At 38.6% G+C, this 109767-nt stretch overlaps 2 protein-coding genes across 3 annotated transcripts; one reads left to right on the top strand and one right to left on the bottom strand.

Moving 5' to 3' along the window:
- Nucleotides 1–5428: 5428 nt before the first annotated feature.
- On the bottom strand, nucleotides 5429–37592 carry tsnaxip1 (translin-associated factor X interacting protein 1). 2 transcript variants are annotated; one of them, XM_063004112.1, is made up of 16 exons: nucleotides 37573–37592; nucleotides 31306–31363; nucleotides 29352–29461; nucleotides 26368–26485; nucleotides 26088–26181; nucleotides 20469–20665; nucleotides 16596–16731; nucleotides 16333–16502; nucleotides 14835–14994; nucleotides 13185–13312; nucleotides 12981–13109; nucleotides 12730–12888; nucleotides 11622–11731; nucleotides 9989–10112; nucleotides 6268–6374; nucleotides 5429–6163 (listed from the first exon to the last, which is right to left on the bottom strand). In XM_063004112.1, exons 2-16 carry the CDS (start codon nucleotides 31348–31350, stop codon nucleotides 5968–5970), a joined length of 1983 nt encoding a protein of 660 aa, XP_062860182.1. In that variant the 5' UTR covers nucleotides 31351–31363; nucleotides 37573–37592; the 3' UTR covers nucleotides 5429–5967. The 2 variants fall into 2 exon arrangements, with proteins under 2 accessions (XP_062860182.1, XP_062860181.1); XM_063004111.1 differs by lacking the exon at nucleotides 37573–37592 and adding an exon at nucleotides 34347–34463.
- ranbp10 (RAN binding protein 10) lies at nucleotides 35376–107634 on the top strand. Its single transcript, XM_063004113.1, has 15 exons — nucleotides 35376–35690; nucleotides 66170–66281; nucleotides 68984–69036; nucleotides 79348–79515; nucleotides 79646–79668; nucleotides 80501–80685; nucleotides 81766–81878; nucleotides 83141–83249; nucleotides 86326–86447; nucleotides 87856–88048; nucleotides 88162–88301; nucleotides 89318–89463; nucleotides 99220–99331; nucleotides 99676–99817; nucleotides 103603–107634. Exons 1-14 carry the CDS (start codon nucleotides 35492–35494, stop codon nucleotides 99804–99806), a joined length of 1806 nt encoding a protein of 601 aa, XP_062860183.1. The 5' UTR covers nucleotides 35376–35491; the 3' UTR covers nucleotides 99807–99817; nucleotides 103603–107634.
- The last annotated feature ends 2133 nt before the right edge of the window (nucleotides 107635–109767 follow it).

Raw genomic sequence — 109767 nt, 5'->3', positions numbered from 1 at the left:
GAATGTATAGCTGTATCATAAATAATATAATTTACATACTTTTAGTCAGAGCCGTCGATAGAGAGAGTTGCGACACTCCTTGATCTCGCCGCTACGCGGTCACGTGGTTCATGTAACCCTCCAATAGTTCCAAACAAACCCGGCGCTGTCATGTTCTCATATGGGACAGGCAGCAGTAAATGAAATATTAAACGGCAAATAATAAACATTTGTACAATTTCTGGGTATTTTCAACTGCGTTTACATTTACTGCATCTGCTTTAATGTCAATTTGGTATATAAAGTGGAAGATTGATGTTTATAATGACTTAGGTTATAAAGAATAGGTTCTTGTTAACACAGTACATTATATTAGCATACATTACATAATGCGATATCATTAAGTAGTAGAGACAATATACAGTACAGAGATTAAAGTTTTTTTATGTTTTGTTTTTTACATAAACTAATCTCCCTTCACTTTCCTGAGGATTCATAATAATAATCATTTTGGCTAAACACTAAGTCATGTGCTGGATTCATAAGGTTTACCTGCACTGAATGAACAGATTGATAAACACACTACCGTACCTTTAACATTATAGTGCAGGTACATGAAATAGCATGCATTCATCTCTTATTTCATGAGTGATTAATAATTGATTCCTACATGTAATACATTAATGAATTCATTATGAATATGCACAAATTCATTTTGTCTAATGTAAGTGGTGGACAAGGTACACAATGTAGTTCAGTTAAAGTAGAGATATCCAAGGTAACATATTACTCCAGTAAAAGTAGTAGTGAAAATAAAAAATACTCTTTACCTCCACTAAAGTACTAAACTAAATTTACCTTCAAATGTACTTAAGTATGAAAATAAAAGTATAATGATTTATTGTGGTTTTAATGTTTTATGATCATTTCTGTAACAAGACACTTGATTAATCAACTCATTTTAGGTGAAAAGACTCGTGTGTCATTAATTAAGCTTAACTGACTAAGCTAAATTCAGTTATACCTATTAATTAAGATAAACATGTAACATTTAGTGCTGAGCAAATGCTAAACAATAACAGTATTAAGTATAATAATGACATTAAATTCATTCTTTTTTAAAAACAAAGCAACATACAGCTAAAAATACTTGATAAGTAGTGGAAATGAATGGGGCTCTATGGGTTGTTTGGAACAGTGGTGTATAAAGTACCTGAAGGCCATACTTGAGTAAAAGTACAAGTATCTTACCAGAAATTTACTTAGATAGAAGTAAAAGTCACCTTTTAAAATATTACTTGAGTAAAAGTCTAAAAGTATCTGATGATTAATGTACTTAAGTATTAAAAGTAATTTGATATTAAATGTACTTAAAAGTATTAAAAGTAGAAGTAAAAGTAAATGCTGTTAGTATAAACTGAAGCGGTCATTTAGAAAAATATAAGATTGTTCTTTTAAGCCTGTAAACCACCTTAACAAGCTTTTTTCTTCCTTCCATCTGAACATGATCTGTGCCAATTTGTGATTATAATCAGCTGTTCACATCACCTATTTGAAATCACGTCATTATTTAGTTGTTTTTTAACCTTATTACGAGGACTAAATTGCCCTGTTCCAACTTTTTTTAGAATGTGTTGTAGCTTAAAATGCATGTATGTGTATGTTAAGAATGAAGTTGACCAGACAAAACATGAAATATTTTGGGTTCATAAAAGATGGAATAAGAGTCGATGTAAATGTAAAAAACACTGCATCTATTTGATTTGCATTTTCTATACTGTTCCATTTTTTTTATTTGGGTAGTACATTCAAGTTATAGATAGACTGTAATATCCCAATAACCTAAAACAACTGAATTTTGGCAGAATTAATTTAAAAGCTAAACTCAAGCAAGTTTAACTAAACGTGTGGCACTTTTAACCCTTTAATGATCTGCTCAACCATTAGTTTAATCTAAATAGCTGGGTAAAATAAGCTGTATTTAAATAATCTTTTTGGGCTGTATCTACTCCCTGATTGGCGTGTGTTAAACGTAAAAAATATTGGTATTCTTACTTTAAGAAAACACCATTTCTAACTTATGTGTCAACCTGAAGCAGCAGCTGAAAGATCATCCATAACATTTTGAAAGTTGAGTTCTTGTTGAGACCATTAAAGGGTTAATTAAAGACGTGCATGTTACTCAGCACCATGAATCATTCCTCTGTCAGTGTAATACAGAAGTTATCTGAGGAAATATTTGTCTGTAGGTGAGTTTTTAAAAATGATGGGACACATCATGTCTGCACTGAATTAATTACAAACAAATGTAGTGAAACGTTTTATTTGTGGTTTGAATGTAATCGGTAGCTAGATATCTGAACAATGTTAATGCTAATGCTAATAATAATAATAATAAAAAGAATGGTGCTGTGGCTTTACTTTGTTTATCATTCTTAACCAGGGCTCTCAGGTTTTCAAGTTTGCTTGGAGTGAGATGGGGGGTCCTCTTTAGACCTACTATTCAAATGAACACTTTAACCGACAGGTTAAAGAGTACGGAAACTATAGTAACTAGGGTGACCATATTTTGGTTTGGTTTGGTTTTGTTTGGTTTGGTTTGGTTTGGTTTGGAAGGAAGGAAGGAAGGAAGGAAGGAAGGAAGGAAGGAAGGAAGGAAGGAAGGAAGGAAGGAAGGAAGGAAGGAAGGAAGGAAGGAAGGAAGGAAGGAAGGAAGGAAGGAAGGAAGGAAGGAAGGAAGGAAGGAAGGAAGGAAGGAAGGAAGGAAGGAAGGAAGGAAGGAAGGAAGGAAGGAAGGAAGGAAGGAAGGAAGGAAGGAAGGAAGGAAGGAAGGAAGGAAGGAAGGAAGGAAGGAAGGAAGGAAGGAAGGAAGGAAGGAAGGAAGGAAGGAAGGAAGGAAGGAAGGAAGGAAGGAAGGAAGGAAGGAAGGAAGGAAGGAAGGAAGGAAGGAAGGAAGGAAGGAAGGAAGGAAGGAAGGAAGGAAGGAAGGAAGGAAGGAAGGAAGGAAGGAAGGAAGGAAGGAAGGAAGGAAGGAAGGAAGGAAGGAAGGAAGGAAGGAAGGAAGGAAGGAAGGAAGGAAGGAAGGAAGGAAGGAAGGAAGGAAGGAAGGAAGGAAGGAAGGAAGGAAGGAAGGAAGGAAGGAAGGAAGGAAGGAAGGAAGGAAGGAAGGAAGGAAGGAAGGAAGGAAGGAAGGAAGGAAGGAAGGAAGGAAGGAAGGAAGGAAGGAAGGAAGGAAGGAAGGAAGGAAGGAAGGAAGGAAGGAAGGAAGGAAGGAAGGAAGGAAGGAAGGAAGGAAGGAAGGAAGGAAGGAAGGAAGGAAGGAAGGAAGGAAGGAAGGAAGGAAGGAAGGAAGGAAGGAAGGAAGGAAGGAAGGAAGGAAGGAAGGAAGGAAGGAAGGAAGGAAGGAAGGAAGGAAGGAAGGAAGGAAGGAAGGAAGGAAGGAAGGAAGGAAGGAAGGAAGGAAGGAAGGAAGGAAGGAAGGAAGGAAGGAAGGAAGGAAGGAAGGAAGGAAGGAAGGAAGGAAGGAAGGAAGGAAGGAAGGAAGGAAGGAAGGAAGGAAGGGGTGTTATTTCATGTGGTTGGTGATACCATGGCAGTGTGTATGGGGTAGAGGTTTAAATAGTTGACAAATGAGTCAATAACCATCCAGCTGTGTTACTGTGCATCTTATTCCTTCACATTCAGCATTAAGCCCTAAACAATAATAACAACAAATTAAAAAACAGTTATCACCAATAAATAAAAATTCCTTTTATTTTTTAGTTTCTTTGATGTATTGTACAATCGTATCAGACGACTTATTAGGAGTGTTTTAAACTTTAACTTGCTCCCCAGGGGAAACCCAGCAGTAAGATTAGTCTTCTAGTGCTTGCTGAGCAATTTCCACAGAATGCAGCAGCATCACGGTGTTGATATAGCGATGGGAATTATGGCTCTTTGAAGGGAGTCGGATCTCTTGGCTCGGTTCCTTTTAAAGAGCTGTTCAAAAAATGACTCTTCATTATCTTCATTATCCATCACTAGTTGACAGGAGCCTCTGTGTTAGTACGTGCACGTGAAAATCAGACTTATTTTAACGAAACAGATGCACTCCTAAAAAGACCTAAAAACAAATCAATGCAAAAACATACACACAGAATAGCGAGTGCAAACTAGAAGTGAATCATTTCTCAGAGTCAGAAATACCATGTGTGGCGTGTGAGCTTGTTGAAATGCGTGTGTCTCACTCTCAATGCGTGAGACTTGAGAGCTCTGTTCCTAACTTACATCAGTGTGTTAGACGGGGAGATTCTGAAATGTCGATTATTCCGTATCTTTGAGTGAACGATGCGCTTTTACAAAACGTTTGCATCTGCGCATTAATGTGTTTAACCGCTGATGTAATTTACAAGCGCAGATTCGCCAAACCTGCTGCAGTCTGTCACACATCTCACATTATTTAGCTAAAAAATTCTTGTCGTTTTATTTTGTTGTAACGAGTAACGAATTCGCATACAGCAAATGTATCGGAGTAAAAGTACACAATTTCTTTAGAAAATGTAGTGGAGTAAAAGTGAAAGTTAACGAATTTTTTTATACTCCAGTAAAGTACAGATACTCTAAAAAACTACTTAAGTACTGTAACGAAGTATTATTACTTCGTTACTATACACCACTGGTTTGGAACTATGCAGAGCTCCACAACCCGGAAGCTGCGCAGAAAAAATGTCCCGCCCCCTTTCCAACGGTTCCCTATGGGAGTGTCGCCACTCTGTTCTCTCTACCGCTCTGCTTTTAGTTATAGGGTTAAGTTTAGTTAGTTTGTTATTGTTTTATTTAACCCACTATACCTGCTGCTCTATTATGTTGCACATGATATAATTTAATTCAAGACTCTTAATAGTGTTTATTATTAGTGTGATTAACATCAGTGACATCAGGTTGAAAAAACCCTTCTAGTATTGTGGAATTTCAAAATAGTTTTTTTTTTCAGGGTTTACTCCACTGCTATAAATTTGGGATTCTTGCTCTTTTTGCTTTTTGCATTACAACGATCTAGACAAAATTTGCTACATAAATGTATTATAAAAAATAAAAAATGAGAAAAGGTTCACTGACTGTTAAAGCTGTACTAATCTATCTTATCTTTCTATCTATCTATCTATCTATCTATCATCTATCTATCTATCTATCTATCTATCTATCTATCTATCTATCTATCTATCTATCTATCTAATCTATCTAATCTATCTATCTATCTATCTATCTATCTATCTATCTATCTATCTATCTATCTAATCTATCTAATCTATCTATGCTGGAAGCAGAAGAGCACAGTTGCTACATACTGTATCTCATAAAAGCTCGAGTCATCCATCCCTTAAAAGAGCTCCTCTGAGAAGGATGCCTAAAATATTATATTTTATGAGTACTTAAATGGAGAAGCAGTAAATTATGCTAGCCAACTACCGCTAAGAACCCAGGTCTGAATCACCAGTGCTCTCGGCCGGTCGGGCATCTACATACAGATATGATTGGCTATGTCGTAGTGTGTGTCCCCCACAGGGTCCAGGGTGACCCTGAAAGTGGTAGTAAAACATGATTTATATAGACTTTTATAATTGTCAGCACAACTTAAACAAGCAAACAGGGATAACAGTATTAATATGGTTACAATGAGCTATCCATGTCAGTAAGTGTTCACAGGCACAAATGTTAATAATCCAACACTAAAAACATGTTTGATCAGTTACTTACATATGAATGTATTTTAATTAAAGATTCATTAATTAAAGCAGATTAGATGTTTGTATTTGATTTTAAAATAAAATGTACTTTTTATGTATACATTACTAATAACTAGTGTTCAAATGTATAATCCCATACAATAAAAAGGTTAACTTTGAAATAAAATGTTACATTACCACAAAAGTAAGTTACACTTCTTTTTCCAGTGTATACATAAGTGTAATGTATTTTAATCATAAAATAAAAAAAAAAACCCTACAATTAAACCATGAGTCCTGCCCGGTTCACATCAGCCACAGAAAGACACTGTAGTGCAGCCTCTTTGTCCAGAAATGATGTGTGTGAATGCAGCTCTTTAGTTTTGAAGGCTATACTCAAATACCATTCAAGAGTTGCAGAGTTCAGTGAGGGATCAATGTTCTTGAAAGCAGTTTTTAAATCTTCCACTGTCACGTCCCTGCAAAAACCATTTATGTTGAAATTACTTACATCATTTATTTACTGAGCACAGTTAAGGTATTGTCATCTAGTAACTGTTACAAAGGGCATCATGGAGCTTACTCTTTGTCTTCTAGTTGCCCCCTCAGCTGGCTTATATATTGATGTCTCTCTGACAAAGCTTGCATTTTCACCAGAGCCAAAAATTCACCATGTTTTCCATCTGTATCCTAAAATGAATTAAAAAAAAAAAATAGTCAAAGGTGGTCTCAATTTGAAAAAGAGTAAAACATCCAGTACATCAGTTAATATGTACCTCATTTACATAATGATATTCGAACACATAAATGAACATAATTAAAAATCTGAAAATAGACCCCATTTATTAATGCATTCACAAATGCAGGCTATATGTCAACTACTATTTTCTATGGTTTGGTTAGTTATTCTTTGTTTCCATTTATTTGTTACGTCCCGGTCTAGGGGTCGGGGCGCAACATAAAAATGGAAACAAAGAAAACCCCAAAACAAATGAAACTGAGTCAGAACGATTTCGGTGACGTTTGTTTTTATACGTTATTAAAGATAAGTGCTGTACAGGGGACGTGGTATAATATTTACAATGGGCAACTTCTATTACAATTGTCAAATTATCACACACTTTCTATGTACTGTACAATGATCACAACGTTTAATACAGAACACAACACAACACTAACTACAAAATCTACACAGCAACGACAACAAAACGGGTAATAGCAATCTAAGGACACCAAAAACACAGCCAGCACGAACTAAGGAGCGCACGTCCATCCAAGGCAGTGGCTCCCCGACAACTGGCAGTCCGCTTCATGTTAAAGGAAATGTCCCTCCTCCCGCACGCAGGTGCGCTGCTCCGATTGGTGGTCCGCGCTCCGCCTCCACGAAATAGCAGCGATCTATTTGCCATCACTTCCGTGACATCTCTGCCTCGTCTGCGATCGATTCGCTGAAACCAGAGCCGTAGATAGAGAGAGTTGCGACACTCCTTGATCTCGCCGCTACGCGGTCACGTGGTTCATGTAACCCTCCAATAGTTCCAAACAAACCCGGCGCTGTCATGTTCTCATATGGGACAGGCAGCAGTGAGTGAAATATTAAACAGTAAATAATAAACATTTGTACAATTTCTGGGTATTTTCAACTGCGTTTACATTTACTGCATCTGCTTTAATATCAATTTGGTATATGAAGTGGAAGATTGATGTTTATAATGACTTAATAGGTCGTTCTTGTTAACACACAGTACATTATATTAGCATACATTACATAATGCGATATCATTAAGTAGTAGAGACAATATACAGTACAGAGATTAGACAGTTTTTTATGTTTTGTTTTTTACATAAACTAATCTCCCTTCACTTTCCTGAGGATTCATAATAATAATCATTTTGGTTAAACACTAAGCCATGTGGCTGGATTCATAAGGTTTACCTGCACTGAATGAACAGATTCATAAACACACTACCGTACCAATACCTTTAACATTATAGTGCAGGTACATGAAATAGCATTAATTCATGTCTTATTTCATGAGTAAGTAATAATTTATTCCTACATGTAATACATGAATTAATTCATAATTAATATGCACTAGTTCATTTTGTCTAATGTAAGTGGTGGACAAGGTACACAAACCATGTAGTTGAGTTGAAGTAGAGATATCCAAGGTAACATATTACTCCAGTAAAAGTAGTAGTAAAAGTAAAAATACTCTTTACCTCCACTAAAGTACTAAACTAAATTTACCTTCAAATGTACTTAAGAATGAAAGTAAAAGTATAATGATTTATTATGGCTCTGATGTTTTATTATCATTTCTGTAACAAGACTCTTGATTAATCAACTTTTAATTAATCAATTTTAGGTGAAAAGACTCTAGTGTCAATAATTTAGCTTAGCTGACTAAGCTAAATTCAGTTATACCTATTAATTAAGATAAACATGTAACATTTAGTGCTGAGCAAATGCTAAATAATAACAGTATTACGTATATTAATGACATCAAATTCATTATTTTTTTTAAAACAAAGCAACAAACAGCTAAAAATGCTTGATAAGTAGTGGAAATGAATGGGGCTCTATGGGATGTTTGGAACTATACAGAGCTCCACAACCCGGAAGCTGCACAGAAAATATGTCCCGCCCCCTTTCCAACGGTTCCCTATGGGAGTGTCACCACTCTGTTCTCTCTACCGCTCTGGCTGAAACCTGCTAAACACAAAGTGGGAGGGGAACACCGACTAACAGTTTGGTTTACGCTACCTGTCAGCGAGGCGTAACAATATTTCAGAATGTTTATGAAAATAATGAATGTCATGGTCTCCAGCCAAATAAGAAAGGATTGTCTACACTGTCACCAGAGTAAAGTGTAAAAGTCAGGGTCTCTCATGGTATGAGGGTGTATTAGCGGCCATGTCGGGACAAGCAGTCGTTCTACATACTATATAGTACTGAGCAAAAGTTTTAGGCAGGTGTGGAAAAAATGCTGCAAAGTAAGAATGATTTTAATAATAGAAGTGTTAATAGTATATTTTTTGTTAAATAAAATGCAAATTAAATGAACAAAAGAGAAATCTAAATCAAATCAATATTTGGTGTGACCACCCTTTGCCTTTAAAACAGCATTAATTTTTTAGGTACACTTACACACAGTTTTTAAAGGAACTTAGCAGGGAGGTTGTTCCAAACATCTTGAAGAACTGACCACAGATGTTCTGTAGACATAGGCTTGCTCAAATCTTTCTGTCTCTTTATTTAATCCCAGACAGACTTGATGATGTTGAGATCAGGGCTCTGTGAAGGCCATATCATCACTTCCAGGACACCAAAGACAAAGATACACCAAAGATAGTTCTTAATGACATTAGCTGTATGTTTGGGGTCGTTGTCCTGTAGCAGAATATATTTGGAGCCAAGCAAATGCCTCCCTGATAGTACTGCATGATGGATAAGTATCTGCCTGTATTTGTCAGCATTAAAGACACCATTAATCCTGACCAAAACCCCAACTCCATTTGCTGAAATGCAGCCCCAAACTTGCAAGAAACCCCCACCATGCTTCACTTTCCAGCCCTTTAGTGACAAACTGCCTTCTGTTACAGCCAAATATTTAAACTCATCACTTCAGAGCACCTGCTCCCATTTTTCTGCACCCCAGTTCCTATGTGGGTGGCACGGTGGCTTGATGGGTAGCACTGTCGCTTCAAAGCAAGAAGGTCCTGGGTTTGATTCCCAGGGGTGAGCGGTTTGATTCTGAGCGGTCCGGTCTTTTCTGTGGTGTAGTTTGCATGAAATCCTTGCCTGGGAGAGACCTTGCTGATGCAGTATAACTACCTTGTGTCTTGTTGCTGTGCTCAGTCTTGCCATGGTGAATGACCTGTGACATTAAACTTCCACAACCTCACCTTTGTAGCACCTTTGTTTGAGTTTGGCTGTTCCCCACCCAGTTTTAAGCCTCCTACACAGCTGTGTCTGTTTCAGCAAATGGCTGTGTTGCAACCTACATATTAAAATGATGATCATTATCACCTGTTTAGCATAACTGGTTGATTATACACCTGACTATAATCCTACAAAATCCCTGACTTTGTGCAAGTGTACCCAGAAGAATTAATGCTGTTTTGAGGGCAGAGGGTGGTCACACCAAATATCGATTTGCTTTAGATTTCTCTTTTGTTTATTCACTTTGCATTTTGTTAATTGACAAAAATAAACTAACAATTTAAATAAACTTAACACCTTAAAGCATTCTTACTTTGCAGATTTTTTCCACAAATGTATTATATATAATAGAGCTCACCGCTGTGTAAAGTCTTTGATAAGCAATGTTTCCTTCACTGGGCTTCAGTTCTGTCTGAGCAGCCTGCACCAGTTCTTCTATAGCCTTCTCTTCTTTAAGTGGGAAAGCAGCCCTTAAAGCCTCACTGAAAACAGCAGTTTCACATAAATGCTCTTAATAAACATCATAAATCTAGTTTAAAGTTTACCTTTACCCCTCAAAAACTGATGACAATTAGGCCACAGTCATTTGGCCTTCAAGCATTCCTACATACTGTACTAATCATCAGAGTATAAACAGCCAGGAATTATAAATATACTATTGCTAAAGGGATTTTAATTCAATGCCACTGGCAAAATCATTATATAAACAGACAGTAAGCTTATATAAATATTAATAGACAAAAATCAATGATGAACTGAATTCCATTAGCTTACACTGATCAGCCATTACATTAAACATTAAAAACCATCTGCTTGTTTCTACACTCACTGTCCATTTTATCAGCTCCACTTACCATAAGGAAGCACTTTGTAGTTCTACAGTTACTGACTGTAGTCCATCTGTTTCTCTGCATATTTTGTTATCCCCCTTTCATGCTGTTCTTCAATGGTGAGGACTCTCCCAGGACCACTGCAGAGTAGGTATTATTTAGGTGGTGGATTATTCTCAGCACTGCAGTGACACTGACATGGTGGTGGTGTGTTAGTGTGTGTTGTGCTATTATGAGTGGATCAGACACAGCAGCGCTGATGGAGTTTTTAAATACCTCAGTCACTGCTGGACTGAGAATAGTCCATCCAAAAATATCCAGCCAACAGCGCCCAGTAGTCAGCGTTCGCCTCTGACTTTACATCTACAAGGTGGACCAACTAGGTAGGAGGGTCTAAAAGAGTGGACAGTGAGTGGACACAGTACTTAAAAACTCCAGTAGTGCTGCTGTGTCTGATCCACTCATACCAGCACAACACACACTAACACACCACCACCATGTCAGTGTCACTGCAGTGCTGAGAAAGATCCACCACCTAAATAGTACCTGCTCTGTTGTGGTCCTATCCCCCATAGGACCACAACATGGCATGGCCATTAAAGAACAAGGTGAAACCAGACTAAAGAAGTATGTAGACAAATAAATGGACTACAGTCAGTAATTGTAAAACTACAGAGTGCTTCTATATGGTAAATGGAGCTGATAAAATCAACAGTGAATGTAGAAACAAGGAGGTGGTTTTAATGTTATGACAGTGTACCAGTAAATCAGTGTACATTGTTGATTTTACCTAAATCAGGATTAGTAATTACATTGTAACCCTAATAAGAAACAAAAACATGATATGTGGGGCTTGTGTGAGTGGCACTTTCATACTCATTTATTCATTTTTACTGACTGCTTTAAACACTGCTCAAAACATTGGGTGCAGGTGAAAAACATCACAGGGCATTCACTGACACCAAGGGGCAATTTAGTGTAGCTGGTTCCCCTTCTTTTGTCAAGTCTCTGAAAATTAAGAGTATCCACAAAAACCAACACAGACACCAGAAGCACGTATGCAACTCCGTACAATTGCACACCATACCGATAATATAAATACCCAGCACCAAAGTGGGGTAAAAAGATTAAGTGTTTTGTAGTTTTTAATACTTTGCTTACCTAAATTGGGCTGCAGTCAGCAATCCACTCTCAGTGCTGTCACCCTTTATGAGCACTTTGAGCAGGTGAGACAGTAGGTTGGTCTGACCACGGTACACACTCTCATCCACCTGCCGCATAACAACACTCAGCTAAACCCCACATCATAATAGATTATTATTGGACAGTAAAATACATGAATTGTCCATTGTCACTCTTCTAATTTACTATTTTGTTTTTTTAATTATAGCTGTGTTTTTTCTCATCCAACTGATCTAGGGCTTATTGAATTTAACCACTTTTGAAATTAGCGTTTTCATAAAATCAAAACAAATTAAAGGTATACTATAAATTCGGCATTCAGCAGACGCCCTTATCCAAAGCCACTTACATTACAATTAGAGTATGCAGTCTAAGCAATTGAGGGTTAAGGGCCTTGCTCAGGGGCCCAACAGCAGTAACCTGGCAGTGGTGGGGATTAAAGCAGTAACCTTCTGATTACTAGTCCAGTACCTTAACCTCTAGGCTACAGCTTGTCATTTGGTTTTCAAGGTATGTATGTGAAATAAGACTGTAGCAAACACGGCAGGTGAACTAAACAAAAACCTGCAATACTGTAGTAATATGTAGGATTAGTGCTACCATTTGCCCTTAATTATTCTCTTAGTTCTGCATAGAGTGGGATGTGATATGTGATTATCCTTAATAAAAATCCAGTTTGTGAAAAAATGAAGGAGAGATCACTTTACGGTCTGTGCTATAGAACTTAATATAAACATATAAATTATGTTTGGATCTAGTGAATAAGGAGGCCATAAAAAGCACCTCACTTTATCCTGGTATTTATTAAACCACTCTCATCCTGTAATGAGAGTGGGGCGTCCTGTAAACATCATCACAAAACAGAATGCACCTCACTATGCAAAGCAAACAATGAACACACTGTGTGTTAAAGATGTTCTTAGGCTTGTCTGGTCTGTTTATTAAAATATTATTTATTATAACTGTGGGCATCCAGGTGATGCAGTGCTAAAAGACAGTCACCCATTATTAACTGTTTCCTAATTTATCAACCTACTGAAATTTAGAAGAACAAGAAATAACATTGTACACAAATCAAAGTACCAACCCTGCCGGTAAGGATATCATAGAACAGGCCTATGAAGTCATCTTTCTGGTACCGCTTAATGCCATCCATAAGGCTGTAAGCCCACTCCCCTGCCTGCTCTCCATGCTGTTCCACCAGATGCTGGTATAAAAACTCTTTTATATCACTGTTTTTATCCATCTGTGTTGGAAAAATGTTCAGCCAAAGTACATGGTTATTTACTGTATATTAATTCCTTATTTTTTCATACACAAAGTACTGATAGATGCTACCTTCTCATCTTTAGATGCTTTCCCCCTCCAAATATCCTTTATAACTCTGACAACATCTTCCTTTTTCAACTTAAGGTTCCTTAGCTGCCCCTCAAACCGCAGGTAAATAGGAACATCACTGGAAGTACCCTGTGAAAAAGCATTTTGCATTACAAAATAGCTTTCATGTGTGAGTGTAGCAATCTTAAATGTTGGTTATCTTACCAGTCCAGTGAAAAGGTCTGACTGGTCCAACCCCATCCTTTTCAACTCGTTTAGTAAGGTTTCCAGCCTATTTTGACTCGACTGACCCTCAAAAAGCTCAGACCAGTGCTCCTTGTCTCCCAGCACACCTTACACAAAATATGCAATAACACATACTGAAAGTATGAAATGCAATTTTGTCTTACATGATATACACTATATGGCCAAAGGTAGGTGAACATTGCTTCTAATTATTAATATCAGATGTTTTAGTTACACTCATTGATAACAAGATTCATTACAATAGCCCTCATTATATTTAGGTGAATATACAGTACATAGATGAAAACTTTAATTGTGGACACTCAAGTTGGAATCGCAGCAGAGCCACAGATCCACCAACCCAAGGAAGGCAGGTCGGATGAAGTCTCCTCCCGCTGCAGCAGCAATCATGCCTGTATGAATACAGAGTGACTCACATGGAGCTTAACATGGCTTTTCATACACAATATGGCTCTGTGTGGGAACCCAACACTGGCTGGTAATAAGATGTGGCTGCAGATTGAACACTTGTCAGAGGGGGCGTGCAGTGATCTGACTCTTCTTCATCAGATCAGGGTTTGTGAAAGCAGCAGCGGATTCACAATCGGGAATTGAAAATGACTACATTGGAAGAAAAGGAGCAAAAAAACTTTTTTTTGTTTGTTTATTATTTGTTTATTTCTGGATTTTTTTTGTTTTAGTACAGCAAAAAACTGCAGAAAGTGAATCCACACAATATTATTGTATATATTTTCTATGCTTTCAACTTAGGTTGGGAAAAGGCTCTTTCATCATACAGCATGATTTAGTTTATTCGAGGTCAAATCCATATTATTTTCATTTGATCTTGGAATGGGATGGCCTATAGCTAACCTGGGCATTGTACGACCCGCAGGCCACATCCAGCCCTTTGACTGTCCCCAACCGGCCCGCATGAGGTCAGTGCCAATTAAAAATCAGACGTAAATAAATGTACACCATAAATGCAATACAACAGGATTGTTTATATTTTGAAAGGATCGCTATTTTTATAAATTTACGTACATTTACGTGTGTGCGAGTGTATCCAGCTTCACCGTAATGTGTTGGCAAACATAATTGAGTGCGCTTAATAGCAACAATAGAGTTTTAACAAGACATGGACTTCTAAATATTTATTTACTAAAGTTAGATGTAAAGTTGTTTAAGGATCACAATTTAAATTTAGGGTTTATATCGCAATTATGGTACTAAACACAGAAAAATTATTAGTTATTAGACTCCAAACTAAATAGCAATAGCACTTTGTGTAAAGTTGATTTAAAAACCTCCAAATTTTGTTCACACCTGTTTTTGAGAAAGTTGATTAAATAGTGAAATAATGTTTTTACTTTGCCTGCTTCTCATTTTAATTGCCTGATTGTAACATCTACTTCTAACAGCAAAAGCTTATCAGAACTGTACAATTTACTGCTTTTTATAAATAGATACAACTAATATTGAGCAGAATTAAGTTCACCCTATTGGTCCAGCCCTTCACAACAGTCCCATTTTCTTATGTGGCCCCCTGGAAAATGTAATTGCCCACCTCTGGCCTATAGTCTATCAAATTCCTTTCAAACTGTTAAACAAAGCAGAAGAGATATATACCTGAACACTGCTCCCAGCGTGGTCTAGGGGTAGAAGCCTCTTTGAATACCTCTAGTTCATTCTGAAGGCTGTCTCTTTGCATGCTGACCTGCTGGTGTAGATCTAGCAGTGTGTCATATTCTAACTTCATTTGATTGAAGTCAGACTGTAAGGTCTCCAACTAAAGCAGAAGAAATCAGAAAAGTTACTAAAATGTCTCAAAAACTCCAGTCTGGAAAGTATTACAAAATAATTTTTTAGGCTTTAGGAGAGCTGGCAAATCCAAATAGTTTAAACTTGGATTAGTAGAGAATGTAACCTAGTGTGGCAGGTTGGCTAAAATTTTTCAAGTGACCAAGAAAAAGACAACTTATCCAGGAACTCAGTTATTTCTAGTCTTTAGTCTCAGCTAAAAACAGTATCTCATGAATTTACAATATTAAAGTGACTACTGCTAACCAGTAATGAGATAATACCACCCAGTGGTAGTCAGAGATTGCAAAAAAATTGTAAAACAATCTGGGACAACCAGGATTTTACAATATCTAGCTTAAATGAAATACAGCCTTTTATAGTTTTTACACAAGTGTATGATATTCCAAAATGTAGAATTCATTCCAGTATCTGGGCTGGCTTGTGTATATTCCCCTTACCAAAGAGCTCTCCACATAGACTTGCCTGCTCACAAATGAGAACATGGTAAATTGACTATGGTAAAACTTCTGGCCCATGCACATTTAAATGTACTTGTGAACAAAGAGCTATTAATAATGTGCCAGCCCATCATCGCAGAGACCCAGGATGGACACTCAACAGATCAATGTAACAATGCAAAACTGTTTAATATAAGACAGAAGATAAACCTTCTGTCGCTGGAACAGTGACTTTTTGCCAGATGTGCACACATCAAAGGTGGGGTGTGCTAGACTGTGGCCCTTCTCTGTTAGTATGGGTGTATTGTATGCAACATAAAAATTGCAATAGGGATTTAAAAATGACATTAAGAAAAAGGGGGAAAATAAAAAACGGTAACATTGTGAAGGCACAGATAATTGACGAGTCAGTTTAAACTCATTGAGTGTTAATTTGCTCCAGGTAGTAGTGTTTCTATTTATTATGGTTTATCCCTTACAGATTTGCCAGCTCCTTTTTTGACAACCTGCTTCCTCTTTCCAAAACTGTGAGCATAGTTTATCTTTTTCTGAAACTTACCAGGTGTAGCAGCACTTTTCAGCCATTATGACGGAACCGCCCTGAATAAGCAAGCTGCCCCAGAGGTGGCCCCCCAGGTGCAAAGCTTAAACCTTACGTCTCAGTCGTGAGGCGTGATCAATAATCTGGTAATTATTGTAAGCGTGTTACAATAATGGTGATTGTAATCGGTTAAAATTTGCAAAGCGTAATAATAATAAAACTTTTTCAATAGCCTCTGTCTTTAATGATAATACCAGTTTAAACAATTAATCTGAAATCTAAAAATATAATTATCTAAAGACAATAAAGACCAATTGCTACATACCTTGAGGAGATTCTCCTTGTACATGCAATCCAGATTCTCCCAGTCCCTACGAGGAACTACATCTCCATATTCTGCATGCAAGCGGTTAAGTTCCACCTGGGCCTTGGTTAGATCCTCTCTACACACTTTTAGAGCCAGATTTACTGTCACAGGATCTTCTGATTCCATCTCTAAAAGAGAAAAAACAACAGCAAAACACTTAAATGCTAAAACATTGAATCATTTAGCTCCTCTTCCTACTATCAATGAATTATAAATGTCACCACTGTGTTCCTTATCAGGCATCTGGTCAGGGCTATAACGCATGCTGCTGATGTTGGCAATGAGCAGTTTGTGGGCATCACGTTCCTCCCTGTATAGCAGATACTGTGCTGCCAGTTCCTTCTGTAGATGAGACACCTGTTACAAACCAAAATGCAAGATGCCACAATGAAAGAAACGTTTAAAGCCATGTAACTTAACATAGGTCTTCCATATACACATTGGACTTTAGAGACAACACACAAGACTGCTACCTTCAAAAGTTTTCAGATGATACAGCCATTGTTGGATGTTTATCTGATGGGAACGAACTGGAATACAGGAGGGTCATCAAGGACTTGATGTTGCCTGGTGTAAACTAAATGTGCTTCACATGAATACCAGTAAGACTAAAGAATTGCTGATCGATTTCAAAAAAAGGTTGCATCACACCTGCGAGCATCCAGGCTTTGGACATTGAGATGGTAAGGGAATACAAATACCTGGGTGTTCACCTAAATAACAAACTGGACTCGGATGTTCTATACAGCAAGGGCCAAAGTCGCCTCCACCTACTGAGGAGACTGAGGTCCTTTGTAGTGTGCTGAACACTGCTAAGATCCTTCTATGACACTGGTAGCATCAGCCATCTTTTATGCAGTGGTGTGCTGGGGAGGTGCAATCGCGGAGAGAGACAGGAAATGACTGAACAAGCTGATCAAGAGAGCGAGCTCTGTCTTGAACTGTCCTCTCGAACCTGTGGAGGAGGTGGGAGAAAGGACAACACCGCACATCCACTACACGAGTCTGTGGGGGTCCTAACAAGCTTCTTCAGTACCAGACTCCTACACCCCCTGTGCAAGAAGGTGTGCTACTGCAGGTCCTTCATTCCTGCAGCCATCAGGAATTACAATAATAATATGTAATATATCACTCATATCTACACTTACATGTCTACAGTGCAATAAAAAGTGCAATATATTATATTTTTAATGTATATATTATATTTTACAATAATATATGTACATCACTTTTCGTAAAGGGAATATTTTTTAGTATAAATTACTACACACTGTGTGCAATTTTTTTTTACTTTTTATTGTATTGTATTTTTTCTGTTTCTACCTCCTTTTCATACTGCTATACTGATGTTCAACAAGTTCATTTCCCCAAGGGGATCAATGAAGTCTTATCTTATCTTATCTTATCTTATCATCTTATCTTATCTTATCTTATCTTATCTCATAGTACAGTATATAGTATACACTGATCAGCCATAACATTAAAACCACCTCCTTGTTTCTACACTGACTGTCCATTTTTCAGCTCCGCTTACCATATAGAAGCACTTTGTAGCTCTACAATTACTGTCTGTAGTCCATCTGTTTCTCTGCATGCTTTGTAAGCCCCCTTTCATGTTGTTCTTCAATGGTCAGGACCCCACAGGACCACCTCAGAGCAGGTATTATTTGAGTGGTGGAAAATTCTCAGCACTGCAGTGACACTGACATGGTGATGGTATGTTAGTGTGTGTTGTGCTGGTATGAGGCTGGGCGGCAGTATGAACAACGATTGGCTGTTGTTCAGGGTTAGGGGTAAGAAAGTCAGATCATAGGTCCTCATAACTGGTGCGACTGCGGCCCCTGCTGGCTGACTGATTGGGCCTGCACAGGGCTGAGGAATAATGTTGATGGGGGTGTGGCTCTCCGTGCACTGTGCCCATCAATTATATGAACTCGACTCGACTCGTGCAGGTGAAAAATGCACTATCTGTACTGACTGTGCGTACCGGAGGGGGCGCATGTCAGTTGAGAGGTGTCCTCAGTCAGCGGTGAAGGGTCGAATCAGTATGCAGTACGCATTCAGGGTAATTGGACACGACTAGACTGGGGGATAAAAATTGGGGGGGGGAAAGAGGGGAAAAAATATTTTAAAAAAAAAGAAAAAAAAAGACACATCAATGCTGATTGAGTTTTTAAACACCTCACTGTCACTGCTGGACTGAGAATAGTCCACCAACCAAAAACATCCAGCCAACAACACCCAGTGGGCAGCGTCCTATGACCTCTGATGAAGGTTTAGAAGATGACCAACTCAAACAGCAGCAATAGATGAGCGATCATCTCTGACTTTACATCTACATGGTGAAACAACTAGGTAGGAGTGGACAGTGAGTGGACACAGTATGTAAAAACTCCAGCAGCGCTGCTGTGTCTGATCCACTCATACCAGCACAACACACACTAACACACCACCACCATGTCACTGTCACTGCAGTGCTGAGAATGATCCACCTGGGAGAGTCCTGACCATTGAAGAACAGGGTGAAAGCAGGCTAAAAAAGTATAAAGAGAAATTGATGGACTACAGTCAGTAATTGTACAACTACAAAAGTGCTTCTATATGGTGGAGCTGATAAAATGGACAGTGAGTGTAGAAACAGGGAGGTGGTTTTAATGTTTTATTGTTATGGCTGATCAGTGTATAGTACATGTCTAGTCATGGCCAATGAGGAATGAAACCGAAAAAAAAAAAAACTGATTTTTAACTGTTTAGATTTAACATCATAAAACTGATTGGTATGTTAACACACTGTTTCTGTGCCTTCTCAAACTAAGAAAGCAATAAAGAAGACGTATTTGTAGATTGCAGTAATTCAGAAACTTTGTGCAAAGGACAATGCAGTGATGCAGAAACATAATGCAACCATTTATCACACAGTATAAATGTCGGACACCTGGATGACTGATGACATGGTGGGCTTGAGAGAATGATAAGTCTGTGACTTCACTGTGACTCCGTGCCCCCCTCTGCCGGCCAAATTAGGCTGCACAGTAGGGCACGACTTTACGTGAGTGGACTGCCAAATTTCCAATAAGCACCCACTCCGTTACAGAGTCCCAAAAAGTTTTCGGACAAAGTTTTCTTCCCTTCAGAAGCTGCCTATCCCCATGGAAGAAATGGGGAAGGAGGGGTTTTCTGCCCCCGCAGTGGTGGTGCCTACAGGTGGAGGGGAGAAATGAAAAGTGGACAAAAGGCCCTTTCAAATAAGCTTTTGTGCGTAGCAACGTCTGGAGGAACAATAAAGAAAAGGAAAGAAACTAAACTACCTTGGCTGAAATCTGCTGGATTATTGGTTGGCCTATGCAATTTGTAACACAGAAGAATGTGCATCGCTAGAGAGAGAGTGAGGTGAATCCCCACACTCCTAGTAGAGAAGAAATTAAAATCCATTGTACAGATTCTCAATCCAAAGTAGAATAATACTGTGGCTAAAAGCTATGAACTAAAGAATTTCAACAAAACCCCAGGAAACAGAGATGCTGTGGCACAACTGGGGCCTTTCACTCTCCCAGTGCCCTAAACACAGAAACACCGGAGCGAGTTCCCAGAAAACAAGAGAATGCTGACATTCTGTGTCAGCAAAAACCAGAGCACACCGAGCAATCCGGCATCACTGCTTCAAGAGAAACTAGCTGTGCCAGCTAATGTGCTGACAAAGAGAACAGGAGAAAACCTATAAATAGATATAAATAAAAAAAACCTGTCACCTGGAGCGCATCAGCACTTACGAGTCACAGGTTATTGTCATTGAGAGAATGACAGGTCATGTGACTGTGTTCTACACTGCTGGCCAAATTAGGGCGCACATCAGAGCACAACTTCAGATGTGGGTGAAGTGCCAAATCTGTATTTAGCATCCATTCCGTACTCAAGTACTGTTTATTTGCTAAATTAGACATATTAGAAACAAGTGTAGAGAGTGCAAAAGGCTCAAATGTCAATCTTTAATATTTACGTTTTTGTTAAATTCAGCAACTAGATATAAATTGTGCACTAAAATTTGCATTGCATGTGTATCTATGCAGCAAATTTAAAAGTAAAGCGGGTCTGACCTGGGTCTCCAAGCCTCTTTGTTGATCCTTCATGCTTGTTATGAGTTGCTGTAGCTGTTGGTATTTCTGTTTTAAGTTCCTGATCTCAGCCCTCTCCTGTTCTCTTAGTTCCAAAATCCTCTTCTCACACTGTTCTGACAACAGCACCAACTGGGCACGCAGGGGCTCTAGCTCTCGTATTTGCTCTCGCAAAAGCACTGAAACAACACAGACAATGTTTTAGTTTAACTTCTGCTCAGTCAGAAGCCGAGCCTTGTAAGTATTCTTCATTAATCTAGAAACAGGGTTCCAAACTTTTTTTAGTCTAATGTACCCCTGTAACCAAATGTTTGAGCATGACTTATCAGTTATGATATGATATTTTTGTAGGGTTATTATTATAAGGCTTGGCATTTTATGTATAAAATGGGCTTAGATGTTCCTAAGAAATTCCTCACTAGCTTTCTTTGACCAAAAATATTTTTGTCAATTTAACATAAGTTTATATATATATGGGTGAAAGACGAATAGGGTGTTCCAAGTACCAAAAAAATAAAATGGTTAAATTGTATAATTTTTTCATTTAATATTGTGCACAAATGTGTCACCTATGTAAATATGTATTTTTTTTTCTCAGCATTTTGCTTATTTGATAATTTTAGTGTTGTTGACACACAAGGGCACAAAAATGTCATTCAGTGCAATGACTAATTTATGACAAAATACACACACAAGGAACAATCTTAGCCATTTCAAATTTATAAGTTTAGTATATCTCTTACAAAAGATTTAAAACCTCAGAAGAAACTGTACTTACTCTGTTTTGAATTTTCTGTGCATTGTTTGTACTCTAATGCGTCTTGGAATTTTGTTTATTTGTATACAAGATGTTTTTGCTACACATTCTATTCTATTTGAAACCTAATCAAACTCTGTTTTCTATGAAGCAGGCCTGGATTCTCTTGCATTCACATGAAAAAAATATATAATAATTACTTATTACAGTTATTTTAAGCAAATGTTTTTGTTGCACTGTATGATGATTTTATGTTGCACTGAATGACATACTCCAAATTATCCTGTTACATCAGAATATTCATGACTTAATTTGTTTTTAAGTTCTTTATTGATTAAAGTAGCAGTAGTAGAATGAAAATATGCCACACCAGTATGTGTTATAATATTACTACATCATGAAAAAAGTAAGGCAATGAAAAACATAGCTAATGAAGCCATCATAACAACTTGTAAGGCACCAGAACAGTGTGGAAGTGTGGAATTTGTGTCATAACACGTGAAAAAGTTTCTGCAGTAAATCTAAATTCATTCAGCAGTGAAAACCATTTGAAGTCGCATTTTATTTCATGAACTGAACAAATGTTTTCCAGTCTTTTGTTGTTAACCTTGAGGTTCTTGCTGTACATGGCTTTGGTTCTGCGATTATGATTTTGACATCAGACTTAAGGTAGTAAAATTCATCAGGTGGATTTGGCCACACAAAGGAATTTCTGTTTCAATTTTGTAGCATGCAGCTAACTTGCACCTCATCTCCTACAGACAGCAGTACCTGCCCAACGAATGGCAGGTCATCGTACTTGACAATAACAAAATCTCAGGGACCACTTCATCAAAAACATAATTATTAATATTCATTGTAATTACTGCTCTTATTAAGGAAGACTAGAATGGAAAAAAGTGGTTTTAATATTTAAAAATAATTTTAAAACATTATAAAGTCAGTATAACAATGTCATTGTCAATTTAGTGCAACAGTGAAATTCTGTTGCACTGAATGACTGTTGTTGTACTGAATGACAGAAATTTTACTTTAGCACATTTTACAGTTATCCCAGTGGTTAGCAAAAGCTAACATTGACCTTAGCTCAAAGACATTTCTACACATATTCACATTTAAATGTTAATAACCTTGATTGTTCACAAGATTAACCGTAATATTACGTTTTCTGTGTTGTACTGAATGACACTCAGTTTTGTTCTTTAATGTACTATGTCAGTAAAAAGACATTTTTATCAAATAATGTTAAAATGCATTGACCTCGTGTGTGTGCTGAAGGGTCCCCAGGAGTCTTCTTTTGTTGTTATAATTGGTCACATGACTGCAGTAGCTTGATTGCATATTAAAATAAGGCTTTTTATTAACGTTGTACTGAATGACAACTGAAGATTGGGAAAATGGGGACTGAAAGTATCCTGAATATTATTAATATTAAAAAACACATCTGATTGAATATTATTTAATATGTCACACATGACATTTGTACAATTATGCCGAAGCAGTACATTTTAAGTTTTACTTAAGATTAATTAGTTTTTTCTTAATGTTTTATTACTTAAAGAGGTAGGGGGACCGTTGCACTGAATGACATTTTGGGGGTTTCAAGGGTTATTTTTTTCAAAAATCAGACATTTTCTGTAAAAATTACTTTAGGTTTCAGTAAAGATGTACAAATGGAGTAGATTGAAGGTATATCCACTTATATTAATATAATTGTATATTATTTATCAAGTGGGGACACTAAAAAGTTACGTCTCGTCTTTGACCCATATATATATATACAGTGTATCACAAAAGTGAGTACACCCCTCACATTTCTGCAAATATTTCATTATATCTTTTCATGGGACAACAATATAGACATGAAACTTGGATATAACTTAGAGTAGTCAGTGTACAGCTTGTATAGCAGTGTAGATTTACTGTCTTCTGAAAATAACTCAACACACAGCCATTAATGTCTAAATGGCTGGCAACGTAAGTGAGTACACCCCACAGTGAACATGTCCAAATTGTGCCCAAAGTGTCAATATTTTGTGTGACCACCATTATTATCCAGCACTGCCTTAACCCTCCTGGGCATGGAATTCACCAGAGCTGCACAGGTTGCTACTGGAATCCTCTTCCACTCCTCCATGATGACATCACGGAGCTGGTGGATGTTAGACACCTTGAACTCCTCCACCTTCCACTTGAGAATGCGCCACAGGTGCTCAATTGGGTTTAGTCCATCACCTTTACCTTCAGCTTCCTCAGCAAGGCAGTTGTCATCTTGGAGGTTGTGTTTGGGGTCGTTATCCTGTTGGAAAACTGCCATGAGGCCCAGTTTTCGAAGGGAGGGGATCATGCTCTGTTTCAGAATGTCACAGTACATGTTGAAATTCATGTTTCCCTCAATGAACTGCAGCTCCCCAGTGCCAGCAACACTCATGCAGCCCAAGACCATGATGCTACCACCACCATGCTTGACTGTAGGCAAGATACAGTTGTCTTGGTACTACTCACCAGGGCGCCGCCACACATGCTGGACACCATCTGAGCCAAACAAGTTTATCTTGGTCTCGTCAGACCACAGGGCATTCCAGTAATCCATGTTCTTGGACTGCTTGTCTTCAGCAAACTGTTTGCGGGCTTTCTTGTGTGTCAGCTTCCTTCTGGGATGACGACCATGCAGACCAAGTTGATGCAGTGTGCGGCGTATGGTCTGAGCACTGACAGGCTGACCTCCCACGTCTTCAACCTCTGCAGCAATGCTGGCAGCACTCATGTGTCTATTTTTTAAAGCCAACCTCTGGATATGACGCCGAACACGTGGACTCAACTTCTTTGGTCGACCCTGGCGAAGCCTGTTCCGAGTGGAACCTGTCCTGGAAAACCGCTGTATGACCTTGGCCACCATGCTGTAGCTCAGTTTCAGGGTGTTAGCAATCTTCTTATAGCCCAGGCCATCTTTGTGGAGAGCAACAATTCTATTTCTCACATCCTCAGAGAGTTCTTTGCCATGAGGTGCCATGTTGAATATCCAGTGGCCAGTATGAGAGAATTGTACCCAAAACACCAAATTTAACAGCCCTGCTCCCCATTTACACCTGGGACCTTGACACATGACACCAGGGAGGGACAACGACACATTTGGGCACAATTTGGACAAGTTCACTGTGGGGTGTACTCACTTATGTTGCCAGCCATTTAGACATTAATGGCTGTGTGTTGAGTTATTTTCAGAAGACAGTAAATCTACACTGCTATACAAGTTGTACACTGACTACTCTAAGTTATATCCAAGTTTCATGTCTATAGTGTTGTCCCATGAAAAGATATAATTAAATATTTGCAGAAATGTGAGGGGTGTACTCACTTTTGTGATACACTGTATATATTACACCAAAACAGCAGATCATTTAAGTCCTGCTGTAAGATGAAGTCTCAATGGATAGAACTTCCCAAAAATGCTAGATACGATTGAGGCCAAATGAACGCTTTGAATTCTCTGTCATGCTCCTCTTACTATTTCTGTACATTCTTTGCAGTGTGGCAGGTTGCATTATCCAGTGCCATTGGGTATACAGTTGCAATGAAGGGGTGTAATTGGTCTGCAACAATGTCATGGTGGTACATGTCAAAATAACACACACAAAGTTTCCCAGCATCACACTGCCTCTGCCGGCTTTCCTTCTTTCCATACTGCATTTTATCCAGTTCATGGTCCCCCACTGTAGACACTTTCAGTGGTTGACAGGGGTTAACATTAACCTGCTCAGTAATGTGTGCTACAGTAGCTCTTCTGTGAGATTGGACCAGATGGACTAGCCTTTACTTCCCATGCAAATTAATGAGCTCTGGGTGCCTATAACCCTGTCACTGGATGTCCTTTTTTGGACCAGTATTAGGTACTAACCACCCCCAAGACTTTTTTTTGAAGTTCTTCTGACCTATTCGTCAAGCCATCACAATTTGGTCCTTGTCAAGTTTTCTTAGATTCTTTTTTCAGTCTTCCAACTCGTCACCTTTAAGAATGACTGTACCCTGCTGCCTGATATAGCCCACACCTTGACAGCGTCACTGAAACCACTGTCAGTGGTTTTAATGTTACAGCCGATCATTGTATTTTTGGAGTGCCACAGCACAGGGTCTGAATACTTTTGTAAATAAGAGATTTCAGGTTTTAACTTTGTCATTATGGTGATTTGAGTGTTGATTAATGGTTAAAACTGACAATTATATACATTTAAAATCAAATCCACGACACACTAAGACATGCAAAACGCCAGGGGGTCTGAATACTCTGTACAGTGTTGTGGAAAAGTATTTGCCCCATCCCAATTTCTATTCTCTATTCTCTATTTTTTATCACACTTTTATGTCTCAGATCATTAAACTACTTTTAATATTAGACAAAGATATTTAAAATAATTTAAAATTATGATTTCTTTTATTGAAGGAACAATGCTGTTTAGCAATACCTGGCCCTATGTGAAAAAGTAAGTGCCCCCCTTGGGCTATTAAATCAACCAGTTAACCAAATTCAACTGGGTTCAATTTCTCTAACCACACCCAGGCATGACTACTGCCACACCTATATCTAAATTTCACTTAAATAGAACCTGTCTGGCAATGTAAAGCAGGCTAGAATGCCACATTCTAAAGAGATAAAAGATGTGAAATACAGATGCAAAACAAAGTCATTGAAAAATAACAGTCTGGAAATGGTTACAAAACCATTGCTAAGGCTCTAAGACTCCAGTGCAACACAGTGAGAGCCATTATCTAAAAAAAAAAAAAAAAAACTAAAAAAATACATATTAAAATATATTAAATAAAACAATCAAAGCTGGTATGCATACCGAGAGTGGTGTCATATTCATTTTTGATGGCAGACAATAATGGCTTGTACGCTTTAAAATTCTCAATAAAGTAGTTGAAAACTTCCTGGTATGCCTTCACAAGACAGAAAGAGAGCAGCATTACTTTACAACTCACACAGATTAAGAGATGACTAGTTCTTTATATACAGAATGCACTTTATCATTTAATGCTTCATAAATAATAATAAAAATGCCACCATACTAACAAAAATCTCTGCTATACATCTAATAAATTAGAATATAAATATAAAATATAAACCTGAAGTTTGTGCTCCTGGAGTTTTGGGCTAGACATATCTAAAGATGCCAGTTCTTTCTTCAGATAACATTCCAGTTGTTCCAGGAGACGTGGCTTCACTTCAAACTCCTCACCATATCTACCATGTAAAGTATATAAGGCGAGAACCAAAATAATATACTGTAAATAAGGGATGTACAATTAATCACATTTCAAACATGATTGCCAATTTGGCTTCCTCAAATAATTACTCATTATAAAGCATTATATGATGTTGATTAGCTTAGTCGAAGACAAAGGGCTAAGCTCATATAGAAAGAATCATAAATCATGCTCAAATTAGTAAATTTATTTTTATGCAGATTGGAGTTGTGGAATAAAAAATAAAAATGCAGTGTTCCTTCCTCACTTTTATTTAATTGCAGACAGTTTGAACCCAAGATATTGTTTTGATATTATATTATATTTTATATTTATAAGGTTTTGTCTGCTCAACTTCATTTCATTTATTGATAATACCGCCATTCCTGCATTTCAGGCCTGCAACACATTCCAAAGAAAGTTGGGACGGGGGCAATTTAGGGCTAGTAATGAGGTGAAAAAACTAAATAATGATGAGATTCCAAACAGGTGATGTCAACAGGTGATTGTAATCATGGTGTGGTACAAAAGCAGCATCCAGGAAAGGCTGAGTCTCTGATAAGCAAAGATGATCAGATGATCTCCAGTTTGTCAACAAATGTGTGAGAAATGATTGAAATGTTTAAAAACAGTGTACCTTAAAGGAAATTTGAAAGGGATTTGCATATTTCTCCCTCTACAGTGCATAATATAATTAAAAGATTCAAGGAATCGGGAGGAATTTTACTGCGTAAAGGCCAAGGGCGCAAGCTTAAGCTGAACGCATGTGATCTTCCATCCCTCAGACGGCACTGCATCAAGAACCACCACTCAACAATAGCTGATATAACCACATGGGCAAGAGATTACTTTGGCAAACCTTTGTCAAACACTACAATACAGAGTTACATGCACAAATGCCACTTAAAACGTTACTGTGCAAAAAAGTGGTAAATGCTTTACTGTCCCAACTTTTTTTGGAATGTGTTGCAGGCCTGAAATGCAGTAATGAATATTTTTTAATATATGAAATGAAATTGAGCAGACAAAACATGAAATATCTTGGGTTCAAACTGTCTGCAATCAAATAAAAGTCACAGTAAATGTAATGAACACTGCATTTTTATTTTATTTGCATTTACCAGACTGTCCCAACTTTTTCTGATTTGGGGTTGTACACATAACCATAATCACTTGCTGCTAAAGGAGAACAAACCCTGGAAAAGATGCCAGTCCATTGCAGTGCAATAATCACTCATACACACATCATACTCACATCATTTGTTTATATATATACTGTATATATATGTATATATATATATATACAGGGGTTGGACAAAATAACTGAAACACCTGTCATTTTAGTGTGGTAGGATTCATGGCTAAATTGGACCAGTCTGGTGGCCAATCTTCATTAATTGCACATTGCACCAGTAAGAGCAGAGTGTGAAGGTTCAATTAGCAGGGTAAGAGCACAGTTTTGCTCAAAATATTGCAATGCACACAACATTATGGGTGACATACCAGAGTTCAAAAGAGGACAAATTGTTGGTGCACGTGTTGCTGGCGCATCTGTGACCAAGACAGCAAGTCTTTGTGATGTATCAAGAGCCACGGTATCCAGGGTAATGTCAGCATACCACCAAGAAGGACAAACCACATCCAACAGGATTAACTGTGGACGCAAGAGGAAGCTGTCTGAAAGGGATGTTCGGGTGCTAACCCGGATTGTATCCAAAAAACATAAAACCACGGCTTCCCAAATCACGGCAGAATTAAATGTGCACCTCGACTCTCCTGTTTCCACCAGAACTGTCCGTCGGGAGCTCCACAGGGTCAATATACACGGCCGGGCTGCTATAGCCAAACCTTTGGTCACTCGTGCCAATGCCAAACGTCGGTTTCAATGGTGCAAGGAGCGCAAATCTTGGGCTGTGGACAATGTGAAACATGTATTGTTCTCTGATGAGTCCACCTTTACTGTTTTCCCCACATCCGGGAGAGTTACGGTGTGGAGAAGCCCCAAAGAAGCGTACCACCCAGACTGTTGCATGCCCAGAGTGAAGCATGGGGGTGGATCAGTGATGGTTTGGGCTGCCATATCATGGCATTCCCTTGGCCCAATACTTGTGCTAGATGGGCGCGTCACTGCCAAGGACTACCGAACCATTCTGGAGGACCATGTGCATCCAATGGCGGTGCCGTGTATCAGGATGACAATGCACCAATACACACAGCAAGACTGGTGAAAGATTGGTTTGATGAACATGAAAGTGAAGTTGAACATCTCCCATGGCCTGCACAGTCACCAGATCTAAATATTATTGAGCCACTTTGGGGTGTTTTGGAGAAGCGAAACATTTTCCTCCACCAGCATTACGTAGTGACCTGGCCACTATCCTGCAAGAAGAATGGCTTAAAATCCCTCTGACCACTGTGCAGGACTTGTATATGTCATTTCCAAGACGAACTGACGCTGTATTGGCCGCAAAAGGAGGCCCTACACCATACTAATAAATTATTGTGGTCTAAAACCAGGTGTTTCAGTTATTTTGTCCAACCCCTGTATATATATATATATATATATATATATATATATATATTTATTTATTTGAATGCAGTTGTAAACTGATGTACCCAGGAAAAACTCACCCGTACACATTGGAGAAGACAGAACATGGCTTACCAACTGGCACTAACTGGCACCAACAATAACACTTGTTTGTTTGTTTTTTCAAATTTATTTTTGTCCTTCAATTAAAATTTTCATTTCAATTTTATTTTTGTTTGTTTGACTGGTTTTATTCATTTAATTTATTCCTGCAACATAACATCTCTATCAACACAGTAATCTAGATTAGGTCATGTAAACAACCCTCAAATACCCATGATCTCTCTTCACTCCAGAAGGAGCAGGAGCGCAATGCTGGACGATCTGAGCGCTGGCATGGGCAGGCCAAGTTGAGAGATATCCCGACATTCTTCCTCCTTTTGCCTAGATGGAATACAATTGTTGTCACATTTTGATTTAAGACATGTGAGACATCAACCAAAAAGAAAGTCATCAACTAAGTCACTGGTCCAGATAAAATCTGGGGTCTGTGATGTGGTGTTAAAGTGTGTCTGCAGTTTTTTTTTAATTAGTATGATTGTAGAAATTAGACATAGAAACATGATATATAACACTAAGCAAGACTCACTCATTAACGATTGAGTGTAAAATAATCTTCTGTTTCTAAATAGCCAGATTAGCAAACATGGAGAAATGGGTAGTGCAGCTGTCTAATGCGCTAACACACTACTGCAGAATGTTTGAACTTGAGTTCAGATCTCAGATCTAATTATTTTAATACCAGAACACTAAAGTTAACTGTGCAGTATATTTAATTACCATGCTCTTCTTCACAATTGCTTTAAATGTAGAGAATTTACTAATTAGGATTTAAATTAGTAAATAACCTACTGCTATTTGTTATAGTTACACCGATCAGGCATAACATTAAAACCACCTCCTTGTTTCTACACTCACTGTCCATTTTATCGGCTTCACTTACCATATAGGAGCACTTTGTAGCTCTACAATTACTGACTGTAGTCCATCTGTTTCTCTGTATGCTTTCTTAGCCCCCTCTCATGCTGTTCCTCAATGGTCAGGACCCCCACAGGACCACAACAGAGTAGGTATTATTTGGGTGGTGGATCATTCTCAGCACTGCAGTGACACTGACATGGTGGTGGTGTGTTAGTGTGTGTTGTGCTGGTATGAGTGGATAAGACACAGCAGTGCTGCTGGAGTTTTTAAATACCTCACTGTCACTGCTGGACTGAGAATAGTCCACCAACCAAAAATATCCAGCCAACAGCGCCCCGTAGGGAGCGTCCTGTGACCACAGATGAAGGTCTAGAAGATGACCAACCCAAACAGCAGCAATAGATGAGCGATCGTCTCTGACTTTACATCTTCAAGGTGGACAGCACAACATACACTAACACACCACCACCATGTCATTGTCACTGCAGTGCTGAGAATGATCCACTACCCAATCAATACCTGCTCTGTGGTGGTCCTGAACATTGAAGAACAGGGTGAAAGCAGGCTAAAAAAGCATGCAGAGAAACAGATGGAATACAGTCAGTAATTGTAGAACTACAAAGTGCTCCTATATGGTGGAGCTGATAAAATGGACAGTGAGTGTAAAAACAAGGAGGTGGTTTTAATGTTATGGCTGATCAGTGTATATTGATAATATTTAACTTAAATTGACATAATTCAACATAAAAAAGTACAGTCATTAGATTTGCTAATGTCTGTCTTTTATGGAGAAACGTTCATCTGCTAAACATGACTGACTGAGTATGTTACAAGGAAACCATTAAGGTGTGTTATTGCACTGCGCTCAGTGATTCTGGGGAAACCGGACCCACTGTGACCCTGACTAGGATAAAATGGTGGAAAAATAAATGAATAAATGAAAATCTAAGGACCATGGAATTTCTTTGCATGTGAAGGGGTCATGGGCTTTAAAAAGTTTTAGAACCCCTGACTTTAATGACTCAGATCACATGGCACCACACACATGCTTACTAAGTCTCCTACTCACTTACTTACTAAAACTTAATAATAGTAATCAAGATTAGCCAATCTCTAAGCTGGCATAATTCTAAAAACAAGAGAAAATGTATACTGAGAGAGAGAGACCATGCCAAACTCCACACAGACAATAATCAAAAGGATCCAACTCAAGTTCTTATGATGCTAGGGCTGTGCAGCACCAACACACCATGATGAACCACTGTGACAAACAACATCAATTCACTTAAAGTTAACAAGCAACTTACTTTCAGTCTTTTTGACTCAGACCTTACATGCTGTTGACTCTCCATGCCTGGTGTAGGCCTGCAACAATCAGAAATTACAGTTAGACCTAATACTGGAACATTTAGCATCATGAACACAATTATAGTAACTGCTGTGTAATCATAGAGGACTAACGTACATGACATTGAATTAATGCATTCTTTTTAATATGTTGATGTGTGTTACTTCTGTATCTTCAGTAACTTAACTCAGCCACCCAAGAATACAAACAGAACAGCATTGTGTTGTAATAGCTCAAATCTAAGTGGAAAAAAGAATTTAGCGCCACGATCAGGTCAATCTAGCTGAGATTAAGCACCTGAGTAGCAGGGGCGACTACTACCTGTTTACCAAGTCCCATGTCCATTAGACGTACAGTTTGGTCTGTACGGCGGTCATATACTTTCTGCAATCTGATTGGTTGGTGATGTTTTTTCTGGCTTTATTATTTTATAAATGAGCAGATAAAATAACACTTTATTAATGCTCAAAGAGAAATGACAGAATAGCATAGAGCCTAAAACCTGAAGTAAAAAGGACACTGAAGTGCAAGGACAAATTTCATGTCAATGGGACAATCTTCGTTTGCCTAACTTTATCTTGCATGTTATAGCGCCACATAGCACTGCAGTTACACCATATTTTTACCAAAGCTTATGAACCTATGTACATTTCAAGTTTGGTGATTGGTGCAATGCTTTCTGAGTTATACAGTATATGTGTGCGACACTGTGTAGACATTGTGTATGTGGGGTCAAAATACAGACACTAGTTTGTGTGATTTTGCATATTCTGCAAATTAGTTCAAAATGTAAGTCATCTGAGCTGTATGGTTCTTGAGTCTTGAGTAGCAGTTGGGACTACTACCTGTTCACTAAGTCTCATGTCCATACAGCTTACAATTTGGTTCGTGCATTTTGTCTTATCAGAGAATCATAAAACAACAACAACAATAATAATAATAATAGGAAGAAGAATAAGAAGACAAAGAAGTAGTAGAATTAGAACAAAAATCCTAACAAAACAGCATCTCTGGTGCTTGGACCCCTAAAAAAGTATTGCTGCTAAGTGCTAAAACCTGCAACATAAAATTGTATATCATCTGTTGCTTCACTACAGGGAACTACAGGGTTCCAAAACGCTTTAGTAAATTTGATCAGAGCTGTTTGTTGGAAGCTTCATGAAATGGGTTTCCGTTGCTAAACAGCTGCACATTTCTAAATGTCAGAGAAGTGTCTACTGATGTTCTGTTAGTCATGTTGAATGGAGCCATGGAAGCAAGTACCCTAAATTTATGAATCACACAATCTGGCACTTTCTAACAGACAAATGTGGCAGAACGCAGGAAAACATTACCTACTGGAATGCATAGTGCTATTAGTAATTTTTTGTTGGAAAAGAAATAATAGTCTACAGCTGTTTTGGTGTTTGGGCCCTTAGTTTCTGTGAAGTGTATTTTTAATTCCACAGCATCCAAAGACTTGTAAAATGTCCATAAAGATGTGGCTATGTGACTTTGGTTTGGAGGAATTATGGCATGCACAAAGCCCTGAGGATGTGCCTGACACAATTTTCACATTTCAATTCAATTGATGGGTAAAATTATTTATCTAAGTTACTAAATTTGCTGCTTTTGTTTACTCACTCATTCAAATATTGTCATAAAAATACTAAGAAGTGTATTAAAATTCATGTACATTAATGTAAAAACATGTAAAAATGGTATTACATTCATTTGTATTTATTTTTACTATTGGTCTCAGACTTTTGGCCCCCACTGTGTACGTATACAGTACAGTGCTGTGGATAAGTATTTACAGACTTCCCAGTTTCTTCTATTTTTTCTACATTTGCATGTCTAAACATCACTTAAACAGAACTTGTATGACAATGTGAGGGAGGCTAGAAGGTCTCAAAAAGCAGCACATGGTGCCAAGTGATTCAAACACAGACGCAAAACATTAAAGTCATTAAACTTTAAAGTCATTAAATGCTACTAATCTGAAAGCTCTGGGACTCCAGTGTACCACAATTAGAGCCATTATCCACAAATAGTAATATAGAAAACTTGGAACAGTGGTGAACCATTTTAAAACTGACCAACATATCAAAATATCACCAAGAATGCATTGACATGATCATTCAGAGGTAAAAAAAGAACCAAAAAAAAACATCTAAAGAACTGCAGGCCTCACTTGACTAAGGTTAAGGTACACAATTCCACAGTAAGAAAAACACTGGGCAAAAATGGCATCCATGGGAGAGTGCAATGTCATTTGGTGCTACTGACCAAAAAAAAAAAAAAGGCCTTTTCGCTGTTACATCTGGCATAACACTAATAGTGCATTCCATTTTAAGAACATCATACTGAAAGTCAAACATAGTGGTGGTAGTGCTACTTTGCTTCCATAGGTCCTGGACAACTTGTAACAACTGTTGGAACCCTGTCTGTCTGTCAGTTTGTGACCTAAAGCTCAAGCACTGTTGGGTTATGCAGCAAAACAATGATCCAAAGCACACAAGCAAGTCCAGCTCCCAATGACTCAAAAGTCTGGAGTGGCAGGTCAACGTTCTGGTTTGAATCCCATTGAGATGTTATGGCAGGACCTTAAACAAGCCATTCATGCCTAAACCTCCAATGTGGCCAATGTAAAACATTTCTGCAAAGAAGAGTGGGCTAAAATTCATCCATAGCAAAGTAAAACACTCAATGCAAGTTATCACAAACGTTTGATTGCAGTTATTACTGCCAAGGCTGGCACAACCCGTCATTAGGTTTATAGGGGCAATTACTTTTCCGAATAGGTAACATAGATTTAGAATAAATCTGCTTCTTTTAATAATTGGAACGATTATTTAAAAGTTGATGTGTTATATTAAATTAGTTGGACTGCTGAAAATAAACTTGTGGAAAACGTAACGGAATACTGTGATCGTACGGAACACTGTGAGCATACTGTACGTAGTAACAGCTAAATAACATTACTAAGCTGTCATTAAATAAAACTGCATTTATTCTTGCCTTTCCAGCGTAGATAGAGCCGGTAAGCGTGATTCCTTTGGTACAGACATGTGTGTGTTTTATTTCACTGTTAATTTCTCTTTATTGAAGAATTTCAGATTGTTTCACCGCTTTACCGCTTCAGCAGCACGCCAAAAATTGTTGTTTATCAGCTGTTGCCATGGTAACAAAGGACCCCAAATGGCCACAGATTAAAAAGGTGGCCGTGTCCTGCCTACTATAAAATTATAGCTTTAAGTAAATCGGAACAATATATATCTTAATGCAGGTGGCTTTTCACTATTATATTTAGTTCATAAATATTTTAATTATGTTATTTTTTTGTCAACGTTACATATTTTTTTATTTCAAACTGATAATTCATCAAGGCAATTTGTAAACATGTCGTGTATATCACACATGATCCATAAAGTTGTTTTTCTGATCTTGTTTGTTACTAGTGTTTACTAGTTTTTAAAGTATAAATGTTCTTAAAATAGAAATAAACATTCAAATCAACTGATTGCATTAGAAAGTGAACTTATGTATATTTTGTATTAATCTTCGAAAAATTAAACCTTATTATATACATATGACACATTACTTAACGGGGTGTTAGCAAAGTAAAATGTACAAAACAAACGAAAACGACATTTGCGATCTGTGATTTGAGGTTTGAAATGCCTATTTGTGCTACATGTTTTTGGGTCACTGGCGTAACATGAGGATTAATATGGTCTGTATGATCTGTTTTACATAAAAGTTGCAGTAAACCTTAACTCAATAAAAGCAGTACACTTTTAGAACTAAATTGTTTATTTCAACGTTTTTAATTATATTGATACTGGACACATACTTGACAGCTAAGTTTGCAAAAAAAACATAATGAATGTGCTGTAATCCAAAAAGTACAGAAGGCTCTGTTCCCAAAGCTTTGCGCACAATTATTCACGGGTAATGTAGTTTTTAACGCTACTCGGCGTCGTCAGTATGAACTGCACAACCTACGACTTTAACTACATTACCCATACAGCACTGCACCCAACTACATAGCGTTGGTGATCCGGGGGATATCGCTGCTGCTATTTCTCCTCAGTCTGTCGTTGACCGTTTTTAGAGCTGACACAGTGTAAGAAAAAGTGAAAAAACAAAGACACGAGCCCAAAATGGCAGAGTTGGGAGCAGGGAGCCTGTTACAGGGAGATCCTGCTGTAAATGACCAGGAAAAGGAACTAAACGAGCGTCTGAAGCGGCTCTACCCGGCCGTGAACGAGGAAGAAACCCCTTTACCCCGATCTTGGAGCCCCAAGGATAAATACAGCTACATCGGGCTGTCGCAGAACAACCTGCGGGTTCATTATAAAGGTACACAGCGGTACAACCACTCGCTTTAATCCGCTCCAACTGACATACACTGGGCCTCGATGTTCCCTCAGGATTCACCTTGTTTTTAACTGAATGCGATTATGTCTATGCATTCTCCCAGATCTAGTCTGAGCTGCTATTCCCCCTTCTGCTTTGTTTCAATAGAGAAATTGGTTGACATGTACAGCAAAACAGTTCAGATCATGTTAGCACAGCTGCTAGCTAGTTAGCCAACGCAGAAACCACAGACAACCCAGTCAGTGTCGTTAAGCTATCCAAGTAAATAAAATAATCACTTTTCTTAGGTGTCTGTATATGATCATCACAGTCCAAGTTTTATTAACAATATTTGACATTTTTCATGTTGACGTATTCAGCCTTGGCCTCATATATATATATATATAATCATTCATACCTTTTCTGCTTATTACCACGTTAATACACAATATTTCTAATCCTCTTTGTATTTTTCACTAAATCATTTAGTAACCGACCTGATACACTACTTGCGAAATTTGCTAAATGTATAACGTGTGTCATTATATGGTGGCTTGTTTATTTTATTACATCTAGCCCACTTTGTCAGATTTAAATAATATAATAAAAAATATTTAATAAATCTAAATAATATACTAAACTTTTCTTCCGATTTATCATCTAACCCATACAAAACACACGTCATGTATTTATTGTGCAATTTCTCCAGTCCATCTCATCTTTATATGACGAAATATCGCCTTTCTCCGTTACAATATGCTGATCGTTATAAACCGGAGTTTTATTAACACGATATTTCTAATTCTTTCTGTATATTTACAGAATTATTTAGTGTTAACAGACCATGCCCAGGGAAAACATGCATCCAGGCAGATACAGTGGTCACGTTTGGTTTAGCATACAGCTGTATTGCTTTTGTGTGTGCTTTTTATTATTAAGGCTCGGACGACTGATTCCAGGTTGCTGTCATATAGCATACTAGATAAACGTTTATATCAATATAATATAACAATGACTTTTCTAACTTGATCATCATCAGGTCATTATAAATCACGCTGTCGTTTGCACGATCGTTCTGATCACCTTCGTATTTTTTTCCGAAATGATTTAGTGTTAGCCAGCCCACACGGGGTCTACAGGTAACACATTAGATACGATTGATTGTGTTTATTAAGAATGTGTATGTGGTCTAGCTAGAGTTCTGTCATCCAACCGAATGATCTGATTACAGTTATATTTTGTGTCTGCTCTGGTTTGCTATATTTAGTTACACGTCATTCCACCCATTCTGTGGCCGATCGTGTTAACGTGAGAAATAAACATCAGAATAGCTCCCAGTTGGAATTTTAAGTCTTTGAGATCAGTCATAAAGGGCCCTTAGTACTTTACATATTGCAGATGTGCGCTATTGTGTATTGTTGTAACGAAAACCAGGTGATGCCATAAAAAGGACTGGTTTCTTTACCAGTTCTCTTCTGTCACAGAATTGAACCAATTTACCAGTTTTGTCCTGTCAATACTAATCCAGTTTTCTCTTCACAATACTGAACAAATAATCCAGTTATCCAGTTATATTCTTTCCTGTCACAATACTTAACCAATAAACTAGTCATCTCCTGTCAAACTACTAAAACAACAAACCAATCCTATCACAAAACGTAACCGATAAACCAGTCCTTTCCTGTCACAATAGTGAGCCAACAAACCAGTTTTCTTCTTTTGTTGTATTGAACCAGTTCTCTTCTGTTTTCTTTTGTCGCATTACTAAACCAATAAATCAGTCCTGTCACAATATTAAACCAATAAACCAATCCTGTTACAATATTAAACCAACAAACTAGTTTTTACCTGTCAGAATACTAAAAACCAAGAAAATCAGTTTTACCTTGTTTCTGTCACAACACTAAACCAATAAATCAGTTTGCTCCTGTTGCAATACTGGACCAACAAACCAGTCTTCTCCTGTCAAAATACTGAACCAGTATACCAATTTTCTTCTTTCACCGTACTGAATCAATAAACCAGTTCTTTCCTGTCTCAGTATTAACCCAATAAACCATTCATTTTCCTGTCACAGTACTGAACCAATAAACTAGTTCACACCTGTTGCAGTACTGAACCAATGAATTAGTTTACACCTGTTGCAGTACTGAACCATTAAATCAGTTCTTTCTTGTTGCAGCACTAAACCAGTAAATCAGTTCTTTCCTGTCACAACACTGAACCAATAATCCAGTTCACATTTGTTGCAATAGTGAACCACTAAACCATTTTTGTCATAATATTGAACTAATACACTAATTATCTCTTGTCTGAACCCACAGACTTGTGCTGCAATGAGGATTTATGATCTGAAATCTGAAATCAAATAATCTATCAAATCAAATACTCATTAGATAAATGTGCTGCTTAGGACCAGGCAGGACCAACAGAGCAAACATATGCATTACAGACAGCAGATTTGTTCTTATTCATTGCTTTTGATACACTGCTGGAGAAGAATTCCAAGTAATAACAAGAGCAGCTTTAAAACATGATGTCACACCAGCTTTCAATAGATCAGCTAAACTACAGTGCCTTGCAAAAGTATTCAGCCCCCTTGAACTTTTCAACCTTTTGCCACATTTCAGGCTTCAAACATAACGATATGAAATTGTAATTTTTTGTGAAGAATCAACAACAAGTGGGACACAATCGTGAAGTGGAACGAAATTTATTGGATATTTTAAACTTTTTTTAGAAATAAAAAACTGAAAAGTGGGGCGTGCAATATTATTCAGCCCCCTTGCGTTAATACTTTGTAGCGCCACCTTTTGCTGCGATTACAGCTGCAAGTCGCTTGGGGTATGTCTCTATCAGTTTTGCACATCGAGAGACAGAAATTTTTGCCCATTCTTCCTTGCAAAACAGCTCGAGCTCAGTGAGGTTGGATGGAGAGCGTTTGTGAACAGCAGTTTTCAGCTCTTTCCACAGATTCTCGATGGGATTCAGGTCTGGACTTTGACTTGGCCATTCTAACACCTGGATACGTTTATTTGTGAACCATTCCATTGTAGATTTTGCTTTATGTTTTGGATCATTGTCTTGTTGGAAGATAAATCTCCGTCCCAGTCTCAGGTCTTTTGCAGACTGCAACAGGTTTTCTTCCAGAATGGTCCTGTATTTGGCTCCATCCATCTTCCCATCAATTTTAACCATCTTCCCTGTCCCTGCTGAAGAAAAGCAGGCCCAAACCATGATGCTGCCACCACCATGTTTGACAGTGGGGATGGTGTGTTCAGGGTGATGAGCTGTGTTGCTTTTACGCCAAACATAACGTTTTGCATTGTGGCCAAAAAGTTCGATTTTGGTTTCATCTGACCAGAGCACCTTCTTCCACATGTTTGGTGTGTCTCCCAGGTGACTTTTTATAGATATCTTTGAGAAATGGCTTTCTTCTTGCCACTCTTCCATAAAGGCCAGATTTGTGCAGTGTACGACTGATTGTGTCCTATGGACAGTCTCCCACCTCAGCTGTAGATCTCTGCAGTTCATTCAGAGTGATCATGGGCCTCTTGGCTGCATCTCTGGTCAGTCTTCTCCTTGTTTGAGCTGAAAGTTTAGAGGGACGGCCAGGTCTTGGTAGATTTGCAGTGGTCTGATACTCCTTCCATTTCAATATGATCGCTTGCACAGTGCTCCTTGAGATGTTTAAAGCTTGGGAAATCTTTTTGTATCCAAATCCGGCTTTAAACTTCTCCACAACAGTATCTCGGACCTGCCTGGTGTGTTCCTTGGTCTTCATGATACTCTCTGCGCTTTAAACAGAACTCTGAGACTGTCACAGAGCAGGTGCATTTATACGGAGACTTGATTACACACAGGTGGATTCTATTTATCACCATCAGTCATTTAGGTCAACATTGGATCATTCAGAGATCCTCACTGAACTTCTGGAGTGAGTTTGCTGCACTGAAAGTAAAGGGGCTGAATAATATTGCACGCCCCACTTTTTAGTTTTTTATTTCTAAAAAAAGTTTAAAATATCCAATACATTTCGTTCTACTTCACGATTGTGTCCCACTTGTTGTTGATTCTTCACAAAAAATTACAATTTCATATCGTTATGTTTGAAGCCTGAAATGTGGCAAAAGGTTGAAAAGTTCAAGGGGGCTGAATACTTTTGCAAGGCACTGTATATGCCAGTATGTGGACACCTCTTCTAATTAATGATTTTAAGTGTTTAGCAACATTTATTGCTAACGGATGTATAAAACTAAGTACATTAAACATATTACTTTTATGTACCGGCATGTACTGTTCTCCTGTGGCCAGTTTGGTGTGAAGAAAGTCAAGCGGCCTGCAGAGAGCCCTGATCTCAACCCTACTAAAAACCTTTGGTATAAATTGAAATGTTAATTGCAAGCCAGAGCTTCTATTTCAATATAGGTACCCTACCTCACAAATGCTATTTTGATTGAATGTGCCAAAATTATCACAGACACACTCCAAAATCTTGTGTCTGTGATCCTTTATAGCTCTTGAGGGGAGAGGGAGTCAATTCTCCATGTTGATGCCATTAGCTTTGGAATGAGATGTCCACTAAGCAAATAGTTAGGTGTCTGCAAACATACGCAAAGTAAATGTGTTCATAAAGCTGCTTTGTGAATGAATTATCAACTACATGATTTGTTTAAAGAGGGCGATAGTACATAATAATGGCACTGATTTTAGTTTAGTACAGCTTTAATTTTAAAGTCAAAAGTTTACAAACACTTGTGTGTGTGTGTGTGTCCTCGCAGTCATGGGATTTCAATGATCTCTGCAACTGTTTTTGTTTTCTCTGATCAAATGAAAGAATTTGAAACGTTCTTAAACATGTGCAAAGTTCATCGTGGGTTTACCCAATAAATGTATGTTATATCTGATTATTAATTCAGTGCTATGTATTTTTATGTTGCGGCATGGCCTCTTAATTTCTTGTTTGTAATTCTGATTATTATACCCAGTGAACTGTTTTGTGCCTATATAGCATAGACTAGTTCATCAGCATTTATTAAAAAGTTATTGGATTAGTGGTCTCCTGCCAAGGTCAGGATAAAGACCCAAACTGTCACCTTATTGAACTAAGAGGATTTTTCTCTCGTGATAGTAGATATCATCGAATAACCGACAAACATAGGATTGCCGTTAATTAGAAGCTCCTGGAACATGAGTGACATTGTCCAAAGTCCACAGTAAACAGTGTCACCTATGTTTCAGCAGTGTATACATCTGACTATCCTAACAAGTTTTCTTTAAGCATAAGGTGACAGGTTGGGTTGGCTTTCCTATCCAGGAGAGAAAAAAACTCTTAATGGTTGCATTCAAACTACATTTACATTTACATTTTCAGCATTTAGCAGACGCTCTTATCCAGAGCGACTTACAGAAGTGCTTCTATAGTGAACATTTCATTTCTCAAGTTTAGGTAAACAACAGTCAAAGAACACAAATCTGCTAAAACCTGTTAAAAGGCTTTTTTTTTTTTTTTTTTTTTTTAAATGGAAAAGAATGGAACAAAATGTTAGTAAATAAGTACAAGTCAGCCTAAGTGTTTAGTAAAAAGGTGGGTTTTTAATCGTTTTTTAAAGACAGCAAGAGACTCAGATGTTCGGACAGACAGAGGAAGTTCATTCCACCACTTCGGCGCTAGAACAGAGAACTTTAGTCTTGGATGGGGGCTCAAGTCGAGCGAGACTAGAGGCTCGGAGGTTGCGTGGTACAGAGCGGGGTTTGATTAGGCCACGAAGGTAGCTTGGGGCTGGTCCATTTTTGGCTTTGTAGGCGAGCGTCAGTGTTTTAAACTGAATGCGTGCAGCTACAGGAAGCCAGTGAAGAGAACGCAGCAGTGGGGTGATGTGGCAGTTGGTTAAAAACCAGACGTGCAGCTGCATTGTGAATGAGCTGTAAGGGTTTAATTGTGGACATGGGCGCTCCAGCCAGAAGGGAGTTGCAGTAGTCCAACCGTGAGATTACAAGTGATTGCACCAGAATCTGGGTAGCTTCCCTGAAGAGAAATGGACGAATCTTCCTGATGTTGTACAGGAGGAACCGACACGCTCTGGTCATGTTGGCTATATGAGGAGAGAATGTCAGCTGGTTATCAAGGACAACACCAAGACTTCTTACCTTATCAGATGGTCTGATCTGGGAGTCATCCAGAGAAATGACTAGGTCCTGGGTTGGAGACTGATCTCCAGGAATGAGCAACATCTCTGTCTTGCTGGGATTAAGTTTTAGATGATGAGCCGACATCCATTGTGAGATATCTCGCAGACATGCTGAGATGCGAGCTGAGACTTGCGTGTCTGAAGGAGGAAATGGCAGAACGAGCTGAGTGTCATCTGCATAGGAGTGGTAGGAGAAGCCATGGGAGGCTATGACCTTACCCAAAGAGCGGGTGTAGATAGAGAAAAGAAGTGGGCCAAGTACAGAGCCCTGAGGAACACCGGTTGAGAGAGTGCATGGGGGAGATATGGATCCCCTCCATGACACTTGGTAGGAGCGCCCTTCCAGGTAGGAGGCCATCCATTGCCATGCTGAACCTGTTACTCCAAGGTTGGAGAGAGTGGACAAGAGAATGCTGCGATTCACTGTGTCGAAGGCTGCAGAGAGGTCAAGAAGAATAAGGACAGATGACAGTTTGGCTGCTTTGGCTGCATGAAGCTTCTCAGTAACCGCTACAAGAGCTGTTTCCGTAGAATGTGCTGCCTTGAAGCCAGACTGGTACGGATCGTGGAGGTCATTCTGAGTGAGAAAGGCAGATAGTTGGTTATAGACAGCACGTTCAAGAATTTTGGATAGAAAAGAGAGGAGTGAGACAGGTCTGTAGTTGTTGATGTCTGTAGTGTCTAGTGTAGGTTTCTTAAGAAGGGGAATGACCTGAGCCTTCTTAAAAGCAGTAGGGACAACACCTGATGTCAGGGAGTTGTTGATGATGGGTGTGATGAAGGGGATTAGGTCCTGTGAGATGTCTTTGAGGATGGTGGATGGTATAGGGTCAAGTGCGCATGTAGTGGGATTGCTGGATGAGAGGAGCTGTGTAACCTCATCCATGGTGAGTGGGGTGAAGCTGGTGAGTGTGTTGGTGGGTTGAGGGTCAGTTGAAAGTGGGTCAGTCAGAGAGAAGGATTGATTGATTTTGTCGATCTTGTCCTGAAAGAATGTTGAAAAGTCAGTAGCAGTGAGAGAGGCAGAAGGGGGAGGAGGAGGAGGGTTTAGAAGAGAGGAAAAGATAGCATGAAGCTTACGAGGGTCAGCAGCAGATTGTTCAAGCTTGGCTTTGTAAAAAGATGTTTTTGCAGCAGTCACGTCAGATGAGAACCTGGACAGCAGATCGTGGTAGGAGTGGAGATCAACACCGAGTTTAGATTTCCTCCACTTTCTCTCAGCTGCCCTTAATTCTCTTCTGTTGCTGCGCAGTGCATCTGAAAGCCAAGGAGCAGGGTGAGAAGGTTTTCCTCGTTTGAGGGTAGGAGGACAGAGCTGATCGAGGGATGTTGAAAGAGAAGAGAGTAGAGTATTAGTTGCGGAGTTGAGTATTAGTTGCGGAGTTGAGTGGAAGGGTAGCAAGCATGTCAGGGTTAGGTAGTGAAGTTAGGATGTTGGAGATCAGCAGGGAGGAAGATAAAGAGTGAAGATTGGGGCGTGTTGTAAGGGTGAAAGTGTGGTTGGAGGTAGGAAGAGTTGGGAGACAGAGAGAGAAGGACACAAAGTGATGGTCAGAGAGGTGGAGTGGGGTGACGGTGAGGTCCAGAACAGAAGCTGGACGGCTGAAGACCAGGTCCAGAAGATTGCCTCCTTTGTGTGTCAGAGGGCTGTGGTTAAAGAGGAGGTCGAAAGATGAAAGAAGAGGAAGAACACAGGAGGACTGAAGTGTAGGGAGATTAAAGTCACCAAGAAGAGTCAGAGGAGTTCCATCTGAAGGGAAGAAACTCAGAAGAACATCCAGCTCTTCTATGAAGTCTCCCAGTGCGCCAGGTGGTCTGTAAATGACAATGATATGAAGAGTAATCGGAAAAGTAACAGTAATAGCATGAAATTCAAAAGATGAAATGTTAAGGTGAGAAACATTCACAGGAGTGAATTGCCATTTCCTGGTCAGGAGCAAACCTGTACCACCACCCCTACCAGATCCTCTCGGTGTATGAGAGAAGGTGTAGTTAGAGGATAAGGCTGCTGGTGTTGCTAAGTTCTCGGTGGTGATCCATGTCTCAGTCAGTGCCAGGAAGTCAAGGCTGTGAGAAAGTGCAAAAGCTGAGATAAAGTCAGCTTTCTGGACGGCTGATTGGCAGTTCCAGACCCCACCTACCACCACTGTTTGAGACTGTGGCAACAGTTGGGGGTAGATGAGGTTGCTGGCGTTGCTGTTCCTATAATGTGCCCTCTGATGTCTGCAGGGTCTGTGAGATATAACCACAGGAATAATTGAGTAGCACATGCTGAGAAAAAAAAAGTTTGATAGATTGAACAATGTCAGAGACTGATAGTACTTACCCAAGTTAGTTTAGATTAGTAGAAAAAACCTAGTGATAGAGAAGACCAGCCGGGAGATTTAATTTTATACTAAGCTTAGCCCTGCCCCTCAATTCACACCTAGGCCTCTAACAAAAGGCACCTGAAGCCCCTTTAACCAATCAGCAAAACACAGATTAATGTTAATAATCAAAGTTACAAAGATAGAGTCTAGAACAAGTTACAGCAAAGATATACACTTTAACCAGAAGCTTACCTTACCCAGGAATACAAATGAACACTATAAAAGTTACAAGCACTGATTAATTCAATGGCTGGAGATTTAATTTTATACTAAGCTTAGCCCTGCCCCTCAATTCACACCTAGGCCTCTAACAAAAGGCACCTGAAGCCCCTTTAACCAATCAGCAAAACACAGATTAATGCATCAACAGACTGTTTCTTAACAACAGTTAAATACTACTTCAATTCTAGCAATGTTAATAATCAAAGTTACAAAGATAGAGTCTAGAACAAGTTACAGCAAAGATATACACTTTAACCAGAAGCTTACCTTACCCAGGAATACAAATGAACACTATAAAAGTTACAAGCACTAGCCCAGTGATAATAAAATTAAATATTAAAATAGAAATTTGCACATCACCAAATTAATAATTTGCTTTATAAATATATTTGACTATGTTAAATAATTCCAATTCTTTTTATAGTGCCATCAAAAAACAAAAAAAGAAATTGCAGAAATCATTAAAATCTCATGACTGGGGTGTTCTGGTTGTGCAGGGGTCTAACGCGCTCACACACCACTGCAGAGGATTTGAACTGCGAGTTCAAATGTCGGCAGAGCCACCAAGTGTCGAAAGGGGCTTGTGGTGATCCGGCTCTCCTTGATTAGATCTGGGTTGTGAAGTCAGCAGTGGATTCACAAAAGGGAATTAATGAGTGACTAGACTGGGAGGTAAAGGAAGAAAAATCCCAAGACTGCCATGACATACATGTCCCTTACAAGTATATGTAAACCTTCAGGCTGTTAGGATTTTAGTCACATGATTTGGCTAGTAAGAACTGTTTGGTTATTGTATGCAAATTTGTACGTGTGGAATTACTTCCATTTTAATGGAACCTGCTGCAGTTAGCTAGTTTACGACCATGAAGTGAATAGAATTTAGCAGGGACAATGAGCAAAGTCTTATGCACAGAGTAAATGTGACAAACTTTGACCCACAAAATTTGTGCCCGCTGTCAACAGCACAACTGGTCGACTGTGTTGACCTCTAAATAGGTAATGCTACATGCTGATACACAGCAGATCTATAATAGCAAAGGAGCTTAATATTGCAGTGTATTAAGACTATATTACCCAAATAGACTACAAATTACTTAACATAAATGTCACAATATGGTTTGCAATCAAACAGGCATGTGAATTAAATGAATTAACATGTAATAATGTCTTGTATGTTTGTTTTTTTATGTGGGCTCATTTAGCTTAGCTTGTTAACAGCAACAGTTAAGGCAATTATATTGAACTTTCAATAGTACCTTCTTAATGCCTACAGTTTTAAAATATGATGTCAGCAGCATCTCAGGCTCAAATTCATACATTGACATACATTGGACTACATGGTTTATTTTATCTGAAAGAAAATTTAAAGAAGAGTTTTTATGTTGTGCTTGTTTTCTATTTATTTATGCATTTTCTTCCTTTTTCTCCCAGTTTAGTGTAGCCAATTAGTCTTCCACTGCTGGGAATCCTAATTGCGTTTGAGGAGGGTATATTTTCCTGCTCCACACCCTTTCACCGCATGCACAGTTCCTCAACCACTTCTTTTTTCGCCTGTGCTTTGGTGGATTCGCACATGAGGCTTATCCACTTCTGCACAGGTGCCTCGGTCTGCTAACCAGGCCCTTGCACAGCGTTTGAGTTCAGTCTTTTCCCACCCACTCGGTGGCCAATTTTGTCTGCTGCAGGCACTGCCAATTGTGCCCGCTAGACGACACACAACCGATCAGTAGCAGAGCCGAGATTCGAACCGTGGTGTTCAGAATCTCAGCTCTGAATCTCGTTGTAAGTGTACAATGACAATAAAGGTATTTGTATTCTGGTGTGTTAGCGGAATATCCCGCTGTGTTGTGCTTTTTTTGATAGTGTAAAATGTAAAAAAATAAATAAACTTAAACTAAACTGTTGCTTTACCAACAGCACAGAGAAATCAGTGCAGAGAGAAAACCATTACTTTAAGTTAAAGCAGTAACACTAGCAGACTTGTACGACCTGCTGGGATTAATCTTATCCGAGCTCAACAGGGGAGCTTGCAATAAGTTTGCAGAGGTGTGAACAGCGCTGCTGGTTTACACACAGGCAACAGCATAAACTCTCCTTTGTTACCTTACTGGCTAAAACTGAAGAAAATGTTTCTTTGCCGCTTTTTAGCATCAGGACTTTGGCTAATAAATATTGTTAGCTAATGTTAGCATGCTAGCTAAAATACAGCTGTAGGTTAGAGCTTTCATGTAGCACTTAGTAACATATACAGTAAGGCTGTATATTTTATATCGCTAAAAAAATGAAGGTGGCATGGTGTTTCAGTTGGTAGTGCTGTTGCCTCACAGCGAAAAGAGCCTGGGTTTCATTCCCCAACTGGGCGGCCAGGGTCCATTCTGTGTTTTTCCCGTGTCAATATGGGTTTCCTCCAGGTGCTTCGGTTTCCTCCCATAGGTCCAATGACATGCAGACAGGCCAATTTGAGCTACGAAAAAAATTGCTTTAGGTGTGTGTGTGTGTGTGTCTGCTCTTTGATGAACTGGTGACCTGTCTGGGATGTTTAATGTTTTTAGCCAAGTGAATCAAACACACTGTGTCGAACCCTTTATTCCAGTGTTGTTTAGGGGCAGTCAGGCTCAGGGGTTAAGACATTGGACTATTGATCAGATGGTCGCAATCTAAAGCCCCACCATGGCCAAGCTGCTACTTTTGGGCCCCTGAACAAGACCTTTAACCCTCTATTGCTTGGATTTTATAAAATGTTCTTAATTAGAAGTCATTGTGGATACAAACTTTCATCAAATGTAAAAAAAAATAATTAGCAGTCATGTTTATGGACTGTGATTGCTCAGTGGTATAGGTACTGGACTAGTATTTGGAAGGGTACTGGTTTAAGCCCCTTTACTGCCATGTTCAATACTTAAAACACATCATCGAGTTTCATAAGTCACGCTTTATTAATTCATATGGAGTGTAACACATAATGTAGCAGTGATGTAGAACAGTAAGATCAATATAAACAAAGTGAACCAAACCAGTTCAACATCATAAATATAGATTTTATACAGAGCCTGTAGCAAATAGTTCATTATAAGCGCTCACGTCACATGCTAATCATAATCAATTAGGATGCAGTATTTACACCGACAAGGCATAACATTATGACCACTGACCGGTGAAGTGAATAACACTGATTATCTCTTCATCCTGGCACCTGTTAGTGGGTGGGATATATTAGGCAGCAAGTGAATATTTTATCCTCAAAGTTGATGTGTTAGAAGCAGGAAAAATGGGCAAGCGTAAGGATTTGAGTGAGTTTGACAAGGGCCAAATTGTGATGGCTAGACGACTGGGTCAGAGCATCTCCAAAACTGCAACTTTTGTGGGGTGTTTCCGGTCTGCAGTGGTCAGTATCTATCAAAAGTGGTCCAAGGAAGGAACAGTGGTAAACCGCCGCCAAGGCTGGCCCAAGGCTGGCCCAAGGCTGGCCCAAGGCTGGCCCATGTCTGGCCCATGTGGCTGGCCGATCCAACAGACGAGCTACTGTAGCTCAGATTGCTGAAGAAGTTAATGCTGGTTCTAATAGAAAGGTGTCAGAATACACAGTGCATCACAGTTTGTTGCGTATGGGGCAGCAAAAGGGGTACCAACAAAACCTTAGGAAGGTGGGCATAATGTTATGCCTGATCGTTGTATATTAAAGCTTTCCCTGACAACATTAATGTAGATATTATTAGATGATAAGCAGATTTGTAACCACAGCTGGTGCATGCGCACTGAGGGTGGGTCGGGATGAGCTCTCTATGCTCTCAGTTGAAAGAAGTTTAATTGTTGGAACTGAAATTAAAAGGCATTTTCACCTGCAGTATTAATCGAACAGTTAACTGTTATTGGTTAACCGATTAACCATTTACATTCCTAACTGGGATCTGTTTGTGGACTGTATTGATAAAAGCTCAAAGTCTTCATTTTGTCTTTCATTCAGTCACTTTGCACCTTCTGTCCCAGCATGTTTTAACAGCTTGGCTTCATGCAGGATTTAAGCTGCTACTCCCACTTTGCCCTGGTGATTTTTGTTCTATTTTGGCTGGTGTGCCCGTTTCCGTTTCTCAAGGCTGCACTGAAGCTAATTTGTGCAAGTCACTACTTTTTCAGATAAGAGCTGTCTCGGCTCTAATTGAGATACCAGAATGGCTTAATGTTTTAGCTTTGTGTTAGCCATGTTTTAGCTTTGTATGAAGGTTTACTGAATGTATTTGTTTACATGTTTGTTGAATGGTACCTAAGAACTCATGGGATTTATGTTTATGTTTTTGGCATATCTAAGATTCCTAAAAGGAAAAGCTTGACTGTTGTGATCTCTGTCCTGACAGCCAGTCTTGTGAGTGTTGAAATTAAATTGCTTTTAGCTTTTCATTGTATAACAAAGTTCTTCTTAATGGGGAAGTAAGTGGAAAGAAACAACAGAGTTTTTAAATTTTGTTTTTCTTAATGACAATGACAGTGACTTGACTAATAAACACTCGACTATTTAAACTAGTGTTTTTGTTTGTGCCCTTTTAAAGTAGACTAGTTTGATGGCGCCCATTACAAAGTACAGTGGTACCTTGTAACTCAACGTCCCTTAAACTCAAAATCTTTGAAACTCAACTTTCTTCATCGAGAAATTTTTACCCTTAAACTCAACGTTTCCCTTAAACTCAAAATGCAGGCGACTGCTGCTCTGTTCAGCTCTCGGCTTTAGCAGTGCGGTAAAACGTCATAAAAGTGTGAATATGAGACGAATCTGCATTTGTGTGGAATAACCATCAAATCCGAATCTGAAATCTGAAAGCTCCACATGTATCTGTGTTTATCTGGATTTTCCTCCTGTTGCACTTTTAAACTTGTGTTTCAGTTCGTAGTGCTGAGAAATTGTAAGAATCAGCTTTTCCGAGAGTCTAAAACGTTTATCGTTTTTAAAAAACTTGATGTAACTTCTGTAATGTATTAAAAGAACGACATAAACACTAAACCTCTCTTAATTATTACTGCTCATAAGTTCTTTCCACTAGTTAAGAACCATAAGAAAGTAAAGAAGTAAAGGTAAAGTTCAGGTTTTATTGTATTTATTTATTGATTTTTAACTTTATATATAAGTTATTAAATATAACTTATTATATATAAGATATTTACCATTAAATGTATTGTTTTTTTAATTGTATTTCAGTGTTTTATATTTTACGTGTTAGTTTTAGTGTATAAGTGTCAAAAACATTAGCCTAAAATAAATGTAGTTCCACGGGACCATGGAACGCATTAACAGGTTTCCCATACATCCTCATGGAAAAAATACCTTAAAACTCAACGCCACTCCCAGAACCAATTGACGTTGAGTTTCAAGTTACCACTGTACACTGATGATTGGTATCTTGCAAAGGTTGGAAAGAAATCCTTAACTGTGACGTTCTGCTAGAAATAAATTTATCTGGATTGGCAGATATATTCTAAAAACCACCAAAAAGAAAAATAAGCAACTTACATCCTCAAAGGTTTAGAAGGTGCAATGCTAAAAAGCTCTGGCTCCTGCTTTTTGCCCATGTATTCAACATAAACTGAAGTTAAACTTGAAGGTGTCAGTTTTGGATGACTGCTTTTTTGTGTGTTGGTGTTTAAACTCTTAGCGATGTAATGTTTGCTTGAATAATAAGAGTGAACAAACCTTTTTGATCATTTGGGCATATTTTATTTTGGTGTAAAGCAATGGTTTGGGTCATTGGCAAATTCTCTAAATACATTGTTGTCTCTCAAACTTTTAATTGGGTACTATTTATTGGATTAAAATTTACCAGCTATATGCATAATTCATTATTAGAATCACTAAGGAGGAATTAGTGGTCCATGCTACAAAGTTAAATAAAATTACACCACTAAATTACACCACCAAATTAATGATCCTAGTTGGTATATGTTAATTGACCAAATCTATTTTTAGAAACAAAAAAAACTGTAAACAATTCTAATCAGCAATAAAAACATGTCCCTTGCATATGCATGAAAACTTTAATTAAACCATTGTGGTTAAATAACTTCATAGTAACTTGCAAACTTGCAGGCTAGGATTTGAAAGTTATTGTTGTTATTATCATTGTCAAGGCGAGTCCTGGCAGTCATGTGGATAGTGTTTCTGAAGAACATCCTGTTTTCTGCTTGGGTTTTTAGGCTTCTTAATTGCTTGTTAATTGTTTCTGTAATTGTATCAGTTCATCTTGTTGCTAGCCGACCTTGTCCTTTTACACCTTCAACTCATCCAAGCGTCTTTTCTAATGAATTGGTTCTCATAATGTGTCCAAAAAAAAAAAAAGCTTGCTTGATTCAGTTGAGGATCCAATTGTTGCCGTCTGAATTATTTTCAAAAATTATTTGCCAATGCCAATGTTCAACAGCATCGCTATTCTTCCTGTGCCACTCTTACATCCATAAAGAACCACAAAGGACATCACAGTCTGGACAATTCTGATCATTGTTTGGAGAGACAATTGTTACATTTGAAGATCTTTTTTTTTGTTGCATTTTTCTCCCCATTTTTCCCCCCGATTTAGCTCATCCAATTTGTCTTCCGCTGCTGACAGACTCCAGATTTGCATCCAAGGAGAGCACGCTGCTGCCCAAGCCTTTTTTACACGTGTACAGCCCTCCTCTTCTCGTCCGCGCTTCCTGCACAAGCGTCTCTTCTGCCAATCAGGGTCCTTACCCAGCCTATGAAGACCCACCCACCCACATATAGTCCGGTCCCCACTCTGCAGATATGGTGGCCAATTAGTATCTGCTGCAGGCACTGCCAATTATGCCCGCCAGATGGCACCAAGCCGACCGGTGGCAACACCGAGCCTTGAACCCGGGAGTTCAGAAACTCGGTGCTGGTGTGTGAGCAGAATATCCCACTGTGCCACCTGGGTGCCAGAAGATCTTTTTTTTAGTTCCTTTATTCTCGTTCTTTCAAGTGTCAGTTTGTGTCCTATTTCCTGACTGCAGAATCCTTTGCTGTTAATAAATGATTTAAGTACTTTACCATTAATATGTAATTTTATAGGCCAGTTCTAATGACCATGTTGTGCTTAACTTGTTTGCACCCAATAATTAGATTACTTAAGTAAATAATTATTTAAACATGAGTTTGCATTAGGCAGAAAAAAATGGAATGTTTAATCTTTCCTTCTAGTAGTAATTGTTTATAATTTACCAATTTTAAAGATTCAGTTTCAATGTACTAATGTTCATATATAGAAACTCCCTATATGGCCATAAATATGACCATTAGCTTAATGTACATCCCACTTAAAATCCATGGGCAGTAGCATTAAGTTTTAGATGTCTTGCCTCATCTAAAGCTTAATGGTTTGTAATGAGCTCACTCTTAAGTCTAACTGTTAAAATATTTATTTATTTATTTATTTTTAAATGCATTTACCCTAATTTTCCTCCCAGTCTAGTCATATCCAATAACCCAATTGCATTTCACGCAAAAAAGATTTAGGCATGATACACACAGGCATCCCAAGTAGCAAAAACTCATTTCCGGGAGGTACCCCCGGACCACGCCCACCCCCGACCACGCGCCTAACCCCCCCCCCAAAAAAAAAAACGCTGTTCGCGTCACAAACACATTAATGTGTACTACATAGTGCACTAAGTTGTATATCAGATAATGGATTTATGTCCCCTACATAGTGCACTAAGTTGTATATCAGATAACGGATTTATGTTCCCTACATAGTGCACTAGATAGTATTTTAGATATGAATTCATGTTCCCTAGTTAGTGCACTAGACAGTGTATTAGACAATTAATTTATGTTCCCTACATAGTGCACTAGACAGTATATTAGACAATTGATTTATGTTCCCTACACAGTGTGCTAAATTGTATATCAGATACCGGATTTAATACGCGATCGGGAAAAAAGTCTGTGTCACCTGCGTGCGTGCGTGTGTGTGTGCTCTCTTGGATGCTCGTTCTAGATTCCGGGAGATTTTATCTGACTTGCGGCCATCAGGGAGCCGCTATGTATATGCAGGAGACTCCCGGAACTTCTGGGAGACTTGGGATGTCTGTACACACTATCCCCCACTATCACTATTGCAGCAGTTATGAGAAATCCCACCTGGTATTCCCACCTTCAGACTAGCCAATCTTGTCCATATAGGTTCCTGGTCTGAGATTTGAACTTGCTCTGATGTGCTAGCATGTTTTACCACTTTGTGTTCATATATATTTTTGAAGTTTATACACTTTCTAGTGTCTAAGACTAATCTTTGTTAGAATGTAGCCTGGTGTGAGTGAGCTGTTTCCTCTCATAAGTCCAGTTGCAGAAAACTGATCAAATAACTTGTATACATGAGCCACATAAACTGATTCCTGGTCAGAAATCCAGCCACATTACTTATACTATTACTACTACCAACAACTAAAATAATTCAAAATTTTGCTGTCCACATGAGCATGTGAAAAATTAGATAAGCGTTCATGTAAACATTGAATACAGCTTTTACATACAGTTTTACCAGGGTTACATGTCTGTTGTTGGCACTTGTGTGGTGCAGAGGTCTATTATGGTGATCCCCAACTACTGAGATCCGAGTTTAAATCTCAGCGGTCAGCTGGACCTCCATACAGACATGTTTGTCTATGTCTAAGAGGGGCATAGTTGAGTGTATTTTTGCTTTGTTCCTAGTGTTTCCCTGTGAAATCGAACCCGATGCAATGCTGACCAGGGTCAAGTAATTGATGAAAATGAAATAAAAAGAAAACCTGGGTAGACATGATTGCCAACACTGGTACACCACACCACACTCACATATCATTCTTGCTTTGTTACGTCTTGTTTATTTAACTTAGTCCTGCCTTTGTTTCCTGCCTCTTTTCAAATGTGTGTTGCATTATAAATATCTAAATGAAAAGGCCTTGCTTTTATTTTAAAATAGTTAAATAAAGTTAGTTACTAATTACATAGTTTCTACCAATGTTTTTTCCCCTTTTCTAAAAACTAAAGGTGTATTGTGGGAGCAAGAACACATCTGGACATTTAAGCATTACATTAATATTTGCTTGTTGAACATTTGAGATTGAGTTGGTCCTCTTTGGTGGTTATAACAACTTTTACTCTTCTACAAGGCTTTCTACTATGTTTTATAACATAACTGCAGTTATTTACTTATTTCAGCTAAAAGAACAATGATTAGACACTGATGTTCAGTTAGGCCTCTAGTCACTTGACACCACAGTTAATTCCAAAAGAGGTGGCTGAGATTGAGGCCAGGGCTCTGTGCAGGTCTGTTAAATTCTTCTTTACCAAACTCTCCTAACCATTTTTTCATGGACAAAAATGTTCTACCTGGCAAAGAGTTGGAAGCAGACATTTATGTAGGATTTAAGTCCTTGCTGTATTATTAAGATTTTCCATTACTGTAAGACCTTGTTTTAGTTTTAAAAGCTTCCTTGGCCAATAACCTCTTTTAACTCTAGAGCAATTGTTAATAACCTTTTTTTTTATCAGCTGAGCTTCATAGACCAATAGTGGCCGAGGCCACTCTTAAGGCCACATGAATAGGTGTAAGATTAAGTGTACCTCCTCAATAGAATGAATTTCCATGGCTTCAATGTTCTTTACATCCCCTTACCTAACTTGTGCATGGTGATCTTAGGCTTGGGCTGTATGACCATGAAAACCCAAACCACAGAGCTCCCAATGAACAGTTCTTCTCAAGTTGCTTTCAGAGGCAGTTTGGAAGATTGCTGAGCTGCTGTCGCTCCAAGATAGCCCCCTTTAAATAACATCCATTACATATGACAGTGCCAAGTCCCTGAGCTATCCGGTATGATTCATTCCATTGCCAGTGTTTGTATATGAAGATTGCCTGGCCTGTAGAAATATCTAAAGTTTGGTATTCAGTGATTAAACCAGTTGTCAATTGTGACAACATAAAAACTAAACAAAACAAAACTGTTACTAAAAATAAGAAATGAAAACAGGTTTAGTACAAATAAGTGGTGCCTGACAGGGACGGGTGTTGTTGGGATGTTATGTATTCTGCATTGTCTGGTTGGTGTGTTTTCAGGAAAGAGAAAGGCATGTGGTAAAAAAGAGAAGATCTGTCTCGGTTGTCCTGCACCTCTGTGCTGCTGTTAGCTTGCATGCGTGTTTGTTGCTGGTATAAATAGATCAGAGTGTGAGCGGATGGGGGCAGGAGCCACTGCATATGTGTGCATTTTTATTTGTAAGTGTGTGTGTGAGCTTGAGTAGAGGATTTGCACATACAGGGTAGCCTGGTACTGCTTGTGTGAGGGGGTTATATAAATAGATTTTGGGATGTTTCATTATAGATGTTTGTCTGGGCCTGAGAGGCCTGCTGTGGCTTGGTCATATGGCTGAGGAAGCTAAAAATAGTAGTGATTAATATTGGCTCAGTATTAGGAGAGGATAAATGATTGCTCAGTTTATTAAGAGGAATAAAATATTAATACATTATGTAATACTGACAGCAGTCTTGACTTGTACTTTCAACAGGGTTATCTAGCAGCCCTGAGATTTGAACTTACATGTGGTGTAATTTGGCCTCTAGTGGATACAAAATGAACTACTGAAGCATGGTACACTATATGACAAAAAGTATGAGGACATGCTTCCGAATGATTGACTTTAGGTTTTTTAGCCACACACATTGCTAACAGGTGTGAAGAATCATTATAGAAATTACAATGCAGTATATACACTTTCAACTTTGGTAACAGTTTGGGAAAGGCCCATTGCTTTTTCAGCATGACTATGCGGTGGCACGGTGCCTAAGTGGGTAGCACTGTTGCCTCACAGAAAGAAGGTCCAGGGTTTGATCCCCAGGTGGGGCGGTCCGGGTCCTTTCTGTGTGGAGTTTGCATGTTCTCCCGTGTCTGCGTGGGTTTACTCTGGGTGCTCCGGTTTCCTCCCACAGTCCAAAGACATGCAAGTGAGGCGAACTGGAGACACTAAATTGTCCATGACTGTGTTCAATATAACCTTGTACACTGATGAATCTTGTGTAACGAGTAACTGCTGTTTCTGTCGTGGATGTAACCGAAGGGTGCAAAACATGACGTTAAAAATCCAAATAAACAAACAAACAAACTATGCAGTGTACACAAAATAAGCTCTAAAAAGACATGGTTTGACTTGGTAAACTTTATTAAACACCTTTGGAATAAATCAGAATGTCGATTGTGAGCAAAGCCAACATTGGAACATGACTTCACAAATGCTCCTGTGACTGAATCTTTGGACAAAATTCCCATGATAATGCTCAGTGTTTTGCATGAGATGTCCAACAAGCTGATGGTCAGATGTCCGCTTACTTATAGTGTATTTGTCATGTTTTGGTTGCATGTCTAGTGACTGGTGGAATGTCAATCTTAAACACCTTCTGTTTATTATGTTTTTTTTATTTTTTATTCATCTATTAATTTACTGGGCAATATAATGTTACATAACATGATAAAAATGTGTCTGCATTTAAGTTTTATAAGTGATTGCTTTATTGTTTAATAGGTATAAGAAAGAAATTGTTGTAAAAACTTTCATTATAGTTTTTAAAGCTAGTTTAAAGTTTAAACAGTTTAAAATTAGAGACTTCTTTGCTAGAAATCTTATTGCCAGCAAACGGCACAAGAACATTTTTGATTGGTATTCCTTTACTCCGGCATGATGTAGGCCTAACTTTAGGGCTGTGTCCCAATCCACTTGCCAGACACTATACACCGACAAGGCATAACATTATGACCACTGACAGGTGACGTGAATAACACTGATTATCTCTTCATCACAGCACCTGTTACTGGGTGGGATATATTAGGCAGCAAGTGAACTTTTATCCTCAAGGGTGATGTGTTAGAAGCAGGAAAAATGGCATTTTTTGAGCGAGATTGACACGGGCCAAATTGTGATGGCTAGACGACTGGGTCAGAGCATCTCCAAAACTGCAGCTCTTGTGGGGTGTTCTTGGTCTGCAGTGTCAGTATCTATCAAAAGTGGTCCAAGGAAGGAACAGTGGTAAACCAGAGACAGGGTCATGGGCGGTCTAGGCTTATTGATGCATGTGGGGAGCAAAGGCTGGCTCGTGTGGTTCAATCCAACAGATGAGCTACTCTAGCTCAAATTGCTGAAGAAGTTAATGCTGGTTCTGATAGAAAAGTGTCAGAATACACAGTGCATCACAGTTTGTTGCGTATGGGGCAAAGGCAGTGTGATGCTTTGGGCAGTGTTCTGCTGGGAAACCTTTGGTTCTGCCATCCATGTGGATGTTACTTTGACACATACCACCTACCTAATCATTGTTGCAGACCATGTACACCCTTTTATGGAAATGGTATTCCATGAAACCAAGCTTTTATGGACTCCACTTTATGCATTGAAGCACAGTCCTTCTGTAAATTGTAAATTGTAAAAAATATAATCATAAACCCTTTAGCGATTAGTTTGGCTAAAACACTTGATATTGGGGAAGGGTATTCACATAGTTAAAATCATTTTTGGCAGCGTGCAAGTTGTAAAATAATATCGGTCTATTTCCACATTCTTTATGTTTTAATCTCCAGTGGTTTTAATAAAGAGGTTATATAATGCTAATCGAGGTACAGGTTTTTGCCTACCATATCCTCTTGAGTGTGATTATGTGGGCCGGGTGTCCTGATCCCAGATTAGCGCTTGCACTCTGTGTGTATTTCATTTCATACAGGCCATGTTGTCCACCATTTTTCTGCCTTGGAATGAAGTAAAAGTGGTAGACTGGCAAAGTCTGGTGAATGGGCTATGGTTTATTATTAAAGTTTGCTTCGTCACTGTGGGAGAAATATGAAATATGTTCTCTCTGTCTTTTTATTAGCCTTCTCTAGGTACACATGTCCCCTTTTGGCTTTTGGCAAAAATACACAGAAGGTATTATTGGTTACTTTAAATTGTCCCTAGGTATCAGTAAGTTATTAAATGTGTGAGGGTGTGATGCCTTGCAGCTGGCATTCTGTCCACCTTGACATTGTCCAAGATGAAGCAGTAACTGAAAATAATTTATAGACAACAGTCTCGTCAAGCTCTAGCAATCCAAGCTCAGTGGATCAGAATGCTGTGTATACAGTGCATTTAGAATGTACCCAGACTTTTAGCACACTTTATTGTGGTGTAAGTTTTATTTTGGTCGCATGTAATTGCCATTTTTTACACATGAATCTACACTTAATCATAATGGCGTCTCTTCTCGAGACTTCTTTATGTCTCTTATTTACAAAAGTATTTAGACCTTTTGCTTTGGCTTTTAAAATTCTGTTCAATTGCGTTCTGTTTGCTTTAATACTTGATAAGTCCACCTAGGGCTGGACGATATGGCTAAAATTTATATCATGATATAACTCCTAATTTCGGTCTATACGATATAATTCCGATATCGATATGAATAATACAAATGTCAGAAAAACTGCCAAAAACTTGCTTAAATTGGTCAAAAACTCTGTTATATGGTTTCTGGTTTCATTATGTGTGTTGCAGTATCATGTCCCCCTGTTCCTGGTATGATGCCCTACTTTTGGGTGTATTGTCCTCCTTTTTGTGACTATGAATGTGGCCACCCTAGGCTAGTGGCTGTTGAGCCAGTAGTGTTTTGGTCACTCACTCATTTACCTATGGCAGTGAGTGCCATGTGGAATTACATCAAGCCAAGCATAATAAGCTTTTTATTTTTTTCTCATTTTCCCTGTGAAAAACTAAAATATAGCCTATAACCTTAACAGAATTTTAAAGATATTCCTTTGCAATACTTCATCATTTGACTGCAAACTTGTGTGTACTGATGAGACTCATCTGAACCCCAGAACATGCCAGTGTGAATGCATGGAAAACAAATTTTAATTTTCTTTCAAGAATATGACACATTCTGACCATCACTATTAAGCCAAATCAGCATTGAAAATTGACTTTACTTTTAATAGCCTTCTACAATGTTGGGGCTTCTTAAAACTGAATATTCTATTTTCAATAGAAGTGTTATTTAAATGCTATTAAATTGTTTTTGGAAAAAAAAACAAAAAAACGCCCAATTTAAAGGAAAACCAATCTGGCAACACTGGAACGCGAATATCCCGTCGTCGAGCGCCACAACTAATAAGAAGTAGTAGTAATAACTGGTATTAGTACTCAGTAGTAGTAGTACTTCTTCTGTAATAGTGTTGGTGGTTGACATTTATGTTAAATGTGTTACTGCACTGTTTTGGTGGAGAATTACTTGCTTGACGTGCGCTGTTGAATTGCGTCCCTGTGGGAACACCTGCGAGCAGAAATGCTTCCGCAAAAAAGTAACACCGGTGTTACGGAGAATTCCGTTTCCCCTGTTTCCCCTTTAACGCGCATGTGCAAAAATCATGACGTTTTTTTCAGTCGCTTCGTTGAGCGTCGGTTTATTTGGAATATGTGTTTATAGCGGTATGTTCTTTTCACATTTCATGTTGTATGTTAGGTAGTTTGTGATTAAATACATACTTTAAAGTACTGAGTGAACTACTGTCAGAGGTTTCATTGCTCCACCGCAAGTCAGAGGTTTTCACACTGCTGTCTTCAGCCTTGCTGTCAAACAACTAGAATTAACGTGTCAGATTTTTTTGTAAATAAATCCTAATACAGGACATGCTCTTATTCACACACTAGTTTAGGGTTACTCATCTCAGCTGCACTACCATTTACTTTCAAGAATAGTTTCATTCATGGTGATCTCTCGTTCATTTAAACTTCACAAACTGCATCCATGTGATTTTAAAATTAACAAACAGTATGTAGAACAAGTTTAACCTATAGATCAGTCCATTACACTAACAACACAGGGGGGGAACACATTTACCTGGAGACCTGGGGAATATGGTTCCCCACATGTATATCACTGTGTGTGTAATTATAAAACACTACAGTGATGCTGGTGATGTATTTACCTGTTGTTATTATGTAGAACAAGTTTAATCTATAGATCAGTCCATTATACTAAAAACACAGGGGGGAAAAACATTTACCTGGAGACCTGGGGAATATGGTTCCCCACATGTATATTACTGTGTGATGATTCTTTTTTTTTTTTTAATGCAAACTACAGGCACACACACATTTTAAGAACAAAATATCTGTATTAGAAATTAGTGTTAAACTAAATTATGCATATATTACAATTATGCAAATATATAATAAAGAAATCCACCTCAATGCAAATTAAAACTTAAATACATATTTATAGCTTAATAGAAATATATATTTTTTTAAACGAAATAAAATAAAATCTGGGATGGTGCCCTGGGATTGACTAGCATCACATCCATAGTGCACTCCTGCCGTATGTCCAGTTTCCCTAGGAACAGTTCTGGATCCTCCACGGCCATGACCAGGATAAAGCAGTTACTAAACAGAAATGAATGATTAATTTACTATCTACTTTTTAAATAAACTAAAAGAGCAACATAAAATAAAATACAGCAACAAGCAAACTTTTTAGAAATAACGTCCCAGTTAACCTTGGTCTAATCTTCAGTACATGCCGGACAATGAAGGTCTTCCTCTACTGGTGGGTTGCCAACACATGACTGGTAGTACCATCTGTCACATCCATCACAGGCTATAATAGATAGATCACTTTATTAATCCCAGAGGGAAAGTCAAGGACATATATAATAGCATGGTGCAATGAAAAAGCCAATAAAATTAAGGCATTATTACTATTTCTTTGGTACCACCAGTCATGTGTTGGCAACCCACCAGTAGAGGAAGACCTTCATTGTCCGGCATGTACTGAAGATTAGACCAAGGTTAACTGGGACGTTATTTCTAAAAAGTTTGCTTGTTGCTGTATTTTATTTTATGTTGCTCTTTTAGTTTATTTAAAAAGTAGATAGTAAATTAATCATTCATTTCTGTTTAGTAACTGCTTTATCCTGGTCATGGCCGTGGAGGATCCAGAACTGTTCCTGGGGAAACTGGACATACGGCAGGAGTGCACTATGGATGTGATGCTAGTCAATCCCAGGGCACCATCCCAGATTTTATTTTATTTCGTTTAAAAAAAAATATATTTCTATTAAGCTATAAATATGTATTTAAGTTTTAATTTGCATTGAGGTGGATTTCTTTATTATATATTTGCATAATTGTAATATATGCATAATTTAGTTTAACACTAATTTCTAATACAGATATTTTGTTCTTAAAATGTGTGTGTGCCTGTAGTTTGCATAAAAAAAAAAAAAAGAATCATCACACAGTAATATACATGTGGGGAACCATATTCCCCAGGTCTCCAGGTAAATGTTTTTCCCCCCTGTGTTTTTAGTATAATGGACTGATCTATAGATTAAACTTGTTCTACATAATAACAACAGGTAAATACATCACCAGCATCACTGTAGTGTTTTATAATTACACACACAGTGATTATACATGTGGGGAACCATATTCCCCAGGTCTCCAGGTAAATGTGTTCCCCCCCTGTGTTGTTAGTGTAATGGACTGATCTATAGGTTAAACTTGTTCTACATACTGTTTGTTAATTTTAAAATCACATGGATGCAGTTTGTTAAGTTTAAATGAACGAGAGATCACCATGAATGAAACTATTCTTGAAAGTAAATGGTAGTGCAGCTGAGATGAGTAACCTTAAACTAGTGTGTGAATAAGAGCATGTCCTGTATTAGGATTTATTTACAAAAAAATCTGACACGTTAATTCTAGTTGTTTGACAGCAAGGCTGAAGACAGCAGTGTGAAAACCTCTGACTTGCGGTGAAGCAATAAAACCTGACAGTAGTTCACTCAGTACTTTAAAGTATGTATTTAATCACAAACTACCTAACATACAACATGAAATGTGAAAAGAACATACCGCTATAAACACATATTCCAAATAAACCGACGCTCAACGAAGCGACTGAAAAAAAACGTCATGATTTTTGCACATGCGCGTTAAAGGGGAAACAGGGGGAACTGAATTCTCCGTAACACCGGCAAAGCGGCCACCCCCCGGCTCCGCCCCTGACTGTGGATGCTCGTTCACTCACAGCTGTTGAACTCATTTAGCCGCTAATATCCACCGTGTTGTAGCGGAGTGTAATCAGAGCGGTAACTCTGAGCACCGGCTTCGTGCCTGTGGCGTACGTCATCACGCACTGACGTATGCATATCGATCGAATTTGTTTAAAAATCATATCACCGTTATTGAAACATTTTCTATCGCGATATATATCGATATCGAATTATTGTCCAGCACTAAGTTCACCTATTTGATTTGATTAGATTAGACATTATTGTGGAGTTAAAACCCCACAATTTACACTGCATTGTCAGGACAAAAACAAAGCAATTAAATTCATGGATCTGTCTGTGGACCTTTGAGATCAAATTGTGGCAAGACATAGATCTGGGTAAGGATATAAAACAATATCTAAGGCTTTCAGTGTTCCCAGGACTACAGTAATCTCAAATTGGAAAAGGCTTGGCACAGTTTTAAACCTTCCTAAAGCTGGTCATTCAGCCAAATTGGGCAAACATTCTCTGGTCTAATGAGATGGATATTGAACTTTTTGGGCAGAACAACATGTACAGTGTCTAGCAAAAACCTTGACTGCACATTACCTAGCTAATAGCGCACTTGCAGTGAAAAAGAATGGGGGAAAAACTGCCCAAATTTAGTCGCAAAGCTTACAGAGACGTATGCGAGAAAACTAAGTAGAGTAGGAGTGGTATACGTGACTAGATTCCAACCCAGAAATGTCTGAAATTGACATCAATAACTAATATTAAAAGAGAACTATAATAATTTATGGTGAACTATAATAACATATGGTGTTTCAACAATTAAGGACTTTTTTGTTCAAGTTGAGAACCTTAATTTTTACTTAATCGAAAGACTTACTTAATCGAAGGATTTTTTTTTTTTTTTTGGCTTTGAGATGGTTATTATGGGACTAACTGCAGGTAGCATGTAAAGCGTGGATATGCTAGGCAAAAAGAGGATTTACTTCCTGAGCAGGATGACATGAGATAATTTCAACATTCTACCCAGAAGGGTGCACAGTTTAAATCTTTTAAAAGGTTTATGACCATGATGAATTTAAACCGTGGATAAGGAGGGAACTACGATATTGAAGAAAGGGTTTAATTACTTTTGTAAATCATAGATTTCAGTTTTGTTTATTCAATAAAAAAAAACAGAAAACAAAAAGAAAAGTGTATAATAATTGATAAAAAAGGTCAATGATATCTATACAAAACCATGTATGTTTTGATCAGATTTGCATGCAATAAGCATAATGATATATAATGCAAAACTGATTGGCTCATTATTTACCTTTATTCTTACAAACATACAACCATAAATCAGAAAAAGTTGTGACAGTATGGAAAATGCAAATAAAATAAAAGGGGTGTTCCTTACATTTACTTTGACTTTTATTTGATTGCAGACTGTCTGAACCCAAGATATTTCATGTTTTGTCTGCTCAACTTCATTTCATTTGTCAATATACCTCTATTCCTGCATTTCAGGCCTGCAACACATTCCAAAAAAAGTTGGGACGGGGGCAATTTAGGGCTAGTAATGAGGTAAAAAAAATTTAAATTATGATTTGATTCCAAACAGGTGATATCAACAGGTGATTGTAATCATGGTTTGGTACAAAAGCAGCATCCAGGAAAGGCTGAGTCTTTGATGAGCAAAGATGGCCAGAGGATTGTCAACAAATGTGTGAGAAAATGATTAAAATATTTAAAAACAATGAACCTCAAAGAAAGATTGGAGGGGATTTGCATATTTCTCCCTCTACAGTGCATAATATCATTAAACAATTCAAGGAATCGGAAGGAATTTCAGTGCGTAAAGGCCAAGGGCGCCAGCTTAAGCTGAACGCCTGTGATCTTTGATCCCTCAGACAGCACTGCATCAAGAACCGCCACTCAACAATAGCTGATATAACCACATGGGCAAGGGATTACTTTGGCTACAATATGGAGTTACATGCACAAATGCCACTCAAAACTACAACAAAAAACAAGCCTTATGTTAACCATGTTCAGAAGCGGCATCGACTTCTCTGGGCTCGGAGGCATCTAGGATGGACCATCACACAGTGGAAACATGTATTGAGGTCAGATGAATCACCATTCCAGGTCTTTTTTGAAAAAAAATGGACGCCGTGTGCTCTGGACCAAAGAAGAAAAGGACCATCTTTACTTTATGCTGCCTTCAAGACGTCTTTTCTAGGGACGTCCATGCATTTTTCAACAAGACAATGCAAAACCACATGCTGCACACATTACAAAGGCATGGCTGCGGAAGGAGAGTGTATGGGTACTGGACTGGCCTGCCTGCAGTCCTGACCTGTCCCCAGTAGAGAATGTGTGGAGAATTTTGAAACAAAATATGTGACAATGACGACCCCGTACTGTTACACATCTTAAGACGTGTTTGCAGGAAGAATGAGACAAAATAAAACCTGAAACACTAAATCACTTGGAATCCTCGGTGCCAAAACCTCTTTTAAGTGTGGTGAAAAGGAATGGCAACATTGCAAAGTGGTAAATGCTTTACTGTCCCAACTTTTTTGGAATGTGTTGCAGGTCTGAAATGCAGGAATGGATGTTTATTAATAAATGAAATGAAGTTGAGCAGATAAAACATGAAATACAGTGTATCACAAAAGTGAGTACACCCCTCACATTTCTGCAGATATTTAAGTATATCTTTTCATGGGACAACACTGACAAAATGACACTTTGACACAATGAAAAGTAGTCTGTGTGCAGCTTATATAACAGTGTACATTTATTCTTCCCTCAAAATAACTCAATATACAGCCATTAATGTCTAAACCACCGGCAACAAAAGTGAGTACACCCCTTAGTGAAAGTTCCTGAAGTGTCAATATTTTGTGTGGCCACCATTATTTCCCAGAACTGCCTTAACTCTCCTGGGCATGGAGTTTACCAGAGCTTCACAGGTTGCCACTGGAATGCTTTTCCACTCCTCCATGACGACATCACGGAGCTGGCGGATATTCGAGACTTTGCGCTCCTCCACCTTCCGCTTGAGGATGCCCCAAAGATGTTCTATTGGGTTTAGGTCTGGAGACATGCTTGGCCAGTCCATCACCTTTACCCTCAGCCTCTTCAATAAAGCAGTGGTCGTCTTAGAGGTGTGTTTGGGGTCATTATCATGCTGGAACACTGCCCTGCGACCCAGTTTCCGGAGGGAGGGGATCATGCTCTGCTTCAGTATTTCACAGTACATATTGGAGTTCATGTGTCCCTCAATGAAATGTAACTCCCCAACACCTGCTGCACTCATGCAGCCCCAGACCATGGCATTCCCACCACCATGCTTGACTGTAGGCATGACACACTTATCTTTGTACTCCTCACCTGATTGCCGCCACACATGCTTGAGACCATCTGAACCAAACAAATTAATCTTGGTCTCATCAGACCATAGGACATGGTTCCAGTAATCCATGTCCTTTGTTGACATGTCTTCAGCAAACTGTTTGCAGGCTTTCTTGTGTAGAGACTTCAGAAGAGGCTTCCTTCTGGGGTGACAGCCATGCAGACCAATTTGATGTAGTGTGCGGCGTATGGTCTGAGCACTGACAGGCTGACCCCCCACCTTTTCAATCTCTGCAGCAATGCTGACAGCACTCCTGCGCCTATCTTTCAAAGACAGCAGTTGGATGTGATGCTGAGCACGTGCACTCAGCTTCTTTGGACGACCAACGCGAGGTCTGTTCTGAGTGGACCCTGCTCTTTTAAAACGCTGGATGATCTTGGCCACTGTGCTGCAGCTCAGTTTCAGGGTGTTGGCAATCTTCTTGTAGCCTTGGCCATCTTCATGTAGCGCAACAATTCGTCTTTTAAGATCCTCAGAGAGTTCTTTGCCATGAGGTGCCATGTTGGAACTTTCAGTGACCAGTATGAGAGAGTGTGAGAGCTGTACTACTAAATTGAACACACCTGCTCCCTATGCACACCTGAGACCTAGTAACACTAACAAATCACATGACATTTTGGAGGGAAAATGACAAGCAGTGCTCAATTTGGACATTTAGGGGTGTAGTTTCTTAGGGGTGTACTCACTTTTGTTGCCGGTGGTTTAGACATTAATGGCTGTATATTGAGTTATTTTGAGGGAAGAATAAATTTACACTGTTATATAAGCTGCACACAGACTACTTTTCATTGTGTCAAAGTGTCATTTTGTCAGTGTTGTCCCATGAAAAGATATACTTAAATATCTGCAGAAATGTGAGGGGTGTACTCACTTTTGTGATACACTGTATATCAGGTTCATCCTGTCTGCAATCAAATAAAAGTCAAAGTAAATGTAAGAAACTCTGTTTTTATTTTATTTGCATTTTCCATGCTGTCCCAACTTTTTCTGATTTGGGGTTGTATTTTGTAGTAGCTGTTATTGCAAAATAAAGCATTGTATGCTATTTTTGAATGCAAGTCACATTCCAGAAATGGCTGTGCTACCAGATAAAAACACAAAATTCCACTGAACAGTATCTGCACTGTCCATGACAAATGTTGTTTCAGCATTCCAAGAGACATCCCACAATTTGAGAAAGGCAGTCAGCTTTGATTTTTTTTTGTTTTGTTGTTGAAGTAATTACTTTGTGACTCATTGAAGATTTTTTGCACTTTCCAGGACACGGCAAGAACCACAAAGATGCAGCATCTGTCCGAGCTACCCACCCGATCCCAGCGGCTTGTGGCATCTACTACTTTGAGGTGAAAATAGTCAGCAAAGGCAGGGATGGGTAAGTATGCTAAGGCTGCAGTTGTTCAATATAGTCTTTGTAGAGGGACTAACGTGTCAAAATGAACAGGAACGTTGGAATGCTACAGGAATGTTTAAGGACACTTTGGGTAACAATTCTATATTAGATGTTATTTTAGGGTTTATCTATAGGTCAGTGGTTGAAATATAATGAGATAAGTATGTATTGCTTAATGTGACTATATTAAATACCAAATTTGTTATTTTTTCTAGTTTTACATTCTAAAGAATCCCATTATACTGAAGGAAAAGTAATCATTTAGCAGATGTAATGATATTACTAAGCAATATAGCAACAGTAATCATCAGTACAAACTGTAATCCACACAAGTACATACAAACACCATTTATGGGAAAAGTTGGGATATTCTAAATGCAATAAAAACAACGTATGATTTGTTTATTTTTGTGAAACTTCACTGAACTGACAAATTTTGAATTTAATACCTTCTACACACTTAAAAAAGCTAAGACATATCCATTTTTACTACTGTGTTACTAACCCTGCCCTGTTAATTATACGTTTCATTACTGTTGCACTTCTGTAAATTAATTTTTGCTCATATTTGCTTGATACAGGACTTCAGCAGTTTAACATTCCATGGTTGTCGTTGGTTGATTATCCTCTGCGTCATGCACCATTCATTTTTAATAGAAGACTGATTGGGACTGCAGTCAGGCCAGTCAAGCACATGCACTCTGAGAAGCCATGCTGTTGTAGTCACATGCTGTTGTAGTGACCTTAAAGTGTCATTGCTAGTAATGAAGTGTCAAAGCTGCACCTTCATTCAGACATTATAGTCTGTGCCCAGGTGGCGCAGCAGGATATTCCGCTAGCACACCAGCGCCGAGATTCTGAACTCCTTGGTTTGAAACTTGATGTTGCCACCGGTTGGCTGGGTGCCATTTGGCAGGCATGATTAATTGAGCAATTAACATAATTATTGTAAACAAAGTCAGTGACTAGCAAGTAATTACAGCTAAATATGCTAATCAAGATGTAGCCAGTATTTCAGCAACAGCAACTTATTTAATAAAATGCGAGGCCTAGGCGTGTACATTTAAGAATGACTCCTCTGTCGTGTGCTGGGCATGCATGCTAAGGTCACCAGATCTCTCAGTGGTCAGTCTGTGCCTAATTGAAATAACAACTGGCAACTGTTTAAGAAAAGTTTTATGTTTTTCTTGTTGGTCTGTTCATGTTCATGCAATTCTATATTCTGGAATGTTTCTGGGCTGTTTTTAATCCTAGTAGCCTTGTAAACTGTGTCAGAATACATGGCAGCATGGACTCCATGAGACCCCTGGAAAATTACCAGGAGAGTTTAAATAAAAATCTGTCTTCCTTTGATGAAGCTGTAACTGGGTTGAGGTTAAATCTTCCATCAGGAAGAAAAGCTTCCCCAAGAGAATACATAGGTGTCTGAGAAATCTTTATATAGAGGATTGGGATCAGATTCTTTGCTCTTGAATTGACAGTGCGTGCATGTTTAGAGCAGCGATGGCATTTGTTCCTTCTCTGCATCTGAAAGATTTAAAGAGATCTCCACTAGGGGGGCAAGGACAGCACCCAACCTTCTCAGTAACGTCAGGAAAAGTTTAGTACTTAGTCTTTATTTTGAGATACAAATCTTTATGCGTCATGGCATGGAGATGCATTACTATGCAGAAAAGCTCTTAGGTTTTCTATAGCCTTGAACATGTGTTTAAAAGCAACACATTTTGCGTATGCGTGACATCCACAACATTTAAGTGAAAAATGATTTAAAAGTACATCATTTTTGTCAGCTTATTAAGACTTAATCCCGACCTTTCAAGAAAAGGCTCAGTGCTATTTTGTTCATGCACCCCCCTTAACCCCCTCCAATCTAGTCATTTCCTATTCTTGATTGTGATACCGCTGCCGCTTGCACAACACTCAATCTGCGGGTGCTTCTTATCTTCTGCCAGTGTTGGGTTTCCACACTGAGCCGTATCGTGTACGGAAAGCCACACTAAGCTCTATGTGACTCCCACCCCCACTTGTGCAGGCACCCGGATGAGTCATCGCATATTACAGAGGTAGCATGAACAGACTACGTACAACCTTCCCTCCCTCAAATACAGCCAGTCGTGTTTGTGTGGACGCCTGGCCAGATGGTGGCTCTGCTGAAAATTGAACTTTTGAGTTCAAACACTTTATAGTGGTGTGCTAGTGTGTTATATCGCTGCACCACCCAAACGCCATGTTTGGGTTTTTACCAGCTACTGTAATCCTGGCCTTTCAAAAAAGGGTCAGTGCTGTAAACAAAATACTAAAATGTGTAATTTATGGCTTTTTATTCTGGAGCTGACTGTGGGTCTGTATAGTGCATTGGGGTAATGTAACATTTATTGCTACGACATAAAAGTTTAACTGATTAAAAATTATGTGATTTGAAGAGTACTGAAATGTTCACTAACAGGTAGCTAAGCTATGTAAAGAAATCTGCTTACTGTCCCATAGTGGTCTCATTATTGGACCACTTAAGAGCATGTTGATGAGATGGTTATCTGATTATTCTGGACAGCTTAATTGCAACATTTAGTCTGTATTGTTGTTTGGTGCTGCAGTTTGTTTATGTGACATTGTAGGTTTGTTATTCATTAGATTTATACCTGGTTACTCAACATTGTCTCTTTGTCTTTCTCTATTTTCTACAGGTACATGGGAATTGGACTGTCTGCCCAGGGGGTCAACATGAACAGACTGCCAGGTAAGTCATTAATGGAGGTGTGTGTGTATGTGTGGGAGATGGTAGATGAAGGACTGTGCTTTTGGTGGGGTCGCTTGGGTAAACATGACTCCTGATATGTGGTGAACAGGTGGACTGGAGTTTGGACTGAGTAATTAAAAAGCTTTGTATGTTTGTGTGTCGTCCTGATTTCTTATAATTATTGTTTAGCATCAGCTGCATAATCTATCTATATCCTGGTCATTTATGTAATAGCACAACTAATTTTAGATCAGACATTTTTTCCCAAGATTTTCTCCCTTTATTCCCCAATCCAGTAATTTTCAGTTCCTGAATGTGAATCAGCTGCTGCTTGCACAAACTCCAATCTGATCGAGGAGAGCCGGATCACCACATGCCCTCTCCGACATGTGTCTAATCTGTGGCCGCTTCTGATTACCTGCCATTGTTAAGTTCGCACACAGAGCTGTATCGTGCTACCTCCCACCTCGCACAGGCACCCAGACCAGTCCTGGAAATTGCATATTACAGAGGCAGCAGTAAGAGACCCTGTCCAACCTTCTCTTTCTCAAACATAGCCAATTGTGTTAGTGTGGACACCCGGCCAGGTGTCAGGTGGCTCTGCAGAGGTTTGAACTGGTGTGCTGGCATGTTAGACTGCTGCGCCACCCAAGCACCCCTAGATCAGACCTTTTACAGAATTTCCAGTGTCATGTTTTTAATGTTTTGCAAATTTGTACATTCTCAAACTTGGCTCTGGGCGGTATAGGCTCCATAGCGCTTTTAGCGGCGAACAATATTATATGATTTGCTGCCTATTGAAGCTTACAGTTGTTGTATTAACTATGCTACGGTATGGCGTAGGGTTGGGCGGTATGACGGTATTACGGTATACCGCGGTATTTAAAAATGGTGACGATATTAAAAAATAGTGACGGTATTTTTTAAAGGTGAAGCACCAAATTTCTGCTTCAGGTTTACCTTGAAAACTGAGACTTTAGGACATGCGCGCATCCACAGTAAGGGAGGGGTGGGAGTGGTAGGCGGTTGGAGCTCGCTGATTGGCTGTGGGGTGCTCACTGGTGTAAGGTGATAACACAGAGAGACGAGTGAAAAGCCACACTGGCTAGCGTTAGCTGTGAGCTAACAAGCAGAAACTGGAAAACGGCTCGTCTTTTAATTTTTCAAAATCAACATTTTTTATCAGTTCAACTGGAAATTAACACAAGGGCGTGCATGCGCGGACATGTACTTATTTACTAAATATATCTTCAGTGTAAATCGAGCACAAGTGTTGAGAAAAAGGAGCAAACAGTAATAATAACGTTACGCCCAATTTGCTGTTCTGACTCTTGTCTGCCATAGATTTTCCTGCCTATGTAAGAACTATTTTTTCCTAAATAAAAGCGCTATATTAAGAAAACAGGAATGTCTCACCTGTCGTGTAATGTGAATTATAAAATATATTGTCTGGCCCTTTAAGAATGTTAAGTGCACTATAGGGCGTAGGGAGCGAGTGTGTAGGGAATAGATCGGATTTGTACCGTTTCTGTGCTCGAGTTGTTTTGCACTGAGCTTGTGTAACATTTAAAGTAGTGTTCTCATTAACCACTCAAATGTTTGGACTTTGAATTATTTTAACATTATTTTACATCACCGTCATCGCAACATGAACATTTACATTCATATTTTTTGTTACGGTATAGAACTTAATTCTGGATTACAGGCATAACTAATCGTACACGTTCATACACTTTTAAGAAATATCTGTAACTATAAACTAAGCAGTTATTTTTTGAAATATATTTAAGTGTTTAGCCTGCTATTATTCTGTTTTGTGTGGGCAGAGAGAGATTACAATGCCAAAATGTTGTGTTAATGTTTGTGTTAAAGTGTAATTGATACACATGCATTTATACTTATGCGTATGAATTTATTTCCTGAAGACGGTATGACGGTATGAAAATCGGCAATACCGCCCAACCCTAGTATGGCGGTATATCAAAAATCTATATGTAATCCATCCATACCGTACAAGGAATCAACATCCGAATGTATACCGAATGTACCATCATACCACCCAGCACTACTCAAACTAAATGTAAACAATGAACACAAGCGAAATTTTCATCCATCATTGTATTCCGAAAAGAAAAATGTGTTTATACACCAACTGACTTCTGAACCTCATGTTTTTAATAATGCTCTTTGGACTAATAAGTCGAATAAGATGGTGTGTGGATGCTTTACTGCGTCAGGGCCTGGGTGACTTACCATAATTGCCAGATCCAGTGAATTCTGCTCTCTTTTCTCACTCACTCCTGTGACAAAATTTAACAGTGTGCTTGTAAACTCTTTAATTCAATTGGATAAAATGCACTCTCGCTTACAAAATAATAATAGACTTAATTTGTTTAATCAAAACATTGATTAATACAGTACAGATTTACAATACAAACTAATCTCTGGTTTAGCAACATTTCCAAAGGTCAGGTGTTTGGGGATATGAGGTGGTGCAATGTTTCAGTGCGCTCGGCCTGCACTGCTGAGGTCTTGAGCTCAAGTTTGAATGCCAGGTGGAATTTGACCTGGCCGGGCATCTGAACATAAAGGGTTTCATTGCCACTGTACATTTGCGCCCATCTGGTGTCTGATTTAGGTTTGCAGCAGTGATGGACGATTTGCTGAGTGCTTATCATGACTCTCTGTGAGACTACTCCACCATTCTGGGTCAGAGGGGGCGAGTGATAGTATCAGCTCTCCTTGACTAACACTGGGGGTGGTGCTAGCCGCAAGAATTGGCAGAGGATATGGGAATTGGCTACAATCAGATTGGGAGAAAAATGTTAATAAAAATGTAAGGTGTTTTAAGATTAAAGACTCAAGGTCTAAACTGGCTCTTGCTCAGGTAAAAATGAGTGTACAGATGCATGAACCTCAGAGACAGAAAGCAAAATCATTGAAAGAAATTTTCACATGAAAAGAAAACTGAGGAATTTCTGCACATCCTCCTAGAATTATACAAGTTGTAAAGATTACACTAGGAGCTCAATGGTTGTTGCTAAAGAAGGTAAAAACAAGCACAAGGTGTATAGCAAAGCTCTGACAATTCAAACAAAGTTCTTGGAATTTTATAGCAAGAAATCACGTTTCACGTGCTTGTGAAAACTTCTGCTACCGGCATCCGAACGAAGCCGGTTTTAGTTTGTTTTGTAATTCAGCGCATAAACATTTTATTCATCCAGAATTAAAACCGCTTTCTGTCCGCACGAAGCGCGTTTGTGTTTGTTTGTTTTTGTAGTTCAGCGCTTAAACACCTTTGTTTTTGTGGGGAGTTAAAACCGTTTTCTGTTCGCAGGAAGCGCGTTCTGTTTATTTATTTTGTACACCAGCGCATAAACACCGTTTTCCTTTAGAATTACAGCCGTTTTATCCGAACGAAGCGTGTTTGTGTTTGTTTGTTTTTGTAGTTCAGCGCTTAAACACCTTTGTTTTTGTGGGGAGTTAAAACCGTTTTCTGTCTGTAGGAACCGCGTTCTGTTTATTTATTTTGTACACCAGCGCATAAACACCGTTTTCCTTTAGAATTACAGCCGTTTTATCCGAACGAAGCGCGTTTGTGTTGTTTGGTTGTTGGTTTTTATATTCCAGCTCATCATCGCCTGTTTCGTCCGGAATTAAAGCCGTTTTTCTGTGCTTACCAGCAGAAGCGCCGGTGAAACCAACATAAACATCAACTTCAACTCATCCTCTAAAGCTAAGTACCTTTCTTTGTTATAATGGCCCCTGCAGGAGCTTTATATCCCTGTTCCGAGTGCAACATGTTCAGTTATTCCTTCTCCGTGTTTAGTGATAACTTTATATGTGATAAGTGCAGATTAGTTGTTAGTCTGACGGAGAAGATCTCAGTGTTAGAAGGGCGCATTCGGGCGTTAGAACAGACTACTACTAGTGAGTGTTTAGATACAGCTGTAGCAGTCCCGAATGCCAGCAGTTCAGGTGTAGAACCCCAGACTCCGGCATTAGAGTCCTCACAGCGGGGCGACTGGGTGACGTCTCGGCGACATAGTCGTAGGGCAAAGCACCGACCATCTCATTTGCACGTGTCCAACAGGTTTTCCCCACTCAGTGAGCCACCCGCTGAGAAGCCTGTTAATGTAAGTGCTCTGGTTATAGGAGATTCTCAGCTCCGACACGTGCGTATTGCAACCCCCATAGAGACACCAGCAACCATAGTCACTTGTATTCCGGGGGCCAGGGCGCCTGACATCAGAGCAAATCTGAAAGTGCCGGCTAATGCTAATCGTAGATTTTCGAAGATTGTTATCCACGTCGGCACTAATGATGTTCGTTTACGGCAGTCTGAGGTTACTAAGAGTAATGTTAAAGAGGTGTGTGAGTTAGCTAGGTCGATGTCTGAGGCAGTAGTGTGCTCTGGCCCCTTACCGATTCGACCCAGTGGCGAAACCTACAGCAGGTTGTTGTCGCTGAACCGCTGGATGTCTAAATGGTGCTCAGAAAACTGCATTGATTTTGTAGATAACTGGTCCACCTTTGAGGGAAGGCCTGGTCTTTTGAAGCGGGATGGTGTCCACCCCACGTGGGAGGGTGCTGCTCGCATTTCTTGCAGCATAGGTGACAGGCTTTACCACCGCGTTAGTGTAGCGGCAGATAGTGTTAAATGACTATCCAGAGCCAAGACCAGGCAGCAGACAAACAGGCCTAACCAACTGTCTGCGAGTCGCCATCGGACATCACCTGGAATCCTTAGGTCACAAACCATTGAGACTGTGTCTGTTTACCGTGGCAGGTGTAAGCCAAACAAAATAAAAAAGTATGTCATAATAACTTAATTAAAATGAATCTAAATGAGCATCATGAAAACCATAGTAAGGCTAAACTAAAGTTAGGACTTCTAAACATCAGGTCACTTGCATGCAAAACAGTAATTATAAATGAAATAATTTAGCGGTCGTGGTGGAGGAATAGCCACAATTTATGATAAAGACTTTTATGATAAAGGTCTTACTGTAAAATCATCTCCCCTAACAAACTCGTTTGAAGTTCTTATCTCTGACATAACCAATAAATGTTCATCGGATAAAACTAGTATGTTTAAGCTGGTTACTGTTTATCGACCTCCTGGTCCTTACTCAGAATTTCTTAACGAATTTGCCGATTTTCTTTCTAAATTAGTCTTATCAACTAAAAAAGCTTTAATTGTTGGTGACTTTAATATTCATTATGAGGATAAGTGTAATCCACTCAAAATTGCGTTTGATTCTATTTTAGAATCTCTAGGCTTTACCCAAAATGTAACAGGACCCACTCACTGCTGTAAACATACCTTAGATTTAATACTTACTTATGGTATAAACATAGACAACCTGGAAATTGTACCACAGAATGACTTAATTTCTGATCACTCCCTGCTAATTTATGAAGTGTCCCTGTCCAATAATATACAGCAACCACATCGTTTTAAATGTAAGCGCACTATTACATCTGCAACTGCAGCAGTGTTCATAAACTGCCTACCAGAATTACCAAATATACCAGCATCAGAGCCTAAAGAACTAGATCAGGCAACTCAACACCTAGAGACCGTACTGCGCACAACCTTAGATAACGTAGCCCCACTCAAAACTAAACTGATTAGGGAGAAAAAACTTGCTCCTTGGTACAATGACCACACATGCGCACTTAAACAAGCAGCACGGAAATTAGAACGCAAGTGGCGTCACACTACACTGGCGGTGTATAAGATTGCTTGGAAAGATGCTCTAACTGAGTATAAACATGCACTTATAAAAGCTAAATCTTTATATTATTCGTCCCTAATAGAGAAAAATAAAAAATCCTAAATTGTTTAAAAGTGCCGTTATTAAATCCCTGATTAAAAAACCTAATCTTGATCCACATGTTTTATCTAATTATAGGCCAATTTCAAACCTTCCTTTTGTCTCTAAAATATTAGAAAAAGTCGTTTCCAAACAATTATGTTCTTATTTGAATGAAAATTGTATTCATGAAAAATTTCAATCAGGATTTAGACCCAACCATAGTACCGAAACCGCATTAATTAGAGTAGTTAACGAGTTGTTAATGTCTTCTGATTATGGATGTGTCTCTTTTCTTGTTCTATTAGATCTTAGCGCAGCATTTGATCCGGTCGATCATAACATTTTACTGGAGAGGCTAGAAAATACCGTAGGTGTTAAAGGACTCGCACTCTCTTGGTTTCAATCATATCTGACTGACCGCTCGCAATTTGTTTATGTAAATAATAAATGCTTGGAAACTACAAAAGTAAAGTGTGGTGTTCCACAGGGGTCGGTACTGGGACCACTATTATTTACACTCTATATGCTTCCACTAGGTGAAATTATTCATAAACATGGCATAAAATTTCACTGCTATGCAGATGACACACAGCTGTATATATCAGCCAAACCAAATGATACTGACACAATCAGTAAGATAGAAGATTGTGTAAACGACATAAAAAACTGGATGTCGTGTAATTTTCTTTTCCTTAATTCAGATAAAACTGAGGTTTTACTTGTTGACTCTAAAGCTGTAAGAGACAAGTTGTCTAACCTGGTGCTAAACCTAAACACTTTCTCTGTTACTCCCAGCCCAGATGTAAAAAACTTGGGTGTCACACTAGATTCAGATCTTTCCTTTGATACACACATTAATAATATTACTAGAGTTGCTTTCTATCATTTGCGTAATATCTCTAAAATAAGAAATATACTATCTGTTAATGACGCCGAAAAACTGATCCATGCATTTATAACTTCTCGGTTAGATTATTGTAATACTCTTCTAACTGGATGCTCTGGTAGATCCATAAACAAACTCCATTTAGTTCAAAATGCAGCAGCTCGAGTGCTAACTAGAACTAAAAAAAAATTTCATATTAGTCCTGTTCTATTATCTCTACACTGGCTGCCAGTTAAATTCCGCATTGATTACAAAATACTTTTACTAACCTATAAAGTGCTACATGGTCTGGCTGCACAGTATCTGAGTGAACTTATTAATCACTACAGCCCAGCGCGTCCACTTCGTTCACAAGATGCAGGGTTACTTATAGTTCCTAAAATTAAAAAGACCACAGCTGGTGGAAGAGCATTTTCTTACAAAGCTCCACAACTTTGGAATAATCTTCCTGCCTCTATTCGGGATTCGGACACAGTCTCAATGTTTAAGTCTAGACTGAAAACATATTTATTTTCTCAGGCTTTTGATAAGTATAGACAAAGGTGCAGAGCTTGGGGGTTCTTGTCATAGAAACTTGTGGTGATCAGGGATGTTGGGTTGCTGTCGTTCTGCCTCTCTTGTCCGATCACTCCGGTTTGGGTAGGAGAGGTGGGCGCTGATGTCCTGTGAAAGCCTTCATGACCTTGTTACCTGCTCGCTCTCCCTTTTAGTTATGCTGTAATAATTAGGGCTGCCGGAGTCTAAAACTCTCTGTAAAACTGTTTTACTCAACTAGCATTGTACATTATTAACTACATTCTTTGTTGTTTTACTCCAAAGGCATTCTGATGGAAACCTGTTTACCCGCCGAGGTTAAGGATTAAAGTCGAGACTGCCGTGACAACTATGCTGCTCCTGCCGGATGTGACGGGTCTGGAGTAATTGCACCAAGAATGACAAGAACTCACTACAGACTTTATTGAAGACTAGAGCGAATAACAACTCTATTATTATTTATTTATCTATTTATTACCAGTTATAACTTTTAGATCATTTAATTCTGTTTGTATGCTTTGTGTAAATCGTGTATTTATTTAAAGTATCCTCCAGACCACCCAAGAAGGATGGGCCCTGCTGAGTCTGGTTCCTCTCAAGGTTTCTTCCTGTAATTTTCAGGGAGTTTTTCCTTGCCACAGTCGCCCTCGGCTTGCTCAACAGGGGTTTTTGTATCTGTTGGTCCTGGATTTTGTAAAGTTGCTTTGAGACAATGTCTATTGTAAAAAGCGCTATATAAATAAAGTTGACTTGACTTGACTTTCATGTTCTTTTAACTTTGGTCAAACTAGCCCTATTTATATGAGCACAAAAAAACACCAAGAAAAAAGAACATGCCACCAGGTTTAATGACCTTGAAACGTTCCACACCACCAATTTATAAATCATATTTGCTGTGTGCATATTTTTGACTCGACATGCAGACCAAACACCTTTCTAACAAGAGTATGGAAACATTTAATGTCAACTGTGCATGAAAGATAAAAATAATCTCTGCAAGTATGTCTGGCTTCACTTGTAACATGCTTGCTGTTACCATGAAAATGCTTCTAGTGAATTTCCTGATTCATCTCTTTTGATTTCTATCGTACTGTTTGTTTCTGGTTTGGTATGAGACCCCACCCTTTCCGTGGCATCTCTCAACTATCTAAGTCTTTTTTTGTCTAGGTATTTCCTCTTAATATTAAAACTGCCTGAACATCTTCATCAAACCTCTGACCCTGTCCACAAAACACCTCACCAGAAAGCATCAGGGAAAACGCTTTAAAATGTCCAGCCAAAGCCTGAGTAGACAGGCAGAGACGAAAATCTTCCATTATCTGTTTTTTCCTTAGTGGATATTATAATAACCCACGGAGGACTCTGAAAGCTCTTAGTTAGTGACCTGGATGCTAAAAATTCATTTGGAATATATGCCACATTTTTCTTAAGGGACGTTTGTGTGCCAGTCCTGTCTAATGCTTTGTTCTGTATGGGTGGCATGACTAGGATTTATTAGAATGATTTGGATGAATTTGATAGGATTTAGTGTAATTAAACAATGTTTTCTATTTTAAGCGAGTGTCGAAAAGGAAACAGTGAAATTGGTTTATGAGAGTGCTGCTTCTGCAACATATTCCCTCCAATTTTCTCCCAATCTAGTCGTATCTAATTACCTGGTCATAATTAATCTTTACTATTGCAGACGTCCACTCCTGACAAAGGAGAGTTGCAACCGTCGCATGCCCCTCTAACATATGTGCTGTACCGATCCATCTTTTCACTTGTGTGAGACGAGTTCATATGGGAATCTGTTTTGTGCACATAGTCACGCACCAATCTCTATTATCCCCTGTCTCTGTGCAGGCACCATCGATCAGCCAGCAGAGGTCGTAATTGCATCAGTTTTAAGGAACGTTCTCATGAGTTCAAGATTTTCTTGTGTGCTAGCGTGTTTTACTGCTGTGCACCTGTACGTTGCTATTGTTAATACTTCTGTTATTTTGGGGGTTTGCTAAACATACTGAATGAGAAAAGACAATATGGAGCCAATATATATTATTTATTGGATAAAAATTGTTACAGTTTCAGTCTTGGCCCACCTGGCCTTACTGGCAGCTAAAATCCGCTATTTATTAAACAACAGCCAATCACACATAGCTCAGTCAAAGTTATTAGTATGATAGTTAATTGATATTAAAATTTAATTTTTTTGTGACAGGCCTGAAATCAAATTGTTTTAGTAATTGTGACTGCAAAATTTGTGTCTCTACCTTTTCTCCCACGTTTTTCTATAGGTCTTTTTAGCATCGCTCTTTAAATTTGTTGAATTAGTCAGTTCCTGGAAACTACTCTCACTACCATCAAATCTGATTCCTGGCATAAACATGTTACATTTGGATTCAGGGAGATCTGACCATTTCTGAGTTTTATGCTTTATTAAATGGCTGAAATAGTGTGAACTTACATGTCAAGATTTTACAGGTTTAAAATCCATATCATCTTACCCTTCTAGATTGTTTTCCAAGCTCTAGCTGTATTTTACCAGCTGGTCCATGAGCGAATAAAATAATACAAAAAATCAAGATCAAGTTGCTTTTTGATTGGCTGTATTTGTCCAGGGCATTTGACAAGGGGCTTTAGGATCTCTTGCTTTATCCCATGCTGTTTTCCAGGCTGGTTAATATTCTGCTGTATTTGCCCAATTTGAATTTCAAGCTGGGTCAGGATCATCTGCTTTAACTAGTCTGTTTTACAAGCTGGTTAATGATCAGCTTCAGTTGCCCAAACAAAATTTCAAGCTGGATCAGGATTAGTTGTTTTTGCCCTGACAAGCTGTTTTAGTACCAGTTCCTTTTATTTGATTTGGTTTACAAAGTGGTTGAGGATCAGCTGCTTTACACAGCTTTTTCTTTTTCAAACTAGATGCGGTTTAGATACTTATACATACAGAATGGTTTATTTAGAGCTGGATTATTTTCTTTTCCTGACTGTTTTACAAGGTGGTTCAATGTCAGTTTTTTCATCTATTCATCTAAGTCTGTTTATTTTTCAAAGTCCTAATTATTACTTTTCTTTGTTTTTTTTTAGGCTGGGACAAGCACTCCTATGGATACCATGGTGACGATGGGCACTCCTTTTGCTCCTCAGGGACAGGCCAACCGTACGGGCCAACCTTCACGACTGGTGACGTGATTGGCTGCTGCGTGAACCTCATCAACAACACATGCTTTTACACCAAAAATGGACACAGCTTAGGTAATGAAGAAAAACCTTACCCTTCCTGTTTGTACATGAGTCATAGCAAATACATTGACATTTTTTACTAAACCAGGTAAACTTGAAAAGCTTTATGACAACTTATTATGTCTATTTTTCTCTCTTTTAGGTGTGGCATTTACAGACCTCCCAGTAAGTGAACCTTTGACGTAGTAATTCTAAATCAAATACACACATACCAACGCAGTTATTTTCATGCTGCCATGACTTGGTATGTTTCTGTTGTTCAGGTTTAAAAGGGGGTGATGTGTTTGCCTGGACTTTGCTCAGTTTATTTGTAAAAATGAAATGCCTTAGCTAATGATTTATGTGTTGCAGGTGTCATTTGTTGTGACTCAGTAGCTAAAGCAAAAAAGTGGAATGATTAAGAAGCAAACAATACCTACCTGTAGCATTATTCAGATGTGTCAGATGTGTTTAGTTTTAAATTTGAAATTGGGGTATTTTCTTGTTTATAGATGCTTCCCTCTGATTTTATTTACAGCTAAAACAAAGTTTTTCTTGCTTTTCTTCTTAGTAAATTACAGACCACATTACTTGTTCTGTTCCAACATACTGGTCTGATAATTTTAGTTCTGTGTGGAAAGACACTTCTGTGATTTGGCCACTAAGCCTTTGCTTCAGAAGCATTCATCATTTAATGATTTAGGAAATTTCTCTTCTCTTTCTTGTCAGATTTATAGTCACTTATCAATGTCATGTATCATTGCATTATCTGGATAAAACACAGTTAGTTAATAAAAGCATCTGCAAAATGCCAAAAATGTAAATGTTCAGGTTCAGCCTGCCAGTAACTCACCCTTTCCATGCATTCATTTAATTGGTCTGGAGTTTTGCAATAGAGAAATTCTGTAGAAATTTGATTACATACGTCACCCTGTAAAACTAATCCTATCTGACTTTGGCTCTCCTTCTTACTGGTTAGGCTTTTTAAATACCTGTTTTTATTTTTATGTCTCTCCAGCCCAACCTATATCCAACAGTAGGGTTGCAGACTCCTGGAGAGATCGTAGATGCCAACTTTGGCCAGCATCCGTTTGTGTTTGACATTGAGGACTACATGAGTGAATGGAGGGCAAAGATCCATGGGATGATTGCTCGATTTCCCATTGGAGAGAGGCTTGGAGAGTGGCAGACAGTGCTACAGAAGTTAGAAATCTTCTTTTATATTACATAGACACTCACAACATGTCTTCATACAGAAAACACACTTATCGTTGTACCCCCTTTGTAATAAATAGGTTTAGTGAGGTTCAGTGGTGCTATCATCTGGCCGGGCCTGTACACATAAATGATTGCCTGTGTCTGAGGGGGATGATGGCTTAAGGCCTGCAATGGATTGACACCCTGTCCATGGTATTCCTGCATTGCCATTGTTTTCCGGTGGAATCTGATCTGCCGCTACTCTGATCTTGATAAAGCAGTTGATGAAAATTAAATGAAAAATGAAAGAATCGAATAATAATGATACAGTTGCTTGAAACATTGCTGCTTTAAAGACCTGTAACCTGTAAAAATAAACTAATTTTCTGAATATAATATAATATTTTTAAATCCACTCTACTGTATTCACTAAATATAGCAGCTTTTCAGACTCAACAGTACATGTGATCTGGTTGTATTTTCCCTTTTGAAATATAGGATGGAACTGTTAATACAGGGGATTTAAAATAAATTTACACCTATAATTTACGTTTACATGTCGTCTGTGCCATCAGGGTCTCGTATGGTAATGTCCCATCTATCCAGTTTAGGTAGAACTGAACCATTATTAAAACCAGTATCCTCATTACTATAAGCATCTTAATTAAATTATTAATATAATTATTTTAGTTGGGTGGAACAGTGGCACAACAGGTAGTGTTGGTTCCTGTCAGTGTTGAGTTAGTAATATTTGTGAAAGGGTGTCCTTGGGGGTACTTAGGTTATACAAAAACATACCAGTAGGTGAATTTACTACTCTAATGCTCACTGGTGTGCATTCAGAATATGCTTTGCGTCTGTAAAAACTGTACTGGGGATAGAAAAAAAAGTAGCTAAAGATTAATAAATGAGTTATTAATAAATGAATTATTAATTCTTAAGCCATTTATTAGTCCCACCACATCTAGACTGTTACAAGTACAATGGGGGACACGCCAGTTATATGACAGATAACCTTTAGGGTTTTTTATGCTGCCATTTCTATATTGCACATTGCACATTTCTGTTCTATGCTGTTTTCTTCAGTATGGTATCCAGCTACCTGGTGCATCATGGGTACTGTGCCACTGCCATGGCATTTTCTCGCGCCACAGAGACCATGATCCAGGAAGACCAGACCTCTATAAAGAACAGACAGAGTGAGAACTAACACACACACAGGCTGTACACACTTACAATCTGTTTATCACCCAAATAATCTCATGTTTAGTAAATACATAAAATGCTCTAATGCTAACATTAATGCTGCTTTGGTATCACTGTAGTTATACAGCAACTGCTACAAGCAATTTCCTCTTTAATATAAAACAAAAAATTTGTATGCATTTAAAACCTCCTGTAAAATGCACTAAAAACAAGAATCTGTGATTTATTGCAATATTGCAAATAATTTAGGTCTTTCACCATCTACTGCACATAATATTGTAAAAACATTCAGGAAATCTGAAGTAATTTCAATTTGGGTAGGGCAAGGCCATAAAACACTGTTTAATGTGTGGGACCTTCAAAACCTTAGACAGAATATGTAGTCATGCTCCTGTGATTAAATATGGCTCAGCAGTACTGAAAAAACACAGTCCGCTCCTGCATCAACAAATGCAGGTATAGTATGCTAGAGAGAAAGCTTAACATCAATTCTATGCTGAAATGCTTCGAAGTTCTCTGGGACCAAGCTCATCAGATGGAGTGATGGACAGTGGAAATATGTGCTATGGTCAAATACTATGTTGTCACTTTGTTTTGGGGAAAAACAGACAACGAGATTTCCATGCCAAAAACAAAAAGGACCATCCTGCCTGTTATTAGCGAATCTGTCAGAAAAAGTGGGTGCATCATCACCAACTGCATGATTGCTTACCATAGAATCAGAGGCATATATTGTGATTTTAAAGAGAAGTGCTGCAATCAAGGTGAAGACATTTCCCAGGAAGTGTATGGTTACTTTAACAAGAAAATGCCAGGCCTCATCCTGCACAAGCTACAACACTGTGGCTTTCTAGACACAAGGCATGTGTGTTTGACTGGACAGCATATAGTCCATGTCTGTTCTGTGCTATGCTGAATTTGGACTCAAAATCTGAATCTGGTCTTTTTTATGTGGACACTGGTGTTCAGCACAACACTGGCACGCTACTCTATAGTGACCATTTGCTAGAAAGAGATAAAGACCTTGTAAGTAATTATAGTGTTAAAATCTGATGGACAGATATGCATTGTTGCCAGTTCCATGGAAACAAGTGACTTTAGGTGTGCACTCCTATGGCATTATTTTGTTATTTCAATTTTTACCTGTTGTATTTGTTCAATACATGCCGTTTTGTTGATCATGGCTTCTGCTCTGTACACAACACAGGATTTTGCACAGATGGTAAATGTGTGTTTGTTTTACGTGTGGGAGCAGGAATACAGAAGCTCGTGTTGGAGGGTCGTGTCGGAGAGGCCATTGACGCCACGCACCAGCTGTATCCCGGGCTCCTAGAATGCAATCCCAATTTACTCTTTATGTTGAAGTGAGTGTTAGCACTGTCATAACCAAACATATACACATATACACAAGCCAACCAGCATGCTTGACGCATTTGAGCAAAGTCTCTTATAAAGAGAACTTTTCTTTATGATTGATTACAGCTACTTCTCTGTGTCCATAAAAATAGACAGTTGCAGATCCCATGGACAAATAGAAAACCTTTTTAGGGAAGGGCTTGTGGTGAAATGACACAAAGATTGAGGCGCCCAGATGGCGCAGCAGGATATTCCGCTAGCACACCAGTGTCGAGATTCTGAACTTCCCGGTTTGAAACTCATTGTTGCCACCGGTCGCCATGTAGCAGGCATAATTGGCAGTGCCTGCAGCAGACACGGTTCTGCTAGGGCGGGATGACCGAACTATGTGGGTGGGGTCTTCAAACGCTGTGTAAGGACCCTGATTGGCAGATAGAGAGGCACTTGTACAGAGTGCATAGGTGAAAAAGTGTTCCGCCAAGGGCTGCGTGTGGGTCAGAGGAGGCGTGAGCAGCAATATACCCACCTCGACTGCAATCAGGGATCCCCAGCAGTGGAAGACAAATAACTACGCTAAATTGGGAGAAAACAGGAGAAAATCCATAAATGAAGTAGAAAAAACAGATTAAGTTTCAAAATCTTTTGACTTTGTACGTGCAAATATAAACCAAAATTGCTTTAAGAGCTAACACTAGGACTTGGTTTTTAGGGTCTATTTAGTAAACTCACATACATTAAAAATAATTTAAAAGTTGTCTGACTACCTGGCAAGAACATGCAATCGCTTTCACTGTTTCCTTTAGAAATCATTCTTGTGTTGTTTTGGCTTTGTTAGGTTGTGATGTGAAGTTGATATTATATTATATTATCTTATATTATCTTATATTATATTATATTATATTATATTATATTATATTATATTATATTATAATATATTATATTATATTATATTATATTATATTAATTATATTTATTATATTATATTATATTCAATTAATTTATTCTTTAATATGCCCCGGTACTGTTTGCAGAAAAACAGACTCATATCATGATGCGCCCACCTCTATGCTTTACTATATGTATGGTGTTTCTTAATCCTTTAATTTCGCAACATGACTTGATGAATTATTGACTAAATTTAGTGTTTATTTTTCTCCTATTATTGTTCACATTTGTATAAACATGTTAGACCTGCTTTTTTGTGCTTCTATTTTAGAAAAGGATTTTCGAGTGTGCTCTAGGATTGGACATACATTTAGTATCTTCTGTGTAACTCTTGTTTATGCTTATTTCAGAACATCCTGCAACTCTTGAGTGAATTCTGACTGTACACTTCACTTTCTTATTATTAGTCAAGGAGCATGTTGTACTGACAATAACACCACCAATGCCAGCCTGAACTGTTGACACATAGCAGGTTGGGTTTATAAATTTGTGCTATTCATGCCAGATTTTGACTATACCATCTGCATGTTGAGAAATTGTGATTCATCATAACAGGCAAGCAGGAGCTGATGTTGTATTTTGCTGTTGTAGCCCATTCTCCTCAAGATTTGATGTGTTCTACATTCTAAGATGCTTTTCTGTTTACTATGAGTTGAAAGAGCATCATTATACCCTTCATGTCAGCTTCAACCAGGCTGACCATTTTGCTCTGACCCTTCATTAACAAAACATTTTTTCCTGAAGAACTGCCATGTACTGGATATTTTTTTCCACACCATTCTTTGTAAACTCTAAAGACTTTTCTGTGGTTGCACAGAAAGTATATTAAATAATTAGAGTGGTTAAATACTCATACCCTAACTACATTTGGCCACGGTGACCAAATGCATGTTTGGAGGTGAAGGTCAGCCATTAAAACTCAACAACACTACATACTGTTATGGGTTTGATTCCCAGGTGGAGTCGTCCAGGTCCTTTATGTGTGGGGTTTGCATGTGATAAAGTGAATCTTTTTAACGTTTTAAATTATGATTGGTGTGTATATGTAAGAATCTAACCTGGCCAGGGCCACATTTCATTGTGAAACTTTAGCATCATGTTACAGAGCTGTTTTTTAGCAGTAGGGTGTACCATTATGCTAAAGTGGGGTAACAGCCTATGCCTTAGACCCTAGGGCCAGTGATAGCTCAGTGGTTAAGGTCCTGGACTAGTAAACAGAAGGTTGCCAGTTCAAGCCCCGCCACCACCAAGTTGCCACTGTTGGGTCCCTGAGCAAGGCCCTTAACCCTCAATTGCTCATCGTGTTCTTATTGTGTAAGTCGCATTGGATAAAAGCGTCTGCTAAATGCTGAAAATGAAATGAAATGAAATTTATATATTAATATGGTGGTTGTTGTTGTTGTAGGTTCTAGTTCAGCTTGGTTATGCTGCCTATCCTTTTTTTTATACTAAAAAAGGTTTTATACCTTTGACATTTACTCTTATTGCAAAAAATATTAGGCACTGATTTTTTTGTTTTAACACAATGCTAGTGAAAACCAAGTCCAACCTGTGCTGGTATAATGTGATTTTGATTGTTGTCCTCTTTATTTCTGTTAAATGTGAGGCTAGTAATGAAATCACAAGTTTTGCTCAGATACATATGGCATTTTTGGAAGATTGTAATCTAATTGTTCCTGGACAATGCAGTTAGCATCGCAGTAAGCTTGAATTAATTATGCTTTTATTAATTAAAAAATTATAAAATGAAATAAGAAGACCTAAAAAAATCATATTATTTAATATCATTGATGGGGGAAAAAAAACTTAAATTAAAGTCAATTGGCATGTGGTCATGATAATAGTGAGACAACCCCCCCTTTGAACACTTTAATGTTAAAAAAAGTTAACTTAATGGCACATACTGTCCATGTCAGCACAGACAGTGTAAGAGCTTTGTCAGTAAAAGTGACCTACATCATGGGAATAGCTGACTGACATTTCATGGTTGGCAGGGCTTTAAACTGTCTGTCATGAAATGTAACAGATAGAACAAAATTGTCATGTTCTTATTTTGGTATCTCAAATTCTGACTGGGCAGTAGATATCATGCACACACACACAGACACAGCTGTAACACTTCTATCTCTTCTTCTTCAGATGTCGGCAGTTTGTAGAGATGGTGAACGGTACAGACAGTGAGGTACGACGCTTTAGTGACCATTCCCCCAACCCCCCACAAGACAGTTATCCAGCTTCCAACAATCACCTGCAGAGCACAGGTAACACACACACACACATACTGCTTCTCAGTCTTTCTGTGTATGAGAAAGAAAAGGCCGAATGAAAAATCACCTCCTTGCTGGTGCAACAAGCGACGCTTACTGTCTGGTAGAGGTACTGGAGCAGAGGAATACAGAGAGCATAGCATTTTCTTCTGAACATGTTAAAGCTCTCAGTAGGTAAAACGAATATAACTCTAGTTATTTAAAACGATTATCTGCAGGTAAAACGAAGTAGCTTTAGACATGTCAGAGGAGGACTGTGTCTGTCTGCAGCCCTCCGCAACCATGTTAGGTATTGTGCATGCACTGGTGGTAAATGCAATGGGAATTAGCCTGTTACAGAAATGGTCTTTTAGTACAAAATGTTTAAGAAAATAATAAATATATCTATAAGAAGGAGTAGACCAATTTACTGAATGAAAGTAACAATAATAGTTAAGACAAATACAGAGCTGATGTCAAAGATAGGATTAAAAGAAGAATGTTTAAGCGAATGTCTTACATGGCTGCTTTATTAAGTAGTTGATCTGATCTAGTGTAACATGCTTCTTAATCTGGAAGAAGTTCTAACTCCAAATCAAACCCCCCACTGTGATTAAACAAGTTTCTTAATTTAACAAAAAGACAGGAACCTGGCAACATGGCTGCGTATGTTTTGCATCTGGTTTTGGTAGGATGAGGACTCTATGTAAAAACTTGCTGCTAATTTTTTTTTTGTGTGGACTTTTTACTTACATAAAGAAAAGGCACACCGTTTGAATCTTGCCATATAAATATCATCTACATGGCATTGCATAATTAAATTTGGAATCTATATTAGATGTGTATTTAATGCAAGAAAACGTCAGTCAGTCAATCAGAATCAGGTGTTTTTTTATAACCATAGTAAAAATACTGTATACAGTGGCTGCGTTCGAAATCGCATACTTCCATACTGAACAGTACGTGAAAGCAGTGCGCAAGAGCGGTTAGTGTGTCAGAATATGTAGCATTCATTAAACAGTACGCGAAAAGTACCCAGATGACATACTGCATGGGCAGCCATTTTTGAGTATGCAAACACAGCACACTTGCTGTCCGATAATCTATCCCATAATTCAACTGGAGCTGCAAAGGTGTTTTTTTTTTCTTTCAAAGAAGAAAGATGGCGGAAAGCAGAGTAAGACAAACATTAAAAACCTATGATTAAGTACAATTCTGAATAATGTTATGAGTAGCTTTGTGGAAAACGAGAGAAATAATTTTGCCTGATTTTAAAATTGTTATAACTGTGGAGATGTGATTAGCAAGTGAAGAGTTTCTATATATAATTAATCTGCATTTTAAACTTTAACTGGTTAAATATTATGAAGTGGGGGTGTGTAGTAAGCCCACAGCACAGTGTCTGACCATGCTTATTTTTCAGGAGCAGATAGTCCTACATGCAGTAATGGTGTAACGCCTTCCAACAAAAACAAGAGCCATGCAAAATACACAGGAGCCTGCTCCGCCTCTTCTTCTCCTTCCTCCTCACCCTCTTCTGTCAACTACTCTGAGTCCAACTCCACTGATTCCACTAAATCCCAGCCCCACAGCTCCACCAGCAACCAGGAGACTAGGTAAAGCGGGAAAGGGTGCAATGAGAAGATCCGAACAAGCTTTGAGATTAATGTGTAATGACATCTGTACAGTGCTTTACAGTTTCCTGAAGTTTTTTATGTTCTGTGTGCAGTGACAGTGAAATGGAGATTGAGCCAGAACACTACAGTAATGGAGTCACTGAGAACTCCTCCACCCACATTATGAATGGCACATACAAGCACCAGGAGATCCTTCAAGGGGATGAAAACAGTGTAGGAAATGGAATAACAGGTACACAGATACGTAATTTGACACAAAGGGTTAATTTCTGACCAGTCTTAGGACCACCGTGCAAATATATTTTAATGGCTTCAGGTAAAAAATTACAGACTGGATCGTGTCGGGTTTGATCTGTCTGCTGTTGCTTTGAGTTGTGTCATGTTCACACAGCTTTAGTCTTATTACCTTTGTGTTGTAAAATTTTGCATTTTAGTTTTGCTTGTTGTCTCTCAAAGCCACGAAAATATAATTTATCGATTATCTTAAAAACAGCTTAACAGCTCAATCTGTTAATCATTTTCCATCCTGTTTCTACGTGTGTAGAGGTCTGTGTGTGACGATAATTTAATTTACAAAGTAGTTTATACTTGTTACAGTAATTTTTTTATTCTTATATTTGGTGTCATTGGGCCGCTCAGGTGGCGCAGCGGTATAAACACACGCTGGAATCAGAGCTGGGATCTCGAATACACCGTATTGAATCTCAGCTCTGCCTGCCGTCTAAGGCTGAGCGGCCACATGAACAACAATTGGCCTGTTGTTCAAATATGGGCGGGACCAAGCCGGATGGGGTCTCTCTCCCATGACTGGTGCGACCTCTGCTGGCTGATTGATGGCTCCTGCACAGAGATGAGAAAAGAGAGCTCTCAGGTTGTGTCTCTCCGTACACAACGCTGAGCTGCACTGCACTCGTCAAAGTGTAGGTGGTAAGATGCATACGGCATGCTGCCCACGTGTCGGAGGGGGCGTGGGCTAGCTTCGTTCTCCTCAATCAGAGCAGGGATCGGCATTGGTGGAGAGGAAGCATGACGCAATCAGGCAATTGTAGGTGCTTAAAGGGAGAAAAAGGGGAGAAAATGCATAAACAAAATAAAATTAAAAAAAATTTGGTGCTTGCTTTTTTCATCTGTTATCCATCCTTAACTGAATATCTGTAATGCTCTCTATTATAATTCTATCATGGATTAACGAATGATTGAAATGTATTACTACCAAACATGCCTGTCTCGTCTTTTCTCTGTTCTCAGAGGACAATTGCAGCTCAAGGCAGCTGTGTGGGGGCAATCAGGCTGCCACAGAGCGCATGATTCAGTTTGGCCGTGAGCTGCAGGCACTCAGTGAACAGCTCTCACGCCAGTATGGCAAGAATGCTACGCACAAGAAGATGCTCCAGGTGGGAAATGCCAATCTAACTTATTTGAGCAAGGTAGTAATAAAGTGTAAAGTAAAGCACGAAAAGTGTTTTTTCATTAAATTTTTATCAACCACTTTATCTTGGACACCATGCTCAGCCAGTTGATGCCATGCACCCCACATCAGATCAAGGACAAAAGTCTGAAAGTGTAAGGTTTTTTCTTTCAAATTTGAAGAACACATTGATACACACTGATACTACTCAGACATACAAGTGGGAAGTATTCAGTTAACATTAACATCACCCAAAGTCACAGGGCCATTTTGATGGGCTTGTAAATTTAAATTTCATAGAAATAATTAATGGGATTTTAATTGTAATGGGATTTAAGTCAGCGGGTGGCCCAGGCAAAACAAGAACTGTCACTTTTTCTTCTAGATTTAGTTTTTTAGTTGATAAAATTAAATTAACATGCATTATAAGAAGAGAAGCAGCCTCAGATCACGATTTTCCCACCTTCTCACTTTATTGTGGGTATGGTGTTTTAAGATATAGTAAAAAAAATGGCCATCTTCCCAGTTTCTTTAATTTTTACGTATTTGTCACATTTAATGTTTCAGATTAAACTTCTTTTAATTTTAGACAAAGATAACCTACGTAAACACAACATTCTTTTAGAAATGATGATTTCATATACTGAAGGAAGAATGCTACTCAGTCCTACCTGACCCATGTGAAAATGTAATTGCTTCCTTAGCTACTAAATTAACCAGTTAACCAAATTAAAGTGACAAGTGGGTTCTGTTTCATTAGCCACACCCCAGGCATGATGACTGCCAGAGCTGTTAAATCTCAACATCACTTAAACAGAACCTGTCTAGTAATGTGGAGATGACCAGAAGGTCTCGAAAAACAGCAAATGCAACATCTAGATGACCCCAAAAAACATTTGGAATAATATTCTGAGGACTGATAGATTAAAGTTGGATACATGGGTCCTGTTACATTTGGCATAAAGCCAACATCATTAGCTTTCCACCATAAAAAACGTCTTACCATCAGATCTAGGTTTTAAATAAATCTTTATCCTGAATAAAAGCTCCATTTTGTGTTTACTCATGTTGTCTTCTTGTATTAAAATATTCTGTTAAATTAGTTGGAAGATCTGAAACATTTAAATGTGACAAAAAAGGAGAAATTGATTGAGGACCAAATGCTTTTTTACAGTATTGTACTCGACCATTTTTTCCCATACCATTGGGGGGGAAAAAACTATTTTTTTATTGTCAAAAAAGGCTATTGTTCTGATTTGTCCAAATGCAAATAACTATAAAAATAAAAATAAAACCACATAAAACCCACAACAGTTTTGCATAGGGATTAGGAGAGATGATTGGGCAAATCTTTTGCTTATTGTTCACTGTGTAACTGTTGTTCCTGCTGTTTTCAGGTCATCCCAAGTGACTGCTGTCTTCTTTTTACTTTCATTATCATTGGTCTCAGAGCACATTATAAAATCTTGTATAGTGCACCTGTCCAGGGACAAATTGTGATTCCACATATGTTGTACTTACAGGAATGTTTAAGGTGTTTCCTAAACAAGGGCATTGTGTTTTTTAATAAAGGAAAGTAATTTGCACAGATATGTAGCTATTTATTTGCAACATCAATATCTAGAACCTAATACAGCATGTGTATAGTGTATTTATGTAGTAATATAGCTAAGACTCAAGCATCTATGTGTATTTTTAGTGGGTAAAGCAATATAAATGTCTCTAGTTTTATATACTGATGTTCTGCTTAGCACCTGCAGTTGTTGCATGTCGAGATCTTTCCCCATGGCTAAGGAATTATTGATGGTATAAGCATGACTGTTAGGTCACCGCCCTCTATCCTGGCATTGCTTACATTTAAACTTGCCAGACAGAGAACAACACTGTTCTATTTAAAATCAGGCTGCATTTTTGGGCAGCATTTGTTGCTTTTTAAGTTTTACTCGAATGTAATGGCAGCATAGCATAATACTCTTTGTGTGGGTAATCCCATAATCCTGTTTACCAAATTATAAAAGTTCCATATAAGCTTCTACAAACACTGCAGACCAGACTTGCTCTGCCTGAAAAGTAGAGATAGAAATGTAAGTGCATTGGTTTCATTTATTGTGAGCTCATAGTCATGTACAGTGTATGTACAGTGGATTCAGAAAGTATTCAGACCTCTTGATTTTCGTGCAGACTTTATTGTGGTGTGGATTTCATTTTGAATTGATATAATTGCCATTTTTACCCATCAATCTACAGGGGTTGGACAAAATAACTGAAACACCTGTCATTTTAGTGTGGTAGGTTTCATGGCTAAATTGGACCAGTCTGGTGGCCAATCTTCATTAATTGCACATTGCACCAGTAAGAGCAGAGTGTGAAGGTTCAATTAGCAGGGTAAGAGCACAGTTTTGCTCAAAATATTGCAATGCACACAACATTATGGGTGACATACCAGAGTTCAAAAGAGGACAAATTGTTGGTGCACGTCTTGCTGGCGCATCTGTGACCAAGACAGCAAGTCTTTGTGATGTATCAAGAGCCACGGTATCCAGGGTAATGTCAGCATACCACCAAGAAGGACAAACCACATCCAACAGGATTAACTGTGGACGCAAGAGGAAGCTGTCTGAAAGGGATGTTCGGGTGCTAACCCGGATTGTATCCAAAAAACATAAAACCACGGCTGCCCAAATCACGGCAGAATTAAATGTGCACCTCAACTCTCCTGTTTCCACCAGAACTGTCCGTCAGGAGCTCCACAGGGTCAATATACACGGCCGGGCTGCTATAGCCAAACCTTTGGTCACTCGTGCCAATGCCAAACGTCGGTTTCAATGGTGCAAGGAGCGCAAATCTTGGGCTGTGGACAATGTGAAACATGTATTGTTCTCTGATGAGTCCACCTTTACTGTTTTCCCCACATCCGGGAGAGTTACGGTGTGGAGAAGCCCCAAAGAAGCGTACCACCCAGACTGTTGCATGCCCAGAGTGAAGCATGGGGGTGGATCAGTGATGGTTTGGGCTGCCATATCATGGCATTCCCTTGGCCCAATACTTCTATCTACTATCCTGCAAGAAGAATGGCTTAAAATCCCTCTGACCACTGTGCAGGACTTGTATATGTCATTTCCAAGACGAATTGACGCTGTATTGGCCGCAAAAGGAGGCCCTACACCATACTAATAAATTATTGTGGTCTAAAACCAGGTGTTTCAGTTATTTTGTCCAACCCCTGTACACCGTATCACCCATTTAGATGAAGTAAAACCATATGTTTAGAATTTTTAGAAAGTAATTAAAAATCAAGGACTGAAATCACTTATTCACAAAATTATTGAGATTTTTTACCGTGACTCTCCAAATTATGGTTAGGTACATCCTGTTTTCTGTAATTATCCTTGATATGTGTCTATAACCCAAGTGAAATGAAAATTTAACTCTTGAGCAGAACAACAAGCACTACATACAGTGGGGCCAAAAAGTATTTAGTCAGCCACTGATTGTGCAGGTTCTCCTACTTAGAAAGATGAGAGAGGTCTGTAATTTTCATCATAGGTACACTTCAACTATGAGAGACAAAATGAGAAAAAAAAATCCAGGAAATCACATTGTAGGATTTTTAAAGAATTTATTTGTAAATTATGGTGGAAAATAAGTATTTGGTCAATAACAAAAGTTCAACTCAATACTTTGTAACATAACCTTTGTTGGCAATGACAGAGGTCAAACGTTTCCTGTAAGTCTTCACCAGGTTTGCACACACTGTAGCTGGTATTTTGGCCCATTCCTCCATGCAGATCTCCTCTAGAGCAGTGATGTTTTGGGGCTGTCGCTGGGCAACACGGACTCCACAAATTTGTCTGGAGACTGGCTTTTTACGGAGCCACTCCTTTGTTGCCCGAGCGGTGTGTTTGCCATCATTGTCATGCTGGAAGACCCAGCCACGTTTCATCTTCAATGCTCTCACTGATGGAAGGAGGTTTTGGCTTAAAATCTCACGATACATGGCCCCGTTCATTCTTCCCTTAACACGGATCAGTCGTCCTGTCCCCTTTGCAGAAAAACAGCCCCAAAGCATGATGTTTCCACCCCCATGCTTCACAGTAGGTATGGTGTTCTTGGGTTTTTCTTCTTCCTCCAAACACGACGAGTTGAGTTTTTACCAAAAAGTTCCATTTTGGTTTCATCTGACCACATAATATTCTCCCAATCCTCTTCTGGATCATCCATATGCTCTCTGGCAAACTTCAGACGGGCCTGGACATGTACTGGCTTAAGCAGGGGGACACGCCTGACACTGCAGGATTTGAGTCCCTCTCGCGTAGTGTGTTTACTGATGGTAGCCTTTGTTACTTTGGTCCCAGCTCTCTGCAGGTCATTCATCAGGTCCCTCTGTGCAGTTCTGGGATTTTTGCTCACCGTTCTCATGATCATTTTGACCCCACGGGATGAGATCTTGACCCCAAGGGAGATTATCTTGTATGTCTTCCACTTTTTTTACAATTGCTCCCACAGTTGATTTATTCACACCAACCTGCTTGCTTATTGTAGATTCACTCTTCCCAGCCTGGTGCAGGTCTACAATTTTCTTCCTGGTGTCCTTCCACAGCTCTTTGGTCTTGGCCATGGTTGAGTTTGGAGTCTGACTGTTTGAGGCTGTGGACAGGTGTCTTTTATACAGATAACGAGGTCAAACAGGTGCCATTAATACAGGTAACGAGTGGAGGACAGAAGAGCTTCTTAAAGAATAAGTTACAGTTCTGTGAGAGCCAGAAATCTTGCTTGTTTGTTATTGACCAAATACTTATTTTCCACCATAATTTACGAATAAATTCTTTAAAAATCCTACAATGTGATTTCCTGGATTTTTTTTTCTCATTTTGTCTCTCATAGTTAAAGTGTACCTATGATGAAAATTACAGACCTCTCTCATCTTTCTAAGTAGGAGAACCTGCACAATCAGTGGCTGACTAAATACTTTTTGACCCCACTGTATGGCCCAAAACAGGCACTGCTTATCAGCTGACTGATACCAGCCCTACAGTGAAACACAGTGGTGGCCGCATCATACAATATGAGGTTTTTTTTTGGGGGGTTTTTTTTTGGAAAAAAAACATTTTCACTATGTCATTATGGGTAATAAAGTGTAGATTAATGTATACAAATAGCAAAATAAAATCCACTACACAATAAAGTGTGCAAACGTTGCAATGTTGTTCTTAATGTAAAATTTACCTAGCTACTAGATATAAAATACCAGTCACAATAAATTTGGATTTGATTGGACTGACACTATTTTCTAAGGTCAAAATTTCAGCAAAGTACCCTAGCAGAGTACCCTAGCATTCCTATTACTCATAAAACGCATGATTTTGTAGGACCAGTCAACTTTCTTTTATTGCGTCAATGTCCACTTTCTAATTTGTGCCCTTAGGTGCTTTTGTACTGAGGATTAGCATGGGTACTTTGACTGGCCTGCAACTACAAAGCCCCATACACAGAGGGGTTCAATGTATTGTGTTTTGACACATTCACCTCATCAGTTATCTGCAATTTGAGCCACAGACTGATGCCCTGTTGTTGTTCTGTATCCAACATTTGATATATCCCTGACCATAGCATGCACAATTGTTATGAATTAGGGGGCGGTCCTATTGTTTTGGCACATTGGGGTCAAACAAGGACACACAATGTGACTAATGCCAAGTGAGCATTGTGACTGCTCCCAACAATGACTACAACAGTGCCAAAAGCTCCCTAATCTATTTGCTATGGAAAGTTTAAGTATACCAGTGAAACACAAGTTATAAATAAAGTGCTCACCATGGTATCATAGTATATTTCATAAAATTACATTGTATCATGCAAAAGCCTCTGGGAGGCTGGGAGGGGTTTTTGCCAGTATGCATTTTCTCTGAGACAAGGGGAGCCAGCCAGCTGCATGTTTACAATTATGTGGTTTATGCTGTGTCATTGGACAGGTCAGCATATCTGTAGGACAGTGCTTTCTTCTTACTTTCTATTGCATAAACATCCCAATCACCATGATTGGCTGCTGTTGCATGATTGATAGGAAACCAAAGGAATACTATTCCTTAAACCAAGAGAGCAAGCTCAGCTCCAAGATCTGTGCCACTAACAGCTTGTAGCATCATCTGGCTTGAACTCACAAGGTTTGGACCACCGGGAAAATGCTTAGAAAGACATGTGGCAAATGCGGTAATAATATATATATTTTTTAATAATAGTTTAAAATAGCTTAAGCAGGTGGTAAAAACAAAAAGACAAAGATTGAAAATGTATGTATACTAAATGGTTAACTATGTGGACAGCTGACTATAAGCTTCTTGGAGATTTTATTTCAAAACCATGGGCATTAATATTGAGCTTCACCTCCCTCCCAGATTTTGTAGTGTTAGGGGGAATTTGTGCTTTGTGCAGACCACTGGAGTTTCTTTATGCCAAGCTCCTCACATGATGTTTATTAGCGCTGTCAAGGTCATGCAGGAGAAGAAATGGGTCTTCCAAAGCAGTTGCCACAAAGTTAGAGGGATGTGATTGATTTTACTAAACACTTAACGTTGTAATTAGAAGGGGTGTCCAAATACAACCCCAAATCAGAAAAAGTTGGGACAGCATGGAAAATGCAAATAATAAAAAACCACTGAGTTTCTTACGTTTACTTTGACTTTTATTTGATTGCAGACAGGATGAACCTGAGATATTTCATGTTTTATCTGCTCAACTTCATTTCATTTATTAATAAACATCCATTCCTGCATTTCATGCCTGCAACACATTCCAAAAAAAGATGGGACAGTAAAGCATTTACCACTTTGTAATGCTGCCATTTCTTTTCACCACACTTAAAAGAGGTTTTGGCACCGAGGAGACCAAGTGATTTAATGTTTCAGCTTTTATTTTGTCCCATTCTTCCTGCAAACACGTCTTAAGTTGTGCAACAGTACGGGGTCGTCGTTGTCGCATTTTTCGTTTCAAAATTCTCCACACATTCTCTATTGGGGGCAGGTCAGGACTGCAGGCAGGCCAGTCCAGTACCCGTGTACCCTCTTTTTCCGCAGCCATGCCTTAGTAATGTGTGCAGCATGTGGTTTTGCATTGTCTTGTTAAAAATGCATGGACGTCTGTGGAAAAGATGACATCTTTAAGGCAGCATATGTTGCTCTAAGATCTCAATGTACTTTTTGCATTAATGCTGCCATCACAGAAGTGCAAATGACCTTTGCCAAGGGCACTGACACAGTCCTATACCATTACAGACCCTGGCTTTTGGACTTATTGCTGATGACGGTCTGCATGGTCTTTTTCGTCTTTTGTCCAGAGCACATGGCGTCCATTTAAAAAAAAAAAAGACCTGGAATGCTGATTCATCTGACCACAATACACGTTTCCACTGTGTGATGGTCCATCCTAGATGCCTCCGAGCCCAGAGAAGTCGATGCCACCTCTGGACATGGTTAACATAAGGCTTCTTTTTTGCACAGTAAAGTTTTAAATTGCATTTGTGCATGTAACTCCGTATTGTAGTGCTTGACAAATGTTTGCCAAAATAATCCCTTGCCAATGTGGTTATATCAGCTATTGTTGAGTGGCGGTTCTTGATGCAGTGCTGTCTGATGGATCAAAGATCACGGGCATTCAGCTTAAGCTTGCGCCCTTGGCCTTTATGCACTGAAATTCCTCCTTATTCCTTGAATTGTTTAATGATATTATGCACTGTAGAGGAAGAAATATGCAAATCCCATCCAGTCTTTCTTTGAGGTACATTGTTTTTAAATATTTCAATAATTTTCTCTCGCATTTGTTGATAAACTGGAGATTCTCTGATCATCTTTACTCATCAAAGACTCAGCCTTTCCTGGATGCTGCTTTTGTACCAAACCATGATTACAATCACTTGTTGACATCACCTTTTTGGAATCACATAAAATGCAGGAATGGAGGTATATTAATAAAAGAAATGAAGTTGATCAGACAAAACATGAAATATCTTGGGTTCAAACTGTCTGCAATCAAATAAAAGTCAAAGTAAATGTTATGCCTAGTTCACACTTCACGATTTTCACTTGCTGACTGGTCGGCACTAGATTTGCCGGCTCGGGAGCAACTCGGCGTTCGCTTGGCAGTTGAAACTCGGCTCTCAATCGCTATGTGTGAACTACTCAACAACTCGATCCGAGCGGCTCGCAGAGCACTCGCCAAGCACTAGGCGACTGAAGCGAGATTTCTAGCATGTCAGATATCTGAATCTTGCCCGACTGGCAATGAGTGCTATGTCGAACAGCCAATGAGAACGCAAGATACAGGGTGAGGGGAAAAGCAGGGGAGAAGTTGTAAACAGGTGGGACAGGGGCATAATATAGTTATGTCAGAATACATTGGTACACACACAAGTTTTACAGTATTTCTGACCTGATCGTTCTCTACAAAACATAACACCAACATTGCATTGCAAAAAAAATATTTAATAACCTCCAACTCACTATACTGTAGAACAATCCATGCTGTTCGCGTAGCCAAATCCACTCAGATTCATTTATTTTTTCTCCTTGATTTTATGCTGCACATCAGTGCACAAACTTTGATCGCTTGCTACTTGTTGACATGCATTTTTAGACATGGTATCATTAAACCTCTCGTCACTTCTTGCTTTTGTTTTCGTGACAGAACGTAGTTTGGGAGACCAGAGAAGCTTGCCTGCGATTCAAGTTGGTGATAGATGGTGTAGTGTGTGACCCCCTATCGGAAAGTCGTGTAGTGTGAACTTGGCATAAGGAACAGTGCATTTTTATTTTATTTGCATTTTCCATACTGTCCCAGATTTTTCTGATTTGGGGTTGTACTTTTGTCTATATAGTCTTTCATTATCTTTTAAATAAATCCTTATATTGATATATGACACTGGTGTTATCTTGGCAAATTATATTTTTACATTTGAATTTAGGTGGAAAGTCACACATTGCAAAGCCTCTTCATGCAACATGTTTAAAAGAAACAAAAGGAACAGTTCTATGCTTGGTAATTTAGATTTTTTTTACTTGAGTAAGCAGGTTGTGGTACAGAATATATTGACATTCCTGAGGTTAATAAAGATTACTGATACCATGATTATTCAGGGTTTCTGCTACATTTAAATAAAAAAATTGTGGCACTTTCTTGCTGATCACAGTAAGAACCTGAGTAAATGTGCAATCCACACAGAACAGTAAGTAATTTAAGTAATCTGGGATCACCATCCTGGCTGTGAATTCCACTAGGGATAGTTTATTTTGTTTTTAGTCATTAAAAGGATTTAAGATTTGGTTTATTTCAGGTCTCAATACAATTAGATGAATTGCTGTTATACAGGCACTAGCAGAGTAATGTAAATCATTTGGTTAACATGACTAATAGTAGAATCAGTATCAAATAAATGAGTCCCTTTCTTTCATTTTTCCTTAAACCCAATGCCTGGGGCATTTGGGTGCTCCATGGGCCTGATCGGGCCTGATCGGGCACCCTACAAACAGCTCGGGTAAAAGATGAAATGACTTGTGATTTTTGTAATAGGTAGTTTATTTATCTGTACAGTGTGTTTATCTGTACTTTAAAACAGTGGTTAAGATTCTTTCCAACATCTGATTGGTTACCGCTGCTTTTGTTTGCTAATTGTGTGTGTGTGTGTGTCTGTGTCTGTGTGTGTGTGTGTGTGTGTGTGTGTCTGTGTGTGTGTGTGTGTGTGTGTGTACAGGATGCATTTAGTCTGCTGGCATACTCTGACCCATGGAACTGCCCAGTGGGCCAGCAGCTGGACCCTATGCAGAGAGAGGCCATCTGCTCTGCACTTAACAGCGCCATCCTGGGTAACAGATTTAGAAGTTTAGATTTTATATAAAAGGAAAGCAGCCTTTACATAATAAATAATAATTCTTCATTATATAAACATTTTTCAGTTTTGACTGTAACTTTGACTGTAACTTACTTACACACACTCAATGGAGACCCGGATCTGAGCCTTGTATTCGGTAGTGATTTTTGGCGAGTACTTAGACAAACACTGGCAACCAAACACAGTCAAGATAAAACTAAATGTGCACTTATTGCTATTATTTATTTAAAAAAATCAGCTTTATTTCTATGTTTACCTTTATTGTTTTGTAAAATGTAGGTGGATAATAAGATGACTATTCTCTTTTTTTTCTAACAGAGTCTCAGAATTTGCCCAAACAGCCCCCACTCATGCTGGCGTTGGGTCAGGCCACTGAGTGTGTGCAGCTCATGGCTCGTGTACGCTCCGGCTCCTGCTCTTTTGCCAGAGTTGACAACTTTTTGCACTAGCCCATGTCCAGGTGATAAAGTTCAGCTTTTTTACATATGTATTTTTAGACAAACCTCTTTCCCATTGTAGAGTGACTTCCAGTAGATTATTTAATTGTGTATGTAGTTAAACAAGCTCATAAGGACTGTGCTGTTGCACTGCTTTACCGGAACAACACATGACCAATAAAGTGTCATGCCAATGTCTGGTGCTGTTTGCCAGTAAATAGGCGGAATTGCAGTCCTACAGAAATTATGCTACATTTTGAGGTGAATTACATTTGACACTGCTTGAAACAAATGCTTTTTATTAAAATTGTACATGGACAGCAGTCAATTAATGAATAATTATCACTTAGGTGTTTTATTTTCATCAGTAATTAATGCACTTAAATAATTTATTACACTTATTTTGACACAAATATTTTGCAGTACACACAGTAAACAAAAGGCAGATAACATTAACCTATGATAATACTACATTTACATTTACATTTTCAGCATTTGGCAGACGCTCTTATCCAGAGCGACTTACAGAAGTGCTTCCATAGTAAACATTTCATTACTCTAGTTTAAGTAGACAACAGTCCAAGAACACAAATCTGCTAAAACCTGTAAGTGTTTTTTGTTTTTAAAGAAATGGAAAAGTGTGTTAGTAAGTACAGGGGTTGGACAAAATAACTGAAACACCTGTCATTTTAGGGTGGTAGGTTTCATGGCTAAATTGGACCAGTCTGGTGGCCAATCTTCATTAATTGCACATTGCACCAGTAAGAGCAGAGTGTGAAGGTTCAATTAGCAGGGTAAGAGCACAGTTTTGCTCAAAATATTGCAATGCACACAACATTATGGGTGACATACCAGAGTTCAAAAGAGGACAAATTGTTGGTGCACGTCTTGCTGGCGCATCTGTGACCAAGACAGCAAATCTTTGTGATGTATCAAGAGCCACGGTATTCAGGGTAATGTCAGCATACCACCAAGATGGACAAACCACATCCAACAGGATTAACTGTGGACGCAAGAGGAAGCTGTCTGAAAGGGATGTTCGGGTGCTAACCCGGATTGTATCCAAAAAACATAAAACCACGGCTGCCCAAATCACGGCAGAATTAAATGTGCACCTCGACTCTCCTGTTTCCACCAGAACTGTCCGTCGGGAGCTCCACAGGGTCAATATACACGGCCGGGCTGCTATAGCCAAACCTTTGGTCACTCGTGCCAATGCCAAACGTCGGTTTCAATGGTGCAAGGAGCGCAAATCTTGGGCTGTGGACAATGTGAAACATGTATTGTTCTCTGATGAGTCCACCTTTACTGTTTTCCCCACATCCGGGAGAGTTACGGTGTGGAGAAGCCCCAAAGAAGCGTACCACCCAGACTGTTGCATGCCCAGAGTGAAGCATGGGGGTGGATCAGTGATGGTTTGGGCTGCCATATCATGGCATTCCCTTGGCCCAATACTTGTGCTAGATGGGCGTGTCACTGCCAAGGACTACCGAACCATTCTGGAGGACCATGTGCATCCAATGGCGGTGCCGTGTATCAGGATGACAATGCACCAATACACACAGCAAGACTGGTGAAAGATTGGTTTGATGAACATGAAAGTGAAGTTGAACATCTCCCATGGCCTGCACAGTCACCAGATCTAAATATCATTGAGCCACTTTGGGGTGTTTTGGAGAAGCGAGTCAGGAAACGTTTTCCTCCACCAGCATCACGTAGTGACCTGGCCACTATCCTGCAAGAAGAATGGCTTAAAATCCCTCTGACCACTGTGCAGGACTTGTATATGTCATTTCCAAGACGAATTGACGCTGTATTGGCCGCAAAAGGAGGCCCTACACCATACTAATAAATTATTGTGGTCTAAAACCAGGTGTTTCAGTTATTTTGTCCAACCCCTGTAAGTCAGCTTAGTAAAAAGGTTGTTTTTAATCGTTTTTTTAAAAATTGCAAGAGACTCAGAGTGCAGAGAGGAGCCTTGATGCTTGTCTTCCTCTAGTCCTGGGTGGAGGATCAAGTCGAGCAAGACTATTGGCTCGGAGGTTGCGTGGTACAGAGCGGGGTTTGATTAGACCACGAAGGTAGCTTGGGGCTGGTCCATTTTTGGCTTTGTAGGCAAACATCAGAGTTTTAAACTGAATGCAGGCAGCTACAGGAAGCCAGTGAAGAGAACGCAGCAGTGGGGTGATGTGGCAGCGTTTAGGTTGGTTAAACACCAGGCGAGCAGCTGCATTTTGAATGAGCTGCAAGGGTTTAGTAGTGGACATTGGAGCACCTGCCGGGAGGGAGTTGCAGTAGTCCAACCGTGAGATTACAAGTGACTGAACCAGAATCTGAGTGGCTTCCTTGGAGAGAAATGGTCGAACCTTCCTGATGATGTAGAGAAGGAACCGGCACGATTTCGTCATGTTGGCTACGTGAGGAGAGAAGGTCAGCTGGTTATCCAGGACAACACCAAGGCTTCTTACCTTATCAGATGGTCTGATCTGGAAGTCAAGAGAGATGACTAGGTCCTGGGTTGGAGATTGATCTCCAGGAATCAGCAACAGCTCTGTCTTGCTGGGAATGAGTTTTAGATGATGAGCTGTCATCCATTGTGAGATATCTCGCAGACATGCTGAGATGCGAGCTGAGACTTGTGTGTCTGAAGGAGGAAATGACAGAATGAGCTGAGTATCATCTGCATATTAGTGGTAAGAAAAACCATGGGAGGCTATGACCTCACCCAGAGAGCGGGTGTAGATAGAGAAAAGAAGTGGGCCAAGTACAGAGCCCCGAGGAACACCGGTTGAGAGAGTGCATGGAGGGGATATAGATCTCCTCCATGACACTTGGTAAGAGCGCCCTACTAGGTAGGAGGCCATCCACTGCCATGCCGAACCGGGTCTTACTCCAAGGTTGGAGAGAGTAGACTGGAGAATGCTGTGATTCACTGTGTCGAAGGCTGCAGAGAGGTCAAGAAGAATGAGGACCGATGACAGTTTGGCTGCTTTGGCTGCATGAAGGTTCTCAGTAGCAGCTACGAGAGCTGTTTCTGTAGAATGCGCTGCCTTGAAACCAGACTGGTATGGATCGTGGAGGTCATTGTGGATCTGCAGCAAACTGTTCTAGCTTGGCTTTGTAAAAAGATGTTTTTGCAGCAGTCACGTCACGTAATACTACTAATAGTAATTCTTATTATTTTATTATAATAATTCTTATTATTTTATTAATACAGCAATTTCATACATGATGCAGCTCAGAGTATTTTATCAACAAAAAATGGCAAAGAGAAAAGATATGTAAAAACAAAAATCAGTAGAAGTGTGATGTGTTGGACTGCCTTTAATAGAGAGCCGGAACTGTCTACAATTCGGAAGCATCAGATCCAAAAAAGCTTCTCTCTTTGTACCTTATTAAATGGATTTGTGAAAGGACTGTACCTGCTGATCTCAATCCACATTTCAGATCATACAATGATAAACATTTACTGAGATCTAACATTTACATTTTTAGATCTCTTTAGTGGGAGACTCCAGGAGCCAGTGAAAATGTACAAAGACAACTGCATAAAATTAAATGCAATCATTAGACATCTTCACAGATTCACCGCATAGGTTTCTGTAGTCAGTGTAGTTTTTCTGAATTATGTCCAAGTCTCTGTTGGAACGACAATTAAACAGAGATTGTTGGTGGTTTTTTTGGAATAAAACAATTTAGTGTGGCTTTGTTAACAGTTCCTAGACTTGCTTCTAAAGTTAAGCGGTAGGTTATGATGCTTTTATTGTAATAACCTACAAGGTGTGTGTGTAATTATGTGTTTTCTCAGGCAATGATGAGGACAGCTAAGAAGAGGACTTTCCAGCCAATCGCCATGAGGAACACGTTCGTTTGAATTAGTGTATTCACTTGCCGCCTGTTTACAGGCAGTTCAGCTAAGAATGACTAGAAACACGGAGGAGAGGCTTCTTTTTAATTTAGTATTATCCAATACAAATTGTGTGACACTATTTAAAGATTAATTATTATTCTGTTTATCTAATCATTTTATTTTAGTTTCTGTTTTGTCAGTTTGTTGTGCTCACCTTGACAGATTTTCCCTTTTTTGTTTTTATGAGTAGATTTGGATCACAGTGTTCCCAACATGCACCATATCGGTGGTAATACAGACTAGTCCCAAACTGTAGTAAAAAAAATCACCCTTATTCAGTACTCAGGTATTTTACAATTCAGCATAAGGTATTGCTATAGCTTGCAATACTGAAATAAGAAGTAATAAGGCATTGCTTATGCATACGTAAATTAGACCGGCTGCAGCACCACTTAGCTATGATTTTTAGGTGTTACACATTAAAATTTAATTATCAAAATAGTGCTCTGATTATCCAAATTCAGTTTTTTGGATTTAATAGAAAGCATGTAAAGGTTTATATGAAGGTGCACTGTTCATAATGTTACACTTCTAAACTAGTACTTCACCTCAGGCACCAGCACTAGTCTTTTTTATTACATGCAAATCATACAGCTGCATCACAGATCTAGGCTGGAAGAGTATTTTTATGACATTCAGGTCTCTCTCTCCAAAAAAGCTTCTATTTTAATGATAATCTTTATAGTTTTCCGTACAGAAATGATGTAACCCCTGGCTTTTTATTGTTTGGTTGGGTATATTAAAGTTTAGCCTGTGAGTGTCTGTGTGTGACTACAGTGAATAAAAATCCCAGGTTTTTGTTTATGAAAATCAAGATTAACAATTCAATGTTGAGTGCCTCATTGAGGTATCGAAACTCTTTTCTTTTACTAATTGTAACATTTTGTATCCACTAGGATGGTTAGTGTTCCCTTTAAATACTGACACCATTGCTGCCACTCTACTGATAGTGCAGTTATAGACTGATTTAGAAAACGTGGAGACACGGACACTCGGATAATAAAAAAATTGAAGAAAATAAAAAGAACCTATATTTCTCAATGTTTGGCGCATATTTATCCCTTAAGCCCCTCACGTACATTATTTCTTACTTATTTGTTTTCCACAGCTCTTCAGCCCATTCTGCAGTTATTGTTTTAGCATTCATTTCATTCATCATAAGATGACACATCAATTTTACCACTACACACAACACTGAGTGCATTTGCATGCAGAATCCCAATCAGATTTTGGCATACAGTAAGTGGCATCCAAACAAATTCTTTGATGGCTTCAGAGTAAACCCTGTATCATATTTTAAGAAATCCAATGAAGCTGTCTGGATTTTAGCCAACATTTTTAAATCAAGTGCATCAGATCTACTTTGGTTGTCAGAAGCAAGTAGTTCTGGAGCAGTTACTACAGAGAAAAAAATAAGCTTAATCCTAAACTACCTATTACCTTAAAGCTGGGTTTGCTAGGATTTTAGCTCTAAGCATTTTGAGTGCCTCTTGATTTCACCTCCCATCCATGCATATATACACAAATCCCTGCCCTCCTGAGGCTATGGCTGGTTAAGATTAACCAAGTTAGGTTGCATTTTGTTTAATTTCGGGTGATGAGGTAAGCAAAGGATAAACTTTTATTGATGCTGTTGTTTGTCAAAATTTTTGCTAGTACACAAGTTCCTAGCAAGCATTATGAGTAGTCATTGCTGTATAGGCAATTCAACTAATGAAAATACAAATACAGCTTAGCCTTATCTCTGTGTATCCCTGACTTTTTTTCTTAACTTTTTCTTCTTGGCCAGTTACTACAAAGTTTACTATATGCACATGGATTTACTGATGTCAGAATAATTAAGGACTAGAAAGAGCAGAGTTTACAGTTTATTCAGACCATGAATCATCTGGTTATCTGCCTCACTAATCTATGGTTTAATATTCTATACTATGACTATAAACACATGAAATGCTGAGACGTGTAATAAATGTATTAATCAGTTTGCTAGTCTGTGAAAACAATGATAGAATAAGAGGAGACTTGCACTTTGCCTTCTATATTTATCGGCCACTTACGCCAGAACCTCAACCATGCAGTGGGAGTTGCTGTTGCAGCATCAGCCAGATGATTTCTCCAACGTTTCGTCCATCCCTTATTCCTTATGGCCAGTCACTTCTGTTGAGCGCCCCACCTGACTGGTGAGGCCACCAAGAATCTTACTTGAGTCTCTGTGGTGGTGAATTAGCGCTTTACACTGCTGTACCACGAGAATGTTTTTTCTTTTTCTTTTATATTATTTTACAACATACATTTACTAATTGCCTTTGTATGTACATTGACTGTTCATTTTATGAGCTGCACCTACCATATATATATGGTGCACAGTAACTGACTAGCTTGTTTGTTGCTGAGTATGCTTCGTCACCCCTTTTACTTTATTTCTTAATAGACAAAGACCCCCATAGGGCCCCTACTGACCAGATATTATTTGAGTGGTTGACAATCTCACCATTGCCATGTGACGTGTGTTAAATACATGACACTGCTGTAGTGGTATTAGTGTATCAGGCGCAATAGCATATCTGGAGGTTTTACATACTGTTTACACTCAACACTCTTTTTGGGAGGTGAGAGGAAACAGACAGGAAGAAAATGCCAAACTCATTATAGTCAGTGACCAGAGACAATGATAAAACATAGATTCTCAGGACTGTCGCACACAATGTGCCAGCCAATAAATAAATTGTTAAAATGATAACTACTTGATTAAAACAAAAAAGAGTGATGCTACTACCTCACTACTGGAAAGCTATACAAAATACATACGCTTCTGTAAGGAACCTTATTCCTTAATGACTTTTGTAGACTCCTTGATAGTTTACATATTAATAAATTACTAATTTGTATGCAAATCCAGTAATCAGGTTATTGCAAAAATCAGATTATTTTTGCATGCAAACGCACTCAGTCACTCTTGGAAAGTGTACATTATATGTTATAGATCTGTTTGTTTTATCTCAGGTTGAATCCATGCTACACATTTTTCTTTTTTGGCTTTCATTTAATGTTTTCCTCACCTAGAGGGAAGGTTTATAGTGTTAGTGCAGTTTCTAATAGAGTGGTGTTCCACTGTTACATTAAATGTAGTTTATCCATTTACTCTGTATCACTTGATTTTCTACTGAAGATTGTTACATCTTTGGTTTTTGCACCTACACATTTTTTTGGGTTTGGAAAACCAAGCAGCTTATTGTTTCAGAGTTATCCATCCAGCAGTTGCTTACATAATCCTTAAGCTCTAAAACCCATCTGTTTTGTGATAAATAAGAGACAAAATTGACTGGTTAAAATATTTACCCTTCTTACTTACATGCACTTGGTATAGTAAGGCTAGTTCTTCAGGTTATAGTTTGTACGCTCTAGTGTGCTAGAGTAATCAATCTGCATATATTTGATCATGTCTTATACTGAAAGCTGAATTTAAAAATGCTGAGTAGTGTTACCCTAAAGAATAGCATCATGCATACCCCCAGAGTCACTTTTTATATCGACACACAATGCCATAAAATCACAGTTTTTTTTTTTATCAGGTACTTAATGTTGATTCAAACAAACTGCATTTCAGGATGATCCACTTTTGAGCTGAATGAATTAGCAACAACATACAAATAAAGAGAACATTTTAGATATTCAGGGCAAACAGAGCAAAGCTGGTTGCACAGTTGTGCACAATTTTCTTTTATTTATTTTTTATTTGATTTAAGTTTGGATTTTAACCATTGTGAGATAAATTACCCTCTACTTAGCATGAAATTTTAAATACCTTTAAAACAACATAAAAAAGGAAAACGATGATTGAAAAAAAACTATCTACTGGAAACATGTTAAAGAAATATTGTACTCATTTAATTTTGACAGAATTATTTTTATTAAAATACACATCCATGAGCATACAATTTGTCTCTTTTTTTTATGTCTTGTTTCTTTGCATGTTATGAACTGCTGAAAAAAATCCAGCTACATACACTACATGAAAAGTAACTTTATTGTGTTGTTGATCTCAATTTGAATTGGTATAACTGACATTTTTACCCATCAGTCTACACCTAATCACCCATAATGACAAAGTGACATGTTTTAGCTGATGTTTAAGAAAATAATTAAAAATCTAAAAACTGAAATCTCCACAACAGAAGTGCATAACACATGTAAGCATGTTTAGACATAAAATTATTGATTTGAAGATATTACATAATTATTTTTAACAAATCCACTTGGGCCACATTTATTTTGTAGATTTTATCCAATACTTTATTGTTCTTGTCATTGCTTAAAAAAAATGTAATTTACACACTGCCCTCCACAATTATTGGCACACAGTAAAATGGGTTATAAGAAATTCACCTTTTGGTAAATTAGCTTGATCTTACACTGAAAAAACCCAACAACTTTTCATTGAAGTGAGTACATTAAAAAAATCCCACATCATTTGACTAAATGTGTAGAAATTCCCACAGACATACTTCAAAGTAGGCTTCTCACAAGACTCTCCCACAAATATGTCTGTAGAAATGTGTGCTCATTCACTCAACAAGCATGTGTATGTTGGTCAAGTCGGTCAAAAAAGCCTCACCTGATGTTCCAGTTCATTCTAAAGCTGTTCAGTGGCTTTGAAATCAAGGCCACTGGAATTCCTTTAAACCAAGCATTTCTTCTGGTCATAACAGAACTTAACTAAACATAACAGAAATGGGCAGTCCTTAAGCATAAAATTACATTTATTTAATTATTTATTTAATTACACCTATTAGCAATTGTTGTGACCAAATTACCCCCCCCCCCCCCCCCCTCTCTCTAAAACACTGGGTGCAAGGCAGACGGAGAGACCAAAATCAGCAGATTTATGCTGGATTATGATAAAAACCAAAAAAATCATCAAAGATTTCTAATGTGTTTACCATACCAAATGAAGGACTGTCCTCAGGAAGATGTGAAAACCAAAGCATCTCATCATTTTGATTAGATTTACATTTTCGGCATTTAGCAGACACCTTTATCCAAAGTGACTTACAATACTGTGACAGTATACAGTCTAAGCAATTGAGGATTAAATGACTTGCTTAAGGGCCCAACAGTGACAACCTGGCAGTGGTGGGGCTTGAACCAGCAACTTTCTAATTACTAGTCCAGTACCATAACCACTAGGCTACAACTACTGTACTGTAGAAACATGAATAACCTCCAATATGCAAATGACAAGACTCACAGCAGTAAAACAGGAAGACCTGAAAGCCCATGTAAGGAAAGTAAAAAAATAACAAAAACATTAAAACGAAAGGAACAACAGGTAAAACCAATAACTTTATCACTGATTGAGATGTTAAAATGTTGGACAGCTTTTGCCTACTTGGATTAATTATTAACAGCAAAGATTCAGCAGTCAGGTGAATGTAGTCAGATGTAATTATTTGTCTCTCCAAACAAGGACTAGAATTGTCCAGTCTATGGTTTTCTCTGTAGTTCTTTATGGATGAAAAGCTGGACAGTGAAAATCAGGATATGGAGAATATTGTACACACACACACACACACACACACACACACACACACACACATATTACTATTTTAAATTAAATACATCTCAAAAATTGTGGGGTTGCAATGGTGTTGAGGATCACTTTTCAAAAAGGTTGAGAATTCTCTGACATACAGAGTATAGCGTAATAAACTGGCAATACTACAGACTGGGATTTTATAAAGTGGAAATGTTAAGAGGAAGTCAGCAAGGGTGTGTACAAATATTAGTAGCATTTCAGTAAAAGTCAGACATTGTCTTTTTACCAGCAACATGACAAAAACATTTCCTGTTGTTTTTCTTTTAGTACTAGGTATTAGTACTTGTCTGATCAGGTAAAAGCAGTTAAGAGGTATGAATGTTTAATGAATAATAATTAAAATTAGTGGTTAATCAAAAGTGTTTTGATTTTAAAATTGCTAGTCTCAGTAAGTGCTCTGTGTGTAGTTTTGAGATAGTGTTTTTTTTATGGTGGGATATTCATATTAGATATTATATGAAAGTGTA

Source organism: Trichomycterus rosablanca, chromosome 11 (assembly GCF_030014385.1).
Source record: "Trichomycterus rosablanca isolate fTriRos1 chromosome 11, fTriRos1.hap1, whole genome shotgun sequence".
Classification (NCBI taxonomy): domain Eukaryota; kingdom Metazoa; phylum Chordata; class Actinopteri; order Siluriformes; family Trichomycteridae; genus Trichomycterus; species Trichomycterus rosablanca.
The sequence above is the reverse complement of the archived record's forward strand: the minus strand, read 5'-3'. Positions and strand labels throughout refer to the sequence as shown.

Excerpts from the sequence above, each read along its gene's own strand:
- tsnaxip1 (XM_063004111.1), bottom strand. The coding sequence starts at position 34,396 with ATGTCTGTACCAAAGGAATCACGCTTACCGGCTCTATCTACGCTGGAA. Across the intron at positions 29,462-31,305 it reads CTGAGTCAAAAAGACTGAAA|GCAAAAGGAGGAAGAATGTC; the intron begins GTAAGTTGCTTG and ends TATTCCATCTAG. Across the intron at positions 26,486-29,351 it reads GGAGTGAAGAGAGATCATGG|ATATGGTGAGGAGTTTGAAG; the intron begins GTATTTGAGGGT and ends TTTACATGGTAG.
- ranbp10 (XM_063004113.1), top strand. The coding sequence starts at position 35,492 with ATGGCAGAGTTGGGAGCAGGGAGCCTGTTACAGGGAGATCCTGCTGTA. Across the intron at positions 35,691-66,169 it reads CCTGCGGGTTCATTATAAAG|GACACGGCAAGAACCACAAA; the intron begins GTACACAGCGGT and ends TGCACTTTCCAG. Across the intron at positions 81,879-83,140 it reads CTCTATAAAGAACAGACAGA|GAATACAGAAGCTCGTGTTG; the intron begins GTGAGAACTAAC and ends GTGTGGGAGCAG.